Genomic DNA, 144,179 nt, shown 5'->3' with positions numbered 1-144,179 from the left:
AGTGTGTGTCGGCTTGCCTTTCTGTCGACAGAAGTCACCAGAAGGGCACGCGACGCTCCCAAGAAAAACAATCTAGCGGCGGCCTCTTTGACGTGAAACTCGTAGGAATGTCGTCAGCTGATAAAAGACTTGGAGTCGGCAGCCAATACTGTTCTGTAGCTGGTGCAGTGCTTCATTTACATGTCTGCTGTGTAAGACACAGCACAGTACGTTAACTATCTTCTCTTGTATTCAGTTGACATATTGAGCGGGGTATACCATTTCTGTCTTTACTCTCGGTACGTTACAGACACGCCATTTTTTGTTTTGATTTTTTATTACTTTTTCCCGCGTGATCCGTACGCAACATATACTGTGGTGACAGAATAACTGTCGCACAGTCTCCTTCCTCTGCATTTAGCGAACAGTATTTCTCGACAATATCGACGCCTTTATTCTCATTTATTTCTCTAAGCACCAGTTTTCATAGCCCCAGTAGTCCTGTTTCGCTATACAGGGTTAGCAAATCCTTCGGAATGCACAATGGACAGGAACGGATGCAGGTGATCAGACAGGATGCACATACATACGTACGTGTCACGTGTCAGAGTCGTATCTATACGTATCAAAGGTCCTACATTACACCAACTTCACACGCCCTACACTATTACAGAACCTCCACCAGCTTGAGCTCTCAGCTAACCTGGCGGGTGTACAATGTCTATCACATAACAAAACAAAAAAGAAATCTATGGCTGTCAGGTCCAAAGATCCAGGTGGCTAGGAGCAGAACACAGCATGGTAACTTCCAGTGCGACTAATCCAGCGGTTTGGAAGATGACGATTTAAGAAATGTTCTGAAAATTTGTCGGTGGAGTTCTGGCTCGTGTTGTATATGTGGTGTCATGATCGATTAATATCGACTGCAAACTCTGGAGCAGTACTCTTAGCTTTCTAAGATAATTTCAAAACGGCGTGTTCAGCTTGGACGCGCAAAGCGATCTCGCATCGTATTGCGCCCCGTATCGTTGCATGTTGCCAAATATTGCAGGACTCTATGCTTCGCAACGAGAAATTCCACACTGCGATGTCAGAAGCTCCATCCCATTGCAGATCCATGTTTCCTTCCGCGTGCCGAGTGATGACGACTTTTGGGAGCGCATTGCAGGTGCGCTCGCTTTCACAACACTTCACCTGGCTCAATGCCAGCTTACATATCACGTGCCTCTAAATCAGTGGCAGCAATGCACTAGAATAAGTCAACAAGTATCCTGCTAAATGAACTCCGTTGACAGTCTTTAAACTCCGTGATAAACTGCAGTACTTGTAGTAAGAGGGACCGTTAAAAACTTTTGGGTTATCATATTCCCAGCCCTGCACACTCGACCACCTGCTCCGGACGGCTGACTCCCCCCCCCCCCCCCCCTCCCCACCACTCTTCCGTTCATCCGCATCTACAGCCATACGTCAAAAGTCATCTTATAGTGTGTCCTGGAGTGTACCTCTGGTGCCTCTTTTCCTTCCGCCCTCCCCCTCTTCCTTCTTTCCCTGTCCCGTTCAAAAGTGAAATTGAGCGTCGAAAGAATGGCGGTGGGTAATGTTCTATATGAACTCTAATTTCTGTGTCTCGACATGGTCGTTTAGCGAGGCATATTTCGAAGGAAGTATGTAGGTCAACCCATCCGGGAACGTAAGCTCTTGATATTTCAGTAGTAAACCTCACCGTGATGCACAAAGCCTGTTGTAGTTTGTTGAGCATCTCCGTAACGCTCTCGCGCATACTAAACAATCCCGTGAAGAAACGCACCGCTCTTCTTCGGATGTGTTTTATTAATACATCTTGATTAGGGACTCATGGCTGGAGAGAAAATCTCAAGAGTTACATTTCCTAAATACTCTCCCAGTGAACCCTATCCTAGCATGCGATTTTACTGCTGTTTGTTTTACGACTATGTGGTAATTCCAATTTAGGTTGCTCCGGAAGTTTATCCTTCCGGCTGTTAGTGTTTCCAGCGATCTGTCGCCATGAGTATACACGAAATGTATTGGATTTCTTCCCCTACCTCAGTACAGCGCGTTACGCTTATTTAGGATTAGGGTCGGCTACCAGTCACCGAAGCAATGGTCAGTCCTCTGCAGGTCTTCCTCCACCTCGCTCTTGTGGCGTTGCAACGTTCTCGTCGTCCGCGAACACCTTCCGACATTATCCACTGGATCGTTAATGTAAATTATAACATTCCCTTCGGGTGCTCCCACATTTATCTCTACTTATGCCAGTTTTGCTAACTTAAGAACGAACCGTTGTGTTTTGTCTCCAAGGAAGTCCCATACTCAGTCGCAAGCTTGGTTCTGTATTTGGTAAGAGGGCATTCCGTGGATAGACGGTACTGCGCAGCTCCGTCGAATGCCTTCCCGAAGTCACGGAGCACGGCGTCAGCTGGGCGCTGTGGATCTCGTGCACAAGCAGAGGAGCCGTGGTTCGCAAGATCCCTGTTTGTGGAATCCGTGTGGCTTTTTACAGACGAGATTTTCGTTCTCCAAAAAGCGATAATGAGCAAGCGTAGACTGACATCAGCGACAGAGTCTTGTAATTACGCGCGTGAGGCCGCTACCCACGAGAATCTGCACACTCCCCTACAATGGGCCGGGTAAGTCAGTTCCAAACAAGAGAGTATCGCGTGTAACAGGTCTACGTCTAGTGAGGTACTGGGATGACGGCACCACCTCAGGGCACATGACGGCCTCATCTGTGTAGAGAGGAAATGAAAATGAATACAGTGATTACAAACGATTTTAACTATTTAATGCATACCAGTAAATCGGTATCAGTGTTTAAAAGAAAATTCAAAATGTCGACTGATGAGCAAGCGCAGTGAATCGGAAGTCGACACACGCTCGGTGAAGTATTTTTCTTCATTGAGGTAAATGTTTCAACAAAAGCCCACCTGGACATGTTTGATACGGATTCCACGAATTAAATGGGGAACGGACTACGGTCATTATTAAATCGACATCTTCCAAACCACTGGGTAGGTTGCACTGGATATTACGACGCTGTGTTCCTGGCCACCTAGAACCTTCGTTTTCTTTTTGTCGGGCTATGTGAAAAACTTTGTGCATGCACCTCCTTGCCGGTAACAATTCCAGAACTTCAAATGCTCATTTTTGAACTGCTCGGCTCGCCGAAATGGACTATTATAAGCCTATATATTTTGTCTGTGTGGCCATGGGAAGTCAGATATAGGGGTTGGACAAAAACATGAAAAGACAGCGAGAAATGCATACGTGAACATAAATGCAGATGCTACACAAGCCTGTATTTCACCACGAACGGAACGTGCCCAATGTCCTCAAAACACTGCATGTGTCAACTGTGGTCAGAAGAGTGTTCTGTGTAGTTGTGCCTTTATTTTATTTACTAGCGATTCATCAAGAAGATTAACATATTTAATCACAGTACGAAGCGTGGAAGTAGTTGCCAGGGAGTAACTGATGAAATCATAACCAAATTCCTTTAACAAATGGGAATTTTATTCACTTTAAAGGTGCCTACAAGCATTTTTTTTAAAAAAAGAAACAGATTTAAAATTATAATCAGTGTATGAGCTTTCGGGCAGAGAATCTTGCCGCTCCCTTTTGACACGGCCGCAGTTACGACCGCTCACAACAGCCTCTGAAAGACTACACTGGTGCAATCTGCAACAGACCAGATTACTTTGAACTAAAAGTTTACACAGGCACACACACTATGCACCCCGTAGGAGGGATGGAAATGGCACAAAACACTAAAAATTAAAATATTAACTTCGACACCGAAGGTGCAACTTGATTTTAACTTCTAAGAAAAGTCTTGCGGTGAAAGGGTGGCAACTTTATTTACTAAAATGATCATTTAAATAAAAGCCCGTAAAATGCAATCTTATACAAAATTCTACAAGGTTGGCCAAACAAGTTAAGATGCTCTACAGTACACAGATACCGCCTCTAAAGATGATAGGCAAGATCAAAACATATCTCAGGTATTAGGCCGTTACACTCAAAGCAATAAAGTCGTTAACACACCAAATCCGACAAACATGACAGAGGCAGCTCCGAACGACAGACAGACACTAACTGCCTAACAAATGCGGACGAGAGACGGACGAGCAAACTGGGGACGAGAGACTGACCAAGAAAACAAATAGAATTTAACAAGAATAAATCACACAACATATCACTAATCAATTGACTTCTAATAAACTGCGATGTCTGGCGAAGACCTGGCGCAGCACCCCCAAAACGCTCTCCCGAACCGTCCGCTGCCAGCAGCTTCAACGGACGCAGGAAGGCGCGCCGATCTCCCGTCTCACGGCGTCCCACCTCGCACCGGCCACACTGATGTTGCGGGTTGACTCCTGCTGCTCTCGTGTCGGCCGCGAAGCCGCTACCCCTCGCTATAAGCCGCACCCCACTGGACTCACGTGGCGACCTCACATGCGCCGACGCTGAAGACGGACAAGTCATCTTGTGTCTCACTGCGTGACCGACCAACCGATCGATCCACTCGCGAATGACCATTGCCTGAGCAAACTCGAGCAGACTGGCGGCCTAACACATACTAGCAAACTGGACGACAGACAGACACTGACTGCCCCACACTGACCCGGCTGACCAACTCATCCCACTGGCGAGCTCAAAGCGCCCCTTAAATGCACGTGAACAGACAGCCTTCCCCCCCCCCCCCCCCACAGAGGAAGACATCAAAGCTGCGATTGCCACAGTGACGCCACCGCCGGAAACGGAGCGGGACTGCTTCAGACTACGCGCTTCGGCGCGCTCTTCAAAACAGAAATTTTTACCACGGCTCACTAGTGTTCGGATGAGTCCTGTTCCACACTGTTACCAACTTGTGGCCGAGTTTACGGCCCAAGAGTGAAACATGGCGTGAGCTGGGTGAAGGCTTGGGCAGCCACGACGTGGCATTCCAAGGACGGCACTGTCACTCTGCAAGGCCGCACTGCTGCTGAGGACGATGTGGCCATTTTGGCTGATGAGGTGCATCCCATGGTACAGCGTTTGTTCCACAGTGGCCATGCTGTGCTGGACAAGGCCCCTCGTCACACGGCTCGCATTGTCCAGCAGTGTTTCTGCGAGCACAGAGATGAACTGTCGTACCTCCGCTGGTATTACGGTGGTATTTAGCCTTTCTGGTCTGCTATGACGAAAAGGGTGCGAGACCGCTTCCTACCTGCATTATAGTTACCTGAATATGCCAATATTTTGCAGGCCGAATGGTATACGATTCCCTTTAACGCCATACTAGACATGTTTTTATCCATTTCGTCACAACTGGAAGCTAATTTGAATGCGAACGCGTTTCCTACACGGTATTAGGCATGGTAATCTGTTGTGCTTTTGGTGTTTCCATATACGGATATGTTAAGTCGATTACATGAGGATGAACATTTCTTGGACAAAATGTGTGAATTCCTAAGGGGCTAAACTGCTGAGGTCATCGGTCCCCAGACTTACACACTATTTAAACTAACTTATGCTAAGAACAAGCACACACACCCATGCCCGAGGGAGGGTTCGAACCTCCGGCGGGAGGAGCCGCGCAATGCGTGACATGGCGCCTCTAATCGCGCGGCCGCTCTGCGCGGCATTTCTTGGACAAAGTCATCTTTCCTGACGAGTCGACCTTTCACTTAAGTGCCAACGTTAACACATAACTGTAGGATTCGGCGCAGTGTAAATCCACATCAAACATTGCAACATGTTCGTGATAGTCCTAAACTGAACGGTTTTTGTGCACTGAGCAAGAACAATATGAACGGCCCCCTTTTTCCAAGAGAGAACCATCAACGGGATAGTGTACCTTGACACGTTTGAACAATTTTTGATACCACAGATCGATGAGGATGACCAAGGACGAAATGTTTACTTCATGCAACATGTAGCCCCACCGCAATAACTGGCTGACGTCCGGGATTTTCTCAGTGGCCGCTTACCATGTCAATGGACTGACCGTGATGCCCCACTTGCATGGCCGCCCACATTCCCCAGACCAGACACTACTCTATTTTTTTAAATGGGGATTCAGAAAAGATATCATGTTTGTACCTCCTGTGCCGACTTCTCCACCTGAACTTAGAGAAACAACTTACGTCACCACTGAGCAAGTTATACCTGCAGTGCTACAGCGAGTTTGGGAAGAAACTGACTTCTACATCTACATCTACATCCATACAGCGCAAGCCACCAGACGGTGTATGGCGGAGGGTACCTTGAGTACCTCTATCGGATCTCCCTTCTATTCCAGTCTCGTATTGCTCGTGGAAAGAAAGATTGTCGGTATGCCTCTGTGTGGGATCTAATCTCTCTGATTTTATCCTCATGGTCTCTTCGCGAGATATACGTAGGAAGGAGCAATATACTGCTTGACTCCTCGGTGAAGGTATGTTCTCGAAACTTCAACAAATGTCCGTAACGAGCTACTGAGCGTCTCTCTTGCAGAGTGTTCCACTGGAGTTTATCTATCATCTCCGCAACGCTTTCGCGATTACTAAATGATCCTGCAACGAAGCGCGCTGCTCTCCGTTGGATCTTCTCTATCTCTTCTATCAAACCTATCTGTTACGGATCCCACACCAGTGAACAGTATTCAAGCAGTGGGCGAACAAGTGTACTGTAACCTACTTCCTTTGTTTTAGGACTGCATTTCCTTAGGATTCTTCCAATGAATCTGTCTGGCATCTGCTTTACCGACGATAAATTTTAAATGGTCATTCCATTTTAAATCACTCCTAATGCCTACTCCCAGACAAATTCACGGAATTAACTGCTTCCAGTTGCTGACCTGCTATATTGTAGCTAAATGATAAAGAATCTTCCTTTCTATGTATTCGCAGCACATTACACTTGTCTACGAGGGTTGTTTTTTTAAGTAAGGGCCGTTCGCGTGTATAGTCCCGTAGTTCGCGCGGACGCCGCAACAAGCCACCGCGCCACTTTCCGGCATCCTTCCCGTTCACACTGATGCAAGTTGCAGCTCTGTAGCTGACGTGTACGCATCGCTGTGCTACTTTATAATGTTTACGATTACTGAATCGCCCGCCGCGTGTGAGATACGGTCAGTGATACGTTTTTTGACCGCGAGAAGCCTATCAGCTGCAGAAATTCATCGTCAGTTAACAGAAAGTTTATGGCTTGAATGCAATGAGTGAAGGTAAAGTACGTCAGTGGGTTAGAGAGTTTAAAAATGGCCGTCAAAACGTCCATGACGAAGAACGCTCAGGCTGGCCCTCTGTGATCACTGATGATTTGGTGGCTGCAGTCGAAACAAAGATTAGTGAGGACAGAAGATTCACAATTTTCTTTGGAATTTCCACAAGTTTCAAGATCGGTTTTGTACAAAATTGTGTCTGAAAACCTAAACTTTAAGAAACTGTGTTCTCGGTGGGTGCCCGGACTCCTCACAGAGGACCACAAAGGGAAGAGATTTGCCACTTCATTGAACTTTTTGATTCGTTACGAGGAAGAAGGGGATGACATGTTGAGTCAAATTGTCACTGGAGATGAAACATAGGTATCCCATATCACTCCCGAAAGCAAGCGACAATCGATGTAATCGCGACACACAACCTCACCCGTCAAGGTCAAAGCCAAACAGACGCTGTCAAAGCGCAAGATTATGGCAACTGTGATCTGGGACTGGCGCGGTGTTTTACTAGTGGATTTATGCGACGAGGAACGACAATCAACTCAGATGCCTACTGTGCAACTCTAAAGAAGCTCCGCAGAGCAGTTCAAAACAAAAGGCGCGGCATGCTGGCAAAAGGAGTTTTGCTCCTGCACGATAACGCTAGGCCTCACACCTCCCAAAGACTCGGGATTTGATTGATTCTTTTGGCTGGGAAGCTTTGGACCATGCACCATACAGCCCCGACCTTGCTCCTACCGATTTTCACCTTTTCCGGTACCTGAACCACAATCTTGGCGAGCAGCGCTTCAATGACGACGATGAAGTGAACTCTTGGCTGTCGGAGCAGGCGGCCGAATTCTTTGAAGAGGGAATTAAAAGCTTAGTTGTACGGCATGACAAGTGCTTAAATAAACAAGGCAACTATGTAGAAAAATAGGTAAATGTGTAGAATCAGAAAATAAAAGTTTTTTTACAAAAGTATTTGTATCTTTTTTTAAAAATAAAAACGGCCCTTAATTAAAAAACAACCCTCGTACATTGAGATTAAATTGCCATCCCCTGCACCATGCGTCAATTCGTTGCAGGTCCTCCTGCATTTCAGTACAATTTTCCATTATTACAACCTCTCGATTTATTACAGCATCATCCGCAAAAAGCCTCAGTGAACTTCCGATGTTATCCACAAGGTCATTTATATATATTGTGAATAGCAACGGTCCTACGACAGTCCCTTGTGGCACACCTGAAATCACTCTTACTTCGGAAGACTTCTCTCCATTGAGAATGACGTGCTGCGTTCTGTTTTCTAGGAACTCTTTAATCCAATCACACAATTGGTCTGATAGTCCATATGCTCTTATTTTGTTCATTAAACGACTGTGGGGAACTGTATCAAACGCTTGCGGAAGTCAAGAAACACGGCATCTACCTGGGAACTTCCGATGGGATGTGTGCAGGATAACCAACGGAGGTCACATCTTTCGTTTGAGGTAAAAAAAAAAACCTTGCTGTGTCTCTCTAGAAAATAACACTAAACACACCTCTATATCTTCTTTCAATAAATTTATGTGGATATTTAAAGTTGGTAAGTCCTGGTTGAAACACTCTGTAGTTGAAGCCGTTTGTAAACGCTGTTTATGTAACCAACAGATATCACGAAACAACTTCTTCCGCGGAGGAAAAACTAATCCGCTCGATTTTCTGTTGCTCACTAGCCCCGTGTGAAAGGTAACAGTGACACACACACACACACACACACACACACACGCACACACACGGCCAGCAGGGAACACAGAGAGCAAGCAGCCCGCGATGCTGGAGCTGGTGAAGTGGCTAAGGGGGGAGGCGTATACCTGCCTGGAGTGAGCTGTTTGCAGACGCCGCGGCTGATTTACGATCCGGGGGCGGGGGAGCCGACTCGGGGACAGGCGGATCGTAAAAGGCGCCTCACCAGCGCCTCAGGGGCGGCGCCGCAGCACGGTGGAGGTGCCCCGGCCCCCCACGGGCCCTGCGCTGCAGCCAAGCAGCACGGTTTCAGAAAACATCGTTCTCGCGCAACGCAGCTAGCTCTTTATTCGCACGATGTAATGGCCGCTATCGACAGGGGATCTCAAGTTGATTCCGAATTTCTAGATTTCCGGAAAGCATTTGACACCGTTCCTCACAAGCGACTTCTAATCAAGCTGCGGGCCTACGGGGTATCGTCTCAGTTGTGCGACTGGATTCGTGATTTCCTGTCAGGAAGGTCGCAGTTCGTAGTAATAGACGGCAAGTCATCGAGTAAAACTGAAGTGATATCAGGTGTTCCCCAGGAAAGCGTCCTGGGACCTCTGCTGTTCCTGATCTATATAAATGACCTGGGTGACAATCTGAGCAGTTCTCAGGTTGTTTGCAGATGATGCTGTAATTTACCGTCTAGTAAGATCATCCGAAGACCAGTATCAGTTGCAAAGCGATTCAGAAAAGATTTCTGTATGGTGTGCAGATGGCAGTTGACGCTAAATAACGAAAAGTGTGAGGTGATCCACATGAGTAACAAAGGAAATCCGTTGGAATTCGATTACTCGATAAATAGTACAATTCTCAAGGCGGTCAATTCAACTTAGTACCTGGGTGTTAAAATTACGAACAACTTCAGTTGGAAACACCACATAGATAATATTATGGGGAAGGCGAGCCAAAGGTTGCGTTTCATTGGCTCGACACTTAGAAGATGCAACAAGTCCACTAAAGAGACAGCTTACACGAACACTTTCGATGTCCTCCGTCAATCCCAACTGGTAAGGATCCCACACCGCGCAGCAATATTCTAACAGAGGACGACCGAGTGTAGTGTGTGTGTGTGTGTGCGAAAACCTCAAACCACACACACAAACACACACACACACACACACACACACACACACACACACACACACACACACACTACACTCGTTCGTCCTCTGTTAGAATATTGCTGCGCGGTGTGGGATCCTTACCAGTTGGGATTGACGGAGGACATCGAAAGGGTGCAAAAAAGGGCAGATCGTTTTGTATTATCACGTAATAGGGGAGAGAGTGTGGTAGGTATGATACGCGAGTTGGGATGGAAGTCATTAAAGCAAAGACGTTTTTCGTCGCGGCGACATCTATTTATGAAATTTCAGTCCCCAACTTTCTGTTCCGAATGCGAAAATATTTTGTTGAGCCCAACCTACATAGGTAGGAATGATCATCAAAATAAAATAAGAGAAATCAGAGCTCGAACAAAAATGTTTAGGTGTTCGTTTTTCCCGCGCGCTGTTGGGGAGTGGAATGGTAGAGAGATAGTATGACTGGTTCGATGAACCCTCAGCCAAGCACTTAAATGTGAATTGCAGAGTAGTCATGTAGATGTAGATGTAGATGCCGAGGTACGAGCACTTCATAAACTGGACACGGTACAATGCAGTTCTGACGTCGCGGTTGATAGTGCAAGCAACGCTAAACAGAAACCGACACACTTTGCCAGCATTTGTCGACCTGGAGAAAGCGTTCAACGGTGTCAAATGGTGCAAATGTTCGGAATTCGCGGAAGAATATCGCTAAGCTATAGTGAAACACTAGTGATGTACACTGATAGAGCCGAAGAAACTGGTATAGGCATGCGTATTCAAACACAGACAGATGTAAAGAGGCAGAATACGGCGCTGCGGTCGGCAACGCCTATGTAAGTGTGTGGCGCAGTTGTTAGATCGTTTACTGCTGCTACAATGGCAGGCTATCAAGATTTAAGTGAGTTTGAACGTGGTGTTCTAGTCGGCGCACGAGCGATGGGACACAGCATCTCCGAGGTGGCAATGAAGTGGGTATTTTCCTGCACGACCCTCTCAAGAGTGTACGGTGAATGTCACGAATCCTATCTCCGACATCGCTGCTGCCTGAAGAAGATCCTGTAAAAAACAGGACCACTGACGACTGAAGAGAATCGTTCTACGTGACACAAGTTCAACCCTTCTGCAAATTGCCGCAGATTTCAATGCTGGGTCATCATCAAGTGTCAGCGCGCGAACCATTCAACGAAACATCATCGATATGGGCTTTCGGAGCCGAAGCCCCACTCGTGTACTCTTGATGACTGCTCGACACAAAGCTTTACCCCTCGCCTGGGCCTGTCAACACCGACATTGGATTGCTGATGACTGGAAACGTGTTTCCTGGTCGGACGAGTCTCGTTTCAAATTGTGTCGAGCGGATGGACGTGGACAGGTATGGAGACAACCTCATGAATCCATGGACCCTGCATATCAGGCATATCAGAAGGGAACTCTTCAAGCTGCTGGACGCTCTGTAATGGTATGGGGTCTGTGCACTGTGCAGTTGGGGTGATGCGTCTAGGTACGACCCTGACAGGTGACACTTATGTAAGCTACTGTCTGATCACCTGCATCCATTCATGTCCATTGTGGATTGCGACGGACAATGTGACATCACATATCCACCATGTTACAGAGTGCCTCCAGGAACACTCTTCTGTCTCTGCCTCGTGATGACTGGCTGTTGTGTGATGTCTTTAGGTTAGTTAGGTTTAAGTAGTTCTAAGTTCTAGGGGGCTGATGACCATAGATGTTAAGTCCCATAGTGCTCAGAGCCATTTGATTTTTGAACACTCTTCTGAGTTTAAACACTTCCGCTGGCAACCAAACTCCCCAGACATGAACATTATTGAGCATATCTGGTATGCCTTGCAAACGTGCTGTTCAGAAGAGCTTTCCAGCCCTTCGTACTCTTAGTGATTCATGGAGAGCCTTGCAAGATTCATGGTGTCAGTACCCTCCAGCATTGCGTCAGACATTACTCGAATCCATTCCACGTCGTTCTGGGGCACTTCCGCGTGTTCTCGGGCGTCCTACACGATATTAGCCACGTCTATCAGTTATTTTGGCTCTTCGGTGCACAATAGGTACAAGAACCTAGAGGGAACAATAAGACTGGAAGACCAAGAAAAAATACTCTAACTGAACGGGTTTTACAGAGGGATGTAGTCTCCCACCGTTACTGTTCAAATTGTACATCGGAGAAGCAACGACAGAAATAAAAGAAACTTTTCCGAGTGGAATTAAAATTCAAGGTCAATTATCAATTATAAGATTCGCTTATGACATTTCTATCATCTATAAAACTGAAAAAGAATTACAGTATCTCCTGAATAGAATCAACAGTCTAACAATATGTTTTGAGAGTGAATCAAAGAAAGACGAAACTATGATCAAGAAGTAGATGAAGGTAAGGAATTGTGCTATGCTACGCAGGCAGCAAAATTGCCCACGACGGGCGTATCAAGGAGGAGAAAAGCAGACTAGCACTGGCAAAAAGAGCATTTTTATCGAACGGAAGTCTGCTAGTATGTAACATAGGTCTTAATTTGAGGAAGAAATTTCTGAAAATGTACGTTTGGAGCACAGCATTGTATGGCAGTGAGACATGGACGGTGGGGAAACCGGAAAAGGGAAGAATCTAAGCACTTGAGATGTGGTCCTACAGAAGCACGCCGAAAATTAGGTGGACTGATAAGGTAAGAAATGACGAGGTTCTCCGAAGAATCGGCGAGGAAAGGAATATACGGAAAACACTGACAAGAAGATAGGACAGGATGGTAGGTCATCTGTCAAGACGTCAGGCAATAACTGCCACGGTAGTGGAGAGAGCTGCAGAGGGTAAAAACTGTAGAGGAAGACAGAGACTGGAATACATCCAGCAAATAATTGATGACGCAGCTTCTGCTGTACGTTCGATGTCAGTCTCTGCCGAGAAAGTTTATTTGCCACAACAGTCAGCAGGCGGAGAGCAGATTAACCATTCTCCTACGAGAAATAAGTAAAGATCTGCGTCAGACCTTCCCCATCTGCTAGTGGCAGCATTAGAATCAGAGCATACCGCGGAACGCCAAAACATCAGAAATGCATGCGCAGATACGGACTGACACTATCGCTCCAAGTGGTTTGGCAGCGAACTTCGAATACCGAAAAATATGGAGCGATAATCTGTGTTCTTGCTTTGCGAAACACGAGTACTAGATGATAATATTTTTCATTTTGCTTTATGGGTAGGTCTGTTGGTGAAGCGAATTTATTTGTAAAACCCAATATTGCAATTTCGACCGTGTTGCTGTTATAAAGTAGAAATTATGTTCCCTATAACGATCTTGTTTGAAGTGCAACGTAAATGTGTAGCTCGTACGCTGCTTAATTTTTGGTATTACCCGTAAATGATTTCATGTTTGTTTTTGTCTCATAATAAACTGAAGCTAGTTTCGTCGCATGGTATTTTGTTGACGTCTATTTATTACTGCTAACAAATCAGTGTGTGAACTGCTCGATTTAAAAGCACTGGAAGTATACCGATAATATTTTATTTTTGTTGCCGTCCGTTTCTCGTACTGTCGCATTTAATGGAAACCACGGAAATTTTCATTGACTGCGGGTAAAATGTACCGCTTGACGTAGCAGTTAATAACGTGTGAAAACATTTACGCAACTGCTGCTTTATTCTAGCGTTTGCAAGCAAGAATGCTGCAGTCACCGAGACCACACCTACATCCACACTCTGGAAACCACTGTGAAATGCTCGGCACTCAATGGAAAGAAGCAACACTACTCAAAGCAGAATTACACGCTCATTCCGTGACAAGATGTACTAAAACTGAATACCAGAACTGTCAAAAGCTGCTAACAAACAGTTCCCCACCAAACGCGAAAAAAACGGAAAAGGGGTGCAAACAAAAATAACGTAGAATACGAACAACACATCTGCAATGCATTAAAATGCAGCTGTTCACAGACAGATTCGGAAGCAATAACAGATACATATAAGCCCACAGAACACCGTGCAACGAAAGCTTCTGTTTTATATGAAAGAATCATGTAGCCCGCCAAATATTACGGATGGGAGAAGAACGCAATCAAAATAGGAGCAACATATTTACTATGGAATTCAAAGAGTGAAATACATACGAGAAGTCGTTATCGGAAGTACAATACGATTAAACCAAGTTCTGTTAACTATGAAATGGAAACAAACGTGTAATGTTAAAAATCAGCCAATAAGGAAACGAGATGATAGACTGACAAACCTACAGCGCTCCAAGTGGCCTCGCAAAGGACCAAGGGCCGGCCGGGGTGGTTCTAGGCGCTGCAGTCTGCAACCGCGCGACCGCTACGGTCGCAGGTTCGAATCCTGCTTCGGGCATGGATGTGTGTGATGTCCATTGGTTAGTTAGGCTTATGTAGTTCTAAGTTCTAGGGGACTGATGATCTCAGTCCCATAGTGCTCAGAGCCATTTGAACCATTTTTTTACAGGACCAAGGTCGTGTTACCGGAAGTCCCTACATGAGTATCACTTCCGTGGTGCGTACCATCGAGCACCGGATCGAACCAGATAGCTACATAGTCCGACTTGGAATTCCATTCACATACAGGTTGGAAATCCTCGATATTCACTGCTGAAGAACATGAAAACTGCTTTGTCACAATCAGTTCCAGTTTCAGTGCTTACATTAACCTTTGCTGCCCACAGTTTGTTCACGTGTACACTGATGGCTCCCGATGTCACGAGACTTCAGGAGAACGCTGTCCATTCCTTGTCTCCCAAGCTGAAATACTCCAAGCAATTTCGTCTGCCCACATACTAGTCAATTTCTACAGCGGAAAAGACAGCGATTCGAGTGAGTATCCAATATACTCGTGATGTCAGGATCCAGACCCTGCTGATAGTAGCACAATCGAGAAGCGAAATGCAACCTACTGAAAACTCGCAGTGGAACTATAGGACTGACATTCAAATACTGGAAATCATACGAGCGTCACCGATAATTAAACGAAGAATTATGAGAATACCCTGACTACGGGCCCCAGTTCATGTACGATTGGTTTATAATGAGAAGATCGACGAGTTGCGAAGAAAGCCAGTGTTTCCGGCCCCGTAATGAACGTCAGCGTAACGTCCTTCGAATTCAAGCTATGGATACAGAATCATGGACTGTGTGGCTGGTCCCGGCGGTGGTTCGAGTCCTCCCTCGGGAATGGGTGTCTGTGTTCGTCCTTAGGATAATTTAGGTTAAGTAGTGTGTAAGCTTAGGGACTGCTGACCTTAGCAGTTAAGCCCCCCCTCCCCCCCCCCCCAAAAAAAAAACCGGAAACTGGCCGAGAAGAATGGGCAGAGGGCTGGCGCCTTCCAACCTGCCATGCAAGTCAACACAACGCTGCTACACGACCAACAGTTAGATGCAAGCCCCTCCCGGTTTCGAGAATTTCAGTTGACAACTACCTCGATATGATTGTGTACCATACACGATTCAACTCCTTCTCACTTACATCGAACAGGCGTCAGAGATAAGCCTTTCTGCGAGTAGTAGACGACAGGAGCAGGAGATGTCGGCCACTGCTGGAGACGCAGTTCTGTTGACGCACAGCGAAACAGCTCTCTACGAGACCACACGAATTTGAAGGTGCTTCTTCCACGAGATGCTTCTATTTTATTGTGTTATAAAAACACCCAAAGACTTCTTTTCTTTTCTAAAAGATTTTAATTATTTAATAATAAAATTTAGTGTTGTGTCTGCGGTTGCATAATCACTCTAATCTCGAGTATACGCTATTTTTCTTTTCCGTTTTGTCTCCAGTTAGTAAGTCAACTTTCCTTAGATATATGTATTGTACCTGTGTGTACAGCATAAAACAATTTTAAATTATTTTACAAAGTTGTAGTTTTATCTGTACTGAGCTATTGGCAATACGATTCAGTATAACTAAGCCAAGATAACAAAACTTGGACAAGTGCGAGAAAGACTCGGGCACCGAGGGTTCAGTGCAATCTTGATTACTTGTACAGAAACGCCACTATAGTTAATGCATCCTGGGAATCGAGAAAATTTTTGTCCGTTTCCGATATAGATACTGGTAAGATATGGGTTCCGGCCATTCCAAGACGGTATAAAAATCTCTACAGCAGTTCCTGACGTACAAAAAGAAGCGAGGAGGGGACTTCAGTTTATATACATGTAAATATAGAAGATTTAATAAAATATTTATATTTAATTACTAAACCGTGGCTACAATTTACATTTTATTTGGTAATGTTTGTCTATTGTGCTTCTGGCGGATGATGAATGCAGTGTGTGTTCTAATGGTAAGTGGCCGAGCGGTTCTCGGCGCTTCAGTCTGGAACCGCGCGACCACTACGATGACAGGTCCGAATCATGTCTCGGGCATGGATGTGTGTGATGTCCTTAGGTTAGTTAGGTTTAAGTAGATCTAAGTTCCAGGGGACTGATGACCTCAGATGTTACGTCCCATAGTGCTCAGAGCCATTTGAATCTTTTTTTATTTCTAATGGCAAGAAGATAGTTTAAGTGATACAATTACAATTTAACAGTTTTCAGGTTGTTTTTTTTTTTAGTTTACGTGTACTGTGAAAAATTGCTTATTGACAAATTTCAAGATTCTACGTCAACGGCAAGCACCTTCGATGAGGTGTTTTCGAGTATCTAGAGACGTGACGTAAATGGATTGAACTCACTTAAAAACTTGAAATTTTTCTACTGTCAGTGGACCACAGACCTTCATATGTGACATGGATTAGAATTTGATACTCCTACCCGTTCCTGAGAAACTAGCTCTTAACTGCGGGCTGTCAGACAGACAGACAGACAGACAGACAGACTGGAAGACAGACGGACACGGATAACAAAGTGATGGTTACGTTTTCACAGACTGGTGTATGGAATCCTAAAAATAAAAAAAAAAAACATTTAAATTCGAAATGTAGCGGCTGCGTGCGCTGTCCTCTTACGCGCCTACTCGGATCGGGCACCCCTGTCAAGCAGCCTCGTTTCCTCAGAGGTGCAGGTATTACGGTTATTAATAATGGAATTAATTTGTAAGACAATTTCGTAATCTACACGAACTTTGAGAACAGAACCAACTAGCTCGCTTGATGTAAGACGCTAGCCAATGAAACTGCAGTACCATTTAAGCGGCATGCAACAAACATCGCTTTGGCACGAAATGTACGACCTGCCGGGACGTGCAGACGATTAGCATTTCAGAGCAGCCGCAGAAAGCAGGTCGGAGCAACGCCAGCGCGTAAGGAAAGATTACGCAGCCGCGAGCGAGCGTACCAGTCAGAAATCTTGTTTTAGTGTCGCCTGAGGAACGCCTCGTCTCAACAACAGGGACTTCTACCGGAGCGTCTCAGTATACGAACACGACGGCATCACGGCCTATCGAGAATGCAGTTTATCGATACTCCCGCTCGCATCCGTCGTGATCGCGATCACAGCAGCGACGGGTTCCTCATAAAGGTTCCGGCGCCTGCGACTGGGCACACAACACGATCGCCCCTGTTTCGCACAGATGGTTATTCGAAGAGATATCGCTGCATTTCTGACGTCATCTTTGAACGCAATAACGCAAGACTGCATGTGCTGTCCAGACCTGCCTAGATACAGAGGGTATTCGACTGTTGCCCCGTGCATCAGAGCTCAGTGGGACCTTGTGGTCACGGGTTGCTATGCCACCACTCGCCAGGTGGATGAACTCTGGCACGGAGCTGCAAAAACACGGAGTGATGCTCTCCCACCTCTCATCTACTCTCAGTTCCACTACGACCCAGCCTTGTTAGACACGTTGTTACCGTCAGAGGGCCAAATGCTTCAAATGGCTCTCAGCACTATCGGATTTAACTACTGTCATCAATACCCGAGAACTACTTAAACCTAACTAACCTAAGGACGTCACACAAATGCATGCCCGAGCCAGGATTCGAAACTGCGACCGTAGCGGTCGCGCGGTTCCAGACTGTAGCGCCTAGAACCGCTCGGCCACCGAGGCCGGTCTTGGGTCAGCTCAGTGCACTTCGTGTTGTACCCAGTAATCTCCTGAATCACCTACAAATTTAATCGTGTTTTTTAAATTATTTATTTATTTATCCCGATCGTATCAGAGCCTTCAGGCCCTCTCTTACATCGTACCAGGGTTCGCAAATACAGTAGTTTTTTTTTGCATCATAGTTACTTAAGAAAATTTTGGAAATTTGTCGTAAGAAACTTCCTGGCAGATTAAAACTAGACCCGAGTTCGAGTCTCGGTCCAGCACACAGTTTTCATCTGCCAGGAAGTTTCATTTCAGCGTACACTCCACTGCAGAGTGAAAATCTCATTCTGGAAGTTGTAGTAAGCTCCTATGGGTCCAAAGTGCTGACGTCATCGGCCCCTCGGCTTACACACTACTTAATGTAACTTAAACTAAGTTACTCTAAGGACAAGACGCACACCCATGCTCGAGGGAGGTCTCGGACTTCCGACGGGGGAGCCACGCGAACTGTGACAAGGTGCCTCAGACCGCAAGGCTACCCAGCGCGGCAATTACCTAAGAAATATCAATAATTTCACTATCACAAACAGTAGTAAAATGATGTGAATGTCTTGAGAGAATAAACAGTACTTACTTAAAACTAATAACGTTATTGCTAGAGGTACTTCTGCTGCTGCCATTGACAGTAATAACGGAAATAATAACAGTGACAATAATAGTGGAAGATATAAAAAGGATTTACAGGTGTACGAAACAGGTATTTACTACATATCGAGTTCTGGAGAAAGAAAAACTGCATCAGCTAAGAGCACTGGGGTGAGGAACATCTGGTTGAAAAGAAGGCCGCAGCGGGACGAGTGTAGACATAACCGCTGCTTCAGTAGATGCCTCATTAACTGTCTTTTGAAACTGGACACGTTATTCAGTCCTCTACTATGAGGGACGTTAATGCGTAGTCGGGCCCTTGCTACTGAAAAGGACTTCGACAAAGTGGTGACCTGTGGAGCGGGACATAAAAGGATTTCGCGCTGATGGGACCTTTCGTACTATACCGCGTACGCACACAAGCTGTCCTTCCCGGTGACTCCAACGGCCAGCAGTGTCTTTTGTCTCTTGACCTCTTTCAACTGCTGTACCCACCACGTCACGTAATTAACATCAGACCTAACATAAGAACGAGAAGTGTTAAAACTTCTCCCGACGTATCAAATATTCGGATAACTTAGGGGAATGCAGTCGGGTAACGTCGTCGACGACCGGCAATATTTCTACACGTGGACGGCCGTCATTTTCAAGGCACAAATGCAGCGAAACATCGCTGTGCGTTATAATTCAGATAATAAAAAAGCTTAAATGCGCAAATAAGGCATGCTCTTTAATTAATGCCCTTATGCCATTCAATGAGGATGACCGTAAAAATCCTGGAGTTCATGAAGCTTGGGAAACGTTAGAAAGCATCATCTCGAAAATTCCCTCAAACCATGTTAAAATGTTAATGGGTGATTTTAATGCTCAATTAAGTATTGAGGAATTTCAAAGCGATCATGTAGCAATTTCATACCCTAACTACAAAGAAATTTTAAATGTCCAAGTTAGGAAACGGGATAATATAGATTCCGACCATTATTCAATGCGAATGAAAGTAGAACTTCAACCTCAAAATTCAAAATAAAAAATATTATCCCAGAATTTGACACTGCTAAAACAGCCCCAACTCTAACAAGCGAACTTGACAAAAACAATCCAACAAAAGAAAAGTTCACCACAACAGCACGAAATTTAATTCTGCTTCGAAAGAAACAAAAACACCCTCAGTGTAAAGCGGATTGTGAAACAGCCGTTAAGTCTAGGCACGAGGCATTCAAAAATAGGGAACAGTAACAAAACTGAAAATACACCTTTGTAACTGTAAGAAAAGAAGCATCTAAATTAATGCGACAGAATAAAAGAAACAACGAAAATGGCCAACTTTTAGAAATCGGAAGGGACTTCCAAAAGAATAATACAGAAACTTTTATAAAGCATTCAAAACAAAACTAACTGGTTAGCAACCTCAACGTCTTTGCTTCAGAAATGAAAATGGCTGTTTGGTTCTTAACAATCAGGAAAATTTTAAAGTAGTTGCTAATTATTTTGAAAAACTATTAAACTGTCCAGAACCAGCGAATAAATTCCAACCACAGCATACGAATAATACTAACCCTAACTCTAAAGATCCTGACGAAATCGGAATAATTAAACAAATTAACAGACTTAAAAACAATAAAGCATACGGAGAAGACGGTATAATTGCAGAACTACTAAAATCAGCTGGCTCTAACACTAAAAAAGAGGTCTCTCAATTAACAGAACATATCTGGAAAACTGAGAAACCACCCGAGGACTTAAAAACTGCCCTAATTCATCCATTGCATAAAAAAGGGGATAGGACCAATGTTAATAATTAACGAGGAATCTCTCTTCTCCCTGTTACATACAAAATTCTCTCGCACTGTTTACTTGACAGAGCCCAATAACAGTTAGAAACTAGAAGTGGTGAATACCAAGCAGGATATAGAGCAGACAGATCCTGCCCGGAAAAAATTCTTAATTTAAAACTAATCCATAGGCACCAAAGGATTTCTGGTAACAATACTGTATGCACATTTATGGATTTTAAGACAACTGTAACACTGATTAAGGAAACGTTAACTGACTATACCTCTAAAGTAAAATTCATAGGAAAAATTTCTGAACCATTTGATATAAAGACTGGTGTTAGACAGGGAGATGGGCTCTCCCCATTACTGTTTAACTGTGTTTTGGGAAAGGTCATTACTCAATGGCGATAGCAAAAGTCAAAATACAGATCAATCAATCAAGTCAGGCAGAAGTATTATTAGAGCAGACTGTCTTGCCTTTGCAGATGATATGGCAATTTTAACTAGGGATATTACCAGAGCTTAAAAACATATCGAAATTCTTAAAGAAGTTGCGGAAAAAGTAGGATTACAAATAACATTCGAAAAAACAGAATATATGACATGCAACGAACAAGCACCAAAGTTTTTGAACACAAAACATGGAAAAATAAAAAAGGTTTCTCACTTTAAATACTTGGGGGAAATCATACAAAAAAACGGTCTGGAAATATCTGCAAACGGAGATCGCTGTCAAAAAATGGTAAATGTATTCAGATAAACACAAAATATTTATAACAAAAGATCGCTTTCTAAATTCAGTAAACTTAGGCATTACAGCACTGTAATTAAACCTAATGTCTTTATGGAGCAGGAACTTTAAAATTAAATAGAAAGAGGGGTGTTGAAGAAATTCAAAAGAAAGAAAGATTACTAGGAATTTATTAGACCCCAAAATTAATGATGGAGAAACTTATAGGCTTAGAAGTAATAAGCAATACAAGAATACAAAGACATACATCGTGACATGAGAAAACGAAAACTTAAACTTTATGGGCACATTAAAAGAATGGCACCCTCTACGTTGACAAAACAAATAGTAGAATTCTACTAAAACAGAAGTAAGGTCAAAACTGAGCCAATTAAATGGATCGCTGGGATTGAGGAGGATCTTAATGCAGCTGGTCTAACACAGGCAGATGTTACACATAGAAACACATTCAGGCAAAAGTTATTTGCTTGGGAAGTTGGTCATAGGGAAATTAGAAAACGCACTGGAACACCGTGGTCTGATGAAAGAAAGAGACGTCATTCTGAAAGGACGAAACAAATTTGGTCACAAAGGAAGGCAAACCATCAAAAGCGACATTGATGAATAGAACCTCGCGTGGTACGTAATAATATAAAAGCGAATTGCCGTTTCATTTGTACTTCAACAATAGCGGCCTGTTCAGCTGTCGAAATATCGGCGGTAGTCGAGGACGCTGCGCGAGGTTACTTGAACATTATAAGTGTAATATCATCAAGACCAGTAAAAAGCCGTAAGAAATTCACTAGATAAACTTAGAACTTGTGAAACAACGTATGAAAGGCGATCGTTAGAAGCCCGTACTGTCCAGAATCGGGCCGGCACTCCGGCACAATTACTGTCAGCACCGTGGCAATCGCACCACCGACGCTCCGTGTTGAGGACGCATTCGTGGTAAAGCACCGTGGCCCTGTCCTGCTGCGTGTCCTAGGAATCGTCCACACTTCGAGGTCTTCTGTACGGGATGGAATGGGTGATAATCGAACGGAAAGAGATCGGGACTACAGGGCTGTCGCTCGTGTGTCTTCCATTGGAGTCGGCGTAACTTCTGTGTTACGACATTTGCGATATGCGCACGCGCGTTTGTCATGAAGCAGCAGGACCCCTTGGCGCAGCATTGCAGATTGGTGGTATTCGTCAGCCATACTGCCCCGTACACATTCTCCGTTCTCCGCTCGTTGTCTATCGGTATTTGTCCTTCGACAGCCGTTTGGACGCATCTCGTAATACCGTTTTCGCATTTGCTGCACTTACTGTTGGACCGGAAAGACACGAATGCCACACTAATCCCATGCCTACTCGTCGGTGCTTATACACACGCATCGGAGTAGCGCTACGTTACTCACACGCTGCAGCACTGCCCTCGAACAGGAAATTTTTGATCGCCTCTTATATTAAATACACGCGCAGGCGATCTGTCTACTGCTAATCCAGTTCTAAAGTTTACAAATTGGTACCCGCAGGAGGGAACACCGTTGCCTTCGTTTTTCTTTTGATGTATAGTAGCTATAAAATAATTGAGAACTTTAAAAACTGCAAACACGATGAAAAATTTAATTATAAAATATAAATTAAACAGGTTGTTGTGGTCTTCAGTCCAGAGACTGGTTTGATGCAGCTCTCCATACTACTCTATCCTGTGCAACATTCTTCATCTCCCAGTACCTACTTCAACCTACATCCTTCTGAATCATATTGGTCTCCTTCTACGTTTTTTACACTACAAGCTGCCCTTCAATATTAAATTGGTGATCCCTTGATACTTCGGAACGTATCTTACCAACCGATCTCTTCTTCTAGTCAAGTTGTGCCACAAATTTCTCTTCTCCCCAATTCTATTCAGTATCGCAGCATTAGTTACGTGATCTACCCGTCTAACCATCAGCATTCTTCTGTAGCACCACATTTCGAAAGCTTCTATTCTCTTCTTGTCCAAACTATTTATCGTCCTTGTTCCACTTCCATACATGGCTACACTCCGTACAAACACCTTCAGAAACGACTTCCTGACACTTAAATATGTACTCGATGTTAACAAATGTATGTTCCTCAGAAATGCTTTCCTTGCCATTGGCAGTCTACATTTTATATCCTCTCTACTTCGACCATCATCAGTTATTTTGCTCCCCAGATACAATACACATTTACTACTTTAAGTGTCTCATTTCCTAGTCTAATTCCTTCAGCATCACCTGACTACATTCCATTATCCTCGTTTTGCTTCTGTAGAAGTTCATCTTATATCCTCCTTTCAAGACACTGTCCATTCCATTCAACTGCTCTTCCAAGTCCTTTGCTGTCTCTGACAGAATTACAATGTCATCGGCGAACCTCAAAGTTTTTATTTCTTCTCCATGGATTTTAATTCCTACTCCGAATGTTTCTTTTGTTTCCTTTACTGCTTGCTCAACACACAGATTGAATAACATCGGGGATAGGCTACAACCCTGTCTCACTCCCTTCCCAACCACTGCTTCTCTTTCATGCCCCTAAACTCTTATAACTGCCATCTGGTTTCTGTACAAATTGTAAATAGCCTTTCGCTCCCTGTATTTTACCCCTGCCACCTTCAGAATTTGAAAGAGAGTATTACAGTCAGTGTTGTCAAAAGCTTTCTCTAAGTCTACAAATTGTAGAAACGTAGGTTTGGCTTTCCTTAATCTATCTTCTAAGGTAAGCCGTAGGGTCAGTATTGCCTCTCGTGTTCGAACATTTCTCCGGAATCCAAACTGATCTTCCCCGACGTCGGCTTCTACCAGGTTTTCCATTCGTCTGTAAAGAATTCGTGTTAGTACTTTGCAGCTGTGACTTATTAAACTGATAGTTCGGTAACTTTCCCATCTGTCAACACCTGCTTTCTTTGGGATCGGAATTATTATATTCTTCTTGAAGTCTGAAGATATTTCTCCTGTCTCTTACATCTTGCTCACCAGATGGTAGAGGTTTGTCAGGACAACCTCTGGTTCTTCCAGTTTGTCCAGGTCCCATCTTCTTACATTCTCACCTTTTTGCAGTTTCTTCAGTTTTAATCTACAGTTCATAACCAATAGATTGTGGTCAGATTCCACATCTGTCCCTTGAAATGTCTTACAAATTAAAACCTGGTTTCTAAATCTCTGTCTTACCATTATATAATCTATCTGATGAAACATTCCAGTGTGTCCAGGCCTATTCTATGTATACAACTTTCTTTCACGATTCTTCAACCAAGTGTTAGCTATGATTAATTATGCTTTGTGCAAAATTCTACAACGCGGCTTCCTCTTTCATTCTTTACCCCCATACCATATTGACCTACTACTTTTCTTTTTCTTCCTTTTCCTACTATCTAATTCCAGTCACCCACGACTATTAAATTTTCGTCTCCCTTCACTACTGAGCGTATTCTCTTATCTCATCATACATTTCATCAATCTCTTCGTCATCTGCGGAGCTAGTTGGCATATAAACTTGCACTACTGTGGTAGGCGTGGGTTTCGTGTCTCTCTTTGCTACAATAATGCTTTCATTATGGTGTCCGTAGTAGCTTACCCGCAGTGGTATTTTTTATTCATTATTAAACCTACTCCTGTATTACCTCTATTTAATTTTGTATTTATAACCCTTTATTCACCTGACCAAAAGTCTTGTTCCTCCTGCGACCGAACTTCACTAATTACCACTATATCTAAATGTAACCTATCCATTTTCCTTTTTAAATTTTTTAAACTACCTTCCCGATTAAGGGATCTGACAGTCCACGCTCCGATACGTAAATACCAGTTTTCTTTCTCCTAGTTAATAGGTATGATCCCACAACTGTAAAATCAACATTTCGAAGGGCAGTAACAGGTACGTATGTTGTTGCAGCCATCAGTACTGCGACTGGTGTGATGCAGCTCTCTGCGCTAGTCCACCACGTATCGTGCATCGAGCATGTTCATCGACGCACCGCTGCTGTAGTCTGTATCCACTTACACCTGCTTACGCTGATCTCCCACAACAATTTTTACACCACACGGTTCACTCACGTACAAGGTTACAGAATTGCGAGGTCAGTACCAAACCTTAAAGTTTTTCTTTTTCACCATCAAAACCTCAACAGACTCGCTATTGCACAACGAGCCAAAATATGCCTGTATGGTGACACATTTATTGACTTTACTCACCTGTTGTACGGAAAATTGAAAACGACGAAAAAGTGAATGATATGCAACTGGTAGAGCGTTTACGTGGACTGCAACTCAATCGCGTATTTACTGACAGTGGCATGCTTATCAGCCGTTCAAGGCTGATTTACGGATCAACACGCGCGTCAAGTGTCGAAAGTGTGCCGAGCCGTCGAGGCAACAAGCAAAGCTATGTTACACTTCCGGTTTCTGGTGGCTTTTCCCCTGCTCGGCATAATTCTTAATTCCTCCGCCAGACGTATGAGCGGCTGTTCTATATCGGGAACCGACACTGTAAGAGCCACCCAAAGTGGCCATTCAGCTGAGTAGTGTGTGTGTGTGTGTATGTGTGTGTGTTTATAAACAGAGAGTGCAGATTTTCGCACGGAAATGCAGCTCAACTTAGCGCTGGCTACTATGTCAACCACAACCACCCTAAAAGACTCTGCATTTAGCTCGTACTGGAATGTCCGGACAACGACCTGCAGAAAAAGAAAAGTTTCACAAAGCTTATGGTCTGTTTTTGTGACTGTAACTGCTTATGTATGTACACCAGAGAGAGACTCCATCAGCTGAGTATCAGATATTTCGTTGCGTTCACGTTATCGACGACTGTGCATCTGAAATTTGAGCTATAGTGGCGGCCACACAGGCACGAGAAAACAGGGCACTTCACGAGGAGCAGTGCCATTTACAACGACTGCTAGCTCGGCTTACTTATCAGCCATTTCATTTGCTGTAGTGTTTCAAAGTTCATTACGCATAAACTTTAATTTTTTCATATTTATTTCACATTGTATGAATTTTTCTTAGTGCTTCACTTCACGTATTTTATTCCTATTCCGATTTTTGCAGTTCTCAATCTTTTTATTTCGTAAGTCGCTATGTGTGAATATAACAACGCTGCGTTCGAACCAATCGCCGGTGCAGCCTTCCAGAGCAGAGACACAGTGTCCACTCACACACACGCACACACACACACACACACACACACACACACACACACACACTTCGCAAAATATTATTTATGTTCAGTCGTATTGAGTTTCGATTTTTTTTTTTTTTTTTACTTGTGTGAAGGTTGTTGTCTCTTTATTGGTAGTTACGTCATTAGGTCCTTAACACCATGAAGGCGGGATACAACAAAGAGTACTAAATGCTTAGATAAGCTCTCTATCATTTCAGCGCAACCATATAAGGCAGGTAGGAGTAACATCAAGTACATGCTACACACATCAAAAAGAGTTTTGCATCACCATGGTTTCCAGAACTCCTGAAGATAGACGTAGATATTGTATCACAGACACAGTCCTTTTGACTGTTCAGAGATGTCACTAAACCCGCCCAAAGATGTAAACAACTATGCGTGAGCAGCGCCTATAAGACGGAGGGGGGTCCTACAGTCGATCAGTTGGAGTCATTCCATCAGGAAGGTGGTACACGGCTCGTGTTGTATGTAGTTCCACCATGCCTAGATGGTCAGTACCGCGGTTCGATCGTGTCCGCATTGTTACTTTGTGCCAGGAAGGGCTCTCAACAAGGGAAGGGTCTAGGCGTCTCGGAGTGAACCAAAGCGATGTTATTCCGACATGGAGAAGATACAGAGACACAGTAACTGTTGCTGACATGCCTCGCTCACGCCGTCCAAGGGCAATTACCGCAGTGCATGACCGCTACCTACGGATTATGGCTCGGAGGAACCCTGACAGCAACGCCACCATGTTGAATAATGTTTTTTGTCCAGCCACAGGACATCATATTACGACACAAACTATGCGCAATAGGCTGTATGATGCGCAACTTCACTCCCAACGTCAATGGCGAGGTCCATCTTTGCAACCATGACACCATGCAGTGCGGTACACACGGGCCCAACAACATGCCGAATGGACCGCTCAGGACAGGCATGACGTTCCCTTCACCGATGAGCGTCGCATATGCCTTCAATCAGACAATCGTCGGAGACGTGTTTGGAGGCAGCCCGGTCAGACTGAACGTCTTAGATACACTATCCAGAGAGTGCACCAAGGTGGAGGTTCCGTGCTGTTTTGGGGTCGAATTACGTGGGGCCGACGTACGCCGCTGGTGGTCATGGAAGGCGCCGCAACGGCTGTACGATACGTCAATGCCACCCTCCGATCAATAGTGCAACCATATTGGCAGCATATTGGCGACGCATTCATATTCATGGACGACAATTCACGCCACCATCGTGCACATCTTGTGAATGACTTGATTCAGGAAAACGACATCGACTAGAGTGGCCACCATGTTCTCCAGACGTGAACACTACCGAACATGCCTGGGATAGATTGAAAAGGGCTGTTTATGGACGACGTGACTGACCAACGACTCTAAGGGATCTGTTCCGAATCGCCTTTGAGGAGTGGGACAATCTTGACCAACAGTGCCTTGATGGAGTAGTATGCCACGACGAATACAGGCATGCATCAATGCAAGAGGACGTGCTACTGGGTATTAGACGTACCGGTGTGTACAGCAATCTGGAGCACCACCTCTGAAGGCCTCGCCATATGGTGGTACAGCACGCAATGTGTGGCTTTCATGAGCAATAAGAAGGGCGGAAATGATGTTTATGTTGATCTCTATTCCAGTTTTGTGCACGGGTTCCGGAACTCACGGAACCGGCGTCTCTTCATGCGTGATGTCCTCCCTGACAACTGTCCAGAATCGTGCTATTGTGGTTTTAGAAGCGCGACAGTGACGTGATGTTGACATCTTGGCCACTGAATTCGCCTGGCCTGAGCCCCACGAAACACATCTGGCACGCTATTGGACACCACCCAGTGCCCGCAAATACCGGACAGAAATTTACACGAACTGGCAGAAATTTACAGAAACTGCATAACCTGTGGCTAGACATCTGGTGCCACACAGATCCAGAAACCTCGAATCCACATCACACAGAACGGTTGCTGTATTGCTTTTCAAAGGTGGACCAACACGGGTATTGTGTAGATGGTCATAGTGCTTTGGCTCACCACTGTATGAATACGTACAACAGAACAAAACTACCGGATTTGAGGTGTTGAACTAGATCAAATGTCGAATACCACCAAGATTCAAATCTCACTGTGGAGTAGTGAGTGACGCAAAGAAACTTCGTGACATGCACTGTGCAGCTGTCCAGCCACGTTGATGTGAGAACCTCTCAAAATGCCTGACTGACCACCTTTAGCAGTGCGGACTGCTGCGAGACGTGCAGTCAGTGACGTTGTGGAAGGTACCGACAGTGCTGTTGTCAACTGCACCATATCTCTCTGCTGAGAATCCACAGTGCGAACAGCCTGAGTCAGATGCTCCTCCAGATTTTCAGTTGTGTTTAAATCGGGGAGTAACCAGGAGAGAACGGTAAACTCATCCTGGTGCTCTCCAACCCAGACACGCACACTGCCATCTGTGATACAAGTTGCCCTGTCCTGCTGGTAGATTCCATCGTGCAGAGGAAGAGCAAACTGCAAGTGGGGGTGCGCACGGTCCCCACGGATAGACGCATCCGCTCCCTCTTCCAGCCAGGATCCTTCCACAAATGTTGCAAGGCCGTACACGCCAAAGCCCATCTGTCCAATGGAGCATAAAACGTATTTGAAAAGGCCACCTGTCACCACTCAGTGGACATTAGTTTGTAGCTCCTCGGTTCATCTGGTCAGTTCGCCCAAACACATTACATTACATTACACATTGTATTACACAGTTGCCTCGGCGCCTGTTCTAGAGAGCGCCATTTTGCCATGCACGATAGGCTTTAACCACGGCGGTAGGCGAACAGTTTACGTTTGGGATATACTTCCAACCATAGCCTGAAAACCAATGACCGTGCCCTTTTGGACGTCAACAAATCGCTACTATAACGACTCCACTGTTTTCCGCGTCCGCCCGACACACTTTTTATACCCTCCACTGCTAGTGCTGCACAGTGCCGTCTATTAGGGGTTCACGTTGATATCTAAGATAGACAGTTGCCAGATTAATGCATGTGGACCGTGTAATAGCGCTTCGTGCATGAACAGGGCTCGAACCAGCACTGCCCCATATCATGCCCAGTCACCTACCGACGAAAAGAGTTTGAGATTGTGTCCAACTGCAAGCTGCTAACGAAGCTGTGAGCATGGAGAACAAGTCATCAGATACGTTACGTGATCAGAAGTATCCGGACACCTGGCTGAAAATGACTTACAAGTTCGTGGCACCCTCCATCTGTAATGCTCGAATTCAATATGGTGTTGGCCCACCCTTAACATTGGCGATAGCTTCTCTCCCGCAGGCATACGTTCAATCAGATGCTGGAAGGTTTCTTGGAGAATGGCAGCCCATTCTTCATGGAGTGCTGCACTGAGGAGAGCTATCGATGTTGGTCGGTGAGGCCTGGCACCAAATCGCCGTTCCAAAACATCCCAAAGGTGCTCTATAAGATTCAGGTCAGGACTCTGTGCAGGCCAGTCCATTACAGGGATGTTATTGTCGTTTAACGACTCCACCACAGGCTGTGCATTATGAACAGGTGCTCAATCGTGTTGAAAGATGCAATCGCCAAACCCGAATTGCTCTTCAAGAGTGGGAAGCAAGAAGGTGCTTAAAACATCAATGTAGGCCTGTGCTGTGGTAGTACGACGCAAAACAAGAAGGGGTGCAAGCCCCCTCCATGAAAAGCACGACCATACTATAACACCACCGCCTCGGAATTTTACTGTTGGCACCACGAAAGCTGGCAGATGACGTTCACCGGGCATTCTCCATACCCACACCCTGCCATCGGATCGCCACATTGTGTACCGTGATTCGTCACTCCATAAAACGTTTTTCCACCGTTCAATCGTCCAATGTTTACGCTCCTTACATCAAGCGAGGCGCCGTTTGCCACTCACCGGCGTGATGTGCGGCTTATGAGCAGCCGCTCGACCATGAAATCCCAGTTTTATGAAGTTTGATCACGTTCGACGTGAGTTTCGCGGAGCGCCCCATTCTGCTCTGTCACGATATCTAATGACTACTGAGGTCACTGATATGGAGTACCTGGCAGTAGGTGGCAGCACAATGCACCTAATATGAAAAACGTATGTTGCTGGGGGTGTCTGGATACTTTTGATCACAGAGTGTATGTGAGTGGCTCTAAGGCTTCTTAAATAAAAGAACCCAGTATGTTGTTGTCGACGGCGAGTGTTTATCAGAGACAAGGGTATTGTCACCAATGCCAGAGGGAAGTGTTATAGGACCGGTGTTGTTCTCTATGTACATAAATTATACGGCAGACAGGATTGTTTGGTGAAGATTTTGTGGTGTACGGTAAAGCTGTCGATGTTGAGTGACTGTAGAAAGACACAATACGACATACACAAAATTTCTAGTTGGTGCGATGAATGGCAGCCAGTTCTAAATGTGGAAAAGCGTGAGTTACGGCGAATGAGTACGAAGAAGAAACCTGTAATGTTCGGATACAGTTTAAACATCTGGGGGTAGCGTTGCACATCGATCTGAAATGGAAAGAGAATGTGAGAACTGTGGCAGGGAAGGCAAATGGTCGACTTCGGTTTACTGGGAGAATTTTTAGGAAAGAGTGGTTCACCTGTAAAGGAGACCGCATATAGGACGCTGGTGCGAACTCTTCTTGAGCACTGCTCGATTGTTGGAGATCCCCAACAGGTGGGATTACAGGAAGACAATTCAGAGGCTGGGTGCTAGATTTGTTGGCGCTAGCTAGATTCGAACTCAAGTGGAAATTTCTCGAGGGAAGGCGACATTCTTTTCGAAGAGCTCTATTGATAAAATTTAGAGAACTGGAATTTGAAGCTGACTGCAGAACGATTCTACTGCTGCCAACGTAAATTTTGCGTGAGGACCACGAAGATCAGAGAAATACGGCTCGTACGGAGGTATGTAGACGATAATTTCCCCTCGCTTTATTTGCGACTGGAACAGGAAAGCAAATGACCAGTAGTGCTACGACGTACCGTCCACCCCGCACCACACGCTGACTCGCAGAGTACTTGCCGCAGGTGTAGACGCAGAGCTGACGGACACGCCTCCCTGCTGTCTTTCTGCAAGCCCAGCCAGGCTGTCCAGCACACGGCGCAGCCCTGGCGACACGGGGGGAGGCGGGGTTTCAGCCACAGCCTGCGGGATCGTTCAGAATTTAAATTTCCGCACCACTGCAGAGCTTTCCGCTGGAATGAAATAAATGACCGCCGGATAAAAACTGCGTGCCCCCTGGATAGTTCTTTGAAGGGATTTGTATAATACACGTTTCACAGGTTTTACAAAAGGCGTATCACGAGAGAGATAACGTGGGTCATTGAACGGTGGAGGGGGAAGCTGCAGCCTTTAACAACATGGAAGAGAAAATACTTTAGTACGCCCCTTCGTGCAAACGAATGATTTTTATGATTGTAAAGTTAAAAAAAAAGTGGCGAATAAATTCAATCACGTGAGGAAAAAATAGAAAACAAAACGCTTGTGTGAACAACGTAATAATAAAATCTGTCTATTGTGTTTTCAATAAGTGCTTTAACTTTGCGAATGTGCAGTCCATAGCGAAGTCACACCATCATCATCATGGGTCAGCTGTTATGTAACGACTTTCAATGCGAAATCAACATACCAGAAACACACAGGTTTGCATTCTGTAATAGTTCGTCAGGGTTTATGTTCTTCTGGTTTCTTTTGTTTGTATAATTTTATTTATGAACGTTTAGGTAGACGAATTTATCGTGCGTTCTCAAATGAAAGTGTTGAGAAGAACAGACGATTTTTTTTTCTTTAAAACATGTAATAAAAAAGACTTGTTCAAACATTTTGCTGTCTAGTATGTAGTTACTTATTATTTTTATCCTGCTTAAATTTGCATGCAGTTCGTGATGTCCCTGAAGCTTCTACTTTTAGCTCTGAAAGCTGTTTGAACAACATGTGAAGTTACTTCATTGTGTAGTCACACACGACAGAAAACACCACATTTCGTAGGTAAACTGTAACTCTTAAGAAAAGTCCACACATATTCTTCTGTAATTAAATGCATGCTGAACCAGAATTCGACAGACAAACCCCGACAGGTTGTTTGGGGACGCCTTCTGATTACTTCGGACGTCAGGGGCCCACGGTATTCGGCAGCTAGCACCAGAGTTGCGTGTCGTCTGGTTCCTTGTCCCTGTTACCTTTCTGTATGTTGTTGTTGTTGTTGTGGTCTTCAGTCCTGAGACTGGTTTGATGCAGCTCTCCATGCTACTCTATCCTGTGCAAGCTTCTTCATCTCCCAGTACCTACTGCAACCTACATCCTTCTGAATCTGCTTAGTGTATTCATCTCTTGGTCTCCCTCTACGATTTTTACCCTCCACGCTGCCCTCCAATACTAAATTGCTGATCCCTTGATGCCTCAGAACATGTCCTACTAACCGATCCCTTCTTCTGGTCAAGTTGTGCCACAAACTTCTCTTCTCCCCAATCCTATTCAATACTTCCTCATTAGTTATGTGATCTACCCATCTAATCTTCAGCATTCTTCTGTAGCACCACATTTCGAAAGCTTCTATTCTCTTCTTGTCCAAACAATTTATCGTCCATGTTTCACTTCCATACATGGCTACACTCCATACTTTCAGAAATGACTTCCTGACACTTAAATCTATACTCGATGTTAACAAATTTTACTTCTTCAGAAACGCTTTCCTTGCCATTGCCAGACTACATTTTATATCCTCTCTACTTCGACCATCATCAGTTATTTTGCTCCCCAAATAGCAAAACTCCTTTACTACTTTAAGTGTCTCATTTCCTAATCTAATTTCCTCAGCATCACCCGACTTAATTCGACTACATTCCATTATCCTCGTTTTGCTTTTGTTGATGTTCATCTTATATCCTCCTTTCAAGACACTGTCCATTCCATTCAACTGCTCTTCCAAGTCCTTTGCTGTCTCTGACAGAATTACAATGTCATCGGCGAACCTCAAAGTTTTTATATCTTCTCCATGGATTTTAATACCTAATCCGAATTTTTCTTTTGGTTCCTTTACTGCTTGCTCAATATACAGATTGAATAACATCGGGGAGAGGCTACAACCCTGTCTTACTCCCTTCTCAACCACTGCTTCCCTTTCATGTCCCTCGAGTCTTATAACTGCCATCTGGTTTCTGTACAAATTGTAAATAGCCTTTCGCTCCCTGTATTTTACCCCTGCCACCTTCAGAATTTGAAAGAGAGTATTCCAGTCAACATTGTCAAAAGCTTTTTCTAAGTCCACAAATGCTAGAAACGTAGGTTCGTCTTTCCTTAATCTTTCTTCTAAGATAAGTCGTAAGGTCAGTATTGCCTCACGTGTTCCAGTATTTCTACGGAATCCAAACTGATCTTCCCCGAGGTCGGCTTCTACTAGTTTTTCCATTCGTCTGTAAAGAATTTGTGTTAGTATTTTACAGCTGCGGCTTATTAAACTGATTGTTCGGTAATTTTCACATCTGTCAACACCTGCTTTCTTTGGGATTGGAATTATTATATTCTTCTTGAAGTCTGAGGGTATTTCGCCTGTTTCATACATCTTGCTCACCAAATGGTAGAGTTTTGTCAGGACTGGCTCTCCCAAGGCCGTCAACAGTTCCAATGGAATGTTGTCTACTCCAGGGGGCCTTGTTTCGAGTCAGGTCTTTCAGTGCTCTGTCAAACTCTTCACGCAGTATCTTATCTCCCATTTCATCTTCATCTACATCCTCTTCCATTTCCATAATATTGTCCCCAAGTACATCTCCCTTTTATAGAACCTCTATATACTCCTTCCACCTTTGTGCTTTCCTTTCCTTGCTTAGAACTGGGTTTCCATCTGAGCTCTTGATATTCGTACAAGTGGTTCTCTTATCTCCAAAGATCTCTCTAATTTTCCTGTAGGCAGTATCTATCTTATCCCTAGTGAGATAAGCCTCTACATCCTTACATTTGTCCTCTAGCCATCCCTGCTTAGCCATTTTGCACTTCCTGTCGATCTCCTTTTTGAGATGTTTGTATTCCTTTTTGCCTGCTCCATTTACTGCGTTTTTATATTTTCTCCTTTCATCAATTAAATTCAATATTTCTTCTGTTACCCAAGGATTTCTATTAGCCTTCGTCTTTTTACCTACTTGATCTTCTGCTGCCTTCACTACTTCATCTCTCAAAGCTACCCATTCTTCTTCTACTGTATTTCTTTCCCCCATTCCTGTCAATTGTTCCCTTACGCTCTCCCTGAAACTCTGTACAACCTCTGGTTCTTTCAGTTTATCCAGGTCCTATCTCCTTAAATTCCCACCTTTTTGCAGTTTGTGTGTGTACTGCACCGTAAACAGTGCACAACTGACTCTACGAGCTTTTGACAGCGGCAGGATCCTCTTTATTCTTCACCGTCAGTGCTGTACTCAGCCCTTCTCGCTTCTGTGTCGCGCTTCTTTTTCCGGCAGTGGTGGTCGCACGTTAACAGTGACAGACAGCAGAGCGGATAGGTTTACACTTGAAGAGTTGGGGTGCGTTTACTGGAGGCAGCTGGAGAGTGGCCCACGAATGCTATGTTGGCCTGCTGCCGCACAGTACTGTTTTTAGCCTTGTGGTAGTTGGATTACTCTGTTCTGCGTGGTGCACATTTTCGTAAATGGAAATGAGCGTTTAGCGTCATTGGCCGGGAGGCCCCTTGTGGGGCAGGTCCGGCCGCCTTGGTGCAGCTCTTGTTACATTCGAAGCCATATTGGGCGAGTTGCGCGCCGGATGGGGATGAAATGATGATGAGGGCAGGACAACGCCCAGCCCCTGAGCGGATAAAATCCCCGACCCAGCCGGGAATCGAACCCGGGCCCGGAGGACGGCAATCCGTCACACTGACCACTTTTTTTTTTATCGTTGTGTTTGGTCGTTGCGGACGTCGCAAGACATCCTGTTCAAGTTCGGTGGTTGATCATTCCACTCAGTTTTTTATTACAGAGGCCAACCGGCTCTCTGACCGAACACACTGAGCTACCGTGCCGGCACCACTCAGCTATCGGGGCGGACACACGTTTTGGTAATTGCATAGCAGAGGCGTCTTCGCTGTTGTGAAGATATTTTCACAGAAACAATTATTGCATCGTGAATGAAAACACACATCTATTTTACGAACCGGTTTTCGGCTGTTGCGCCATATGCGCCTATGAAATTTTCGTGCGATAAAAGACTTCAAAGTAGTGCATCTACTGAATAGCTCTGTTCCCAAAGACAACAACTGCTAATGTCTAATGTAGGACTAGAAGTAGAGGAATTATTTTGGTGAAAATACTACATATTACTGAACTTAGATAAAATATGAGAGGGGTTAAATAACGAACTATATAAAAAATCGCAACAATTGTTCCCAGAAGAAAATAAATTCGAGAATAAACTTTGGTGTCATGTTCCAAGGTGGTGGCTGGGCAAAATAATCTTGGCTTTAATACGTTTTATACTACAAACAAATAAAAATATCAGTATACAAGTGAGATTAAACAGGCAAGTGAAGCAACTGTAAATATTCAAAGTGAAACACGTTACAGACCAAGTGACATTACAGTAACTGAAATAAAGGAAACCCGGGGCGTTTCACAACGTGGTCTGGATGGGATTATGAGTAAGTAGTATCTGTTGTTTGAGGTGGCGAGTAATGGAATTGTGTCCGATCATGCAGTGCTAAGTTTAAGCAAATGACTAAGGAAGACTCCGTCCGAACAGGAATCGGAAGGCCTAACGGTATCAACTGAGCGTCGATGCCCACGAGAAAGACAGGCCGCGGCGCTTACGTCAGAGCACGTGACACTGCAGCAGCCGTCTACGGCGGCGAGGGAGTGACTGCTGCAGACGAGTTTAACTATTATTAACTGCGCGTCTAAATGCATATAGGAGTATGTTCTAGGTAGCACACGATAAAATGAAGAGCTATAGTGGGTACCCTTTCAATTACATACCGATTTTCCATGGACACCGCACGGAGCCGAGCTTTCGCGATGTGTGGCGGGGACAGGCCTACTGGTGTGACGTCACAAGGCCGTTGCAGGACCCGTATATCTGGCTGCCCCCGCCGACCGCCGATGCGGCTATGGAGGGGCGTGTGGTCAGCACGCGGCTCCGTCGGCCGTTGTCAGTTTCCGCTACCGGACACGCTCATGTAGCTCCTCAACTGACCGCATAACGGCTGACTGCACACCGATTCCGCACAGCGGTGGGCACACTCAGGCGGTCACCCATCCAACTGGCAGCCACGTCCAGCAGCGCTTAAGGTTGCTGATCTGACGGGAACCGGTGTTACCACTGCGGCAAGACCGTTGCCTTGGTCAAGTGGATATACACTACTGGCCATTAAATTGGCTACACCACGAAGATGACGTGCTACACACCACAAATTTAACCGACAGGAACAAGATGCTGTGATATGCAAATGACTAGTTTTTCAGAGCATTCACACAAGGTTGGCGCCGGTGGCGACACCTACAACGTGCTGACATGAGGAAAGTTTACAATCGATTTCTCATACACAAACAGTAGCTGACCGGGGTTGTCTGGTGAAACGTTGTTGTGATGCATCGTGTAAGGAGGAGAAATGCGTACCATCACGTTTCCGACTTTGCTAAAGGTCGGATTGTACCCTATCGCAATTGCGGTTTATCGCATCGCGACATTGCTGCTCGCGTTGGTCGAGATCCAATGACTGTTAGCAGAATATGGAATCGGTGGGTTGAGGAGGTAATACGGAACCCTAATGGCCTCGTATCACTAGCAGTCGAGATGACAGGCATCTTATCCGCATGGCTGTAACGGATCGTGCACCCACGTCTCGATCCCTGAGTCAACAGATGGGGACGTTTGCAGGACAACAACCATCTGCACAAATAGTTCGACGACGTTTGCAGCAGCACGGACTATCAGCTCGGAGACCATGGCTGCGGTTACCCTTGACGCTGCATCACGGGCAGGAGCGCCTGCGATGGTGTACTCAACGACGAACCTAAGTGCACGAATGCCAAAACGTCATTTTTTCGGATGAATCCAGGTTCTGTTTACAGCATCATGACGGTCGCATCCGTGTTTGGCGACATCGCGATGGACGCACATTGGAAGCGATATTCTTCATCGCCATACAGGCGTATCACCCGGCGTGATGTTTTGATGGTAAGGAGTGCCATTGGTTACACGTCTCAGTCACCTCTTGTTCGCATTGACGGCACTTTGAACAGTGGACGTTACATTTCAGATGTGTTACGACTCGTGGCTCTACCCTTCATTCGACCCCTGGGAAACCCTACATTTCAGCAGGATAATGCACGACCGCATGTTGCAGGCCCTGTACGGGCCTTTATGGATACAGAAAATGTTTGACTGCTGCCCTGGCCAGCACATTCTCCAGATCTCTCACCAATTGAAAACGTCCTGTCAACGGTGGCCGAGCAACTGGCTTGTCACAATACGCCAGTCACAACTCTTGATGAACTGTGGTATCATGTTTAAGCTAATGGGCAGCTGTACCTGTACACGCCATCCAAGCTCTGTTTGACTCAGTGCCCAGGCGTATCAAGGCCGTTATTACGGCCAGAGGGGGTTGTTCTGGGTACTGATTTCTCAGGATCTATGCACCAAAATTGATTGAAAATGTAATCACATGTTAGTTCTAGTATAATATATTTGTCCAATGAAACATCTGCATTTCTTCTTGGTGTAGCAATTTTAATGGCCAGTAGTGCATGTACATTAATTTCCGTTATTTTAAGGTACTGTGTCTTCTTCTCTTTGTGAATGCGATCGAAAAGTCCATGTTGTACCTTGTAACTATGACAAGATTATTTTTGCCAGCCACGTCCTTGTCACATAAAACCAAAGTTTCATGTTCGATCCATTTTCTTCTCGGAAGAATTATTGCAAATGCTTATCATTATTTAATGTATAATATACTTTCTTTAAGTTGTGCAATCTTACATCTGAAATAATGCCTCTCGTTTTATTCCTGAAGTAAACATTAAGAAATTTCGTCTTTGAGAACCGATATACTCTGCTGATGCACTACTTTAAAATCTCTGGACCTACAAAAATTTCGTAGCCACACATACCTGATGACGGTGTAACAGCTGGAAACCGGTTTACAAGATAAATAATAAGCACTGTAGAATATTAAACCACTGTCTGTGTTTTCATTCATGATGTATATGGTAAAATGTTCTACGAAGAACCGACAGAACAGTCTCCAAAGATGATTGCGCAAACAAACCTAATAGATCATAAATGCATTGTTACTCTGTAAACAGCGGCCGCAGATCTTATGCTCCTTATACTAAAATGATCAGAAGGTGCGCCTGAACTCAAGCTCTGAAAGTTTGGCGGCGGAGTCCTGGTTCACGTTGTGTTTCAATTAAGAACGCACTACGACTCCCACAGAGACGCGTTTCTGGCGGGCTAACGTCGCAACGAAGGTCCTTCGATAACTATAGCCCTGATTGTTGTGTCCATAGTTTGTACGAAGTGGTTGGGCAAACACTACAAATATCACTTACTAAAATATCAACATTAGTTACGAGATCTACCCATCTAATCTTCAGCATTCGTCTGTAGCACCACATTTCGAAAGCTTCTATTCTCTTCTTGTCTAAATTATTTATCGTCCACGTTTCGCTTCCATACATGGCTACACTCCATATAAATACTTTCAGAAACACGACTTCCTGACGTTTAAATCTATACTCGATGTTAACAAATTTTACTTCTTCAGAAACGCTTTCCTTGCCATTGCCAGAATTGGGGAGAAGAGGAGCTTGTGGCACAACTTGACTATAAGAAGGGATCGGTTGGCAGGACATGTCCTGAGGCATCGAGGGATCACCAACTTAGTATTGGAGGGCAGCGTGGAGGGTAAAAATCGTAGAGGGAGACCAAGAGATGAATACACAAAGGAGATTCAGAAGGATGTAGGTTGCAGTAGGTACTGGGAGATGAAGAGGCTTGCACAGGATAGAGTAGCATGGAAAGCTGCATCAAACCAGTCTCAGGACTGAAGACCACAACAAAAACAAAATATCAACATATTTATTTAAAATATGTACAGCAGGTGAAAATGTACATATCTTTTGTATCACTGGCTGTGTCTGTTAGACAACATCTTCGAAATATTTCTGTGTGGAAGGGAAGACAGCATTTTCTGGTGTCGTCCCCCCCTCCCCTCCCCCCCCCCACCTCCCATTCACAAATGGCCATTGGAAACACAATACACAGATTGTATTATTCAGTTGTCCCTTCATTTGTCTGTGTCGGTTTTCCGTAGAACGACCACTATAACGCTTTGGTATTACAACTCTCGATGTTACTTAAAGGTTCTCTCTTTTTCCTTTATCAGGTGAAAACGGGAACCACGCATGCGCACGCAGACGCGGGAACCACGCATGCGCAAGAATTTGCAGATAGATGGCGCCAGACTCAAACGCCCTCTGCCGGGAGACGCAGAGCGGCCGTTCTGCGCGTGCGCTGACGCTGTGTTTACCAACATGCTGACAAAGTTATGACGGGCCTATTATCGAAAGCTCTTTGCTTTCTCGTCGCGATTTAACAGCAGCCAGTGCAGGGTTCCAGGCTGTACGCAATTGAAATCCCGCATCCCTGTTGATAAGGTTATCAGCTGTACGGATATGTATTGCTTCCTTAATGACGCAGTCCCAGAAAGAGGATGCTGGGGATAAAACTTCCGTCTTTTCATTAATCATGTGATGTCCTGTGTTCAGTGTTCTGCAATTGCCGACTTCTCCGGTTGGCGTAGGCGTGTATGACGCTGATGTTCATCGCAACGTTCTTTTACTGTGCGACATGTCTGACCTAAAAAAATGGCTCTGAGCACTATGGGACTTAACTACTGTGGTCATCAGTCCCCTAGAACTTAGAACTACTTAAACCTAACTAACCTAAGGACATCACACACATCCATGCCCGAGGCAGGATTCGAACCTGCGACCGTAGCGGTCGCGCAGCTCCAGACTGTAGCGCCTAGAACCTGTCGGCCACTCCAGCCGGCTCCGCTCCTGTCCAGCTTTGGCTACGATGATGGTTCCCAACCCTTCCTGTAGCCAGTCTCTGCTTACCATTGTGTATGAAGTAGTACAAAACACTGTTATTCGAGGAAAGTCTTGAAATCGTAGGAAGCTTTCTGAGTTGTATGCTGGAAACAGGAATATATGTATACATGCGAGAGAGGCTGAAAACTGTGACCAAGTGAACGAACTGACACAATGTATGATTTCGATCCTCCGCGGATACCGTAATTCCTCTGGAAAGGACACTGCCGATCTACTTGCCCGTCCTTTGCCGACCTGTGTTTGTGCATCGGCTCTAATGACCACGCCGTCGACAGGTGACGTTAAACCCTTAATTTCCTTCCCTCCCTCATTCTCTCTTTCTTTCAGACGTCGTACACGTAGTGAATTTCCCAGCGTGTTTCGCGTGCAGCGTGCGGCGGTATGTGGGCGTTGGCGGGCAAGATTCGCTATTTTAAAGGGAAATGAATGGGACGCGGTGTCCTTCCAAGAACTTTGTAGGGCGATAAAATCGTTTGCGACGCGACGCGAGAAAATATCGGGCCCTGTCCGTGAGTTAAGCGCCGATTTAATGCGGAGGAACCAGTTCCCAGTCACGAACTCTCGATCTCGTCTTATTCTGCTGTGGAGATCAACATCAGCAGTTCCGTTTCGTATAATGCCTTGGAGCAGTTAGTCCATCCTCTGCCATTTACGCCGTAGAGGTGTTAAATTTTCTTCTTCTAACGTTCCTTTATTGTGGAAGGATGAGGTTTGAGACGACACTCCTTCGCTCCGCTCAAAGCAGCAAAAGCTCCCTATTTCTCCCTTTTTTCCATTAGGCATATGCCGTGAAAGAGGACAAAGCTAGCTAAGTGATCCAGAAGTTTGCCGCTGGTTCTGTGGGCAAGTGCAGAGTTAGCGGTGGAATCCTTTCTTATTTATATCTGATACCGTTGTAACAGCCTTAATGCGCGCACTATATCGTGCCGATTATTACGAAGAAATACAATCGGATCCAGACTTTAAGATCTAAATTTGCAGCGATCGGCTACTTTATCTTTCCTATTTACGGCTGGTCATCTTCGTCACAGAGATTAGTGAGCGCAGGGGGGAGAGTCTTTGGAGGTGTGTGCAGTTGAGGGTTGCACCTGGCAATGCGAACAGTCGTGCTGTGACTTCTGGATTGTCTTGCCACGTGATAGCGTGTAGGTTGCACGGTGTGTGCTTTTGGCGGGAAGTAGTGGCCTGTATGAGGAAGTAAACACGCCCGGCCTGGCTGGAGAGAAACGAGTACACCGTACGCCGGTGCTTGTGGAGGTTTCAGCGAGGGCTGTTGGCACGGAGCGACGCGCTGGTTGCAACCCGTAAGGAAACATGGAATGACGGACTCGATGTTTGTGTGAGACGCACACACGAGACTCGTTTGAGGCTGCCGTTCCGGTTTTTATAGATCAGCATTGAAATCAACAGCTTGCTGATACGGTGGGCATGATTATTATTTGCTGTACCACCTTCTCAAGATTCTTCCACTACCGCCAGCCGTTCTACTTAGTCGTTGAGCAGTTTGAATAACCTGACTATATTTATTAATCTGGTCTCTGTGTCGGCTCCCTACATTAACATATTTTGTGCTCTGTTTCTTTAACAGCTCCACGCAGAGTGTGTATGCCGTGAACGATTTGTCTGGCGTGTTGGTATCTCACGTGTGTTTGCTTAATTGGCGGCTGGGGGAACGAACTTTTACTTCAGCAACAAAAAAAATGGTTCTGAGCACTATGGGACTTAACTTCTAAGGTCATCAGTCCCCTAGAACTTAGAACTACTTAAACCCAACTAACCTAAGGACATCACACACATCCATGCCCGAGGCAGGATTCGAACCTGCGACCGTAGCGGTCGCGCGGTTCCAGACTGTAGCGCTTAGAACCGCTCGGCCATTCCGGCCGGCGCAACAAAATATTTTTGCTTGTGGCGCCAACTTATTAACGTGGAACCAGCGTAATTCAGTTTAGGTTCTCATTTCTGTTATTATTGTATTTAATTGTCAGTACCCCCTGGTAACTGAATGTTCTAATCTGTTGTAGACTTGCGGACACTCCTACGCTAAAATGTTGGTTTGTGAGACGGTTGTAGTGTACTGCCGGCCGGGGTGGCCGAGCGGTTCTAGACGCTTCAGTCTGAAACCACGAGACCGCTACGGTCGCAGGTTCGAATCCAGCCTCGGGTATGGATGTGTGTGATGTCCTTAGGTTAGTTAGGTTTAAGTAGTTGTAGGGGACTGATGACCTCAGATATTAAGTCCCGTAGTGCTCAGAACCATTTGAACCATTCTTTATTTTAGTGTGCCGGCCACGTCATCTATGAGCGAAATGTGACGCAGCTCGCACAAATTTTTTAGTTGAGAACCAGATCTTGAGTTATTTTGTCGCCGACTGTAATGATCATATGCGGAAATTTTGAAGTCTACCTATTATTTTGATTCCTTTGGTAAACGTTTTACTTCTGTTTAAAGTGTCTTATTAATTATTCAGTCAAGTATCTTGTTGTGAAATGGTGTGTGCTTAAGACAGCGCTTCAGGACAGTTTCAAAATTAACTCTTCAAGTACTAGGTAATTATTGAGTTTTTAATTGCATTTCTTTAAGTAGCCCTTCGCCGACCGGTGTGGCCGTGCGGTTCTAAGCGCGTCGGTCTGGAACCGCGTGACCGCTACGGTCGCAGGTTCGAATCCTGCCTCGGGCATGGATATGTGTGATGTCCTTAGGTTAGTTAGGTTTAAGTAGTTCTAAGTTCTAGGGGACTGATGACCTCAGTTGTTAAGTCCCACAGTGCTCAGAGCCATTTGAACCATTTTTGCAGTAGCCCTTCAGGCTATTTCTTAAAATCAGCCCTTCAGACGTTAGTGGTAGCAGTTTGCTGTCTGTTGTTGGAATCAGCCCTTCCGGCGTTTTGCTTTGTGAATTTGTTGTATTTCCGTCTTAATCTGTTTTTTATATTATCCCTTCAGGCTGTGCGTGAAAAATTTTATCTGGCTAGGTTGTTACTAGTGTTTTTAAAATAACTCATAAATTGTTACAGATCACTAGCTGATACTGTCAAGGGTAACTCTTCATGTTAAATAACGTCCGTGTTACCCAGCCATCAACTATGTGCAAATGAACAAAAACAGGCCAGTCCTTCCTTTGGTTATCTGGTCGCGTGGTACCGGGTTGGATCCCATGTATCAGCAGCGTGGTCGCCACAACTCTCCGCGGTGGTAGAAAAATCACTAGCTGTTCTCTGCTTCCGACATAAATCACGTAACTATTCGCAACTTCCGTAATAACTGTTACAGTCCGGAGATCAAACTTTGCCAGCCCAAGACTGGACTATATCAAATACTTCCTCGCTTCCTTACCGCAGTTCATCGAGGAGTGCATTTACTGCGACAGGTTACGTCACGTCAGGCGATGTTCCACATACTGTTATCCGCGACAATTGCACGTGTCGTCACATTCATCTATAACGGCCCACTTGGTCAGCTAGTCCTCGACTGGTGCTACGCCAGTTCTCGTGCGCTTAGGGCTGCTCCAAATCGTACATCTCAGATTCTTGCCGATGGGTATCTTCTGTAGTGAAGATCACTCGTCTGGAGGTTCGGTGACTTCATCCTTCAAGAATCTCTTGAGGGATTTAAGAACCGCAGGTCGACAGTAATCTCCAAATGAGTAACGGCGTTCATCGACGGCATCTGCCATGTCAGTTGCCCCAAACATTAGTAGCTTCTGGTGGAAGCGTTCTGATAAAAAGAAGGCCACCTTGCGTCATTTACTGGTGCGCTAGTCATTCCGATTATAGTCTGGGAAGTGTAAAAGAATCACGTTTCATTCGTGAGAGGACTCGTTCAAGTCGTATCTTCCTTTATGTACACGAATTTTGGTTGTAGTGTTTACTTTTACTGTAGTGGTTTTATTTATGTCATTTGACTTCAGATTTCCTATCGACGCAATGCGATAAGTTCTCTGGATGGACGGTGTGAGAAGGAAAGATTTAAAACCGACCAAACGTAGCGAAGTATGTTGTCAGTTTTTTCGGGAAGAGGACACAGGTCGAAACGAAACAATTGCTTTGTCAGTCCCCATTAAGGAAAATGGTCGATTATGAAAGCCTTCTCATACCACATACTTGTCTTCTTAGTTATTCGAAACGTATAACAAAAAGAAAGCGGATTGCGCGGCCCCTCCTGCCTGAGGTTCGAGTCCTCCCTCGGGCATGTGTGTGTGTGTGTGTGTGTGTGTGTGTGTGTGTTCTTAGCATAGCACACACACACACACACACACACACACAGCGACATGCACATACAGGGGTGGCGGTAGTATCGCGTACACAAGGCATAAAAGAGCAGTGCAATGGTAGAACTGTCATTTGTACCAAGGTGATTACTGTGAAAAGGTTTCCGACGTGATTATGGGCGCACGACGGGAACTCTTATAAAGGACAACGCAATGGCCGACGGCCTTCACTTAACGGCGTTTCCGTAGAGTTTGCAGTCCCAATACACAAGCAAGAATGCGTGAAATAACCGTAGAGACCTGAGCCTTGGCGTTGCTGGCACGCCAGAGTATTTGCAAGTACCTCGCCTGCGCGCTCTTATCTTTGCTTGTGGCTCGTACTGAGTTTTGGCTGCCTTATCCTTGCCGGAGCAGTTAACTGGAGGCTCTCGCCAAGGACGGGAACAATTGGCGTTGGATGTTACCTAAGGCCGGAGTGCGCTTGTAGTGGAGCGGGAACCGACCACGTGTATGGGGTAGCTTGGTGGAGGTCCTTTCCTGTAAGCTTGTTGCTGCCTTGGGTTGGGTGCTGCTAGTTCCGGACACGGCTGTCTACGGTCGTCCGCTGCCTTATTGCCGCCGGCTGTACCCGACGCAAGCCATATCGGACGTCCAGCGAAAAGTTAAATGAGATTGTACTAACGGCATGTGTGTGAAGGTGTTGACCGCTGCTACCTCACTTCTGGTAACTGTAAGCGCATGGGTGTCACCATGGAAGTAAAGGTGTGCCTATGAAGAGTTCATGGTGTTTAAGACCGGTGTTGAATATTCATATAATGCACAAGCGTGCCTCTTCCAGCTCGTGGGAAATTGTTGTTTGATGTAATACGTAATCAGCTGCAAGGCCGTAATCTGTTTATCAAATATACTGCATTCGAGAGTTTGGTAGCCTTACCGCAGCGAGCCCCAGTAATGCTTATAACGAAATTTTCAGAATTGTACTCGTTACGGTTTCCACTGAACACTCGGGCATAAGAGTCCACGTAATTTAATTGTGACTAAGATTGGAATGCCCGCTGGCCTTGCTAGTAATTGTAAGTTTTTTTAATACCTTAATAGCGGGCAATTCTCCATAAGGTTATTGATAAGATTTGCGCGGTTGGTTGTACGTTGTCTGTGTAGTTCATTCGTAGTTGCGCAAAGGCAGTGTGCCGTTTTACTAGTGAATAATTTAACCTGTTATTTAACATCTTCTGGTGGTTGTTTACATTGTCCCTGCGGACCTGTTCTGTGCGCTTGTTAAATGTTACAGCTGGCTGGCTGGTGTTTTGGAGTAAGCGCTACCTTTCCACCGGTGGGTACCGGTGCTGTGAAATCCAGGGTAGCGGGAGGTGACTCCGGGTCGAAGCTCGAGAAGTGGCCCTTGTACGAACTGCCGCCTCCCGCCTTGGCCTCACCAAGTTAAATTTTCGTTCTGCCTTCGAGTGACGTGGCGTCACTACTCGGTAATTAATTCTGGCGCTAATTATATTTACTTCGGTATTTATATTTATGAAACCTTGTCTCAAGAGCAACATACAATTGTGAGAGGTTGTTGCTCTGCTTCTCTTAGTAAGACTTTGCGCTGACTAATTGTGTTACTGGGCATTGGAGCCGAAATTTGAAACCTTAGTAAGCCTTTGTGATACTGATCGAGTCTTGAGTGTGAAAAAAGTACCTTTGTATTAACTTCATTCTGCTATTTATTGGGTGCATCTCTGGCGTGTTCTAGGCGCTGCAGTCCGGAACCGCGCTGCTGCTACGGTCGCAGGTTCGAATCCTGCCTCGGGCATGGATGTGTGTGATGTCGTTAGATTAGTTAGGTTTAATTAGTTCTACGTTCTAGGCGACTGATGACCTCAGAAGTTAAGTCGCATAGTGCTCAGAGCCATTTGAACCATCTGGCATGTAGTTATTTAGGCAAATGTTTTTAAGAACATCATTTCTCATTGTCCGTAGTCAGAAATATTGTGTCTTAATTTAAGCCGTCAGGCGCATAATTGTCAGTGGTTTTAACATTTTCTTATATATGAGAGACTTTTCACAAAAAGACATTGGTAGCAGATTCACTAAATTCTTGTGACTTACTGTTCTTATTACCTAAAGTAAGCCGGCCGTGGTGGCCGAGCGGCTCTAGGCGCTACAGTCTGGAGCCGCGCGTCCGCTACGGTCTGATGACCTACGCAGTTAAGTCCCATAGGGCTCAGAACCATTTTGAACCTAAAGTAAACAGGGTTAAGATATTGTTGTTTTAAAGGAATTTGTTGATATGATTGTTAAATAAAACGAGTGATAACAAAAGGGGTCCAGTCCTTCCTATTGTTTGACTATTCCGTAGTAGGAGACAGTTTCAAAACCAAAGTGGGCCGTACGATTAAAGCGTGCCTTAGTGCGGGGAAATCTGGCATTAATGGGCTACGGGAGCAGACGACCGACGAGAGAGCCTTTCCTAACAGCACGAAACCGCTTCGAGCGCCTCCCCGGGCCTCGTGACCATATCGGTTCGACCCTACTGGAAAACCGTGACATGGTCAGATGAGTCCCAATATCGGTTGGTAAGAGCTGATGATGCTATGGCGCGGGTCTCTAGAACCCATGGACCCACGTGATCAACAAGACACTGTGCAAGCTCATGGTGACTCCATAATAGTGTGTGGTGCGTCTATACGGGACGGACTGGGTTCTTGAGTCCTCTGGTTCAAGTGAACCGATCACTGACTGGAAATAGCTATGTTCGACTACTTGGAGACCATTTGCGGCCATTCGTGGGCTTCACGTTCGCAAAAAAACGATGGAATTTTTGTAGAAGTATGTGACATGTCACCGGGCCTCAGTTGTTCGCAATTCCTTTTAAGAACAATCTGAATGAAATGGCCACCCGGATTGCGCAACGTATGTCAATCCCATCGCACATTTGTAGGACAACAACGAGAGGTCAGACTCCCACAAAATCCTGCTCCGGAAACACTTCCGTAATTGTAGAAGGCTAGAGAGGCAACGTGGGCCAACGGCCTTGTCGCAGTGGTAACACCGGTTCCCGTCTAATCACCGAACATAGGCGCTGTCGGGCTGGGCTAGCACTTGGATGGGTGACCATCCGGCCTGCCGAGCGCTGTTGGCAAGCGGTGTGCACTCAGCCCTTGTGAGGCAAACTGAGGAGCTACTTGATTGAGAGGTAGCGGCTCCAGTCTCGGAAACTGACGTACGGCCGGGAGAGCTGTCTGCTGACCACATGCCCCCCCATGTCTGCATCCAGTGACGCCTGTTGGTGAGGATGACACGGTGGCCGGTCGGTACCTTTGGGCCTTCATGGCCTGTGCGGCAGGAGATTAGCTTTTTGGTTTAGTTATAGAGGCAACGTGGTGCAGTATTTCCGCAGGGAACTTATAACGACTTGTTGAGTTCGCGTCACGTCGAGTTGCTGCTCTACACCGAGCAGAACAAGTCAGACGCGACATCAGAAGCTAATCCATGAATTTGTCGCCTCAGTGTCAGTCTCTATACTGTCTTTAGGTATGTCAGAATGCGTCCTTAATTTTAGTTAGGGCCGCGTCCCTACTGCAGAAACAGCACGCGCAACGCTTTGCGCGTCGGAAGTGCGAACCCAGTGGTGGCGGACAGCTGGCGCCGGTGTACTGATTGCGTCAGCAGGCCAGCCCGCTACCTGTCAAACGACAACTAGTTTAAGTTTACACATGGGACAACAGTGGCACGGGGTGGGTGGGGAGTTCCAGACAGGGAAGAACCGTTGGCGTCTGCCTCACTCACCTGCTAAATAGCACAAACTGCTGCACTTTCTCCACTTAGCGGTCGGTGTAGATAGGCTGGCTCTGCATGGAGTATAAGCAAATAGGTCGCTTTGTCTGCGTAATGTGATGAGTGAAAACTGAATTTATTCTGCACTTCATTTTGTTCGAGCGTTCAAAAATTGGCGATAACATTCCGCACCAAATACGCATTCCCCAACTCATAATTAATTACAACTACTGAGAGATCTGAAACTAAATAAATGGCGTGTGATGAGGGCCTCCCGTCGGGTAGACCACTCGCCGTGTCTTTCGATTTGACACCACCTCGGCGACTTGCGCGTCGATGGGGCTGAAATGATGATGATAAGGACAACACAACACCCAGTCCCTGAGCGGAGAAAATCTCCGACCCAGCCGGGAATCGAACCCGGGCCCTTAGGATTGACAGTCTGTCGCGCTGACCACTCAGCTACCGGGGGCGGACGATCTGAAACTGATGTGTAACTAAATGCAGATCCGCGCACTTAGCCGGGATACTGCAGTCGTTAACGCTATTACACATACCGAGCCTGACTCGGACGTGTCAGCAGGATCGCGCCTTCAGCGACGATTCTTCGCTTTCTGTAACATTTTACGTACTTCAGACTTGTAATGGCAGTTCGTACGTTACCACGTACGATCGGAGATGATCACGTACGGACGTTAATTCTCATCGCTGACTCGACATGGTGGTCAAATCTTCTGAGTCATTAGGCGGCGTTGTATTCTTCTACAGACTTCTTCTGCGTTGGACGTTTCTATGCCTCTGCCTCCATCTCGCCCTTTACGGAACTAAATCGAAAGATGTAAAGGTAATATCCGCAGTACGACAGGCAAGTGTGATAGGGCCGTTGCTGTTTACAATATAAATAATTGATGTAATAGAAAGCGTCGAATTCTCTTTAAGGCTATTCGCAGATGATGCAGTTGCCTATACCAAAGTACCAACGCCAGAAGGTACTAAGAATTTGCAGAATGACCTGCATAGAACTGATGATTGGTGCAGGCTCTGGCAGGTGACCCCAAACGTAAGATATTGTGCACACACAGGAAATGAAATCCACTACTGTACAGCTACACTATTGATGACAAACAGCTGGAGACAGCTTCTGCCGTAAAATATCTAGTTGTAACTATCCAGAGAGATCTTAATCGGAATGACCATGTAAAACAGATAGTGGGAAAAGCAGACACCAGACTCAGATTCATCGGAAGAACCTTAAGGAAATATAACTCATCCACGAAACAAGTGCCTTATTAGGCGCTTGTATGCCCGATTCTTTTGTATTGTTCATCTATCTGGGATCCGTATCAGGTAGGACCGATAGAGAAGGTGCAACAAAGAGCGACGCGTTTCGTCACAGGATCGTTTAGCTGGCGAGAGAGCGTTATAGAGACGTTAAACGAACTCCACTGACAGACGTTACGGAGAGGTTTACTATTGAAATTTCCGAACAGCGTATTGACCACGAGGAGAAAATTCGAGAAATTAGAATCAATACAGAGGCTTACGACAATCATTCTTCCCACGCACTGTTCGCGAGTGGAACAGGGTTGGAGGGATCAGATAGTGCTACCGAAAGTACCCTCCGCCACACACCATTAGGTGGCTCACGAAGTATGATGTAGATGTAGCTGGAGATCTTCTTCAGCGTTCAACTGGTGTCACTGGACGGCTTAACACGGAAGCGTTCACTCGTAAAAAGGCGATTCTTTTCTGGGTGAGTGGGGTTTAAAGGGAGCAAAATCTTCAGGCTGCTACTGGTTGGCCTCCGTCGTTGGGAAAATCATGAAAGCAGATACCGAAGGGGGGGGGGGGGGGGAGGAAGGCGGGGGAGGAGGGTGGTCGTTGCGCCACCTCGGTTGTTGCCTGGTAGTTGTTTACGTTCCTCGCTCGCAGTGGCGGCATGTTTACTTCCTACATGACGGGTAGCCACGAAGGCAGAAGACCGTAGCCGTCATTTCTGTCGAAATTTCACTCATTCTTCGATATTTCTACTGCTTCGCAGACTTTATAAATAATACATATCTGGCTAACAAGCGTGTGTTCTTAAAATTCATAAGCTGGTCACATTCTTCTTCCTGCTCCGCTGCAGCGAATTCTACATCTTGTTTTAAACCCTGAGTGGCGTTCGTGCTCTTTAACGTGGTCTTTTATTATCGTTTGGACGAACACTTATTGTTGAAATTGGAACACCGCAGCATACGTCTTCTCGTGTTAATCCAACTTCGTCACCACTTGCTACTGCAGTGGGCACAGGGTCATCGAGACTGGGACGTGGACCACTGGAAACTAGTTGCCTGACCTGGAGGTAACACGTTTCTTGTAACACCAGGCCCACACAGGTGGTGCACTGCAAGAGCACGAAGGCCGACGTTGAAGCGTAAATTTATTTCTGTACTACACTTTATTTCCTGCGACTGAATCAATCGTGCCTCTTCATGCCATTTAAGAGATTCCGCTAATAGTTCCGTTCCATGCGTGTTTTTTAAAAAAAAGTAGCCCTGGATGAAACAGCCTGATGAATATTAAGTGGGGTTTTTAAATTAACACTTGTATTTCGACGATCTACAATTCCAAATAATATCATAATATTTACGCTCTGTTTCCTACTCAATTTCCATGTAATTATGTTAGTTACCAGCGCAGCTGGATGAAAACACCAACGATATAGAGCTGTGTTAATAAAATAACGAATATATCAAAACCATATTAATAAATGCAAAACCGGTGGGCGATTGATTTCCACAGTGAAAGGGCGTTTATTAAATATGACATTTTTCTTTCATTGTGACGAAGCATTTATACTTAATATTAATAAATGCAAAACCGGTGGGCGATTGATTTCCACAGTGAAAGGGCGTTTATTAAATATGACATTTTTCTTTCATTGTGACGAAGCATTTATACTTACAAAAGGTTTACTGTGTAGTATTTATTTAGTGGAGACTAATATAACTAACTACCTCTCTCTCTCTCTCAACATCACGGCACCGTCATCTGTAAATCAGTTCTGTGATTAAAACGGAAGACGCAGCGACAGAATCGATAAACATCTCTGGAAAGCAAAACCCGTTATGATAATCAAATGTCATTTGGTTAGTAGTATGGACGAGAGGTGAATATCCTATTTTGCGTGATTTACCACAGACAACTCACTATTGTGTCCGTCTTTCCTTGAACAACAAATACATTGTTCAAAAGAATTAGGACAACACGTGTAACAACGTCCGGCGTGTTAAATATATTACATGTGGCCTTATTGCATGGTTTGAAATCTTCGCTTCCAACATAGGCAACAATTACAATTATTCGCCATTTATTGGCTGTGTTATGAATTGCACTGTCAAGTGACTTCTCAAAAGGCCCATTGTTTTCTAGTGTAGTACTCTGCTGGCATTTGTCATTTGTGGACGTTGTATTCAACCAAGCACACGCAATGCGACATCTTAATGCAGCGCACGTTGCAAGGACGGTCAGTTTCATAGGAAAAACATGGACGGACATCCGGTCATGTTGCTGCAGACGCCAATGCATATCCCTGTGTCAACCAAAGGCTGTGGGCTCGCCACAGAGGCACAGGTCAGTAGGCAAGAAGAGTTTTACGCACTACAACGCCACGGAAGACCGATATCTGGCCATCTCTGCATTGCGGCGTCATACGGACCCCGCCAGAGCACTGCAAGACGGTCGCAGAAGGGTCACTGAGCCATTTCGTCCGATCAGACTGCAATGGTTATGAGTGAGTACATTACGACCCAGACGTCCGGTTCCGAGTACCCCGGTTGACAAAACATAATTCTGAAGGTCGCCTTCAGTTCTACCGTTCCTGAGTCAACTGGTAACTTCGTAACTGGGGAAACGTGTTATTCACAGACGAGTCCAGATATGCTCTGAAGCCAGGTGGTCGCCATGTTTGTGTGCAGAGATCCGAGGTGAGGAGTACCTGCCAAATGTTTTGCAGGAAATCGACGGATTTCCTAGGTTCTGTGATGACGTTGGGAGGCTTCAGTGTTGACAGCCATACGGATCTTGTTGTCCACGGTCGCCCTACCGCCAGGCGGTACATCGAGCAGATCCATCTGGACCGTGTGATGGCTGCTGCATGCGGTGGTGGCCCTGAATTCCTTCCTTCCTATGAAACGGGCGTCATAAGGGAAGTCTTGCGAAGTCTGGGCACTGAGGTAACGGAATGGGCAGCGCCGAGTCCCGACCAAAACCCAATCGCGCATCGGTGGGACGAGCTTGACACACGTGTTCGTGAACGTCCTGTTCCACCACAGAGTCCTCAAGAACTGTGATTGGCTCTCAATGAAGAATGGGAACGAATACCACAGGGTGACCTGGGTAGAGTTACACGGAGCATGCTATGCAGGTGTCAGGCAGTGATAAATGCTACTGGAGGTCGTACGCCTTAATGAAGCTCTCGAAATCCAATGAAGAGCACCCAGGATGAAGCGATGAATGATTGCTTCCACTTTGTTTTCGACATCTGTGGGAAATTTCAGTTCTCTTTATGCACACGATCGAGGATGTAATGATGTTCTGTTGTGTACTTTATTTGTGAGATAGCGGTGTAAAATGGTTCAAATGGCTGTGAGCACTATGCGACTTAACTTCTGAGGTCATCAGTCCCCTAGAACTTAGAACTACTTAAACCTAACTAAACTAAGGACATCACACACATCCATGCCCCAGTCAGGATTCGAACCTGCGACCGTAGCGGTCGCGCAGTTCCAGACTGTAGCGCCTAGGACCGCAAGGCCACTCCGGCCGGCGATAGCGGTGTAATTTGGTAACATACACAGTCCTCAGTTACTGCTGAGTGGAGTATAGCAGACGCCAAAAGTAATGTTCCCCGGATTCTTTTGAGCCGTGTATACTATCACCAGTGGGTTTCCTGAACATTTTACTCTAAAACGTAATACAGCATAAAAATATAAACAATTTGAGCAGCAGTTAAAATAATACAAAAGTGTAATCAATGAAGCCTCTATAATGCACGAGAGAAGACAGAGACGAACGCTAGGGATGAAGCGCTGCAATGCAGCACGGTGGGCTCTATCAGCTAGCTTGCCAACTTCCGTTGGCCAGCAGACTCCCCAGACACGAACATTATTGAGCGTATCTGGGATGGCTTGCAACATACTGTTCAGAATATATGTCGACACCGTCGTACTCTTACGGATTTATGGACAGCCCTGCAGGATTCATGGTGTCAATTTCCTCCAGCATTACTACAGACATTAGTCGAGTCCATGCCGCGTCGTGTTGCGGCGCTTCTGCGAGCTCCATATTAGGCGGGTGTACCACTTTGTTTGGCTCTTCAGTGTAGCTGCGTTGGGTTATTTGGTACGTTAAATAACGTAGCTATTGCATTCCACGCAAGTTTCTTACGTTCCACAAAAAAAATGGTTCAAATGACTCTGAGCACTATGGGACATAACTTCTCAGGTCATCAGTCCCCTAGAACTCAGAACTACTTAAACCTAACTAACCTCAGGACATCACACACATCCATGCCCGAGGAAGGATTCGAACCTGCGACCGTAGCGGTCGCGCGGTTTCAGACTGTAGCGCCTAGTACCGCTAGGCCACCCCGACCGGCTACGTTCCACATACAATGTTTTAGCTGCAAGTGTAGTGAAAAAAAGCTTCACGTTACTGTGTAAATAAATGACGTCTTTATGCGAAAGGTCACGTGTTTTGCTGTTTAGGGCTACTAGTCACTTTATCTTCTTAAAGAATACGACACTCTTCAGTAAATATCTGTACGTCAGATGAGGATCGTAAGTAAACTGTTCTCTAATGTACAGTTCCGTAGTTCCCAGCGTACTCAGTAAATTAAACGAAGGCAAATGTGATGTAATTTTTTGGGTACTACCGATTTTTATTGCACTATATAGCTTCCTTTCGAAAAATCTGTGTTACAAACCAATCTAAACGATAGCAATTGTAAGCATTCGATGTCGCTTTTAAAAGTTTAGCATAGTTTCCTCTTGGAGCGCTCCGGTCGCAGTGTAGGCCCATAACAAAAATGAGCAGGAGTGTATGTGTTAGACAGTGGGAATGTTACCAGTGAAAAGTCCGGCATATTTTCCTTGTTACCACGTTGTTTTTCTCCACGGACTACCCTAAAGCCGTCGGCACACGGACCGTGCATCCGAACGTTGAACGTGCCGAGTTTCTGACGTCATACCGTGCAACAGCACGTTCGGGAGTCTTTCCGAACGTACAGAGCAATATCTGGCATGTCAGATATTCTGAGCGTGCGTCTGAGCGTTGACCAATGAGATGGCACAACGCCACCTACGTCACACGCACGCCGTCTCCCTACAGTACAGAGTTGTGAGGCGCCATATTGGCTTTCATTTCAAGCCTGTATGTATATATGCCGTTTCTGAGCACCGGCAAATTGAGAATCACTGGAAATCCGTTGTTAACTGTGTGGTTCGTTCCAATAAAGTAATGAGAAACATCATATTCGTGGCAAAAGAATTATTGTGACTTGCGTATTATGAGAGTAGGCTATTTGAAGTCAGTGACACACTGAAGATCCACCCAAAACGCATTGTTCTTGGTACAATTTATTGCAATTAAATTTCAATTGGTAACATATCTACGATTAAGGTTTTCAGAAAGACGAAACACAATATGAATAGATATTAGTGTCAAGGTGTTGGGTTAGCGTAATGAGTAGGGTCACTAACGTGTATCAAACTATTTGTTGGGCGGTGGTTCGCGTCTTTCTTCCCAACATTAGCGTTTTTATTAGGTTCTGATACTTTATTATTAGTTTAATATAAGTATATACTATAATAGTTGTGTGGCCGAGCGGTTCTAGGCGCTACAGTCTGGGACCGCGCGACCGCTACGGTCGCAGATTCGAATGCTGCCTCGGGCATGGATGTGTGTGAAGTCCTTAGGTTGGTTAGGTTTAATTAGTTGTAAGTTCTAGGGGACTGATGACCTCAGCAGTTAAGTCCCATAGTGCTCCGAGCCATTTGAACCATTATAAGTTCACCTTTTTTTGAGGGATGACTTTGTTCGATTGGCTTAATCTACAGGCCAGCTTGCGCTACTTGTAAAACATATTTTGCTCCTTTTTCTTTAACGCTTGGTAATTCACATGTTGCAAAGAATCTGCTACTGGGTAGGAACAGTGATCAAGTAAGACTGACCTTGGAGTTTTACTAAAATGTGGGAATGATGAAATAATGTTTATCTTGTGCGGAGAAGTATTTCAAATTTGTACCGCACTGTTTGTAATGGAACTTTTTACAAGCCTGTGTCCTTATTGATTGGACATGGTACTTTCCTTTTTATGGGAGATGGAGGAAATGTGCGTTTTAATAGAGGTAACGTGGGAATTTTACACGCGCTCCTTGAGTAAATACTGTGATTTACGAACTACAAACATCCCTCAACTGCCGCTGGAGTTCGTTGCGATCGCGTATACCACGTTGGGGCCCACGTATCATATGCACAAGTCGCATCGTTCCTGAGCGTTCAGCAGCACGTTGAACTTGGCGTTCGACAACACCGTCCGTGTGCCGACGGCTTTAGCTGTGCTGAGATAATGTGTAAGGCTGGAGGAGGAAAGAGAGACAGCTGGCCGGTACACAGACGAAGCACAGGTGTTGTGCCTGGCAGCCCACTGCCTGCAACAGGCCAGCCCGGGCCAGCCTTATCAGCGCGGCCGCCTGGCCACTGCGTAGTTCCCGGCGTGGGGCCTGCTTTGCTCTGCTACGGTCGCCGGCATTCACTGAGTTGGGACGCTTTGGCTGCCACGGGGCGGCGCGGTGTCTCCGGGTGCAGCCAACACCGACTCAAAGGAAGGCCTCGGCGCTTGTTGGTGACGTCACGTCAGCTAGGCACGGCGAACGCCAGGTCTGTTGCAGGCAGAAACGCCTGGGCGTGCTTATCACTATAAATCTCTTACTTGCGGACAAAATGTTTGGTATTGTTTTGGATTCTGCAGTTTTATTTAGATGAAAGTTTTTCTTACTATCGTAAAGCTACAAATGGAGATCATAGTTCTGTATTACTGAATCCTGTCGGAACAAACGTAGATCAATATGAGAAGATGCTTTGCCCCATTGCGAGCTTCGGAAATTTTACATTCAAGTAACTATATGTACTTGACGCATTTTGTTATGGAAACTTAGCCCAAACCCCCTTACAATGAACTCGTTTCTTTTATTTATTTATTTATTTTCGTTTGACATCGTCACTGGAAATGTGAACTAATTTACATGTGTAAATGTCCAACTGTTGCCAGTCATTAGATTACAGTCAGGAAACAAAATAGCTTCATACATCGAAAATACTGCTGAGCTTAAACTTTTTTAAACATGCACATTAGAAAAGATAAATATTCCCCTCTTGCAACTGAAAGGAGAAACTTTATAAGATGAAAAAAAATTATTTGATAAGTATCTCTCTTTTGCCTCTTCTTCTGTCCCCCACCCCCTCCCCCAACGTGTACAATCGCCAGATATTTCATTAACATTCAGTGCTCCTCACCGCATAGTCAACCAGGATACCTAAAGAAGAGCACCAGTATGTTCACAGTTTCTTGTAAAAGCAACCCAGTGCAAACGTAACTTCCTCAGATTCACAAATAAGATAAAAAATGGTTCAAATGGCTCTGAGCACTATGGGACTTAACATCTATGGTCATCAGTCCCCTAGAACTTAGAACTACTTAAACCTAACTAACCTAGGGACATCACACAACACGCAGCCATCACGAGGCAGAGAAAATCCCTGACCCCGACAAATAAAGTAAAGAAGCACGAATTCTGTTGCTGCTGGACCATGAAGCTGTTTTTGTAAGTCAATCCTTAAAACAGGTGGAAATTTAAGTTCAGGAGTACACTATTTGTTAAGAAGTGTAATGAATTGCACAATTAATTGGTTGCAGAAATCTCTCAGAACAATGTGTGTTGGTCAACTGCCGCCAATAGTTTCACATTTTCCTGTGTCAGGGAGGGAGACACCACCATTATGAGTATGCCTGCAACAGACCTGGCGTTCGCCGTGCCTAGCTGACGTGACGTCGCCAACAAGCGCCGAGGCCTTCCATTCAGTCGGTGCAGCTCGCTCTGCTGCGACTCGTCCCCAGTGCGGTCCCCACCTGCTGAATACGGGCGACGGCTTTACAGCTACATCTACATCTACATCTATACTCCGCGAGCCACCTTACGGTGTGTGGCGGAGGGTACTTATTGTACCACTATCTGATCCCCCTTCCCTGTTCCATTCACGAATTGTGCGTGGGAAGAACGACTGCTTGTAAGTCTCCGTATTTGCTCTAATTTCTCGGATCTTTTCGTTGTGATCATTACGCGAGATATATGTGGGCGGTAGTAATATGTTGCCCATCTCTTCCCGGAATGTGCTCTCTCGTAATTTCGATAATAAACCTCTCCGTATTGCGTAACGCCTTTCTTGAAGTGTCCGCCACTGGAGCTTGTTCAGCATCTCCGTAACGCTCTCGCGCTGACTAAATGTCCCCATGACGAATCGCGCTGCTTTTCGCTGGATCATGTCTATCTCTTCTATTAATCCAACCTGGTAAGGGTCCCATACTGATGAGCAATACTCAAGAATCGGACGAACAAGCGTTTTGTAAGCTACTTCTTTCGTCGATGAGTCACATTTTCTTAGAATTCTTCCTATGAATCTCAACCTGGCGCCTGCTTTTCCCACTATTTGTTTTATGTGATCATTCCACTTCAGATCGCTCCGGATAGTAACTCCTAAGTATTTTACGGTCGTTACCGCTTCCAATGATTTACCACCTATGGCATAATCGTACTGGAATGGATTTCTGCCCCTATGTATGCGCATTATATTACATTTATCTACGTTTAGGGAAAGCTGCCAGCTGTCGCACCATGCATTAATCCTCTGCAGGTCCTCCTGGAGTACGTACGAGTCTTCTGGTGTTGCTACTTTCTTGTAGACAACCCTGTCATCTGCAAATAGCCTCACGGAGCTACCGATGTTGTCAACTAAGTCATTTATGTATATTGTAAACAATAAAGGTCCTATCACGCTTCCCTGCGGTACTCCCGAAATTACCTCTACATCTGCAGATTTTGAACCGTTAAGAATGACATGTTGTGTTCTTTCTTCTAGGAAATCCTGAATCCAATCACAAACCTGGTCCGATATTCCGTAAGCTCGTACTTTTTTCACTAAACGTAAGTGCGGAACCGTATCAAATGCCTTCCTGAAGTCCAGGAATACGGCATCAATCTGCTCGCCAGTGTCTACGGCACTGTGAATTTCTTGGGCAAATAGGGCGAGCTGAGTTTCACATGATCTCTGTTTGCGGAATCCATGTTGGTTATGATGAAGGAGATTTGTATTATCTAAGAACGTCATAATACGAGAACACAAAACATGTTCCATTATTCTACAACGGATTGACGTAAGCGAAATAGGCCTATAATTATTCGCATCTGATTTATGACCCTTCTTGAAAACGGGAACGACCTGCGCTTTCTTCCAGTCGCTAGGTACTTTACGTTCTTCCAGCGATCTACGATAAATTGCTGATAGAAAGGGGGCAAGTTCTTTAGCATAATCACTGTAGAATCTTAAGGGTATCTCGTCTGGTCCGGATGCTTTTCCGCTACTAAGTGATAGCAGTTGTTTTTCAATTCCGATATCGTTTATTTCAATATTTTCCATTTTGGCGTCCGTGCGACGGCTGAAGTCAGGGACCGTGTTACGATTTTCCGCAGTGAAACAGTTTCGGAACACTGAATTCAGTATTTCTGCCTTTCTTCGGTCGTCCTCTGTTTCGGTGCCATCGTGGTCAACGAGTGACTGAATAGGGGATTTAGATCCGCTTACCGATTTTACATATGACCAAAACTTTTTAGGGTTCTTGTTTAGATTGTTTGCCAATGTTTTATGTTCGAATTCGTTGAATGCATCTCTCATTGCTCTCTTTACGCTCTTTTTCGCTTCGTTCAGCTTTTCCTTATCAGCTATGATTCGACTACTCTTAAACCTATGATGAAGCTTTCTTTGTTTCCGTAGTACCTTTCGTACATGATTGTTATACCACGGTGGATCTTTCCCCTCGCTTTGGACCTTAGTCGGTACGAACTTATCTAAGGCGTACTGGACGATGTTTCTGAATTTTTTCCATTTTTGTTCCACATCCTCTTCCTCAGAAATGAACGTTTGATGGTGGTCACTCAGATATTCTGCGATTTGTGCCCTATCACTCTTGTTAAGCAAATATATTTTCCTTCCTTTCTTGGCATTTCTTATTACACTTGTAGTCATTGATGCAACCACTGACTTATGATCACTGATACCCTCTTCTACATTCACGGAGTCGAAAAGTTCCGGTCTATTTGTTGCTATGAGGTCTAAAACGTTAGCTTCACGAGTTGGTTCTCTAACTATCTGCTCGAAGTAATTCTCGGACTAGGCAGTCAGGATAATGTCACAAGAGTCTCTGTCCCTGGCTCCAGTTCTGATTGTGTGACTATCCCATTCTATACCTGGTAGATTGAAGTCTCCCCCTATTACAATAGTATGATCACGAAACTTCTTCACGACGTTCTGCAGGTTCTCTCTGAGGCGCTCAACTACTACGGTTGCTGATGCAGGTGGTCTATAGAAGCATCCGATTATCATATCTGACCCACCTTTGATACTTAACTTAACCCAGATTATTTCACATTCGCATTCGCTAATAACTTCACTGGATATTATTGAATTCTTTACTGCTATAAATACTCCTCCACCATTGGCGTTTATCCTATCCTTGCGGTATATATTCCATTCTGTGTCTAGGATTTCGTTACTGTTCACTTCCGGTTTTAACCAACTTTCCGTTCCTAATACTATATGCGCACTATTTCCTTCAATAAGAGATACTAATTCAGGAACCTTGCCCTGGATACTCCTGCAGTTTACCAATATTACGTTGACTTTTCCTGTTTTTGGTCTCTGAGGACGGACGTTCTTTATCAACGATGATAATGTCCTCTCTGGTAAGCCGTCAGGTATTTTATCGTTTCGCCCAAGGGGGGGTCCCTCTAACCTAAAAAACCCCCGTGTGCACGCCACACGTACTCTGCTACCCTAGTAGCTGCTTCCGGTGTGTAGTGCACGCCTGACCTGTCTAGGGGGGCCCTACAGTTCTCCACCCAATAACGGAGGTCGATGAATTTGCAACCATTATAGTCGCAGAGTCGTCTGAGCCTCTGGTTTAGACCCTCCACACGGCTCCAAACCAGAGGACCGCGATCGACTCTGGGCACTATGCTGCAGATATTAAGCTCAGCTTGCACTCCGCGTGCGATGCTGGTTGTCTTCACCAAATCAGCCAGCCGCCGGAAGGAACCAAGGATGGCCTCAGAACCCAAGCGGCAGGCGTCATTCGTTCCGACATGTGCTACTATCTGCAGCCGGTCACACCCAGTGCGTTCAATAGCTGCCGGAAGGGCCTCCTCCACATTACGGACGAGACCCCCCGGCAAGCACACCGAGTGCACACTGGCATTCTTCCCCGACCTACCCGCTATTTTCCTAAGGGGCTCCATAACCCGCCTAACGTTGGAGCTCCCTATAACTAATAGGCCCGCCCTCTGTGACTGTCGGGACCTTGCCGGAGAATCGGCCACTGGCCCAACAGGCGAGGCATCCTGTGGTGGCTCGGAAACGATGTCATCACCACTAGGAAGCACCCCGTACCTGTTGGAAAGGGGTAAGGCAGCTGCCACGCGGCCAGATCCCACCTTCACCTTTCGGCCAGGCACGCGCGAGCCCACCACTGTCCGCCATTCACCCTGGAGTGATGGCTGACCGGTAAGATGCTCACTGCCGGAAGACGCAGCGACATCAGGGGTTCCATGCGATTCCAAGGCCACCGAAGTAGGCATAGGTCTCACCACAGTTGCCCCAACGCCACTACGAGCCGACGCCTGCGCCTCGAGCTCGATGAGCCTAACAGACAAAGCCTCCACCTGCCCCCGAAGAGTGGCCAATTCTCCTTGCGTCCGCTCACAACAACCACAGTCCCTACACATGACTATGTTTACCCTACAAGCGAACGGTGTACTCGCCTTATTAGCAGCAGGAAATCGAAGTGCTCTCTCACTGACGGTCTAACCGACACTGAGCTGTTCTAACCAAACAAACAAAAGCCTGTACGATACGAGGGTCGATAGCAACGGCGATACTGTACACTACACTGTTATTAAAATAAACGGTTGTGTCTAGTAGGCACTCAAACACGCAAGAAATTACAAAAATAAAATAGTAACTACCCAGATAACTGAAAATAAGTTGTACCTGTTTGAAGCTCGCAAAAATGTGTAACAAGCGAACGGTGTACTCGCCTTATTAGCAGCAGGAAATCGAAGTGCTCTCTCACTGACGGTCTAACCGACTCTGAGCTGTTCTAACCAAACAAACAAAAGCCTGTACGATACGAGGGTCAGTAGCAACGGCGATACTGTACACTACACTGTTATTAAAATAAACGGTTGTGTCTAGTAGGCACTCAAACACGCAAGAAATTACAAAAATAAAATAGTAACTACCCAGATAACTGAAAATAAGTTGTACCTGTTTGAAGCTCGCAAAAATGTGTAACAAGTGAACGGTGTACTCGCCTTATTAGCAGCAGGAAATCGAAGTGCTCTCTCACTGACGGTCTAACCGACTCTGAGCTGTTCTAACCAAACAAACAAAAGCCTGTACGATACGAGGGTCAGTAGCAACGGCGATACTGTACACTACACTGTTATTAAAATAAACGGTTGTGTCTAGTAGGCACTCAAACACGCAAGAAATTACAAAAATAAAATAGTAACTACCCAGATAACTGAAAATAAGTTGTACCTGTTTGAAGCTCGCAAAAATGTGTAACAAGCGAACGGTGTACTCGCCTTATTAGCAGCAGGAAATCGAAGTGCTCTCTCACTGACGGTCTAACCGACTCTGAGCTGTTCTAACCAAACAAACAAAAGCCTGTACGATACGAGGGTCAGTAGCAACGGCGATACTGTACACTACACTGTTATTAAAATAAAAGGTTGTGTCTAGTAGGCACTCAAACACGCAAGAAATTACAAAAATAAAATAGTAACTACCCAGATAACTGAAAATAAGTTGTACCTGTTTGAAGCTCGCAAAAATGTGTAACAAGCGAACGGTGTACTCGCCTTATTAGCAGCAGGAAATCGAAGTGCTCTCTCACTGACGGTCTAACCGACACTCGTAAGCGACTGGATTAGCACACGCCAGCCCGCGACACCGCGAGAAACGGAACCTACACCTGCACGACGCGGTGTGCTGCGTCTGCCGCTGTCACTTCGGCCCTTTCCTCTCCCAGCTGACAACGGTTCGCGGTTAGAACGGCCGTCGTTAGGCTGCCGCGCGGTCTCCAATCTCTCTAATTTCACCTCCGTGGTCTTCCTGGGAGACGCACGCAGGAGGATGCAATATACTGGTTGAGTCTTCTACGAACGCGTGCCCTCGGAATTTTAACAGTAAACCACACTGCTAGTGAAATGGAAACGAGACAGAAGGAAAAAAGCACGTAAACTGTTTATTTGAAACGTAACCGCCGTAACTGTTTATGAATTTATAGGATTGTGAGACGGGACGGTCGTCGCCTTGACGGAAAAATGTTTGCACTTGCCTACGGAACCACGATTGCACCCAAGCGCAGCACTGCTCTCCGTGGGCGGCCCCACACTATGACCAGGTTGTTTCGACTACGCTGCAGAAGTTTCGGTGGGAAGCCCTTACTTACCCTCTGCGCGCAGTCCCGATCTCTCCCCACGCGATTTCCATATTTTTGCAGCCCTTATGAAGGACATTCGTCGCTGTCCACTTCCTTCGGACGAAGAAGGGCACGCCTCCGTACGCAGATTCACGGTGCCGTAGGCAACCGCAAATACGAGGGTCATTCAATAATTAAAGATACGAACTGGTCTGGAGAAAAAAGCGTTTATTTTTGCACAACACTACTTTCTCTACTTTTCAACATAATCCCCATGAACACTTATGCACTTGTTCCAACGGGCTACAAGCCTTTTATTCCGGCTGCAAAGAACTCTTTATCTTGATGTTTGAACCAATTTCCCACAAACTTTTTCACATCCTCGTTGTCCTGGAACCTCTTCCCACTTAATGTCTCCTTCACTGCACCAAACAAATCGAAATTACTAGGTGCTAAATCATGACTGTAAGGGTGATGAGGCAGCCCATTTTGTCGATGGTTTCCCGAGTTAGCTGAGCAATATGAGGACGTGTGTTGTCTTCCTGGAGAATCACACCTCTCCTCTGAGATCCACGACGTCTCTCTCTCATGGCTGGCTTCGCCTTGTTTAAAAGCAAATCCGAGTAGTACTGGCTCTTCAATGTACGCTGCTGTTCGAGATAATCACAAAATTCTGGACCTTCAACATCCCAGAACACCGTCCACATGACTTTTCCTGCTGATACTTGGGTCTTGAATTTTTTCTTGACAGGTGTGCTTCCACTACATGCTTTGTCTTTTTTATTCTGGCTCATAATATTGATTCCCAAGATACATCAGAAGTTAAAATTTTGTTGACGAAGTGCTCACCTTGTCTTTCATAACGTTCCTTTAGCTCTGTGCACACACTCAGCCTTGTTTCCTTGTGTAGCCGCATCAACTCCTTTCGAATCCATCTTGCGCATGTTTTGCGGTACTTCAGCTTGTTACAGATAACGTTATGAACTCTACCAGTACTAACTTGAACCTTATCAACTATCATTTCCACAGTCACACGGCGGTCGGCAGGAATAATGTCATCAATTCGACTTTCAAGTGAAGGAGTTGAAACTGCAACTGGTCGGCGAGAATGTTGTTCTTCAGTCACTGAGTCGCGACAACTTTTGAACTGGTCTACCCATTTGTAAACATTTGCACGATTCATACAACCTTCACCATAAACTTTAGACATTCTGCAGTATATTTTCACTGGTTCCTCGTCTTCAGCAAGTCGAAAACGAGTGACAGAACGTTGTTCAACTAATGTGGATGTTTCTTGAAATGTATCTTTGAGCTTACAAAAAAAAAAAAAAATTAAAAAATTTAAAAAAATGTTGATGCATCAGCAGATTGGGGCTCATCCCAGTGTTGCCACTTAAAACCATAAAAGTACCAAACCTGCCGTACTAACAGATTTTTCCCCAGAGCAATTCGTCTCTTTAATCATTGAATGACCCTCGTATTTTTCCATGAAGATTCAAAAGTGGTTCAAATGGCTCTGAGCTTTATGGGACTTAACTTCTGAGGTCATCAGTCCCCTAGAACTTAGAACTACTTAAACCTAACCGACCTAAGGACATCACACACATCCATGCCCGAGGCAGGATTCGAACCTGCGATCGTAGCGGTCCCGCGGTTCCAGACTGAAGCGCCTAGAACCGCTCGGCCACTCCGGCTGCTTTTCCACGAAGGCAATGCCCGGCTTGTCTCATAAGCCGAGAAATATGTAAACAGTTATGGTGATTACTTTTTTCGATCTGTCTCGTTTCCGTCTGACTTCCTGTCATACCACCTCCGGAGGTGGACTACACTCGCTTACGATTGCTCCAATGGGCCTGACTGTGGCATCTGGGATGCCCACAGCTGGTTTTATGTGTTCGTTCCGCTTTAAATCGTTCCGTAAGCATGCACCCAGATTTTTGGTGACTGTTAGTCGATCCTCCTGCCGCGTCCTCCAGCTCACCGCTAAAAACTTCCTAGCGTCGCGACTCGTCTGTGTACGACAGTCTCATCCACGAACAGTGGCTGCGGCGGTGGCTCGACGTTGTCCGCTAGGTCATCTAACTACGGCATGCGCCGGGGACGCCGAACGGCGGGCGGAAACGCTGTGACGCTGCGTGGGGCTGCGGACTCGACGCAGCCGGGTGGCGACGCGGGCGCTGAGGCGGCGCCAGACAGGCGCCGTGAGGCGAACACCGAGCAACGGCAGCGCGCGTCGCGGCATCCACCGCATACTCTCAAAATGGCGGGCACGCTGTACAGGATACACTCCTGGAAAGTTGGATGTTAAGTTAGAAACGAACGCCAGCGACGAATTCGTCGCTCCAGGAGGGACAAATCTTAATGACACATTCTTGAGGACGTATGCAACACACGGACAGACAGACTATAGACCTATATCTCTGACGTCGATTTGTCGTAGAATTTTAGAACATGTTTTTTGCGCGAGTATCATGTCGTTTTTGGAAACCCAGAATCTACTCTGTAGGAATCAACATGGATTCCGGAAACAGCGATCGTGTGAGACCCAACTCGCTTTATTTGTTCATGAGACCCAGAAAATATTAGATACAGGCTCCCAGGTAGATGCTATTTTTCTTGACTTCCGGAAGGCGTTCGATACAGTTCCGCACTGTCGCCTGATAAACAAAGTAAGAGCCTACGGAATATCAGACCAGCTGTGTGGCTGGATTGAAGAGTTTTTAGCAAACAGAACACAGCACGTTGTTATCAATGGAGAGACGTCTACAGACGTTAAAGTAACCTCTGGCGTGCCACAGGGGAGTGTTATGGGACCATTGCTTTTCACAATATATATAAATGACTTAGTAGATAGTGTCGGAAGTGCCATGCGGCTTTTCGCGGATGATGCTGTAGTATACAGAGAAGTTGCAGCATTAGAAAATTGAAGCGAAATGCAGGAAGATCTGCAGCGGATAGGCACTTGTTGCAGGGAGTGTCAACTGACCCTTAACATAGACAAATGTAATGTATTGCGAATACATAGAAAGAAGGATCCTTTATTGTATGATTATATGATAGCGGAACAAACACTGGTAGCAGTTACTTCTGTAAAATATCTGCGAGTATGCGTGCGGAACGATTTGAAGTGGAATGATCATATAAAATTAATTGTTGGTAAGGCGGGTACCAGGTTGAGATTCATTGGGAGAGTCCTTAGAAAATGTAGTCCATCAACAAAGGAGGTGGCTTACAAAACACTCGTTCGACCTATACTTGAGTATTGCTCATCAATGTGGGATCCGTACGAGATCGGGTTGACGGAGGAGATGATCCAAAGAAGAGCGGCGCGTTTCGTCACAGGGTTATTTGGTAAGCGTGATAGCGTTACGGAAATGTTTAGCAAACTCAAGTGGCAGACTCTGCAACAGAGGCGCTCTGCATCGCGGTGTAGCTTGCTCGCCAGGTTTCGAGGGGTGCGTTTCTGGATGAGGTATCGAATATATTGCTTCCCCCTACTTATACCTCCCGAGGAGATCACGAATGTAAAATTAGAGAGATTCGAGCGCGCACGGAGGCTTTCCGGCAGTCGTTCTTCCCGCGAACCATACGCGACTGGAACAGGAAAAGGAGGCAATGACAGTGGCACGTAAAGTGCCCTCCGCCACACACCGTTGGGTGGCTTGCGGAGTATAAATGTAGAATGTAGATGTAGATGTAGCCGTACGCACGTGAGTACAGTCAACAGAGCGTGCACAGTGTCAACGCTGGTACCGTATATACCCTCGTTTTGCAGCAATGCAGGCTGCAATTCTTCCATGGAGACCATCGTAGGAGGTGCTGTATGTAGTCTTCCGGAATGGCCTGCAGTGCAATTTGCACCTGGTGCCCAGTGGGGCCACAGTTCGTGCCGGATGTGCACACTACGCAAGATGACGTATCATCCGGTCCCAAACATGCTCAATGGGGCTTATATCCGGGGATCGTGCTGGCCAGGATAGTTGACATACACCTTCGAGAGCACGTTGGGTGGCACGTGATAGGTGTGGACGTGCATTGTCCTGTTGGAAAAGCTTGTCACCTTGCTGGACCATGAACAGCAGTATGATGGGTTGGATGACGGTCTGAACGTGCCGTGCACTGTCCAATGTTCACTCGAGGATCACCAGAGGAGTAGGGCCGGTGTAGGATGTTGCTCCACACACTACGATGCCGGGTCCTGGCCCTTTGTGCCTCTGTCATATACAGTCCTGATTTTGGCACTCACCTGCACGACGCCACACACGCGTACGACCATCACTGGCACCGAGGCAGAAGCGACTGTCATCAATGAAGACGACACTTCGTCCTTAAACGCCACTGGAGGCAGGCCGAACGATGTTACGACGTGAGCGGAAGACGGGACCTTAGCCCTGCTTCACGGAGGCGGTTGCCGATGGTTCTCGCTGAATCCCCCTGGAGCAACGGCGTCCCTAAGCTGTTGTGAAGTGGTGGTGCGGTCCCGTATGACACTTCATAGAATCCGACTACCTCGGCGTCCATCTCTGCGTCGCCGCTGTACGGACCCAGGTCGACAGGCGTGTGAACCTTCTCCTGGCCACTGTCGAGATCTCACGCGTCGCGTGTTACGCAATCCACCGGTCCGTCCACCCGGCCTCCCTCAGGACGACTATATGCCCTCGCTCAAACTCCGTCAATTGCCGAGACGGTTCACGTACACGGTCTCGCGGCAGGCTAACAACGCTGCAGACACAGGCGGAGCTCCGCATGCCGAGGGGAACTGGCTCCCACCGGTTCTGGCTGCGACCAACCGCTGCGCAGCTAGCAACGTTCCACGGCCGATGACGCGGTTCCTGGTGCGTCCGCAGAGCTGCGCGTCTGATCACCGCATGCACCGCCCTCTCGCAGTGTCCGGTTCAAGCACGCAGGGTCTTAGTGACTAGCGTCAATGTGTTCATTTTCTTTTTCCAGCAGTGTGATTAGGTGCACTTTGTTAAGCACCGAGCACTCTGGGAACAACTGAGCGAGGTGGCGCAGTGGTTAGACACTGGACTCGCGTTCGGGAGGACGACGGTTCAATCCCGCGTGCGGCCATCCTGATTTAGGTTTTCCGTGATTTCCCTAAATCGCTCCAGGCAAATGCCGGGATGGTTCCTTTGAAAGGGCACGGCCGACTTCCTTCGCCATCCTTCCCTAATCCGATGAGACCTATGACTTCGCTGTCTGGTCTCCTTCCCCAAACAACCCAACCCAACTCTGGGAACAACGAATAATCGCCTAGCTGCAGTTGTTCCGTGCAGGAAGATATGTTGTAGTGATCCTGGTTCAGCTGCTTTCTTAGTCACGGCTAGCGATAGAATCTTGATTAAAGAAAAAAAAAAACAGTGGAGACGGCGGTGGATGTCCCCACTGTACCACACAAAAGTGTAACTTTATCTGTACTTATCGTCTGGTTGGGACGACCTTTACCCAGTAGAAATCCTGCACTGCCCTCAGCAAACACTTGTGTTGCTCTTCGATGACAGCTCCGCTTTCCAATATATCCCCTGCTTTATGCAAGCAATCTCTAATTGACGCCATCAATGAGGCATTCTTCTTCTTCAGGTCAGCAAGAGTGTTTCATGTACTTATTTATTTCCATTCGTTTCAGAGCATCTTATTCCGGTTGTTATCGTTAGGTGAAGAGGAATTTCAGATCACTGAGTCATTTTTATGTAGCTCCAAAGACTCAAATGCAGTATCAAATACTGAGAATACGACCAATGCGCGCGAAAGAACCTGGTATAGGCATGCGTATTAAAATACAGAGATAAGTAAACAGGCAGAACACCGCGCGCCGGCCAGTGTGGGCGAGCGGTTCTAGGCGCGACAGTCTGGAACCGCGGGACTGCTACGGTCGCAGGTTCGAATCCTGCCTCGGGCATGGATGTGTGTGATGTCCTTAGGTTAGTTAGGTTTAAGTAGTTCTAAGTTCTAGGGGACTGATGACCTCAGGTGTTAAGTCCCACAGTGCTCAGAGCCATTTGAACCATTTTAGAATACGGCGCAGCGGTCGGCAGCGACTATGTAAGACAACAGGTATCTGGCGCAGTAGTTTGATCAGTTACTGCTGCTACAATGGCAGGCTATGAAGATTTAAGCGAATTTGAGCGTGGTGTCATATTCGGCGCACGAGCGACGCGAACCAGCATCTCCGAGGGAGCAATGGAGTGGGGATTTTCCCGTACGACCATTTCACAAGTGTACCGTGAATATCAGGAATCCCGTAAAACATCAAATCTCCGACATCGCTGCGGCCGGAAAAAGATCCTGCAAGAACGCGATCAACGACGACTGAAGAGACTTGTTCGACGTGACAGAAGTGCAAACCTTCCGCAAATTGCTGCAGATTTCAATGCTGGGTCATCACAAGCGTCAGCATGTGAACCATTGAACGAAACATCATCGACATGGGTTTTCGGCACCGGAGGCCCACTCGTGTACCCTTGACGACTGCACGACACAAAGCTTTACGCCTCGCCTGGTGCCGTCAACACCGACATTGGACTATTGATGACTGGAAACATGCTGCCTGGTCGGACGAGTCACGTTTCAAATTGCATCGAGCGGATGGACGTGCATGGGTATTGAGAGAAAAAAAAATGGTTCGAATGGCTGTAAGCACTATGGGACTTAACATCTGAGGTCATCAGTCCCCTAGACTTAGGTTACTTGGCTTTAAGTAGTTCTAAGGACAACACACACATCCATGCCCGAGGCAAGGTTCGAACCTTCGATCGTATCAGCCGCGTAGTTCCGGACTGAAGCGCCTAGAACCGCTCGACCACAGAGGCAGGCCGTATGGAGATATCCTCATGAATCCATGGACCCTGCATGTCAGCGGGGGACTGTTCAAGCTGGTAGATGCTCTGTAATAGTGTGGTGTGCATTGGAGTAATATGGGACCCCTGATACGTCTAGATACGACTTTGACAGGTAACATATACGTAAGCACCTTGTCTGATCACCTGAATCCTTCCATATCCATTGTACATTCCGACGGACTTGGGCAATTCCATTAGGACAATGCGACACCCCACACGTCCAAAATTGCTAGAGAGTGGCTCCAGGAAGACTCTTCTGATTTTAAACACTTCCGCTGGCCACCAAACTCCCCAGACATGTTTTTGAGCGTATGTGGGATGCCTTGCAACGTGCTGTTCAGATGGGATTTCCGCCCCCTCGTACTCTTACGGATTTATGGAGAACTTTGTAGGATTCATGGTGTCAGTTCCCTGCAGTACTAATTCAAACATTACTCGAATCCATGTCACGTCGTCAAATTCATGTCACATCATGTTGCGGCACTAGTGCGTGCTTGCGGGGGCCCTAAACGAGATTAGCTAGGTGTACCAATTTCTGTGGCTCTTGAGTGTATAAGAGTACGGCTACGCGGACATAACAAGATTTAAAAAAGTACATTTGTCTGAGAGCGCCTTCAGAATATTAGCGAAAACTGACAACTGAGATCACGTGACCTTGGAGGCAGACACACACACACACACACACACACACACACACACACACACACACACACACACACACACACGAGCGCACAGGCATGCAGGCACACGCACGCCCTCGCAACGACCTGCCTGAAATGGCTCTGAGCACTATGGGACTTAACATCTGTGGTCATCAGTCCCCTAGAACTTAGAACTACTTAAACCTAACTAATCTAAAGACATCACACACATCCATGCCCGAGGCAGGATTCGAACCTGCGACCGTAGCAGTCGCGCGGTTCCGGACTGAGCGCCTAGAACCGCGAGACCACCGCGGCCGGCGTACCCTGTAAAGCGTGTGCAGGCACTATCAGCAGCTGATTGGCCTCCACGGGTACTTTTCTGCGAATGGTTCATCCAACAATGTGTCAATCCTCATTTCAGTGCAAATGTTCTCTTTACGGATGAGGCTTCATTCCAACGTGATCAAATTGTAAATTTTCACAATCAACATGTGTGGGCTGACGAGAATCCGCACGCAATTGCGCAATCACGTCATCAACACAGATTTTCTGTGAACGTTTGGGCAAGCATTGTTGGTGATGTCTCGATTGGGCCCCATGTTCTTCCACCTACGCTCAATGGAGCACGTTATCACGATTTCATACGGGATACTCTACCTGTGCTGCTAGAACATGTGCCTTTACAAGTACGACACAACATGTGGTTCATGCACGATGGAGCTCCTGCACATTTCAGTCGAAGTGCTCGTACGCTTCTCAACAACAGATTCGGTGACCGATGGATTGGTAGAGGCGGACCAATTCCATGGCCTCCACGCTCTCCTGACCTCAACCCTCTTGACTTTCATTTATGGGGGCATTTGAAAGCTCTTGTCTACGCAACCCCGGTACCAAATCAAGTAGAGACTCTTCGTGCTCGTATTGTGGACGGCTGTGAGACAATACGCCATTCTCCAGGGCTGCATCAGCGCATCAGGGATTGCATGCGACGCAGGCTGGATGCATGTATCCTCGCTAACGGAGGACATTTTGAACATTTCCTGTAACAAAGTGTTTGAAGTCACGCTCGTATACGTTCTGTTGCTGTGTGTTTCCATTCCATGATTAATGTGATTTGAAGAGAAGTAATAAAATGAGCTCTAACATGGAAAGTAAGTGTTTCCGGACACATGTCCACATAACATATTTTCTTTCTTTGTGTGTGAGGAATGTTTCCTGAAAGTTTGGCCGTATCTATTTGTAACGCCCTGTATACGTATCACCTGTCAGCACACATTAGCAATTTACGGCCCGCCGCCACGTTTTACTGAGTGTATGTGAAGCGTGATCTGAGGCGCTACTGTGACGACTTTGCTACGGTTTTCCCTGACAGACGGACTGCTTCACGAGGGAGGTCTGTGTGTGTGTGTCGCCGCTGCACCAGACAACACGTCCGGCCGTAGATACGGATATTTAGTGCAAAGCCGGGACGGCCTCATTTCTTAAAAATACACAAGACACAATTTGTGACACTACATAGACAAAGTATTTATCACATTCTATTGACAAAACATAAATAACTATAACGTACTCGAGCACAGAAACAGAACGACCCATCACTGTGTCATTACACGATTGCAGACCAATCAAATTGGTTCAAAAGGCTCTGAGCACTATGGGACTTAACATCTTAGGTCATCAGTCCCCTAGAACTTACTTAAACCTAACTAACCTAAGGACATCACACACATCCATGCCCCAGTCAGGATTCGAACCTGCGACCGTAGCGGTCGCGCAGTTCCAGACTGAAGCGCCTACAACCGCTCGGCCACACCGGCCGGCTGCAGACCTATCACTCGAAGCAGTTACTCCCATAAAATACCTCGAAGCACCAGCACGGGGCTATTTGAAGTGGAACGAGGATATAAAATCAATCGCGGGCGAGATTCACCACTACTTGAATACTGGTCGTCAGTCTGGGATCCATACCAGAGGGGACATAGAGAAAACAGAGAAGGTTCAAAAACGATCAGCGCGTTTCGCTATCGGTTCATTTAGTAAGCGCGGAAGCGTCACGGTGATGGTCGACACACGCAGGTGGCAGGCGCTGCAAGAGAGGCGCTCTGCACCACGGTACGGCCGACTGTTTAAATTCCGAGAGCGTACATCCCTAGAATATTTAACCGATATATTTCTTCCTCCTGCGTACATCACGCGATAAAAAACCATCGAGATGAAATTAGAGAGATCCTTCCCGCGGACTACGCGATTAGAACAGGGAAGGGGGAAGGCCACCCTGCGCCACATACCGATAGGTCGCTTGCAGAGTACAGATGTAGAAATAGCGGTAACTACAATGCTCTACTGAACGAGGCACGAGTCGCTGTTTGGAGACGGTATTAATTTTTACAAATTTCTTGTTTTATTAGTGGTCTTTTAATCTCAGTATTGAGAAACCATTCATCTGTTGCTTCATCGACCAGCATCATGCACCTTTGATATTACGGTTCAAGTGAGTTAACACTATCGACTCCGCCTTCGTTTTGTGGACGAATGTGCAATGAAAATTACTGAACGTTAGGGGCATCTCCCTACGACGCGTGTTTGCGCCCTCCCCGCCAATACGCCCATCGTCAAGAGAATCCACCCCGCACTTCGTCCCGGTCACGTCATTTGGCAACTATTCCATCCACCGTGGCAACAGGGTCTCTCTCTCTCTCTCTCTCTCTCTCTCTCTCTCTCTCTCTCTCTCTGTCTCTACCTCCATCCAGTACTGCTGCCACATATAATTCAGTTGCTCATCAGCGTGTAAAGCGTTAGATCGAATTATTTTCAACAGCGTGGTGTTGTTGAAGCTGGCTCTCATGTTTCTTCTTTTTAGGGAGAAACATGCGTTGTGTGGGAAACAGCAGGAGCAGCAACGGCCAAAAAAACGGCTGTTTTTCTCGTTTATCTCAATCAGCGGACGCGCCTGGGAGGAAAAAGTACAGCGAATTTCAATTAAGTTGCCTGACTGCCGCATCGTGTATGTGCACGCGCGATCGTGTAAAATTTATGAAACACGGTGTCTGTCCGTCCACTGTTGATTGTGAAAAGTGCGTGGTTGCAGTAGAGACTAGGCAGTGCGTGCTTTGAAAACTCCGCTGTAGCGTACTTTTCCTCAGAATGAAAGATACCCGTTACGCAACGGTTTGTCGATTGCCCGAACGATGGACGAGCCACACAAATTCAAACTGTAATCGACAAAAGGACCAAAATTAGTTACTCTCAAAACTGATAAACGGTGTTTTTTGTTTTTTTCATGACATGGAAGCTTCTGTCTCTAGCTATCGATGGAGAAATGTAGAGAAATAACGAGTTTAGTTCAAAAGAACAGCTTGTCGTAAATCAGGGATAGCATAATCTGTGTCTTTACATCTAAACATACATCTTGTAAATACTTCGGTGTAATGATATTGTAACTTTTGTAAACGTATATATGAAATATTGCTGTAAAATTAAACACACTAACGTAAAATCGGTGGAAGAGGCCGAGGTTACGTAAGTTGAAGAAAAGCAACTGAGTTGGTGGCGCGGGAATGATTTATAAGTTGGATGGGCTGAAACGTGAACGTATCAAAACGGGAATTTCAATGACCAAAACATAACAGTTAGTGAAAAAGGTGCATACAAGTGCAGACAGACCGTGCAATGTCAAGCGATAAAATCTGTTGAGATTCTGGGAATGATTTTTCAGCATAGAGGCGCTACAATACAAGCTACAAACAGAGAAAAAAAGTGTTTCGTATCGGCACACGTAATAACGGCGCGTAGTATTTAATTACTAAACAACACTTTTGTAAATGCATGCCATATACTGTTTCCGTGACGTTGTTACAAACTTTCAGGAATGATGGAGAAGTGCAAATGAATCAATTTGAGGTGCGGAAACGACAAATCGAAAACTATAAGCGAAAATCGTTCTGATACTTCTCACAGTGGACCTACTGCAATTTTCTTGCTTTCCATATTTTGGGAGGCGGTAATATGAACCAAAAAGAAATTGCCTGGCACACATGAGCACGTTCATCTTTGCTCCTATGAAACACATCTCTTCGCCGGCCGGAGTGGCCGTGCGGTTCTAGGCGCTACAGTCTGGAGCCGAGCGACCGCTACGGTCGCAGGTTCGAATCCTGCCTCGGGCATGGATGTGCGTGATGTCATTAGGTTATTTTGGTTTAATTAGTTCTAAGTTCTAGGCGACTGATAACCTCAGAAGTTAAGACGCATAGTGCTCAGAGCCATTTGAACCATTTGAACATCTCTTCGACTGAACAAGTGCTGGCGGCACGTACAACTTTCAATTTTCCTTTAAAACCTCATACTGATACTTATACCATTTCCGTCAGCCCTGAAAGTTTGTACTATCATCACGGAATCATCCTGCACAATTGCTTTGTGTCTTTCCCTGTTTCATAAACGATCGCACCTTTCCGTGAAACGTCACTTGAAAATCGGTATTTTTGAGTTCTACTTGTATCTTGAACGCTCCTACATATAATGCTTCAAATTAATTTTGTAACCTTCAACACAGTTATTTGACTCGAGCCAATTTGTTGTCTACGAGCGGTAGAAGCAATCTGATGAGTGTATATTCACGTCAAATCGAAACCCGCCCGTAAAGGTTAGCGCACAGTGCCCGAACTAGAGAGACAGATTAACGACCGAGGGGACCACTCACAGGTGGTTTCCCACGCTCGTTTGGGAAAACGCCGGGTTCGGCCGGAAATTCAGCCTCAGAAAATATGACACACAAACACTGAAAACACGACAACACAAGGGACAAAGATCCAGCGGTCCACAGGAGGGTGGCGCACGCCAATTCCCTACCTCAGGCCACGTTGACGACTGCGGGGTTAGGAAGTGCATCCAGTTACAGAGTTAAATATGAAAGTACACTGTGCTAAATCCTGAAAAGTCAGAACCCGTATTAGAAGGGATGAACTCTAGAGAAAAGAGCGAAGAAGATTCACTGAGTAGGACCATCGGGCCCTGTCTTACGTCGGACGTGGTTCCCTCACATAGAGTTTATATTAATCACAGTAACCTAGGAAAAGACAATTTTAATATGGCAAGTAGTATTAAAATGAGTAGAGTGTGTATAGTGATAGTGCGAGTAAATAATATTATGTTCGGTACTAATAAAGTTAATACTAGCAGTACTATTAAGCTGCTGTTGCCACTAAAAATGATAACAGTAACATAATAATACTGACAGCAATAACAATAATGATAGTGGCAGATATAAAAAGAATTTATAGTTGTGGAACATAGATATTCTCTGATGTGGCTGGTTCTGGGGAAAGGAAATTTAAGGGGAATTCAGCTAAGAATACTGGGAAATGAGGAAGATTTATTACGAAACAGGGACGTAGAAGGGTAAAGAGTCCGTGCAGGGACAATAGTAATCATTATTGTTGCCTTAGAGGACATGTCAATAAGTGTTTTCTGAAGCTGAAAATGTGCGAGGTAGCGCAGTGGTTAGCAACTGGAGTCGCATTCGGGAGGACGACGGTTCAAACCCGCGTCTGGCCATCCTGATTTAGGTTTACCGTCATTTCCCTAATTCTGTTCAGGGAAACGCAGAGATGGTTCCTTTGAAAGGGCACTGCTGACTTTCTTCCCTAATCCGATGGGACCGATGACCTCGCTGTTTCGTCCCCGCCGCAAATCAACCAACCAACCAACCAACTGGAGCTGAAGATGTTATTCATTTCTGTACTTAAATGCGGGAGGTATTTCCAGAGTCGGCATCCTGCCACTGACAAGGACTTCGAGAAAGTGGCTGAACGATGGAGTGGGGCAGTTCAGTCTGACGGCAGCGGGAGTTTTTGTCGTGTTGTTCACACAACAGAGTTAAGGTCGGGGAGAGGCAGTGTAGGTTGTTAAGACGTTAGAGAAGACAGAGGGTAAGGAAATCTCTGCGCTCGTCTGCTCGCCGCCAGGATAACCGTGCATATGATGGTGACATACGATCGAAGTGTCGAGCATCACAGATATACCGAACACAGGCATTCATAACCAGTTCCAGCACCGCGAGCTTTCCTGAGAGAAGAGCTGCAGGATAACATGGCTGAAGCCAGCAATTGGATGTATAAGTTTTTGCACAAGATTCTTTCTCCGGTCAACAGGGAAGAGCATATTATATTTTTGTAGGACATTGCAAAAAAAAATGGTTCAAATGGCTCTGAGCACTATGGGACTCAACATCTTAGGTCATAAGTCCCCTAGAACTTAGAACTACTTAAACCTAACTAACCTAACGACATCACACACACCCATGCCCGAGGCAGGATTCGAACCTGCGACCGTAGCAGTCCCGCGGTTCCGGACTGCAGCGCCAGAACCGCTAGACCACCGCGGCCGGCTAGGACATTGCAGTTACGTGCACAGTCAAATTTAGATTTTCATGTATTATCACTTCTAGACTCTTTGCTGAAGGAGAGAAATTGATACCTGCTCCATTTGGGTTAAGGATAGTACGGATTTCCGATCATTCCGGCTAATGAGCCTAGAATGACCAAACATAATCGCCTGTGTTTTGGACGGGTTGAGCTGTAACCCTACATTCTGTGCCCATTTTGATGGTGCATACAGGTCAGTATCGAGGTGCTCGACAGCTGGCTTCCCTTCAATGTTTATTGGTTTTGCACTCAAGTGCTACTGGCAGTTATCAGCGGACATGTTATCTTAGAAATACCAGCGAGACAGAGGGATACAGAGGTCGAGGTACGAACAAATGTCGTACCCGCCTGGTGAACACGAGCTGGGGCAGTGCTGCAGTCAGCCCACCTTTCCAACAGAAGACAGCAAATAGCACATGGTGGCGCTACAGTCAATCCCTGCCGTAGTGGACAAAACAGAATCGAACTGGATGGTTGGTTAATGTGTGCGAGGAGATCAAACAGCGAGGTCATCAGTCCAATCGGGTTACGGAAGGAAGTCAGCCGTGCCCTTTCATAGGAACCATCCCGGTATTTTCCTGAAGCGATTTAGGGAAACCACGGAAAACCTAAATCGCGATGGCCGGACGCGGGATTGAACCGTCGTCTTCCCGAATGCGAGTCCAGTGCGCTAACCACTGCGGCATCTCGCTCCGTAAATCGACTTGGTAAAGATAAATTGCTGCAAGGGCGCTTATACTTAATTTATACAAAGGTAACTAATTCAGAAAGAGCAAAAGAAATTCTTCTCGTAGTTGCTCATTTCGAAGGTAGTCTCTCAACTCTGTTCATTTCCAGTGACCATTTACCACGATAAAGTTTAACAGAAAGTTACCTGATACCATTAACGCCTGACGTAACCGCCCCGCCTGCCTCAGCTTTAAAATACCGACGTCGGGGCCACGATATGCAGCGACCAAGTTGGCGAACTGCACTGTAACTGACCTGCAAATACCTGAAGATGACCCATAAGGACCGATATGGATAACCAGCTGTATTATGTGGCAGCTGTGACAGTAAAAAATTATCAGTCACATACTGAAACTGTTGCTTCTACACCCTCAAGACACCTTGAAATAGACAACATTTCCTTTATGAAAAAGTCATGGGAACGTTTACGGCAGTACAAAAACAACCACCGTTAGAACTATCTGTGCTTGTCCCTTCTCTTACATGTCTGTTCCAGAGCCTTTTTCTCTTGCATGTCAAAGCGCCAATTGCCTTAAACAATCCATACCTAAATTGTAGACAAAGAGGCGCCTGTATCACAATTATGGAATCATCAACTGAGGTTTAACTCTCCGTGAAACTGATGTAGCGCTAATATGATGTGGGTTGTTGTCTGTTCCCTGAATGCAGGTAGTCCAAGGCTGGTGACTCCATCGCCATCGTTTAATTGCTTAAGTCCCATGCACCTTTCCCCTTTTACCGAGCGATGGAGAATAGCCTCGGTTCCCTAGTCTGTTCGCTTTTCCACGTCTCACGATAACACAGTTAAAGGACAATTACCGACTGAGCGGCTGTGACACCCGACAAATGATATGTGAGAGCGCATTCCAGGAGCCCATTCAGGCAGGCGGTATGTATACACCAGTCAAGGCGCATATTAGAAAGGGCTCTTACGGGGTAAGATCTTATGAGACCAAACTATTGAGGTCATCGGTCCCTAAGCTTACACACTATTTAATCTAACTTAAACTAACTTAAGCCAAGGACAACACACACAACCATGCCCAACGGAGGACTCGAACCTCCGACGGGGGCAGCCGCGCGGACCGTGGGGCTCTTAAGTTACTCATTTTTAATGCATGACGACAAAGACGGTTGACAAAAACCACTTCTAGCAACTGACTAATTCAATTTTTTGTTGTTGACTGGTTTATTCCTGGGATAGGGGAATGTGACACCTCACACTTCACTTTGGGTAGCAAGACCTGTTTCATTACCAGTTAGGATTTGGCTCTATTCTGCTCGTATTTCATACTTCAACGATTTTTTTGTTTATGGTCGTTTTAGGATGACCTTACAGCAGTCATACTGCTTTTCAGGGATGGTAATGGTGTGGCTAGTATAGTGATGATTATGATTATTATTTGCGGCAAGCCCTTGGAGGTCCCTCTTAGGATAGTGGAATGAGGGGCAACGGGGATGGGTGGTCAGCTAAAGAGGGGGGGGGGGGGAGAGGGGGAAGTCTGGCTGATATATGGGTAACCGAAAATGCTTTTAGGTTCTTAAGTATGCTCTAAATTTAAGGGCACAAAGCGATTAGGAGTTTTGAACAAACGTTAAACGTGACACAATTAGTAGTATTTGGACTTTATCATGTACCGCAGCGCAGAGTGCAGCTTTGCACAGCCTTGATTCTTTCTGGGTTTTGAGTCTCCTTTTCAAACGTTTGGAATAACGGACGCGCTTCGGGAAGGAATGTGTAGTTACTTGACAAGTTCTGTAGATGCTAAGAATGACAACTTCGATAGCGGATTTGTAGCGTCTGGCAGGTTTTGTAGCAAATGGCACAGAAATCAAGGTTCTCTCCTTTTAGTTTCATGGAACACGAGTGTTTGATTTAAACACCAAGGACGGCATAGGATTGAGAGAGAGAAAATAAGCTAACTAAACTCCGTTCGAACAGGTCTCAGAAGACCTTAACGGTACCGACCGACCGACCGCCGTGTCGTCCTCGGCCTACAGGCGTCACTGGATGCGGATATGAAGGGGCGTGTGGTCGGAACATCGCTCTCCCGGCCGCTGTGTTTTCATCACCGGCGCCGCTACCTCTCGATCTAGCAGCTACTCAGTTTGCCTCACAAGGGCTGAGTGCACCCCGCTTGCCAACAGCTCTCGGCGGACCTGGACGGTGACCCATCCAAGTGCTACCCAAGCCCGACAGCGCTTAACGGGAACCAGTGTTACCACTGAGGCAAGGCCGTTGGCAGAGAAGAAGCAGTACGGAGTGAAACTGAGCTTCCAGTTTCTTTTCGTTTTATGGCTAAATATGTCTACAAAGTCCTCGAATAGATTAGTTTAACTTGTACGAATCAATAAAAGTCTGGTAAAAGCCCAGTAGCAGGCTTCTACGTCCGCTGGTGAACCATATTGCGAATCATTTGTCTCCAGCCTCTTCCTAGCTTATTCTCTCCTGGCGGCAACACAAAATGTCACCCTGATCATAGGGGAAGCAGTCGCATCCATTAAATACGTCTGAGTACGCGCACGAAGCGATTTATACTGGAAGGGTCACATAATACTAATCGCTGACCGAATCCTTAGGAAGTGGGTTTCATCCACGAAGAAGACAGCATAAGAAACCTCATTTGACAGGTAATCCAACACTGGTTGTCAGTCTGGAACCAGTACCAGATAGAACTGACGGAGTAGATCCGAGGAAGAGCTGGTTCGCTTAATAAGCGTGAAAGTGGCATGGAGGTGGTCATCCGGTTCCAGTAGTGAACGCTACACGAGAGGAGTCACGTACCATGGTGTGGTTGACCGACAAAACTCCGAGGGCGTGCGGTCCTACACTCTGAATGATTCAAAGGGTCGCACACGAACTGAAGGAGCTGATAGGGCAGTCTGAACACAACAACTTTGGAAAAGCCACTTTTAGTCTCGGAAGCGATGCCCAGCCGGATGGAACTACAGCAGCAGAACAACCGGCGAACACGCGCCGTAATTTCACCAAAGATAACCTACTGTTGCCGCGTACGTACGAATATTTGTCGAGGCATATGGGAAGCCTTGTTTACGTGGCACGAGTTTGCGATCGAACGTTCACGATTTTACGTAAATTCCGTTTGCGTTTCAAACTGACGACAAATTCCGTACAATCACTACAAGTTTCTCATTTGGCAACTCTTATAAAGCGGATATTTTGTGACCAGTTGTATACCTGTTTGTTGCATACGTTAATATAGTTTAAATGCACCAAGTATGGACAAAACTTTTGCACTGGATACCGAAAGCTACTGTTCCGCGTCATCGGCCGCTGGGTGCGCCTTGGCTGTAGCACAGGTCGTACTTCTAGCTTTCGCGAAAGGTTCACCCTATCACTCACTGGAGTATTTGCAACGTATTTATTCTGGCAGCTACTGATACTATTATCACTTTTATTTATGAACTGAACTGTCTGCGAACTAAATGGATTGTCATTAAACAATTATGGCTATCGACTACTGATTCCAAAGTAACGGCTGGACACACGGGCACAATCGTAAAATTCGCTCCGTATTACCACTGACTTAATCGTAGCACTGCCTATATTCAGTATCATTTTGATACTGTGAATACTTCCATCCTTTGAATAGCTACAGGGAAGAAGAAGACTGTGTCTTACCTTATTAAAGCGAAAAAAGTGGTCCAACTAAAACATTCATATTTCTTTACGTACTACACGAATATGTAATAAGAAATGGGAGGGGGGTTCCTATTTAAAAACACGCAGTTGATATCCGTTTGACCTGTGGCAGCGCCATCAAGCGGGCCAACCATAGCGCCAACTGGTATCCCCATTCATGCTAGACGAGTTTCGTTCTTCGTAGTTTTTTCTTTTCATTCTTATTTCGTGAGATATTTGGACCGGTCACTATCAATGAACCACCCTGCATATTACCTCTGCTCAACTTAAGACGCGTGTTGTCTGATTTACCTTATCGTTCCTCAGATTCGGAATCTTTCACTGGCTCAGGATTACTTCCAAGAAGGTTAGTTCTTATTACAAAGTAGTTGTAGACTCTAAGGGAAAAAAAGTGAAAAAATGAAAAAAATGAAACACTACGAAGGGATTGTCCGAATGAGACGTTAATCGGGGGATTCGTTAGGTATAGACAAACAACAAACATATGAGAGAAATTGGATGATTTATTCAAGAGAAAGTGTTTCACAGATTGAGCAAGTGAATAAGGCGTTGGTCCGTCTCTGGCCCTTATGCAAGAAGCTATTCGGCTTGGCATTGATTGATACAGTTTTCTAATGTCCTCCTGAGGGATATCGTGCCAAATTTTGTCCAGTTTGCCCCTGCTCATATTGCTCCAAACATCCTCAGTTGGAGAGAGATCCGGCGACCTTGCTGGCCAAGACAAGGTTTGGCAAGCAGGAAGAGAAGCATTAGCAGTTCTCGCCGTCTGCGGGTTGGCATCATCTCGCTGAAACGAAAGCCCAGGATGGGTTACCATGATGGGCAACAAAACGGGGCGCAGAATACGGTCAACGTACCGCTGTGTTTGAAGTGTGCCGCGGATAACAAGCAAAAGGGTCCTGCTATGAATTGAAGTGGTACCCCAGACGATCACTCCCGACTGCCGGACCAAATGGCGGGCGACAGCCCCGTTGGTACCCCAACGGTTTCCGAGGCGTCACTACACACGTCTTCACAGGTCTTCGGGCCTGTTCGAAGCGGGACTCATCACTGTAGATAGTTCTACTCCGGTCAATGAGATTTCAGGCCGAAGACGTGTCTGGAGACGCCCCGGACAGCTGTGGGAGACCAGCCTGACTGTTGCTCGCCATACGGTCTCACATCCAGAAGCGCTTGTCTAAAGTGGCATTTCTTATCATCGCAGGACCCGTTTGGTGGTCATCCACGGCATCCTTATAGCATAGCGGTACGTCGACGATGTTCTAGATCCCCCGTCTTGTTGCCCTTTATAGCAATGCATCGAGGGTTTCCATTCGAGCAAGACAATACCCGCCCGCACTCGCCGAAAGCATCTACTGCTTGTTTTCGTGGTTGCCACAAGCAAGTTGCCGGATCTCTCTCCAACTGAGAACGTTTTGAACATTATGGGCAGGGTCTAACGCACCAATTGGACAGAATTTGTCACGATGCCCCTGAGGAGGGCGTCCAAAAACTCTATCAATCAATGCCCAGCCGAATAACTACTTCGATAAGGGCCAGAGGTGGACCAACGCGTTACTAACTTGCTCATGTAGCTCTTTCTCTTGAATAAGTCATCCAACTTTTCTGATACTGTGGCCATTTGTTTCTTCTTTATCTGTACGTGTGCATACATCTACCGATTTGCGTCCCATTCGGATAATTCTTTCATGTCGCTCAAAAAAGGGCTCTGAGCACTATGGCACTCAACTTCTGTGGTCATCAGTTTCCTAGAACTCAGAACTACTTAAACCTAACTAACCTAAGGACATCACACATATCCATGCCCGAAACAGGATTCGAACCTGTGACCGTAGCGGTCGAGCGGTTTCAGACTGAAGCGCCTAGAGCCGCTCGACCACACCGGCCGGCTCCTGTCGCCAGTGTCCAGCGTCGCGGAGTTGAGCTGCAGCTGTAGTGTGTCTCACTCAAGATAAGTTACGCTACAGTTACGAGTAGGGTGTCTGTTACCGCATTTGTGACCGGCTGAAAAAGAGAACCCGAACAGTAGCGCATGGAGCGCCGGACTAATTCTCGGCGTCGTTTTTAATTGCTAATTAAGACCCGTCACGCAGATAATAGAGGGACGCCCACGGCAGGCGACGCGTGCTTTGTTCCTGTGCAGAGAGGGAGGGGCAGAAACAGGAAAAGAGGAGCGGGTGGAGCGGGCAGTCGGCATCAGCAGGCATTCTCCGGAGCACGTGCAGAGCTGGCGGCGGGCGGATCGCGTGTTTATGACGGCCGCCGCAGCCATTAGCGTCTCCTCCTCCGCCTCTAGCTGGCGCCTCCCACGCAGCACCACGTCTGATACGGGGCCCTCGGCCCCCGCGCCGGCCGGCCTGTCTTAATGCGGCCGACGGCAGGCGGGGAATCGATTTTGCCATCAGGTGTCGCCGCTGCAACAGCAGGCGCCGCTGCCGCCGCCGCCGCTGCATTGCCTCTCTGCCGGCGAGGCGCGCAGTTCAAATGGTTCAAATGGCTCTGAGCACTATGCGACTTAACTTCTGAGGTCATCAGTCGCCTAGAACTTAGAACTAATTAAACCTAACTAACCTAAGGACATCACACACATCCATGCCCGAGGCCGGATTCGAACCTGCGACCGTAGCGGTTGAGCGGTTCCAGAATGTAGCACCTAGAACCGCTAGACCGGCTAACGTGTTACAGAAGCGAAATTTAACCGACAGGAAGAACAAGCTGTGATATGCAAATGATTAGCTTTTCAGAGCATTCACACAAGGCTGGCCCCGGTGGCGACGCCTACGACGTCCCGGCATGAGGAAAGTTTCCAAACGATTTCTCATATACAAACAGCGGTTGACCGGGTTTGCCTGGTGAAACGTTGTTGTGATGCCTCGTGTAAGGAGGATAAATGCGTAGCATCACGTTTCCGACTTTGATACACGTCGGATTGTAGCTTATCGCGATTGCGGTTTATCGTATCGCGACATTGCTGCTCGCGTGCGTCGAGATCCAATGACTGTTAGCAGAATATGGAATCGGTGGGTTCAGGAGGGTAATATGGAACACCGTGCTGGATCCCAACGGCCTCGTATCACTAGCAGTCGAGATGATAGGCATCTTATCCGCATGGCTATAACGGGTCATGCAGCCACGTCTCGATCCCCGAGTCAACAGATGGGGACGTTTGCAAAACAACAACCATCTACACGAATAGTTCGACGACGTTTGCAGCAGCATGGACTATCAGCTCGGAGACCATGGCTGCTGTTACCCTTGGCGCTGCATCACACACAGGAGCGCCTGAGATGGCGTATTCAACCTCGCTGCACGAACTGCAAAACGTCATTTCTTCGGATGCATCTAGGTTCTGTTACAGCATCATGATGGTCGCATCCGTGTCTGGCGACACCGCGGTGAATGCACATTGGTAGCGTGTATTCGTCATCGCCATACTGGCGCATCACCCGGCGTGATGGTATAGGATGCCATTGGTTACACCTCTCGGTCACGTCTTGTTCGCATTGACGGCACTTTGAACAGTGGACGTTACATTTCAGATGTGTTACGACCCGTGGCTCTACCCTTCATTCGATCCCTTCGAAACCCTACATTTCAGCAGGATAATGCACGACCGCATGTTGCAAGTCCTATACGGGCCTTTCTGCATACAGAAAATGTTCGACTGCTGCCCTGGCCAGCACATTCTCCAGATCTCTCCCCAATTGAAAACGTCTGGTCAATGGTGGCCGAGAAACTGGCTCGTCACAATACGCCAGTCACTACTTTTGATGAACTGTGGTATCGTGTTGAAGCTGCACGGGCAGCTGTACCTGTACAGGCCATCCAAGCTCTGTTTGACTCAATGCCCAGGCGTATCAATGCCGTTATTGCGCCAGACGTGGTTGTTCTCGGTACTGATTTCTCAAGATCTATGCAACCAAAATGTGTGAAAATGAAATCGCATGTCAGTTCTAGTATAATATATTTGTCCAACGAATACCAGTTGGCATTCTTCTTGGTGTAGCAATTTTAATGGCCAGTAGTGTAGTTGCGCATGGGTCCACTGGAGTCGCTGTAACGAACACCCCAGCATCTGGTACACGGTTAACCATAAACATGTTAGTCGCGTTAGTCACGACTTCGGTTAGCTGTAGTGGCGAGTGGAGTGGGCCTTCAACGTCTTCGAAAGAGTGTCGTTCCCGCATAGGGCAGACTTGGTTTCTCAAAATACAATATTTGGGTCATGTGCGGAAATACAGGTTGTCCGTAAATTATGTTTACAACCTACAGACTTTAGTAACTTTAAAACTCTACTAGATATTAACAAATGCTTTGAAAATTGAAAATCTGATAAAATGTGAACGCCACTGTAGAAAAGTGTGCGGCCTGGTTCACACAGACGGCGTCCGATATCGAAGAGCAACGGAACTTACGAACACGGTAAGGAAGGCAACCACCGTACCGACCAACTACTGGCGCTTAGCCTACGTCATTTATGAAAACAGGCAGCGTTCTCTATAAATAGGAGGCGGGTCGCCCATCTGTTTCAGATGCCGCTGTGGACATGATACGGCAAGCAAGGAGTCCGACAAACTCGTCGCGTACGGCGGCCAGACAGTTGGAAATGAGAGTTCATCAGTGCACAGTCCCTTGCTTGAGACTTACCGCTACATCCCTACACGGTTCAGCTGCTTCAGGCACTAAAACCTACGGACAAACGTCGGCGCGATAATTTGCAGTCGATATGCTAGGCGAGATTGACGCGAACTACGACTTTTTGGAAAAGCTTTGTTTCTCCGATGAAGCAACGTTTCGTGTATCCAGCAAACTCAATCGTCATAACGTTCGTCTACGGGGTTCACGGCATCCTGATGTTACACTTGAAATGAAGGGAGAGTAGCGAAGTGACTGTTTCATGCGGACTGCATCAATAGTCCACTCTTTTTCATCGGGTTTGGCGTCAACGGCGTTGTTTACCTGGACACGATACAAGAGTTTGCTGAACCACAATTGGAGCATCTGTAATATGAATATTCCTGCAGGATGGGACACCAACCCAGCGCTCCATAAATGTCCTTCAATTTCTGGATGGAAAGATGGACTGAACGAGATGGTCCAATTCTAGGTCGCCACGATCCCCTGACCTGACACCACTACACTTCTCCCTTTAGAGATCTGCAAACGATCTGATGTGCAGAACCAATTACTAAATATAGGTTAAGCCTTTTATACAAAACACTGTTTTTTCTTGTTAACAAAACATGTTCATCACTGGGTTTTGTTTGTTGAAAAACTGTAAAAAGAGATCATATTTTAGGATGTAGCAGATCTAGCAAAATCAGGCCTGAAGACAATTTTTGTTCAATTTTGTTCATAACTGGATTTTACATTATATGGTTTTGCAGGACCATCTGCATGGTGTCCTGCACTGGCAGCTTATCATCTGGAAAACGAAACGATGTAAATGTGAATTTTATCCGCGAGTTAACACATTCCTCGGTTTTTAAAACCGTGATTCTCTTGTGACAAAATGTTTTGAGTACATATTTCTCGTTTTTTTGTGACTGATGCTACTTCTTTCACGTTCTGTGGGCACTACACACATATTACATGTACTTCGCGTAATTTTGGTTATACAAATACTTCCTTACTTCTCAAAACGCGGTGTACTCGATGCTGTTTTGTGTCCTAACTCCCTTTGCGTTCATTTGTTCCCATTTGAGTTTGACGCCGAATTTGGATTTTGTTTATTTTTGTCTCTCTTTTTGTGTGTGTGGTGGTTGGTTCCTTGATTCGGCGGATGGTGCCAAACAGTGATGTCTTCTGTCGCAGAGGATTGGTTAAGGATGGCGGCCGTGCCCTTTCAAAGGAACCACCCCGTCATTTGTGTGTGTGTGTGTGTGTGTGTGTGTGTGTGTGTGTGTGTAACCTCCTTTATCTGCCTGTGGTGCCTTTTCTGTAAAGTTTCTTTGATGTCTTAACTAATGCGCCTTTACAGAGTGTTGTGTATTCATTTAAAACTTGTTGGCCTTCTGTATGTGGAAGTTTTCTTCTGTTGTTAGTTTGAGAAATAGTTTGTAGCTGGATTTCAGCATTTTCAAATCTGTTGCTGTTGTAGTTGGATAGATGTTAAGAGCTGTTACGTGGTGTTACTTTTTAGGGCTCTGAGGCTTTGTAAGTGTCTTGTTTCAATTCCTGAATTTTTTCCCTACGCATACTGATTGGCAAGTACTGCATGCTGGTTCAAAATGGTTCAAATGGCTCTGAGCACTATGGGACTTGACATCTGAGGTCATCAGTCCCCTAGAACTTAGAACTACTTAAACCTAACTAACCTAAGGACATCACACACATCCATGCCCGAGGCAGGATTCGAAACTGCGACCGTAGCGGTCGCGCGGTTCCAGACTGTAGCGCCTAGAACCGCTCGGCCACAGCGGCCGGCCGTTCTGTTCAACGTGTGGAGCATGAATCTCAAGCTTGCATGTGTGCCAACAGATGGTTCGATAGACTGTGAATGTGGTGTGTACGGGCGAATGGACGTGCAGCTGTTGAGCGGGAACCGAGGCCGCCTACCCACAGTGTCTCCTCAGCGACCATGCAGCGGACGTTGCTGTGTACGGGCCTCCGCAGCAGGCGTCTCCTCCGTGCTCCTGTGCTCACTGCCGTTCGTCGGCGACGGAGGCTGGAATCTGCACGCCACTATCGCAAGTAGAGTTCCACTGAGTAGCGACAGACGCACTTTTCGGTTGAATCACGTTTTATGCTCCATCGAGCAGATCAGCGTTGGCGTGCACGGCGTGAAGCGTCTGAAAACAGACATCGTGCGACATTTGTCGGCAGGGTTCACGACCGAGCAGGGAGCGTTACAGTCCGGAGAATGTTCTTGTGGTATTCGCCGACTCATCGCGTACTCTCGGAGTGCTCAACGGATCGACACACGTACGCATCTATCCCCGGCGACCGCCGGCCGGAGTGGCCGAGCGGTTCTAGGCGCTACAGCCTGGAACCTACCTCGGGCATGGATGTGTGTGATGTCCTTAGGTTAGTTAGGTTTAAGTAGTTCTAAGTTCTAGGGGACTGGTGACCTCAGAAGTTAAGTCCCATAGTGCTCAGAGCCATTTTATCCCCGGGGACCACGTCAACTCCAACGCGCAGTTTATTTCTCCTCGGCGGGGTGACATCTGCCGCCAGGGCGACGGAACGTGTCACACAGCTCGCAGTGAGCGTGCGTGGGTCGAAGAGCGGCTGGACGAGTTTACCGTACTCCCCCGGCTAGCAAACTCCCCGGATTAAAACCAAGCCGAGTGTCTGTGGAACCACCTCGAGCGGGGCTGTTTCAAAGAGAAACGAAGCGCAGACGGCGACGGCACCGGGTCCGGCGCGGCTCTGCATCCGTGCCAGAACCTTCCAGAAGTTCACCGGCTCTCTTCCTGTATGCCTCGCGCTGTAAAAGGTGGTTAGTAAGGCCACTGACAGTTGGTCGCATTGATGTGAGTGGACAGTGTAGTTTCAACTGATGACGACGTCAGTCTGTCAAGAACCAAAAACGGGCGTGGAGGGAGCTGCAGAGCGGCAGGATACAGCGTGCGGCCGGCCGCATTCCTGTGCGCTGCGCGGCCTTGGCCAGAGTCGCGAGTCGCAGAGCAGGCGGACGGAAAGCGCAGCCGCGTCGCCGGAACGCTGGCCCACTCACGATGCCTCCACCAGCCCCCTGCAGCCGCTGGCGCACACGGAAACACTGCCAAACTGCACGCGGCCGTTGTCTCCGTATGCGAGACAATACTGTGCGAAACTGGAGACAAAGAGTCCTGCAACCACTCTGACGGCCCCACTCTCTCCTCGACTAGGAAACACCGACAACTGGATCGTGCCGTTTGTCGGCCACAAGTATGCACGTGTAATATCTCTTTATATTCTACATCTACATCTACATGACTACTCTGCAATTCACATTTAAGTGCTTGGCAGAGGGTTCATCGAACCACAATCATACTATCTCTCTACCATTCCACTCCCGAACAGCGCGCGGGAAAAACGAACACCTAAACCTTTCTGTTCGAGCTCTGATTTCTCTTATTTTATTTTGATGATCATTCCTACCTATGGAGGTTGGGCTCAACAAAATATTTTCGCATTCGGAAGAGAAAGTTGGGGACTGAAATTTCGTAAATAGATCTCGCCGCGACGAAAAACGTCTTTGCTTTAATGACTTCCACCCCAACTCGCGTATCATATCTGCCACACTCTCTCCCCTATTACGTGATAATACAAAACGAGCTGCCCTTTTTTGCACCCTTTCGATGTCCTCCGTCAATCGCACCTGGTAAGGATCCCACACCGCGCAGTAATATTCTAACAGAGGACGAACGAGTGTAGTGTAAGCTGTCTCTTTAGTGGACTTGTTGCATCTTCCAAGTGTCCTGCCAATGAAACGCAACCTTTGGCTCGCCTTCCCCACAATATTATCTATGTGGTCTTTCCAACTGAAGTTGTTCGTAATTTTAACACACAGGTACTTAGTTGACCGCCTTGAGAATTGAACTATTTATCGAGTAATCGAATTCCAACGGATTTCTTTTGGAACTCTTGTGGATCACCTCACATTTTTCGTTATTTAGCGTCAACTGCCACCTGCCACACCATACAGCAATCTTTTCTAAATCGCTTTGCAACTGATACTGGTCTTCGGATGACCTTACTAGACGGTAAATTACAGCATCATCTGCAAACAACCTAAGAGAACTGCTCAGATTGTCATCCAGATCATTTATATAGATCAGGAACAGCAGAGGTCCCAGGACGCTTCCCTGGGGAACACCTGATATCACTTCATTTTTACTCGATGACTTGCCGTCTATTACTACGAAATGCGACCTTCCTGACAGGAAATCAGGAATCCAGTCGCACAACTGAGACGATACCCCATAGGCCCGCAGCTTGATTAGAAGTCGCTTATGAGGAACGGTGTCAAAAGCTTTCCGGAAATATAGAGGTTTCCCGACTGATTATACAACGCTCCCAAAAATACGAGGCATTTTATTTGTACAGATTAGGAGACTGCTGCAAAGCACGAGCCTGCACAGAAGAAGAATCATCGCCTGATTTCATTCTAACAAGTAAAATTTCTGAATCATTTTGAGTGACTGAGTTATGACTGTGTTTCCTATTATGATTGATTGCTCAAACGAATTGATAACTACATAATTACATAGATAGGAGGAAAAATTACAGACGCTCAGAAAGGAGAATGTTACGAATCCCAGAGGAACAAGTCCAGAAACGAGCAGGAAGGAGGAAGAACATGATTAGCCACCTACTTCGCCATTCGTGGCGGGTCACTGTTCCTATTCAGAGACTAATGGAGGGAAGAAGAAGAAGAAGGAGGAGAGAGAGAGAGAGAGAGAGAGAGAGAGAGAGAGAGAGAGAGAGAAGGGAAGTGGGCATTCACAGATCAAATTACCGTAAGGCACGACGGCACAGTGATAATAGCACCGAGAAGCAGGTCAGTGTTACGGTACCTCCAAAGTTTGGGCTGAGGAGAAAGAGAAGAGGTACCGTAGACGCTCGTCGCTTAGGTGTATACTGGGTGGTTATAAGAAAATTGCAGCTACTCATAGATGCCCAGAGTGAGCTGTAATAATCGTATGGCAGCGAACACGTTAGTATTCGAATACGTTAATGCGGAACCGATCGACTGTGGAAAACAGATTACTTCCAGCTGTGGCCACCAGGTCCAAGTCTTGCGCTGTACATTGTTTGTATGACGGTACAGTATCCACGCAGTCATTTGACAAGCCATAGCGTGACTGGAAAATATACCTGTCGACAAGAGAGACCGTTTCATGTGATCCCGCGTCCGGCCATCCTGATTTAGGTTTTCCGTGATTTCCCTCAATCGCTCCAGGCAAATGCCGGGATGGTTCCTTTGAAAGGGCACGGCCGGCTTCCTTCCCCGTCCTTCCCTAATCCGGTGACCCGATGACCTCGCCGTCTGGTCTCCTCCCCCAAAAGCAACCCAAACCGTTTCATGTGAACGGCAGCAATTACTGTGCTGCGCTGGCACAGTTTAGCCTACTGAAAGGTCTGAGGGGACGCCCGGTGCCGTTAAATGGTTGAAAGAAGATGACAATGAAATTAAAAAGCACGGGCGAGTTTGGCGTGGCAAGTGGAAGGGGAAGGCGTCCTAGTCGGGTCGGAGTTGCTGACGAGGCCCCTCCTGCAGGGTCACGAGGACTGTCCACCCACGGCCAACAGTACGGAAACTTTCGCGGCCCATTATACACTGATACCTGTACAAGGTCCAGATAATGATCCACAGCAACGTTCTCAATCTGCTCTTCGGTTTCTGGCACGGATCGAAGATGATGACCTGCGATGACCTGCGGCCGGGCAATATTCTGTGGAGTGACGAGGCACGTTCTACCCTACACGGTCCAGTGAATACACAAAACTGCCCAATTTAGTGCACTGATTACCCGCAGAGGCACTGTCCTCGCCGTGTCTGACTGCGTTGTGTGTATTCACAAGCTCCTTCATTCTCGGTCCGTTCTTCTTTGAGGAGAATACACCCAGAGGGCCTTTCAGGTCCACCGCGACGTCTCCACGTTATCAGTATCTCCTTGTACAACATGTGACACCTGCTTTGGAAGGCGGCAACCTGTATGGAAACCACACTTCTCATCACGCAACATGGGTCAACATCTCATGTCGCTCGCTGGGTGAAAGATTCGCTTATTGCAACCTTCCACGTAAGTGTTATATGCAGACGTTTTCCAGATGCAACGACTGCAAGATCGCCTCATTTGAATCCATGTGACTTTTGGCTCTGAGGATATCTACAAGAACTCGTTATTCGTTTCCCAGGGACACGTTCGATCTCTACCTGGTCCAAAGCCAGAACACTGTAAATTGTAAAACGTTGCTCTGATTTCACTGGAACTGCTGCGAGCTTGTTTGTTTATTTGATGGGAAGGGAAGCGTCCTGGGACCTCTGCTGTTCCTGATCATACAATTGACCTGGGTGACAATCTGAGCAGTTCTCTTAGGTTGTTCGCAGATGATGCTCTAATTTACCGTCTAGTAAGGTCATCCGAAGACCAGTATCAGTTGCAAAGCGATTTAGAAAAGATTGCAGTATGGTGTGGCAGGTGGCAGTTGATGCTAAATAACGAAAAGTGTGAGGTGATCCACATGAGATCCAAAAGAAATCCGTTTGAATTCGATTACTCGATAAATAGTGCAATTCTCAAGGCGGTCAATTCAACTAAGTACCTGGGTGTTAAAATTACGAACAACTTCAGTTGGAAAGACCAAATAGATAATATTGTGGGGAAGGCGAGCCAAAGGTTGCGTTTCATTGGCAGGACACTTAGAAGATGCAACAAGTCCACTAAAGAGACAGCTTACACTACACTCGTTCGTCCTCTGTTAGAATATTGTTGCGTTGTGTGGGATCCTTACCAGGTGGCATTGACGGAGGACATCGAAAGGGTGCAAAAAAGGGCAGCTCGTTTTGTATTATCACGTAACAGGGGAGAGAGTGTGGCAGATATGATACGCGAGTTGGGATGGAAGTCATTAAAGCAAAGACGTTTTTCGTCGCGGCGAGATATAATTACGAAATTTCAGTCCCCTACTTTCTCTTCCGAATGCGAAAATATTTTGTTGAGCCCAACCTCCATAGGTAGGAATGATCATCAAAATAAAATAAGAGAAATCAGAGGTGGAACAGAAAGGTTAAGGTGTTCGTTTTTCCCGCGCGCTGTTCGGGAGTGGAATGGTAGAGAGATAGTATGATTGTGGTTCGATGAACCCTCTGCCAAGCACTTAAATGTGAATTGCAGAGTAGTCATGTAAATGTAGATGTAGAAAACAGCGCGGTCATCGGACCCATCGGGTTAGGGAAGGATCGAGAGGGAAATCGGCCGTGTCCTTTCAAAGGAACCATCCCGGCATTTGCCTAAAGCGATTTAGAGAAGTCACGGATAACGTAAATCGGAATGGTCGGACGGAGGTTTGAACCCTCGTCCTCCCGAATGCGAGTCCAGTGTGCTAACCACTGCGCCACCTCGCTCGGTCCACTGTTTACCACGTCGTTTTACGGATGCAGCATCTAGTCGACGTCTCCGGTGCTCCTATCGAACAAATTGTGTAAGGAGCGATCAATAATATACCCAACATTATACCTTTCTCACTTGTTTGACCTTTTCTGCCATGTCCCGTTCCTAAACCATTACAAATGCAACATTTCCATACGTCTTCCTTGTATTCACAGCCCCAAATTTGCATCTGGTGGCCGAAGTTGGAACTAATTTTTTGCAGCATAAGTCACTTGCGCATTAAAGCATTAGCATGCTACCATAAGGTACTTACCGCCCACACAGAAGCTCCGTGTCCAGCCGCACTTTGATAATAAGAAACCGGTGTTTGGGACGCCTGTGCAACTTTGACACTTCTCCAGAAGATAATGAGAGTGAGACTTAACGAACCGTCGCGGAATTTCGACATAAACACCCGGACGGAAGCCCGAGAAGTTTTCGTGAGCAGGGTACGCCCGCAAGGTCTACATTCACTTAAGCAGTAACGAGTAACGTATGTTCTTAACATGTAGGCCATTCTATCTGTGTCAAGAAATGTCAAGACTCAGAGGCGCCTTCTTGAAGTCCACCGCTCATTTCTCATTGGTTGTTTTTCTCTCTACATTTACTCCTTTGGCTTTGATGCCACTCTGAGACAATCACTTCAGAAGTTGCACACTGTGGCGTACCCCTCGTCAAAGAGTCATCAGCTTATATAAACATATATCTATTTCACCGCATGTATGGAACACACGCTCTGGTAAAGTCAGTACGTTCACGATGTGTGGACGCTGTTTCCCGCAGAAACGCGGCACACAGCCACACACAGAGTGAGTGGCCCAGTTATCACCAGACACCACGGAGGGCGCAAACGACAAGCACTATGTTATGCCTCCGCCTTGAGTCACGCAAATAGCGCCCAAGTCGACGTGCATCCGCCAAACACGAAAACAAGCGGGTGCGCGCCTCCACTCAGGCACAGCGTGTATCAACTGTTAGTTTCGCGGCATCAGCACCGCGTCGCAAGATAAGTACATGAGTAATATCAACTGGTTTTGTTGTCAGACAGTTGTCTTTCTGCCACATTTACAAAGACATGGAAATACCAAAAACACAACATATTACCATGCAAAATACGGTGTAGGAAAACAGTTGGCATTCAAAACAGCTTCCAGTCGTCTCAGTTTCCTGCCTCGCCCAGTACGCCCCTCCTTAGCTAACCTGGTCGCCCAAGACTCCTCTTCTGCATCCACATCTACATCCATACTCCGCAAGCCACCTGACGGTGTGTGGCGGAGGGTACCTTGAGTACCTTTTTCGGTTCTCCCTTCTATTCCAGTCTCGTATTGTTTGTGGAAAGAAGGATTGTCGGTATGCTTCTGTGTGGGCTCTAATATCTCTGATTTTATCCTCGTGGTCTCTTCGCGAGATATACGTAGGAGGGAGCAATGTATTGCTTGGCTCTTCGGTGAAGGTACGTTCTCGAAACTTTAACAAAAGCCCGTACCGAGCTACTGAGCGTCTCTCCTGCAGAGTATTCCACTGCAGTTTATCTATCACCTCCGTAACGCTTTCGCGATTACTAAATGATCCTGTAACGAAGCGCGCTGCTCTCCGTTGGATCTTCTATATCTCTTCTATCAACCCTATCTGGTACGGATCCCACACTGCCGAGCAGTATTCAAGCAGTGGGCGAACAAGCGTACTGTAACCTACTTCACTTGCTTTCGGATTGCATTTCCTTAAGATTCTTCCAATGAATCTCAGTCTGGCATCTGCTTTACCAACGATCAACTTTATATGATCATTCCATTTTAAATCACTCCTGAAGCGTACTCCCAGATTATATATGGAATTAACTGCTTCCAGTTGCTGACCTGCTATTTTGTAGCTCTTAAGCGGCCATATTGATGGCCATCTCCGTGCGGACGCCAGATCAACAAAGGATGCCGGGAGACAGTACTCCCACCCTCAGATCATCCACCACACCCGGCCTCCAGGTCGCTGCTTCACAGGAGCACGCCACCACTCCCACGTCTCTGAACGAATAAATATATATCCTGTATTATTTTCAGGGGAATCTTATAACGTCCTTCCTACAAAACAGTGGTAAGGTCAGGTAACGACGATGCAGGTGGACAGTGATCACGCACTCTTCTCTCCAAAGTAGATCGCAAAGGCTCAATAACACTGACATCCGGTGACTGTGGCGGCCAGGAGAGATGGGACAATTTATCCTCGTGCTCACGAAACCAGTCCTGGACGAAGCGAACAGTGTGAGCTAGGGGTCTGTCTTCTTGGAACAATGCATTGGGGGAACAAACATTGTACGCTTGGATGGGCTTGATCGGTCAAAATGGTCATACAATGCTCGCACAGCAACCATGGAGCACATGGAATAGCACCGAATCCCCGCCACGTCTCTCTCCTGGGACGTAAACTCGGCCAGAAGTTAAAAACAGCGTGAAACAAGGCTCATAGGAGCAAATGATATCCTTCCTTTACCCTACAGTCCAGATTTTGTGGCTTCGACATCAAGTTTTCCTGCTATGCGCATCTGCAGCGCCGATGAGTGGTTCCAGCTATCCCTGCAATTTCCTGGTTCTGGAGCACATTTCGTCTCGTTTTGGTGCTGACAGGGTTCGTGAATGCAACATAGCTCGGAAAAACTACGGCTAAAATATCTGTCGTCAGAGACACCACGTTGGCATCACGGGTCGCAAAGCCCACGGTCAGCAAGCTCACGGCATCGTAATACACGTTTGCAGCGCCCGCATGCACTGCACTATTGCAACTAAATGTTCATTACTAGTCGACATTTGCCGTTTTTACCGACTTACTGAACATCTACAGGGCTCTCAATACCGCCTTCAAATGCTCCTGTTTCCCTGCACCACGCTGTACATAGGAATAGAAGAACTTGTTGATGGGCAGCAACAGTGGATCGTGATTCCAGAATGAGATTTTCACTCTGCAGCGGAGTGTGCGCTGATGTGAAACTTCCTGGCAGATTAAAACTGTGCGCCCGACCGAGACTCGGACTCGGGACCTTTGCCTTTCGCGGGCAAGTGCTCTACCATCTGAGCTACCGAAGCACGACTCACGCCCGGTACTCACAGCTTCACTTCTGAGACGAGGTACTGGCAGAAGTGAAGCTGTGAGTACCGGGCGTGAGTCGTGCCTCGGTAGCTCAGATGGTAGAGCACTTGCCCGCGAAAGGCAAAGGTCCCGAGTTCGAGTCTCGGTCGGGCACAGAGTTTTAATCTGCCAGGAAGTTTCAGTGGATCGTGAATCGGACAGGAGAAACGCCAATCCCTGTGTCCCGTGAACAGCTCTCCATGCAACGCACTTTGCAGTGACTGATAAGTGATAACACAGCTGACGTGATGTGTCCCGTCACACGTTTGTGGTCGGCCGAAGTGGCCGTGCGGTTCTAGGCGCTGCAATCTGGAACCGCGAGACCGCTACGGTCGCAGGTTCGAATCCTGCCTCAGGCATGGATGTGTGTGATGTCCTTAGGTTAGTTAGGTTTAACTAGTTCTAAGTTCTAGGGGACTAATAACCTCAGAAGTTGAGTCCCATAGCCCTCACAGCCATTTGAAGCATTTTTGAACAAGTTTGTGGATGCTTTTACTAGCGGAATGAAATCATTTATGACCGTGAAGGTTGGCGATACTCTTACAGCTCTCGCTTTCCTTTCAGCTATCTGTGCTAAAAGCTTTGCTTTTGGCAGAATGTCGACATCAGCTGCACCCTGTTCCTCATTCCAGCCTCATCAATGAAAGCCAGCAAGTCTAACCTACAAGTCGTTCGCTCATTGTGAGGGTCGCGCCACAATCGTGAGAGCTTCCGGTGATGGAGAAGCATAAAGAAAACTAATTAATGCGACACAAAGGCCCCCATTCATTTCTCCTTTCGGCGTAACAATAGATGAGAGCAGGGCTACCGCGCAGATACGCCGAGCGGATAATACAACTCGAAATACTGCACACAGTTGCACCGCCCTCTGGACGTGATAGCGAGGATACAAAAAATGTGAAAGCGGTCATACGGAAAAAAACGAGACTAATTCTGGTGCTGTTCAAAAAGCAGCAAAGCACCCTGCCGTGGTGTTATTTTACCCGCTGAATTGTGTTGTATCTCTCTCAAAAATCAGCAACTTACTTTTCCCTCACTTTACTGAGCTCCATTCAACTTTAAAAGCATTCGTCCAAGAGGAGATCCATATTACATCGAAATATGGGATATGGAAGACGGTAGTTTCGTGTAGCGCAAAGAAGCACACGAAGTAGCGTATTGCAATCGGCCAGCTTTGATTCTTTTGAAAATTTCTGCTGAGACAGATGTGGTTACACTGAGCCTGTAACAAAATTAACCATCTTTGTACGCGTGAGATATCGATAACGGATGTTATGGCGATGGCGATGTACCTGGATTTGACTGGACTTTAATTCTCGTGCTAGAATAAATTATCTCCGGTATCTGGTCAGCAAGAAGAGTTTCTCGTCACCCCATCGATCTTCAGTGTCATGAATTAAATCAGAAATCTCTACGCCGAGTCTCACGCACTGAACGAATAAGTTGGTGTGCAGAATTCATGAGAGCGGAGAGAAACCATCAGACTTTTGGAAAAATGTCATTCGCACAATCCTGAACAGAGGCAGGTAGGAATGAGAAATATCGCACAATGACGTTGACATCTTATGCACCCTAGCGTCTGACAAGAATGATATACAGAATAATGGAAGAGAAAACTGACGCTCTCTTAGAAGACGATCAAATTCGCTTTACGAATGGTAGAGGCATCAGAGAGGCATAAATTTGTAGAATGGGGCAGATATATGAAACTCTCAGAAAGACGGTTAAGTTATACGTGGTATCGATAGCTACGATGCCACAGCGTAGTTCCGCTCTGCTAGATTGGCACTACGAGAAACACCGACGACAGCACCCTCTAGCCGGAGCTGTCGAGGTCTACGAGCTCCGCGACTGCTTCAGCCCATTTCATCAGGTGCAGACAGCCAGGACACTTAGCTTCAACTTCGCACCACCTTGCAAGTTACGTAATATGTTTGCATATGTTTATCCACTTGTAAAGGTGCTTAATCCGTATATGCAGTACCGAGAGATTAGTACCTTTTCTTTTTCCTGTTCCTTACCCACGCGCCGCCTCCCAGGCGGGAAACAAAATTATATGCTATTGGTAAAGACGGGTAACATTGAACATGTACAAGATAGAGGAGGAAAAAGTAAGACTGGGAAAAACACAGAAGTGCTTTGACAAGGCGACCGCGCATACTGTTCACCACCGATTTCGTCCACATTTGTGGTACATGAAGGGCTCGGCCAGAAATGAAGGAGACAGGAGGGAAAACTCCAGACGGCCAAGCGTATAGAAGGAACAGCATTTTACGTGCGGGTCGGGTGAGGCATAAAGCAATTGCCTCAGCGTAGTTGCGCACCGGAAAGAGTAAGCCTACAGATCGGTCATCCGAGGGTTAGGGATCAAAACAAAACGTTTTTTTATTTTCTTTGTTCTCAATTTTTACGTTATTTACACTACAAGCAAATAACAGTACATCGTATTTATTAATAAGTTTATAAAATGCACGAGAAGGAATGTCAATTGGCAACTCGAGATTACAAACAAATTTTCAGGAATCTCCTGTAAGGCGTCCGTGAAACTTCGTACATAAAATTATATACCTTTATTATTTTACAGACGATGATTTGCAAATGCTGGGGAAGCAGTAATTGTTCCAGCATCTTACAGACATCATAAAGGTCGCCTTTTTAAAATTACGTAGTTGTAGGTTCCTATAGAAAAACAACCCTCTCACTTCAGAGTTCGGTAGCAAACCACACGCAACATATCATTTCGCCGAATATGGGCAAGCATAGCTGGTGATGGACGCAGGGACGTATTTTGATGCAGTCTTGTAGGGATGCGATTCCTTTTTTCTTTCGACAGGGTCTCTTCCGCCTACCGTTCAATATATACATCAAAGAAGCAGTCACGGACATAAAACAATGGTTCAGGTGTTGGATTAAAATCCAGGGTAAAAGAAAATCAATGATAACTTTTGTATACAGAAAACGAACTACAGATCTAATCTCAGAACCGGCGGGACTTTCGGTCAGCCTCGCAACAAACACTACGCAGCATAAACAACAGAAAGATAACTCTAAATAATGTCATTTCTTTGACTCAAAGCAACTACCACGCATACACTGAACTGCGATTGTAGCGCTGCCCCGGAAAGAAACACACAAGGACGTCGCAACAGGCCACTGATCTTTACGGTATTCCAGGCCCAATATACTGTCTACCATGGAAACCGCAAAACTGGATGTTAAGGGCAACAGGGGGCGGCACTGGAGGTGTACAATGGTGACCACGCACAGCATGAGGCTACGGAGCGTAGCTGAACTGCTTAGTCGACGATTAAGCCCCGACAGTGCTACAGTGTTAGTGGTGTTGATACAAAACAATGTCAATTATAAATGAAACAAACATTGCGTCATATCTACAACAACAGTTGCCGAAGTTGACATTTCGTCAGAAAGGAACCCAGGGAATTTCGCAGGGTGAGAAAGAAGTGGTAGATGAAATATTAGCGTTTCCGTTAAATGAGTCAGTGGAAAGTGTGGTGTCATACACGTTCAGCTGTGCGGACATTGTACATGAAGAATACAATGATGACAATACGTGTTTAACAAATGAAAGCTTACACTACACTCGTTCGTCCTGTGTTAGAATATTGCTGCGCGGTGTGGGATCCTTACCAGGTGGGATTGACGGAGGACATCGAAAGGGTGCAAAAAAGGGCAGGTCGTTTTGTATTATCACGTAATAGGGGAGAGAGTGCGGCAGATATGATACGCGAGTTGGGATGGAAGTCATTAAAGCAAAGACGTTTTTCGTCGCGGCGACATCTATTTACGAAATATCAGTCACCAACTTTCTCTTCCGAATGCGAAAATATTTTGTTGAGCCCAACCTACATAGGTAGGAATGATGATCAAAATAAAATAAGAGAAATCAGAGCCCGAACAGAAAGGTTTAGGTGTTGGTTTTTCCCGCGCGCTGTTCGGGAGTGGAATGGTAGAGAGATAGTACGATTGTGACTCTATGAACCCTCTGCCAAGCACTTAAATGTGAATTGCAGAGTAATCATGTAGATGTAGATGTAGAAAGTCATATTGAACAGGTGCCGAGCCAAGTAGTCCATCACCCTTGGTGGACGGCGGCGAGCCACAAATCCCATCTCCAGTGAAACGTAGTAAAGGACAATCATTGTCCAAGGAACGGGTACTACACATAAACAGATTTCGAATACGGCTGCAGAAATATGACCGTGTACTGCGTAAGAAGAACTACGTGTATTCAAGGGAGGAGAAGGCGCACTTGTACAAAAATTGGTGTTTGCGCGTTTCAACCCTGCTCGCTACAATTTACAGGATCATCATGATAGTGACCTACTATGTTACGCACATCAAACTGCGCACGATTTCAAGAGAAGCAGTAGATATTCGCATAAGTTTGAATAGTGCTACAGAATTGGAAGACGTAAGCTAAGAAAATTTCAAACGTAGTGTCAACGTGACGATACACAGCAAACTGCGGAATCAGCCCGAAAATTTGTAGGTGAGATAAAGTTATCCATCACATCGTCCAGTAAGGAATCTGTTTTCAACTCCGACCAATCGGTAGTAAAAGAGGAAATGCATGTGAAAGGAACCCTGGAAATTAGAGGTACCAAGAGAGTTGTATCAGCATCAACTAAGATCAATGTCTTAACGCATTCGTAAACAATTATTCTGACTGTTAATCTGGATAGTAAATTGGCTGGAAAATTATTTATCGCGCTGCGAAATGTTTGAGGTGCGACCCCCCCTCCCCCGACGATTCTTTCTCGTGTGCGTGATCATGCAAGGGCAGTGAAGAATATTTACGTCACAGCACGCAACAGTAGGAAAAGGGAGCAAGAGAACTGAAACTATGGTACGAGTACAGCTTTTGGCTAATAGCTAGTCAAAATAACTTGCTTTTGCTTGCTTCCTGGTCTGCGTATAAAAATTATACTCCTTTAGAGGAAACCAGTCCATCTTAAAGTATGTGAAATTGCAGTTCGTAGCACCTGGAACCACTGGACAAATTCAGCCTCTGAAAGTTTGTTTTTTCCGTGCCTATAAATCATATTATCGCATTACCTGGAGCTACGCCTCAATGGATAGACAGCTTAACGGTAAGTTCCTCCAGAGACTGTTTCGCATTCTCTTGCATGCCGTCACATTCCATCAGTTCTCATAACCTTACACCACTATGATTCTATATGCGTTCTAGAAGAGTGGATACCTAGCCGGAAGACGTGCACGGTTTGTAGCTCGCAAGGAGGTCGCCTTCGATCTTGACGGTGTGAACCTCTGTGATCATAGGGGTACGCCATTTTTCATGTATTCATTGTACAAGTTAATGGCTTGTTTTGAACATTTCTTGATTATCGACCACGTCCATTTTGTGAAGTGTAATACATATATCCCTGAGAAGGTTGATCTCTGCACTTCCCGGACACTCATTTTCTGTCGTTCTCCTGATGCACATGCTGAGTCATTGGCAGAAGGTAACTATGCAGTGCCATGTTGTGGTGTGCTAAGCAATGACTGATATGCTTGTCAATTACAATTAATTGTTTAACATATTTGAACCATGTTTGGTGGTATTTGTTCGCAAGACCCGTTTGATTGAAGACCATCGTCCTGTGTGACATCACTGTGGTCCAGGTCATGAGGCTGAAGATTGAAAAAAGAGTGTTTCTTGAGGAGCATGTGTTCCTCAATGGGGACAAGTGTAGCTCAGCAGTAGAAGCTGCATTTGCAATGCCTAACCGCAATGCCGTGCAGAACCTCATCACCAGGTTTTGAAAGACCGGAAGCGTCCATAATGGTCCAAAATCAGGGAGGCCAGCCACATCCACATCCGAAGGGAAGGTGGCGGAGGTGCAAGACATGATGCTGCAAAGCCCAAAGAAATCGCTTAGACGACTAGAAAAGCAGGGCCACGTGTCCGTCGGTACTGTTCATAAGATTCTCCGGAAGTCACTGTCCACGTACCCGAACAAAATGTCGGTGGTGCATGAACTGAGAGAGACCGATTGCCCACCAGCTGTGAACTTTTGCAACTGGTTTCTGTCCTTCCTGCAGGTCAACGGTGAGGGGATTCTTGACACAACGTTTTCCACGGGTGCAGCATGATTTCACCTCTCCAGTTACGTGAATAGACAGCACAGTCGTGTGTGGAACACGAAGAATCCGCATGAATTTAAGGTGTCCCCACTGCAAGGTCAAAAGGTTGCTGTTCGGCGCACCGTACCTCGTAAACGCATCATTGGGCGCCATAAATGCAGAACGGTACTGCACCTGCATTCTGGAGCCCTCCATAGGTGAACTGAACGAGGACGAAATTCAGAATATCTGGTTCCAACAGGATGTGGCGACTACACATACCGCCCAAAAGGCGATGAACTTTTTAAAGGACATCTTTGGTGACCGCATCATCTCTTGAGGAGTCGCACCTCGTATTCATCACCCGGCTTGGCTCCACCGACTTACTTTCTATGGGGTACGTTGAAGGGAAGGGCCTATGGAGGCAATTCGCACACCATACGACAACTCCAAGCTGCACTGACACGTCACATTCGGAACATCACTCCCAATGTTGTGCACAACGTCTTCAAGATTATGCAGAAACGTGTGCAACTGTGTCTTCAAGTTCAAGGGGATCACTTCCAGCATCCCACATGACTCCCATGACTTTAATACAGCAAGTTATGAATTGCATAGTTAATTATCGAACAACATGTATTTTCGATCATAATTGTTAACACAGCACTTTAAAATGAGCCTCACTAAACACTGAACTAGCGACCTCGCACTCAAGGGGTTCCTTGTCAGTTTCTGGACGCACCTCGTATCATGACATGTCCAATATCCTTGTAGAAATGACTCACGGACGAATAAAAAAATGGCTCTGAGCACTATGGGACTTAACATCTTTGGTCATCAGTCCCCTAGAACTTAGAACTACTTAAATCTAACTAACCTAAGGACATCACACACATTCATGCCCGAGGCAGGATTCTAACCTGCGACCGTAGCGGTCACGCGGTTCCAGACTGAAGCGCTTAGAACCGCTCGGCCACCAGCGGCCGGAACGGACGAATACTTCTACTACTTCTAGAACTTGTACAACTCGTGAAGCGAAGTCGTATGGCGTGAAACGCTGGAAGACCCAGATGGATAGTTTCACCCATCTAAATGGGAAGGTTTTTCCTATCCTTCGGTGTGTGGTTAAGTGTACCTGTCAAGTGTGACTGTTGTATGTTGTGTTGTGTGTGTGTGTGTGTGTGTGTGTGTGTGTGTGTGGCGTGCGCTGTAGTGTCGTGTTCGTGTTGGGGGTGGTGAGAAAAGACAGAGGGTCGAACCCGATGCTGACGCACGGCCTACTCCAATCGAAGAGCAACAAGTGGGTCGCCGAGTGTAGCGTCCCAATGTGACGGACGGACCACCATCTACAGTGGGTTACGAGCCCTCACTTGGTGAGACACTGAAGGGAAGTTTTGGAATTTACTCCAGGACACTAGTGGAGAGACTTTGCGCCACCATCCCTCATGTCCCCTCCGTGTAAGGGCAAAGAGAAAACTGTCAACGGTGCACCGCCGGCCGCACTGGCCGAGCGGTTCTAGGCGCTCTGAGCACTTGGTACTTAACACCTGAGGCCATCAGTCGACTAGAACTTATAACTACATAAACCTAAATAACCTAAGGACATCACACACATCCATACCCGAGGCAGGATTCGAACCTGCGACCGTAGCGGTCGCGCGGTTCCAGACTGAAGCGTCTACAACCGCTCGGCCACTCCGGCCGGCGAAGCACAATCCAGTGAAGTTTTGAGAGCTTCTGTCAAGTGCGCAGATTTGTGTGAGAAGTACAAACTCGTTTGCATTTTTTGGGTCGACGAACACGCTGGAGTCGTTTTTTTTCAGTTTCCTGAGGGTAACACGGTACAGTTCAGAGTTGATAGTTGCACCGCGAGGGAGGACACCAAACAGGATAAATAATGCCTCCAGTGTTCCAGCAGACCGTCTCCTGACTTTACAGGATGTCGATACGGCAGGTGGTGCGAGGCACTGCATGGATTGCCATTTGGTTTTGGTTCGACTTGACGAACCCATCGCCTTTGACGACGTTCGACAAAAATTGTCACGATGATCCTCGAAACGTGCAAGGAACTCCTCACGTGGTTCCGGCGGAGGTTCGAGTCCTCCCTCGGGCATGGGTGTGTGTGTGTTTGTCCTTAGGATGATTTAGGTTAAGTAGAGTGTAAGCTTAGGGACTGATGACCTTAGCAGTTAAGTCCCGTAAGATTTCATACATATCTGAACATTTTTGAACTCCGTGCGGATGGTCATTCGTTGCCCTTTTTGGTCTTCCGTTAGGCGGCGAGAAACCCAGTAGCCCGACTGGCAGACCAACAGAGGCGTCCAGATGAGCAGCGAAGCGTTTCACTGCGATCCAGTGATCAGCTCGCATAAGAGTGTCCGCCCGTTTCTGCATTGCAGGAGTCACAGCCGTGTGTGGCCACGTGCCACACGGGGGGATCGGAGATGTTTGACTGACATTGTTCCAATGATAACAGATGCCATTCTGAAGTCTACGTAGCGCCGCCACATATCGGTACTTGATGAAACAACAGGGGCTGAAATGGGAATATTGCACGATGTCCCACAGCAAATTCCGAAATTTTTCCAGCCGAAATCGGCGGAGAAAAAGAAAATGTGTTGTATTACTCAATGAACGCCATTCGTGTTACTGCTATCACCACCACCACAACCACCACCACCAGCAGCACCGTATCCACAATGTCTAGTCGACGGCGAGGTCATTACAGCCCGTGCACAGGCTTGGAGTGAGAAAGAACGGGAAAAATAACCGTGTTGGCATTAGGTCGAGCGGTTCGGGAGAATCACGGGACACAGCAGTCTGGACGGCCGGGCAGCGATTCGAAGCGGCGTTTCCCGGTATGCGCCTCGACTTCTGTCCCACCCGCGCGAGACCTCACAGATCCGTAGTCGGCTTTGAGCTGCCCTCCAATCGGCTGAGTGCCGTGTCGGGGGCAGCGCGGCCGCCACCTGCTGCTCCGCCCCTCCGCCCCTCGCGCTGGAGCTGGCCTCGTCTGCTGGAGAGGCTTATAGTGTCAGCCAGCAGAGCAACAGGTGGAGCCACCGTCTGGCCTGCCCGCAGCACGTGCCCGGCGAGGGGAATCCCCCGTCTCCACCCTGTTTACACTCTCTCCACTCTGTGCTGAGGTGGCCTGCAAGCACTAGCGGTGTAGTAATGACACTTCTCGCCGACTGGTTCGCTACGACTGATCGCGAAAACGCAGTCGAGAGCACGTGGCGCCTCGCCTTCACATTGGAGTCACTCAGGGCCGGAGCAAGGCACGTGGGAAACGTGCGGCCGCACGGGGCGGCAAATCTGCCGCCACCCCCCCCCCCTTTTTTTAAGGACAAACTCAACATTCGTGCCCAAGAGGGGATTCGAAACCAGACCTCGGAGGGAGCGGCTTCGGGAACTGTGGCATGGCGCCTCGACTATCTGCCCGCCGCCCCTGTTGAACAAGGGGAGAGAGGAAGACCAACTTCTTCCTCGCCACTGTGCAGCACCGTCGTGTTTACGCCGGAGGAACAGAGAGGGGGGAGCAGTCTGGGGTACACGCCAGTATTCTTATGAGTGGAGCGCTGCCAGCCTGTTACGCGCCGTGCGGTTTACTCACAACTAATTTTGCAGAAAACGAAATCTAATTTGGAAATTCGAATGCAATGTTCGATACTGCGGCTACATGTTCAGCCTGAAGCAATTTTGCTAAGCCCTTCAATGGCAGTTTCCGAGTGTTTTATTCTTCCCGCATTACGGAAAAAAATGGTTGAACATTACTACAGTCAAACATGTCCAACACCTACAATGGCTAGAAGTATTCCGAATGGGTAAATACGCTGCGAGTAATTACAAGGGATAAAGACATTGCTAATAAGCCTGGCATCAGTTGGGTTTCGAAGTAGTTTTGAAAATTTTAGCTATCCGTTTCTGAGTGATAGTCGCACGGTTTGGTTTTTCAGCCATGAAACACCTCTCTCCGCCTGCATGAACAACAATTAAGCTCTGACCGGCACTTTTGTTTGACAATACTACTCGCACACTCACTTTGTCAACATTTATTTACTGTATAATGCGTGTGAATCCACGTTTCATCTTAGTAAAATACTGATCGCTTTGATTCTGACGAAAATCTGAGAAAGTATGGTCTTTTAGCAACAAAGCCCTCTCGTCAGCACAAAACAAAACGTTAATTTCGACACCATATAAAATGAAAATCCATAGACAGAACATTGCTTCTAAGGGTTTCCTTGCTAGCTTTGGCCGGCCGAAGTGGCCGTGCGGTTAAAGGCGCTGCAGTCTGGAACCGCAAGACCGCTACGTCGCAGGTTCGAATCCTGCCTCGGGCATGGATGTTTGTGATGTCCTTAGGTTAGTTAGGTTTAACTAGTTCTAAGTTCTAGGGGACTAATGACCTCAACAGTTGAGTCCTATAGTGCTCAGAGCCATTTGAACTATTTTTGCTAGCTTTGAAGCTCATTTCTTTTTGACATAAGTTGTGCGGTTTTCGCAAAGTTCGTATTTCTTTCTATTGTTCGTAATGCCATAGAAATTGCTGCCTGATAATACATTTATCCATATCATCTGTCTCATACTTACTGTGAGTTTCCTGCTTCTTCTTCTTGGGCGCTATTTTAACCGTAGGCTCGCTGTATCTCGTCACGTGACCTAGTTCCTGGCACTGCCGCGCCACCACTTCGCCTTTCCAGGCAATATGTATTGTTGCGTTCTCTACAACGAAAACTACAGAATTCGTTTCGGCAGTTGGCCGAGGGAGTCTATTATTATTCTACGATTATCTTTTAGATATAGTAACCAAAGCTTCAGATGAGAGATTCAATCAACTGAAATCTCATTGTGATTATTTTGATTTTCTCTACGACATCGGCGAGCTGAAGAATGCACCCCCTGACAGCGTGGACACGAAGGGTAGAAACCTCGCAGCGATTTTGCAAGATCATGAGTCAAGCGACATTGATGCACTGGAGTTGAGGGAAGAACTAAAAGTGCTCTCAACATTGTTGAAACCTAGAATAGGTCCAAAAGAGACTCTGAAGTTTATAGGAAGACATAATTTTTCTCCTAATGTTAACAGTGCTCTGAGAATTCTCCTAACACTCCCAGAGACAGTTTCGAGTGAAGAGATGAGTTCTCAAAACTGAAATTGATATAGACATACCTTCGATCAACGATGGGCCAAACTTGTTTGAATGATCTTGCAACAATATCGACTGAGCACGAGCTTGCACAGGTCTTAAATTACACGACCGTGTGAAAGAGCTTGCACAAGGAGAAGCCAGGAAGGTTCAATTTGTCTAGTATTTTTTAAATTTTTATATTATGATCAGTGTCTTGGTTATTTACTGTGTTTCTTATTTTGTTCAACATTAAACAGTTATTGTAAATATTATTATTCAAACCAAATTATCGTTAAATTGTAAATATATTTTGTTTTCCGTTGAATACATTATCTGTTCACAACCACTGAAAAATGTTTATCTCCGTTAATTGTAAGTTCATGCCGCGCGGGACTAGCCGAGCGGTCTGAGACCCTGCGGTCTTGGGACTGTGCGGCTGGTCCCGGCGGAGGTTCGAGTCCTCCCTCGGGCGTGGGTGTGCATGTTTGTCCTTAGGATAATTTAGGTTAAGCAGTGTGTAAGCTTAGGAACTGATGACCTTAGCAGTTAAGTCCCATAAGATTTCACACACATCTGAACATTTTTGTAAATTCACAACGCTTATTAAAATTAGCTAGATTTCTTCAATCAGGTTTGACCCCATTTTTGAGCTGGTGCCCAGCGACTGTTTTGTACAAATCTGTAGAGAATGTCACGAATCAGTCGCAATTTTTGCTTTTATTTTCCAGATCTACATACATTTCGGGCACAGTGTGGCTATTCTCAATGCTTTGAATTATGTTTACGTCTATACCGTCTTGCTGAACGTAACTGTCAACATGACGGTTCAGATGTAACCACATATTAAAAGCTTTGAGACTGGCCACTCAGTCACTCAGTGGCTGAAACCTAGGTAGATCTAAAAAGTAGAAACAAAAACTGCGATTGAATGCTGACATTTCCTACAGATTTGTTTAAATAAAATGGGCTTGCGCCGGCCCTGGTGTCACTTCATGCAGGATGTCCCAGGAGGAACGGGCAACGTTCAGGGATAAGACAGGAACGATCACTTGACCCAAAAATCATATCGATATACGACCTACTCCAAATGGTTTGCGAGCTACAAAACACTGAATATACATTGTCATTTATTTTTTGAACTATTCACTACAAAGTGGCAGGTTAAAAAACGCTTAGTAACCATTACAAGATTCGTTTTACAAAGTATCAATTGAAAAATGCGTATTTTTAACACATTCACCTCTCGTCATTATCGTATATGACCATTACAGCTGCGTGGAGTTCACAACAAATGATCGAACGTCCCACAGCCGAGTTCAGTCCACTCGTGCTCTCCTGAGAGAACACGTGTTGCTTGTCGCAGTGGCTCTGCGCTTTCTCCGACGAGGGAGCACCGTCCACGATGCGAAGATATAGATCTTCTCGCGTATTCACATTTCGTCTGTAAACCCTCAGACTCCATCTAACCCCGCAAACAAAAATCTAATCGCGTAATGTCTAACGAACTCGGTGGCCAGTTCATTTCAGTACCACGACCAATCCAGCGATCAGGGGAAGCGCGAGTAAAAATCTTCCATCACGCGTCTGGTAAAATTTAGAGGAGCTCCGGCATGCTGAAAGTACATTGCAGTCCAGAGGACCGTCCTCGGGGTGTTCAACAAACGAATTTTGCACACACAAAAAAACAAGTTATTCTGTCCTGTCATTGCCTCTTCTAAAATGAATTGACTTATCAACACCTTAACATCTTAGCGATCATGCCGCACGGAATACTGATCGAACAGTGAACTTGGAAATTGGTTTCACCGTAGCCTGATTGATTTTCCTGCGACCATCGACGGTCATTACGTGTGTTGTTGATTTCAATCCGCGTAAACGAAGCTTCGTCAGCGAATAGTAGCAGTGGATACAAATGACGATTTGTCATTTACCCAGTGGCAAAATTCAACTCGTCTCGCACTGTCGGCATTGTGAATAGTGTGTGTTGTACACGAAATGGGTACTACACTGAGGCGCAAAAGAATCTGGTACAGACATGCGTATCCAAACACAGATATGTAAACAGGCAGAAACCGGCGCAGCCGTCGCCAACGCCTATATAAGACAAGTGGCTGCCGCGGTTGCTAGATCGGTAACTGCCGCTACAATGGCAGGTTATTAAGATTTAAGTGACTTTGAACGTGGTGTTATAGTCGGCGCACGAGCGATGGGACACAGCACACCCGAGGTAGCGACGAAGTGGGTATATCCCCGAACGACCATTTCACGAGTGTGTCGTGAATATCAGGAATCCGGTAAAACATCAGCTCTCCGAAATCGCTGTGGCTGGAAAAAGATCCTGCAAGAACGGGACCAACAACGACTGAAGAGAATCGTTCAGCGTCAGAGAAGTGCAACGCTTCCGCAAATTGCTGCAGTTTTCAACGCTGGGCCATTAACAAGTATCAGAGTGCGAACCATTCAACGAAACATAATCCATATCGACTTTCGCAGCCCCTATACCCACTCGCGTATCCTTGATGACTGTTAGACACAAAGGTTTACGTCTTGCCTGGGTCCGTCAACACCGACATTGGACTGTTGTTGATTAGAAACATGTTGCCTGGTCGGAAGAGTCTCAAGTTGTATCGAGCTGATGGACGTGTACGGGTATGGAGACAACCTCATGAATCCATGGACCCCGGATGTCAGCAAGGAACTGTTCAAGCTGGTGGAGGCTCTGTAATCTTGTGCAGTTCGAGTGATATGGGGCCCCTGATACGTCCAGATACAGCTCTGACAGGTGACATGTACGTAATCATCCTGTCTGGACACCTGCATCCATTCATGCCCATTGTGCATTCAGACGGTCTTTGGCAATTCCAGTACGATAATGCGACACCCCGCACGTCCAGACTTGCTGCAGAGTGGCTCCAGGCAGTTTAGACACTTCCGCTGGGTACCAAACTCCCCAGACATGAACATTATTGATCGTATCTGGGATGCCTTGCAACGTGCTGTTCATAAGATACCTCCCTCGTACTCTAACGGATGGACAGCGCCGCAGAATTCATGGGGTTAATCCCCTCCATCACTACTTCAGGCATCAGTCGAGTCCACGCCACGTCGTGTTGCAGCACTTCGGCGTGCTCGTGGGGGCCCTACAAGACATTAGGCAGGTGTCCTAGTTTCTTATCTCTGGAGAGTAGTTTTCCGCATGAAATGTTCGCCATTCGAACTTTCGAGGGACACTGATACGTGCAGAAAGTCGCCGTGTACTAATACTACACTGCTCCATTTCATTAATATTTTTCTGGTCCTGCACAGGTTGTTAACGTTCAGAATAAAAACAGGAACGTGCAAGAATACCTGTTTGAGGAAACTGAAGTGAAAACTCTGGTAAACACTCTAAGGTCGGGAATTCGATGTGTCGCTAAGCGCCGACAGTACTCTTCGACAGCAGGAGGGGCACTACCGCCGCAGAAGCCGGTAAACATGCACCACGTCTGCGTATTCTTCATTACTGCAGATGGGTGGCGTTCTCGCCAGCGTGTGTGCAAACGCAGTTACCCGACGCTGACACACATCTCATTCCCTCACACTACTTCACCCACAACACGCCACGGTCAACTGTGCGTCCAACGGGCTACTTTCATGGCAGAAAAGTAGGTTCGAAGGAAGCGGCTAGGCTGCGTTAGAATGAAGCGTCAAAGAGGTTGAGGTAGCAAGACACATCGCGCACGCTACTAACTCAATGTACATATGTCGTTAAGCTTCAAATGAGCGTCCCTGTCACATCTCCGAATATTGACGAATCCCAACCGCAAGAAGTTAAGCTCCAAATGAGCCTCCCTGTCACATCCCTTAACACATCCTGTATAGATATCATTATCAGATTGCGCCAACTGAAATTTCGAAAGGTTTAAGAAATCGGCCTCCTTCCACCTCTATTGTCCAAATTAGGAACAATTGATGAAAATTACTCGCAGATTATGGCTGGACCAATTTCGGCTTCAACCACAGCTGCTCGATAACTGTACTCCATCATTTTTAATATGTACCAGCAATGACGGTTTCTGTCTCCTATGAGTAAAATACCTGTTTTCACACAACATTTCTACCTATTCTTGTACTGCGAGGAAATTACATCCCTGACTTACCACGAAGAGTTGTCGTCCGATGGTGAATGGCGGTTCACCAGTCTCAGCACAGAGACTGGGTATGGGGCTGGACCAATAAGCACCTGTTGTTGTTGTTGTTGTTGTGGTCTCCAGTCTAGAGACTGGTTTGATGCAGCTCTCCATGCTACTCTATCCTGTGCAAGCTTCTTCATCACCCAGTACCTACTGCAACCTACATCCTTCTGAATCTGCTTGGTGTATTCATCTCTTGGTCTCCCTCTTCGATTTTTACCCTCCACGCTGCCCTCCAATACTAAATTGGTGATCCCTCGATGCCTCAGAACATGTCCTACCAATCGATCCCTTCTTCTAGTCAAGTTGTGCCACAAACTTCTCTTCTCCCCAATCCTATTCAACACCTCCTCATTAGCTATGTGATCTATCCATCTAAGCTTCAGCATTCTTCTGTAGCACCACATTTCGAAACCTTCTATTCTCTTCTTGTCTAAACTATTTATTGTCCATGTTTCACTTCCATACATGGCTACACTCCATACAAATACTTTCAGAAATGACATCCTGACACTTAAATCTATACTCGATGTTAGCAAATTTCTCTTCTTCAGAAACGCTTTCCTTCCCATTCCCAGTCTACATTTTATATCCTCTCTACTTCGACCATCATCAGTTATTTTGCTCCCCAAATAGCAAAACTCCTTTACTACTTTAAGTGTCTCATTTCCTAATCTAATTCCCTCAGCATCACCCGACTTAATTCGATTATATTCTATTATCCTCGTTTTGCTTTTGTTGATGTTCATCTTATATCCTCCTTTCAAGACACTGTCCATTCCGTTCAACTGCTCTACCAAGTCCTTTGCTGGCTCTGACAGAATTACAATGTCATCGGCGAACCTCAAAGTTTTTATCTCTTCTCCATGGATTTTAATACCTACTCCGATTTTTTCTTTTGTTTCCTTCACTGCTTGCTCAATATACAGACTGAATAACATCGGGGAGAGGTTATAACCCTGTCTCACTCCTTTCCCAACCACTGCTTCCCTTTCATGCCCCTCGACTCTTATAACTGCCATTTGGTTTCTATACAAATTGTAAATAGCCTTTCGCTCCCTATATTTTACCCCTGCCACTTTCAGAATTTGAAAGAGAGTATTGCAGTCAACATTGTCAAAAGCTTTCTCTGAGTCTACAAATGCTAGAAACGTAGGTTTGCCTTTCCTTAATCTAGCTTCTAAGGTAAGTCGTAGGGTCAGTATTGCCTCACGTGTTCCAATATTTCTACGGAATCCAAACTGATCTTCCCCTAGTTCGGCTTCTACCAGCTTTTCCATTCGTCTGTAAAGAATTCGCGTTAGTATTTTGCAGCCGTGACTTATTAAACTGATAGTTCGGTAATTTTCTCATCTGTCAACACCTGCTTTCTTTGGGATTGGAATTATTATATTCTTCTTGAAGTCTGAGGGTATTTCGGCTGTCTCATACATCTTGCACACCAGATAGTAGAGTTTTGTCAGGACTGGCTCACCCAAGGCCGTCAGTAGTTCTAATGGAATGTTGTCTACTCCCGGGGCCTTGTTTCGACTCAGTTCTTTCAGTGCTCTGTCAAACTCTTCACGCAGTATCACATCTCCCATTACATCTTCATCTACATCCTCCTCCATTTCCATAATATCGTCCTCAAGTACATCGCCCTTGTATAGACCCTCTATATACTCCTTCCAGCTTTCTGCTTTCCCTTCTTTGCTTAGAACTGGATTTGCATCTGAGCTCATAATATTCATACAAGTGGTTCTCTTTTCTCCAAAGGTCTCTTTATATTTCCTGTAGGCAGCATCTAACTTACCCCTAGTGAGATAAGCCTCTACATCCTTACATTTATCCTCTAGCCATCCCTGCTTAGCCATTTTGCACGTCCCGTCGATCTCATTTTTGAGACGTTTGTATTCCTTTTTGCCTGCTTCATTTACTGCATTTTTATGTTTTCTCCTTTCATCAATTCAATATTTCTTCAGTTACCCAAGGATTTCTACTAGCCCTCGTCTTTTTACCTACTTGATCCTCTGCTGCCTTCACTACTTCAACCCTCAAAGCTACCCATTCTTCTTCTACTGTATTTCTTTCCCCCATTCCTGCCATTTGTTCCCTAACGCTCTCCCTGAAAATCTGTACAACCTCAGGTTTAGTCAGTTTATCCAGATCCCATCTCCTTAAATTCCCACGTTTTTGCAGTTTCTTCAGTTTTAATCTACAGTTCATAACCAATAGATTGTGGTCAGAGTCCACATCTGCCCCTGGAAATGTCTTACTATTTAAAACCTGGTTCCTAAATCTCTGTCTTACCATTATATAATCTATCTGAAATCTGTCAGTATCTCCAGGCTTCTTCCATGTATACAACCTTCTTTTATGATTCTTGAACCAAGTGTTACCTATGATTAAGTTGTGCTCTGTGGAAAATTCTACCAAGCGGATTCCTCTCATTTCTTAGCCCCAATCCATATTCACCTACTACGTTTCCTTCTCTCCCTATTCCTACACTCGAATTCCAGTCACCCATGACTATTAAATTTTCGTCTCCCTTCACTACCTGAATAATCTCTTTTATCTCGTCATACATTTCATCAATTTCTTCATCATCTGCAGAGCTAGTTGGCATATAAACTTGTACTACTGTAGTGGGCGTGGGCATCGTGTCTATCTTGGCCACAATAATGCGTTCACTATGCTGTTTGTAGTAGCTTACCCGCATTCCTATTTTTTTATTCATTATTAAACCTAGTCCTGCATTACCCCTATTTGACTTTGTATTTATAACCCTGTATTCGCTTGACCAAAAGTCTTGTTCCTCCTGCCACCGAACTTCACTAATTCCCACTATATCTAACTTTAACCTATCCATTTCTCTTTTTAAATTTTCTAACCTACCTGCCCGATTAAGTGATCTAACATTCCACGCTCCGATTCGTAGGACGCCAGTTTTCTTTCTCCTGATAACGAGGTCCTCTTGAGTAGTCACCGCCCGGAGATCCGAATGGGGGACTATTTTACCTCCGGAATATTTTACCCAAGAGGACGCCATCATCATTTAATCATACAGTAAAGCTGCATGTCCTCGGGAAAAATTACGGCCGTCGTTTCCCCTTGCTTTCAGCCGTTCGCAGTACCAGCACAGAAAGGCCGTTTTGGTTAGCGTTACAAGGCCATATCGCTCAATCATCTAGACTGTTGCCCCTGCAACTACTGAAAAGGCTGCTGCCCCTCTTCAGGGACCACACGTTTGTCTGGCCTCTCAACAGATACCCCTCCGTTGTGGTTGCACCTACGGTATGGCTATATCGCTGAGGCACGCAAGCCTCCCCACCAACGGCAAGGTCCATGGTTCATTGGGGGGGGGGGGGGGGGGGGGGACCAGTACCTATGGCCAGTCAAATCCCTTTATGGTAGATTGCATGAATCATGTTCGAATATGAACGCCGTGTCCGCTCCACGAGACCTGTGGCTAAGGCACTTCATGATGTTCAGTGCCTTCTAGGTCTCTCAGGTGCGGTAACCACTATAATCTGGAGTAAAAAATGACGTCCTGGAACCTCACAGATTCTGTAAAATGTAGAATGGTGTCCCTCATATGCAAGCCAGATAAATTAAAAACACGACGAGAATGATTAAAATGAACACTCACACAATTATCTGCAGAAAACCGAAAACTCATCTTTGCAGCCCATTCCCCTAAACTCCGCATATGAAGTTGCAACTGACGGCTCGCTGTTGCAAGACTGGAGGAGGAACAGAAAACAACAAAATTTTTCACAAATAAGGAGCACTGTACAGGACTCCTTACTGTAGACGTGACACTGTCATGGCTGTGGCAAAGAGGGTAACATTTAAAACACTGCTCTAAAGAACATCATTCCCTGCTCAAAACAATCCGACAACACGTCACCAACTGGAGACTTAAAAAACCACTGAGACAGGAAGAACCCTATGATGATGGGGACATGGCCACAAAAGCCTCATTGATGGAGTTGCACGAGAATATTGTCTCTCCAAGTAGCGTCGTACGCCTTTTTGATGTCAATGAATATATCGAGACAGTGATGTCCACGAAGAAAAGCCTATTGAATAGCCGACTCTAATAGGGCCCGTTTGTCGACAGTGGACCGAAGACTCCGAAATCCACCCTGGGAGTGGCTAAGTCGACGGTTAACCATTCACTCCATGATCTTTCCAACACAGCTCGTCGAGGCGATGCTACGGTAACTAATGGGACATTTCCACGAGCTGGGAAGCTCGCCTGTCTGGCATATACAATCAAAACATTCCATGAGGATTTCCTTTGGTGTTGATGGCAAATGTCGAAGCATGCAGTAGAGGATTTGGTCGTGACCGGGTGCAGTGTCACGAGTCTCGGATAGTGTCGATTCCTGGTCCGCCACGGAGAAAGGACTGTTGTAAGACCCAGAACTGTGGGATCTGAAGTACAGTCCGGCCCTCTCTACAGTCGCACGGTAGTGGCGAAACGCTCGATCGTGGCTCGCAGCGGCCGTAGTCGCTGCAAAACGCTCTCCCATCGTCTGAGCGGTGTCTCCAAGGTTTGTTTGGAGGCAGCCGTGTTTCAGCACTGCTGATACTGGTAAACGACTGTGTTTACCGGAAATCCTCCTTATGGTTTCCCATACGTTTGTATAACAAGTGGAACGGTTGGCGTCCAGGAATTTTTCTTGCTCTTCTTACCTACGCTTCTAGCCTTGCCTCTGATGACCCCGAAGATTACGAAGTTGTTGGCTGCTAGGCGGTGTTTAAACGGTCGAAGAGCCGCAAGCCTGTACCGTACTGCTGAGCGGCACTCACCAGTCCACCAAGAAACAGCTGCCTCCTTAGGTGATCTCAGGACTTTTCCCACTGGTGTGATGTGGTCACTTGTGTGATGTGGTCCACCCATTCCTGGATGCAGCCGCAATGTTCAAACACAGCCAGCTGGCTCAACAGGATCACTTAGCCCTGTTGACCATCCATTTCGGTGGCTTCTGTTCAAGCAGTCCTCCTTCCAGTAGGTGAATGCAGAGTGGGAAGTGGTCACTGAATTGAAGGTCGTCAATAACTTTGCCCTGAGTGTGCGAGGGCTGTAGAGCAGAAAGGGAAAATAGGCAGCACCTGTATTGAGGACACACACAAATCGTGAGATGTCGTCAGGGTGTCCAAAACACGACCCCGAGGGCAGGGAGAGGTCGAGCCCCACAAGACTTCATGGGCATTGAAGTCTCCCAGTAGGAGAAATGGTCAGGGGAGTTCTTGCACAAGGTCTGTGAGAGCCTCAGAGTCTTGTGGAGGTTAACACAGCGAGCAAACAGTGATCCTCCAACACACGTGAATTTGAGCTGCAACTGCTTGCAGGTCAGTGGTGGCCAGGTGCAGAACAGAGGAGTGGTGCATGTTACTGACAAACTCCTCCATTCGCACTTTCTCCAGTCTGGTCATCCTTGTGACAGAGTTTATGGTACTGTAGTATAGGGGTGTCAGACGCTTTAAATGCGTTTCCTACAAACCGAAGCGCAGGGGGTGTTACTGTGCAGGACTCCTGTGGATTCGCATGAGTCCTGAAGCCATTAACGTTCCACTGGAGGATGGGAACCATTTATCACGGAGGTTGCGCTTTCACCATGCCTTTCCACCTGGGAAGGGAGTCTGCCATGTGTGCCATGTGTGGAGGTTCAGCCTTGGGGCTAGATAATACATCAGACAGGATGACTTTGACATCGTCAGATAGTTGACTTACCGGTTCTATCAGTGGTATATGATATTTTGCCCTGGGTGGGCTTTGGAGCCATAACTGTGGATGTGGTACAGAACTGGACGGTGGCGCGGGCTGAAGATTTGCAGGAGCAGAGATCTCTGCCCGATTTTCTGGGAGGAGCTATAAGCTTCGAAATAACTGCAGCGAAATAAGAGCACTGACAGACGCAGGTACTAGTGCTGAAACCGACTACCTCCGTTTGTGTAACAGCATCGGTTTTAGGACTGACTGTTCAAGAACAGACGCAAAGGAGGTAGCGAACGTCAGGGGGGCTGCATAGCAAAAGGTTCAAAGGGCTCTGAGCACTATGGGATTTAACATCTTAGGTCATCAGTCCCCTAGAACTTAGAACTACTTAAACCTAACTCACCTAAGGACATCACACACATCCATGCCCGAGGCAGGATTCGAACCTGCGACCGTAGCAGTCCCGCGGTTCCGGACTGCAGCGCCTAGGGCTACATAGCCTTATAGACCTTTTTGGCCTCACCATATGAGACATGCTTAGTTATTTTGATCTCCTGTATCTTCCATTTTTTCAGATATACAACGCACTCCTGATTCCAGATAAGGTGAGCCCCTGAGGAACCACACACTTCAACAGAGATGAACCAGTGACTCCTTCATGGGCAGCCTTGCCACATTTGCCATAAGTGGCCTTTTCCTTGCACCCAAGAGTACTGCGCCAAAAGCCTTGGCATTTGAAACAGCGCAGTGGGTTATAAACGAGTCGGATTTACAAGATCCCCATCCACCCTCTTCATGATTGCTCCTTGGGAATGTCCACCTGATCTTTGCACGTCACGACACCTCTGCTATAATTCAAGGTGCTGTACAGCTCAGATTTGATGGCAAAATTTCCGAGGCACTGAGCTTTCTGAATGTTCGTAACTTGCTGGGAACTAAATGTTTCTATCAACAGTGTCACGGCGCGGGCACCCTCGGACTGCCTGCTCTGTACTTTGCCAGTGCTGCGGGGTCCCACACGACTGGCAGTCCGTATTGAGTGTTGCGGAATCCAGTGACTCCCACCTGAGGCGTTAAAGGTTGCGTAGGTGTATCGATACGGTGAATGGGGCCGAGGGGAGTGGACCGCGATAATACTGTCAGATGCATCCCTGTTCGGTGCAATGGGCGATTCTGGAGATGATTTGGATTGCAAATGATGATGAATATCGCGATACTGGCTCTGACAATACTCTACCATCTGGTGAGCAAGATATATCACACAGGCGAAATACCCTCTGACTTCAAGAAGAATATAATAATTCCAATCCCAAAGAAAGCAGGTGTTGACAGATGTGAAAATTACCGAACTATCATTTTAATAAGTCACAGCTGCAAAATACTAACGCGAATTCTTTACAGACGAATGGAAAAACTAGTAGAAACCGCCTTCGGGGAAGATCAGTTTGGATTCCATAGAAATGTTGGGACACGTGAGGCAATATTGACCCTACGACTTATCTTAGAAGCCAGATTAAGGAAAGGCAAACCTACGTTTCTAGCATTTGTAGACTTAGAGAAAGCTTTTGACAATGTTGACTGGAATACTCTATTTCAAATTCTGAAGGTGGCAGGGGTAAAATATAGGGAGCGAAAGGCTATTTACAATTTGTACAGAAACCAGATGGCAGTTATAAGAGTCGAGGGGCATAAAAGGGAGGCAGTGGTTGGGAAGGGAGTGAGACAGGGTTGTAGCCTCTGCCCGATGTTATTCAATCTGTATATTGAGCAAGCAGTGAACGAGACAAAAGAAAAATTCGGTGTTGGTATTAAAACCCATGGAGAAGAAATAAAAACTTTGAGGTTCGCTGATGACATTGTAATTTTGTCAGAGACAGCAAAGGACTTGGAAGAGCACTTGAACGGAATGGACAGTGTCCTGAAAGGAGGATATAAGATGAACATCAACAAAAGGTAACAGAGGATAATGGAATGTAGTAGAATTAAGTCGGGTGATGCTGAGGGAATTAGATTAGGAAATCAGACACTTAAAGTTGTAAAGGAGTTTTGCTATTTGGAGAGCAAAATAACTGATGATGGTCGAAGTAGAGAGGATATAAAATGTAGGCTGGCAATGGCAAGAAAAGCGTTTCTGAAGAAGAGAAATTTCTTAACATCGAGTGTAGATTTAGTTGTTAGGAAGCCGTTTCTGAACGTATTTGTATGGAGTGTAGCCATGTATGGAAGTGAAACATGGACGATAAATAGTTTAGACAAGAAGAGAATAGAAGGTTTCGAAATGGGGTGCTACAGAAGAATGCTGAAGCTTAGATGGGTAGATCACATAACTAATGAGGAGGTGTTGAATAGGATTGGGGAGAAGAGAAGTTTGTGGCACAACTTGAGTAGAAGATGGGATCGATTGGTAGGACATGTTCTGAGGCATCGAGGGATCACCAATTTAGTATTGGAGGGCAGCGTGGAGGGTAAAAATCGTAGAAGAAGACCAAGAGATGAATACACCAAGCAGATTCATAAGAATGTAGGTTGCAGTAGGTACTGGGAGATGAAGAAGCTTGCACAGGATAGAGTAGCATGGAGAGCTGCATCAGACCAGTCTCAGGACTGAAGACCACAACAACAACATCGCGATACTACACAGAATCGTGCTAGAAGTTGCAAATTTGGGTGTTCACTGAGTTACTGGTAGCAGGAGAGCGCCACGATGAATACGAAACTCCACTCCGTACAATAGCAGCAGGTTCGGTCACAGGGGGATGGTATTTTATAGACACTGAGGAGATTCGACATCTGTGTGGACCACTGGGCCCTGGCTTCTCAGTTTCATAGATGATGACGCGTTACCAGATTACCTCCCGGGCTCGTGACTGATCGGTTGGTACCCATCGGGAGACTGCTAATCCTGTGATGGCACCATAGGGGTCTCAGTGAAGCTCCGTGGTCTTTTGTTGCCCTACCGCCGCCGGCACACCGTCCGGCCCTTTCTGTCGCGCCGGCTGCAGCTAGCCGGCCCTCGTGCCGAAAGGAGGCGGGACGTCAGCTGGTCCTTCACCTCACGTGCAGCTTCGCGTCGGCCCCTCTGCACGTGGGAGCCGGCCGGATGTGCCCGCTAAAGCTGGAGCGGGATAATCTCGCGATGCTGTGCCCGGCGGCGCCTGCTGCGTCTACGGCCTCACGGAGTGGTGACTGCCACCACACTGAAAGACCACTGCAGGTCCTACCGACAAAATCTCCGTACTATTCACGCGATAACCGCCAGCGCTCTGCGGGGTACACGACATCCAAAACTCCTCCGACAAACTTTCTGAAGTTGTTCAGGGAAATGTCTTGTTTCTCAACAAACTTGTTTCATTCGGCCACGGCGCCTGCTGCTGACGGCAGTACAGTAGTCCCGCTCTGCGTGAACCGAGCGAGGTGGTGCAGTGGTTAGACACTGGACTCGCATTCGGGAGGACGATGGTTCAATCCCGCGTCCGCCATCTTGATTTAGGTTTTCCGTAATTTCCCTAAATCGCTCCAGGCAAATGCCGGGATGGTTCCTTTTAAAGGACACGGCCGATTTCCTTCCCCATCCTTCCCAAATCCGATGAGACCGATGACCTCGATGTCTGGTCTCCTTCCCCAAAACAACCAACCAACCGCTCTGCGTCCTCAGGCCTCCACTCACTACTACTCAGTTCCCTCTCCCATTTGTGTTTCCGGCATTGTCAGTTGTACTCAGCAGTATGCACAGGTTTACTGGCGAAGGTTTACTGGCGAATGGCTGGCCGATATGCACTTCGTGTATGGCTTCAATTAAACTGATGGAATAGCGATACACGCCGGCCGTGGTGGCCGAGCGGTTCTAGGCGCTTCAGTCTGGAACCGCGAGACTGCTACGATCGCAGGTTCGAATCCTGCCCTTAGGTTAGTTAGGTTTAACTAGCTCTGAGTTCTAGGAGGCAACGGCCTTGCCGCAGTGGATACACCGGTTCCCGTGAGATCACCGATGTTAAGCGCTGTCGGGTATGGTCGGCACTTGGATGGGTGACCATCCAGGCCGCCATGCGCTGTTGCCATTTTTCGGTGTGCACTCAGCCTCGTGATGCCAATTGAGGAGCTACTCGACCGAACAGTACCGGCTTCGCTCAAGAATACCATCATAACGACCGGGAGAGCGGTGCGCTGACCCCACGCCCCTCCTATCCGCATCCTCCTCTGAGGATGACACGGCGGTCGGATGGTCCCGGTAGGCCACTCGTAGCCTGAAGACGGAGTGCATATACTCTAATATGAACGCTTGAAGACCTATGAGGACTTCGTCAACTTCGATATTGTGAAACAAAACTCTCCAATTGCAGGCTTGTTCATTTTCGTTACTGTGAAACACATCTCTTCTACTGAAGAACTGCTCATAGCTCTAACGAGGAGACTTCACACTAAAATTTCACTTTTTCAAAAAAAAACTTCAATGGCTATTTCACATCTTTGGAGTGTTTGCTCTTAGAAACCAAAACGATTTGGCTGCATTCGAATTACAAGTACGTCTAAGAAATATTTGAAATACGGACTCCACGAGGAGCCACGGCACACAATGTAGTCAGGATAATACCTGTGCATCAGACTTTCATGTGATGCATCACTGGCTAGATGCACTGATGGCAACACACAAAATGCAAATGAAAGTTTGCATACTGTAATTTGGTCTGGGGGAGAAAAAAATTTTGTGTCTTATAAAAGCTATTTGTCAGTTGAATATGGGATGATTGAAGACTGAAGAAAATAGGAGTCACAGCACTCGTTTATCACCCTCCCAGAAGAAACTGTGCTTCTCTAGAAATCAACGACAGGTCAAGCAATCCACAAGATGCTGCCTGGGGAAGGATAAATTCAAGAAAAAGGCTCCACGAACACGTTACAACAAGAAGAAGGAGAAAGTAAAAACATATAGTGCTGGTGAATTTCAATTGGTATGTGTCTTGTACTAGCATTCACTTAAAATTTTATTAGAAGTTTGTTTTTCTAAGTTCAATGCTAACTTTTTAAGCTAAATATTAACTAGTGTCAATGAAATTTTTTGCAGAAAGTAGTCTTCAGGTATTTGCGGACTTCTATGCACTGATATTACCGAAAATTTAGTTTGTCTATTTTATTATCACATTTATGCACCGATAATTAAACAAAGTTTAAATTTGAAACTAGAAAGAAATACAGAACGTAAATTAATAGTTTCTCATAAAATGAATGCACAGAACTGTTGAACTACGCCTTGTGGATGTATCTAGAGAATCTGGAATGTGAAAGTCTAGGTCTTAGTACCGAAAGTTGGTTTTCAAAAGTACCATTAAAATTGGATTAAAAATTCAGACCTCAAAAACCAATTAAGACCTGGACTTCAAAGCTTGGATATTGCTGCTTCTTCAATGATGGACATGATTTTGAAATTCGATTTAAATTGGAAAAGTACAGGGTGATCAAAAAGTCAGTATAAATTTGAAAACTGAATAAATCACGGAATGATGTAGATAGAGAGGTAAAAATTGACACACATGCTTGGAATGACATGGGGTTTTATTAGAACCGAAAAAATACAAATGTTCAAAAAATGTCCGACAGATGGCGCTTCATCTGATCAGAATAGCAATAATTAGCATAACAAAGTAAGAGAAAGCAAAGTTATGTTCTTTACAGGAAATGCTCAATATGTTCACCATCATTCCTCAACAATAGCTATAGTCGATGAATAATGTTGTGAACAGCAGTGTAAAGCATGTCCGGAGTTATGGTGAGGCATTGGCGTCGGATGTTGTCTTTCAGCATCCCTAGAGATGTCGGTCGATCACGATACACTTGCGACTTCAGGTAACCCCAAAGCCAATAATCGCACGGACTGTCTGGGGACCTGGGAGGCCAAGCATGACGAAAGTGGCGGCTGAGCACACCATCATCACCAAACGACACGCAAGAGATCTTTCACGCGTCTAGCAATATGGTGTGGAGCGCCATCTTGCATAAACATCGTACGTTCCAGCAGGTGTTTATCGGCCAGGCTGGGGATGATGTGATTCTGTAACATATCGGCCTACCTCTCACCCGTCACGGTAGCAGTACTGACGTTTTGCTGTCCAGCGTCATGTGTCGAACATTTTGTGAACTTTGTTTTTTTTTTTTTTTTTTTTTTTGTTCTAATAAAACCCCATGTCATTGCAAGCATGTGTATGAATTTTTACCTATCTGCATTATTCCGTGGTTTATTAAGTTTTCAAATTTATACTGACTTTTTGATCACCTGATAGAAGATTTTAGAGACCATGTTTACTGTACACCTTTCTCTTGTTTTGGACCATACTGCCTCCTCGCAAAATATAGAAAGTAAAGACTTTGCAGTAGAGCAGATCAGTTACATACACAGTATCGAAAACGAAGAAGTGCTCATAGTTCTGTAGGTACGCATTTCAGAGCTCATGTTTACTGCACACTTCCGCTTCGATTGATCTTCCTGTCACATCCTCGAACACTGACCATGCTGGAAACCCTTTACAGAGAATGATTACCACACAGTTGGTGTGGCTGCGCTGGAATGCTAATGACTAGCGTGTCCGAGCACGTGGTACGCTTCAAGCCACTTTGACGTTTGCTGCACGCCCGCTCCATGGCAACCAGCATCGCAGAAACGGCAGCCAGCTGTATTCGCAGCGATCAGCCAGGTACGGCGGCAGCGCCCCCTCTGCCCTACATCCTCCGGCGTTCCCCTCTCGCTGCGGCTGCACTCCCGTCGCAGCCTAACTGTTCCCGTGCGTCTCCGCTGGCTGGCGAGGCACGCGCGTGGAATTCGCGTCTCGCTGCCGCCGCAGGAAGTGACCTCGCTCTACTCGCGGCCGCCTTCACTTTCTCGCTACCACAGGAAACGGCACAGCGCCACGCAAATCCACCGAGGTCGGCACTCGTTTCCGTCCGTAAATACCGCAGCTAAGACAAAGCCCAATACAGAGGAGCATCCACCCTGCGGACGGCGGGGGACCGCAGATCCCCTGCACAGTCAAAAGTCTGCACAAGCCGGAAAGAGAAAAAAATAAATGACGTGGGTTGAATATTATAAATACACACACTATATTTGAAGCCTAGGAATGTCAAGCATTTTAAGTGCGATTTTTTTTAACGAAACGCAGTTTACGAGCCACTGTGTTCCTGGTACTCTGTAGGATATCCTCGGATTTGCTTCAAGTGCCACCTCACGGAGAAAATGTTTCATAAATTCATTACGAGATTGCGCATGGTCTCTGTACAAAGTGCTTTCCCCTCTGGAGTTCAGAGTACCACGTGCAGACTTGTAAAACTACTGTAGACGACAGCAAATGTGCGTACACTATTGTAACTTTCGTCAGTTAAGGTTGTACTTTGCGGTAACTGTATGTCATGTGTGTCCCATATCTATCTGGCGTTACCTTATTTTGATCGCTTTGTTGGCATATGCAGTCAGTGTCTCACTAGATTCCCCTGAAAATCGGAAGCGCTGAACCATCTGGAAACTAAATGTGGATATATAAAGAGCCGTCTAACCTACGGAACATTTTTGTTCTACATACTTATCCTCTCGTCGTTACATAAAAACAAACAGTATTTATAGAGAAAATACGATTACCACTGTTTAAGTCAAGTTTTATCCGGAAACTGTTGGTCTGTAACGCGAACCACAGGGATGTTGTAGGAAAAATAAATAAAACAATACAGATTTACCATACAGCACTAGAAAACACAATTTCCTCAATAAAATGGTAAAATTAAAAAACCTCAAAAATCGCTTCAGTACCTTGTCTAACTTATATACACAGAGGCGCCAAAGAAACTGGTATATGGGGACCAGTCACCTCAGCATTTTCGTCCCCCGGGAACTTACCACAAGTTTCCAAACTGCTATAGGCATGCGTATTCAAATACAGGGATACGTGACCAGGCAGAATACGGGGCTACGGTCGGCAACGCCTAGATAAGACAACTAGTGTCTGGCGCAGTTGTTAGATCGGTTGTATTGTATTGTATGGAACTGGGGACCTAGAAACGACGGAGAGGCTTCGTCCCCGCCGTAGCCCTCAGTGGTGCACAACCCCACAACAGGCTACAGCAGTCCACTCACCCCACCGCCGCCCCACACAGAACCCAGGGTTACTGTGCGGTTCGCCCCCAGGTGGACCCTGATCTGCCCGGCGGATTCGCGCCGGGGATCGGCACGCCTTCCCGCCCGGAAAGCAGTGCATTAGACCGCACGGCTAACCGGGCGGGCGTTATATCGGTTACTGTTGCTACAATGGCAGGTTATCAAGATTTAAATGAGTTTGAACGTGGTGTTGGTGTCGGTGCACGAGCGATGGGACACAGTATCTCCGAGGTAGCGATGAAGTGGGGATTTTCCCGTACGACCATTTCACGAGTATACCATTTTGGTAAAAATAAAAAAAAACCCGCAATACAATAATCCATCAAACATGGCTTCGATACTTTGTCTACCTGACAAAGCCTTTCTATATGCCTCATATTGTCGAATATCCGTATCGCATACAGGGTGTCTCAGGAGGAATGGTCACTCGTCAAGGACACGACATGAACGATGATTTCAAGGAAAAACTTCGTCTGCACATGTGGCTTATTACAAATGGTTACCGAAATAGAACGGATTTAATATACATTGCTATTTTTCTTCTGAATTACTCAGTATATTGCCAGGTTTACAAATGTACAACTGTCAGTAAACATTATAACATGCGTTTTACGAAGCATCCATTCAAAAAACATTCACCCCTAAGCGTTACCGTACATATCTGATTACAGCTGCTGTGCAGTTCGTAATGAACGTTAGAATATCTACATCTACATGATTACTCTGCAATTCACATTTAAGTGTTTGGAAGAGGGTTCGTTCATCGAACCACAATCACACAATCACTCTACCATTCCACTCCCGAATAGCGAGCGGGAAAAACGAACACCTTAACCTTTCTATTCGAACTCTGATTTCTCTTATTTTATTTTGATGATCATTCCTACCTATGGAGGTTGGGCTCAACAAAATATTTTCGCATTCGGAAGAGAAAGTTGGTGACTGAAATTTCGTAAATAGATCTCGCCGCGACGAAAAACGTCTTTGCTTTAATGACTTCCATCCAAACTCGCGTATCATATCTGCCACACTCTCTCCCCTATTACGTGATAATACAAAACGAGCTGCTCTTTTTTGCACCCTTTCGATGTCCTCCGTGAATCCCACCTGGTAAGGATCCCACACCGCGCAGCAATATTCTAACAGAGGACGAACGAGTGTAGTGTAAGCTGTCTCTTTACTGGACCTGTTGCATCTTCTAAGTGTCCTGCCAATGAAACGCAACCTTTGGCTCGCCTTCCCCACAATATTATCTATGTGGTCTTTCCAACTGAAGTTGTTCGTAATTTTTACACCCAGGTACTTAGTTGAATTGACAGCCTTGAGAATTGCACTATTTATCGTGTAATCGAATTCCAACGGATTTCTTTTGGAACTCATGTGGATCACCTCACACTTGTCGTTATTTAGCGTCAACTGCCACCTGCCACACCATACAGCAATCTTTTCTAAATCGCTTTGCAACTGATACTGGTCTTCGGATGACCTTACTAGACGGTAAATTACAGCATCATCTGCGAACAGCCTAAGAGAACTGCTCAGATTGTCACCCAGGTCATTTATATAGATCAGGAACAGCAGAGGTCCCAGGACGCTTCCCTGGGGAACACCTGGTATCACTTCAGTTTTACTCGATGATTTGCCGTCTATTACTACGAACTGCGACCTTCCTGACAGGAAATCACGAATCCAGTCGCACAACTGAGACGATACCCCGTAGGCCCGCAGCTTGATTAGAAGTCGCTTGTGAGGAACGGTGTCAAAAGCTTTCCGGAAATCCAGAAATACCGAATCAACCTGAGATCCCCTGTCGATAGCGGCCATTACTTCGTGCGAATAAAGAGCTAGCTGCGTTGCACAAGAACGATGTTTTCTGAAACCATGCTGATTACATATCAAAAGATCGTTCCCTTCGAGGTGATTCATAATGTTTGAATACAGTGTATGCTCCAAAACTCTACTGCAAACCGATGTCAATGGTATAGGTCTGTAGTTCGATGGATTACTCCTACTACCCTTCTCAAACACTGGTGCGACCTGCGCAATTTTCCAATCTGCAGGTACAGATCTGTCGGTGAGCGAGCGGTTGTATATGATTGCTAAGTAGGGAGCTATTGTATCAGCGTAATCTGAAAGGAACCCAATCGGTATACAATCCGGACCTGAAGACTTGCCCATATCAAGAGATTTGAGTTCAGACAGTTAACTTCAGTTTATTTGTGTACTCTTGCGAGAACGTGCTGCGTTGCTTGTCTGAGTGCCTTTGCACGGTCCTTAATGATGAGAGCTACAGCGACCAATCAAGCGACCAGTGTAAGTGTGGTTGAGATGTTGCCTGACACGTCTGCTAAAATGTGGAACGTCGCCGTCATGCTTGAATTACAGTGTAGTCCCTGTGAACTAAGGAACGTCTTCAAACCAATTTTGCAAAAAAAAAATCCAAGAAATTCTGTCCCCTAATTCGTTCTTGTAAAATCATTGGACCTGTCAACGTGTTAATGTGTTCTATATCGGAACATTGCACACGTCCATCTGCAGTTTTCTGCTTCAAATGATCGTTCCTATCACATCTCTCAATACTGAGCATTCCTTCTAGGAGACCCCGTTGTCTCACAAGCTAACGCACTGTGCGTTATGCTATACGAGAAGTTGGAGTAGCCTTATCGTGTACCATATACGAAATGGATTAAATGCATTGAGCTCAAATGCAATGTATGTAGTGGCGAGAATTTTATTAATTTGTCATATGGCGACACTAGCAAATATTGAGAAATATATACTGTTTACAATTAGAGATTTAAGGCTTTAGGCAGGGAGCTAATACGTTCAAATTCAATAATACTAAGAGGAGGACATTCAACCTGTAAAATTAGGACTGATTAATTCAAACAGATACATTTAATCAAAATTCGATATCTGATGAATGAAGCCATTTGATAGCAGAGGGAGCAGCATGAATAAAATCACTGAATGGTCCCGGCAGTCTGTTACGATCACAGGCTGGAGAGTCCCGGAGTCCCCACTCGTGCATCACAGCATCGCACCTGGCGTGACCGGTTCTTACCCTCTTCAATCGTGTCCACTCACTTCTCTTCAGGTCAAATCCTGGTAGACTGGCATATGGATATTTAACACATTGATGTTTTACTGTTGCAGTATTCCATCTCCTGCACCACTCTTCTTCAAGGTCAAACTTGTTTCTTTCTTAGGCCACGTCGCAATTCAGGTGAGGGAACGTTATGGATGATGTGGATTTTTGTGTACCCGTAATAATTCTCATTGTTTTATTCAGATGGATGTGTAGTTTTCTTGTGTGAGCACTGTGTTGCCATAGTGGGGCAAAATATTCAGCTGCTGGCTATACTACTGTCGAAGCTACAGTGCGTAGAGCGGAAGCTTCAGCACCCCGGACTGTGCCAGCCAGTTTCTTTATGATGTTATTTCAAGTCTTTGGCGTTTGGCTAGTTCTTTCCAGGTGCTTTTTGTGTGTTAACAATCGATCGAGTGTGACACCCAAGGTATTTAGGCTCAAAATTGTGTTTAATCCTCTGTTGACACAACCCCACATTGAGTTGTTGCTTTGCCATTCTGTTGTTTAAGTGGAACACGCAGACTTCTGTCTCGGCTGCATTTGGTTGGACTCTCCATGCTTTCTAATATGTGTTGAGACTTTCTAAGTCTATAGACAATACATTTTCTCCTTCCTCGAGAGTGCTGCTTTGTAAGGTTATGCCAAGGTTAACGGCGTAGCAAAACTATTTGGTAGTTGTGTTTGTCATGTCATTGGTATATAGGTTGAAGAGCGAAAGTGCTAGGACGGATACTTGGGGAAGCCCATTTTTATGGTAAAAGACTATTTTTGTCCAATGCTAATCTTGAAGTAACGGTTGGCCGACACACTTCCCACGAGTATGGTCTGTTTCTTACTCGGGACATCCTTTTCTACCTTCAGCAGTAGCCCATGTAGCAGCACAGTATCATACGCTGCTGACAGATCAACAAAGGGTACCGATGTCTTCAGTTTCTTGTGGAACCCAGCCTCAGTGTAGGTTGTCAAGGCTAGAATGGGAATGAAATGATAGGCTGACAGGCACACGACAGGAAAGTTTGATTCGTGGCAGGAGGCGTGCTGGGACAACCCGACTGTTGGGTGACCGCTCGCCATAAATAGGAAGTCCAAGTTCGAGTCGTGGTCTCTATACGTTTAATAAGTTACTGCGTTCCGTATACCAGAGCGTTTTGTACTGATACAATTTCATTCCACTGCCTCTTCACCTAAATTCATCCCACTAATACATTCCTTTCATGTCAGTGAATTTAATTACATTATTATTCTCTAGCCACAATGCCGATAAGCGCACAGTGTGAAAAGTTGAAGTTACAAAAAGTGTAATGGAAAAACAAAAAACTAGACTTCTTCGCATCGATTGATCGTCTTACCTACATCCTATGCGACCAGCCATGATTGCCATGCGTGTTAGCATGCCGCTACCGGGCCGGGGAGGTACACCGCTACCGGGTCGAATGCGCCCGGTGGGTTAATGACGAACGGTCTACTACCGTGCGGTAAGCCTGAATGTGCGTAAAAAAAAACGTTCAAATGGCTCTGAGTACTATGGGACTTAACTTCTGAGGTCTTCAGTCCCCTAGAACTTAGAACTACTTAAACCTAACTAACCTAAGAACATCACACACTTCCCTGCCCGAGACAGGATTCGAACCTGCGACCGTAGTGGTCGCGCAGTTCCAGACTGCATCGCCTAGAACCGCTCGGCCACCCGGGCCGGCGAATGTGCGTCATAGGCGGTTTTCCGCGCCCCACTATGTGCATACTGCACTGGTACCCAAATCGAACTTGAGCTACACGATTCGAAAATCTTTAGTAAACTTCCGCTCACTCACATGAATAACACTGCTCGCAGACAAATGGGGTCCACGCATTCTTTCCAGCAGAGAGGGAGGGGTGCTGGCGAAAGCGAGGGAATTCCGGCCACCCTTAAATCAACCACGCTAAATCCGTTAATAAGCCTGCTAACCCTGTGTGCCGAAGCGACATTACAGTGCCGGCCGGGGTGGCCGAGCGGTTCTAGGTGCTACAGTTTGCAACCGCGCGACCGCTACGGTCGCAGGTTCGAATCCTGCCTCGGGCATGGATGTTTGTGATGTCCTTAGGTTAGTTAGGTTTAAGTAGTTCTAGGGGACTGATGACCTCAGAAGTTAAGTCCCATAGTGCTCAGAGCCATTCTGAGCATTACAGTGCAAGCCAAAGAAGACGATGTACATTTTGTGCGATGCAGCAAGCAGGAAAAATCAAGTATCAACAGGGAAATGAGGAATCGAGCGACCTTTTAGAGCACGGCAACGCATTCGAATGGCGCTGCTTACTCGAACGAATAGTCTAGACAGCGGGCCGCCTCGGTCGTAAGGCACGACCGTGTCACACGTAACAGAACGGTGGGTGCACCATTGTCTCGCGGACACAGCAAACACGTTACGTGTGCGTCGAGGCGAATGGATTGTCTGCACGACAACCCGGCCGCAAACACGCGAACGGGAAAAGCTGCAAGCTGAGAAAAAAGCTCAGCAAAGCGAGTAACCGATTCCGCCGTATCGTTGTTCTAGGCTTCCTTCGCGCAAATCTCTCTTAATACTGTCATTGTTCTCAAAAATGAAAAAAAGGCACATTTAGAAGATATAATGCCCTGTAGCCTCTCCCCAATGTTATTCAATCTGTATATTGAGCAAGCAGTAAAGGAAACAAAAGAAAAAATCGGAGTAGGAATTAAAATCCATGGAGAAGAGATAAAAACTTTAAGGTTCGCCGATGACATTGTAATTCTGTCAGAGACAGCAAAGGACTTGGAAGAGCAGTTGAATGGAATGGACAGTGTCTTGGAAGGAGGATATAAGATGAACATCAACAAAAGCAAAACGAGGATAATAGAATGTAATCGAATTAAGTCGAGTGATGCTGAGGGAATTAGATTAGGAAATCAGACACTTAAAGTAGTAAAGGAGTTTTACTATTTGGGGAGCAAAATGAATGATGATGGTCGAAGTAGAGAGGATATAAAATGTAGGCTGGCGATGGCAAGGAAAGCATTTCTGAAGAAGAGAAATTTGTTAACATCGCGTATAGATTTAAGTGTCAGGAAGTCGTTTCTGAAAGTATTTGTATGGAGTGTAGCAATATATGAAAGTGAAACATGGACGATAAGTAGTTTGGACAAAAAGAGAATAGAAGCTTTCGAAATGTGATGCTACTGAAGAACGCTGAAGCTTAGATGGGTAGATCACATAACTAATGAGAAGGTATTGAACAGAATTGGGGAGGAGTCTGTGGCACAACTTGACTAGAAGAAGGAATCGGTTGGTAGGACATGTTCTGAGGCATCAAGGGATCACCAATTTAGTATTGGAGGGCAGCGTGGAGGGTAAAAATCGTAGAGGGAGACCAAGAGATGAATACATTAAGCAGATTCAGAAGGATGTAGGCTGCAGTACGTACTGGGAGATGAAGCAGCTTGCACAGGATAGGGTAGCATGGAGAGCTGCATCAAACCAGTCTCAGGACTGAAGACCACAACAACAATAACAATGCCGCCCGACCACAGTTGCGACTTTTTTCGTTATTCGTTCTATGATGGTTAATTTCGCTGTAAGACTATTATCAAGTACCTAAAACTTCTTCGATGGTGCATTATACCATACAAGTGGCTGGAGTTATTCTTCCATCCGTGATTTTTTTATTACGCTCAATACATAGGGTTGCCATCCGTCCCGATATATCGGGACCGCCAACATTATGGAGCTTCTTGTCCCAATATTCCGCCAAGACCCAATTTTGTCCTGATTTTGCAAAAGACTATTACGACCTTCGCTCAAGCACCGAAGTAACGCCATCTGATAGAGCAACATGTAAATGCAGCCTGCCGCGCAGAGTGGCCGCGCGGTCTAAGGGCGCCATGTAACGGATTGCGCGGCCCCTCCCGCCGGAGGTTCGAGTCCTCCCTCACTTCGGAATTATAAAGCAGCAGGTGAGTACCAACTAGTGGCAGAACTTTGGAAATATGCAAATGTACAAACTATTCAGAATTTACACAAACATCTTTCTGACATTTGGAATACTGAGAAGTTATCAGAGAAATGGAATCTTGCAATAATCAATGCATTACACAAAAAAGGAGATAGATCGAATCCAAATAATTATAGAGGTATATCCTGCTGGATATTACTTACAAAATATTTTCCAAGGTTATATATTCCAGAATTCATGGGCAGCGTATATCGCGAATATCAAGGAGGCTTTCGTCCAGGACGAAGCTGTCCTGATCAAATTATTAGTCTCAGATGGATAATGAAACATCAAAGGGTCAGGAACAAGAAGATAGTGATCACCTTTGTCGATTTTAACAAAGCCTAAGATAGTACCCATCGTGAATCTCTACTGTCAGTTTTTAAAGAATTTGGTTTACATCAGAAACTTGTCAACCTCGTTACAGTCACCCTTCGAAATAGCAAAGCTACAGTAAGGTTCAGAAATGAATTCTCTGAACCTTTTGAGATTCATACTGGCCTTCGACAAGACGATGGATTGTTTCTATTATTGTTGAATTCTGTGCTGGAGAAAATCATGAGTGAATGGAACAAGATATGCCCACCATCTGTTAAGATTGGAAGAAAGATTCAACTTAACTGCCATGCATTTTCAGATGACTTGGCGCTGTTAGCAAACAATATTGATGAAGCAAAGGTACAGACAGAACAACTAGAACGATTAGCGGCAAAGGATGACTTGCAAATTTCGTTTGAGAAAACAGAATTGAAGCCCAGCTTCCCAGTTGACATATCCCATATCATACTCCATAATGATGAAACAATTGCAGTAATAAAAAAGTTTAAATATCTTGGTGAGACTATTACCTGGAATGCTAATGAAAAAGCATCAATAGATAGTAGAACATTAAAACTACAGCAAGCACAGAGAACCACGTGGCCAACCTCTCTCAATAAATGCTAAATTTCGACATTACTCCTCCGACATTAAACTGGGAGCAACATATGCAAGAGAAACACTATTCAAACTAAAGCAACAACCGACAAATTGCAGAAAGTTGATAGAAGAGTACTCCGAACAATTATCAGTAAAAAAGTTAATAGGTAGTGGAGACTTTTGCCCAATTCAGTAAGGTATAAAAAAAAATCCATTACTGACACAATGCGGAAAAGAAGGATTGCATTTTTCGGTCACGTATCTCGCCTACCAAAATACTAGAATCCTGAAGCAACTTTTTGACTACTTCTGGAACAGTAAAACAAAAAACATCTGGTTTAAAGAAATACAAAGCGATCTGGATGAATTGAACATCACCACACACCAAATTCAACATAGAGAAGAGAAACTCGTTCTGAAGAACAAATATACATGGCTGACATTCAAACCATCAGAACGGAAGACGTATGTCATATCTGCAGAAGAACTAACAGCCAGATCACAGCGAATGAAGAAATTATGGGGAACGAAGAAACTACTGACTGCTAAGACCTAAACTATATCATTGTAGACTCTTGTATTATGTATGATTTTAGTGTTCCAATATGGGCGTTGACCGCGGTGGTGGCCGAGAGGTTCTGGCCGCTTCAGTCCGGAACCGTGCGACTGCTACGGTCGCAGGTTCGCGTCCTGCCTTGAGTATGGATGTGTGTGATGTCCTTAGGTTAGTTGGGTTTAAGTAGTTCTAAGTTCTAGGGGAGTGATGACCTCAGATGTTCAGTCCCATTGAGTTCAGGGCCAATGTGGGCGTTAACTATGTAAATAAATAGCGAACATAATTATTGTTCTTTACGTTTGCAACATTTCACCTGATTATATAACCGAGTATGATGTTCAAGCTATATAAACTTGATAAAATGGGATTTATATATCACCTGAAACATGTATTCAACACCTCAATACAAAGATCTTCATAGTCTTTAAAAAGTTATTTTCTAATAATAATGTTATGATGTATATTCTTTGTACTTTGTCATAATGTTTCTCTTCTGCTATACGATGCTTGCAACTAATAGTTTCCAGGCGCCATATTTGTTCTCAATATATGAGACTATACGCGTGATGTGTTACAATAGTAAAAGAAACCTGTGAGCACTGCGAGTACTATATTTTACTTATATTATTTTCACCGTGACATATACACGAAGTTTTTTGTCAAAAAGGATCAAAACCATTTTCTGATATGGCGTTTTGTTGCTCCAGTAGACAGTGTCGTCAGTTCCTCCAAAAAATCGGACGACAACACACACACGTCATGCTAACAAATAGCACTATGGGACTTAACATCTATGGTCATCAGTCCCCTATAACTTAGAACTACTTAAACCTAACTAACCTAAGGACATCACACAACACCCAGTCATCACGAGGCAGAGAAAATCCCTGACCCCGCCGGGAATCGAACCCGGGAACCCGGGCGTGGGAAGCGAGAACGCTACCGCACGACCGCGAGCTGCGGACTAACTCGACCTGATGATGGATATTTACGCCTTTGAAAGCGTCATAGAGATAAATGAACAGCGACTGGTAACAGAAAACTTTTTGTTTCATTTGACGTCAAGAATGGTCACGGTAAAGCCTAACCTAAAATGTTCGCTTTTAAAGTATAGTCAGTAATGTGGACCGACTTACAATACCACAAATATGTATTAACGGCGACTTATTATCTCTTATTTTGCTACCAGTATGATTTATATAGCATTCTAGCACAGTGTATCCTGTGTTCCATTTTCTTCTTGCAGATTCCTTTTCGTATACTCTGACCGTAAACATTGTTTTAGATCGACTCAGTCCTTCGTTGGCGAACGTAATGGCCGCTCGGTTAGAAGCCTCATGCCACTGATTGCGCCGTTGCTACATCAAGAACAAATGCAGATGATAAACGGGTATTCATTGGACAAATATATTATACTAGAACTGACACGTGATTACATTTTCACGCAATTTGGGTGCATAGATCCTGAGAAATCAGTACCCAGAACAACCACCTCTGGCCGTAATAACGGCCTTGATACGCCTGGGCATTGAGTCAAACAGAGCTTGGATGGCGTGTACAGGTACAGCTACCCATGCAGCTTCAACAAGATACCACAGTTCATCAAGAGTAGTGACTGGCGTATTGTGACGAGCCACTTGCTCGGCCACCATTGACCAGACGTTTTCAGTTGGTGAGAGATCTGGAGAATGTGCTGGCCGGGGTAGCAGTCGAACATTTTCTGTATCGAGAAAGGCCCGTACAGGACCTGCAACATGCGGTCGTGCATTATCCTGCTGAAATGTAGGGTTACGCAGGGATCGAATGAAGGGTAGAGATGCGGGTCGTAACTCATTTGAAATGTAACGTCCACTGTTCAAAGTGCCGTCAATGCGAACAAGAGGTGACCGAGACGTGTAACCAATGGCACCCGATACCATCACGCCCGGTGATACGTCAGTATGGCGATGACGAATGCAGCTTCCAACGTGCGTTCACCGCGATGTCGCCAAACACGGATGCGACCATCATGATCCTGTAAACAGAACCTGGATTCATCCGAAAAAATGACGTTTTGCCATTCGTGCACACAGGTTCGTCGTTGAGTAAACCATCGCAAGCGCTCCTGTCTGTGATGCAGCGTCAAGGGTAACCGCTGCCATGGTCTGCGAGCTGATAGTCCATGCTGCTGCAAACGTCGTCGAACTGTTCGTGGTTCAAATGGCTCTGAGCACAATGGGACTTAACATCTTAGGTCATCAGTCCCCTAGAACTTAGAACTAGTTAAACCTAACTAACCTAAGGACATCACACACATCCATGCCCGAGGCAGGATTCGAACCTGCGACCGTAGCAGTCGCGCGGTTCCGGACTGCGCGCCTAGAACCGCGAGACCACCGCGGCCGGCTCGAACTGTTCGTGCAGATGGTTGTTGTCTTGCAAATGTCCCCATCTGCTAACTCAGGGATCGAGACGTGGCTGCACGATCCGTTACTGCCATGCGGATAAGATGCCTGTCATCTCGACTGCTAGTGATACCAGGGCGTTGGGATTCAAAATGGCGTTCCGTATCACCCTCCTGAACGCACCGATTCCATATTCTGCTAACAGTTATTTCATCTCGACCAACGCGAGCAGCATTGTCGCGATACGATAAACCGCAATCGTGATAGGCTACAATCCGACGTTTATCAAAGTCGGAAACGTGATGGTACGCATTTCTCCTCCTCACACAAGGCATCACAACAAGGTTTCACCAGGCAACGCCGATCAACTGCTGTTTGTGTATGAGAAATCGTTTGGAAACTTTCCTCATGCCAGCACGTTGTAGGTGTCACCACCGGCGCCAACCTTGTGTGAATGCTCTGAAAAGGTAATTATTTCCATATCACAGCATCCTCTTCCTGTCGGTTAAATTTCGCGTCTGTAGCACGTCATGTTCGTAATGTAGCAATTTTAATGGCCAGTAGTTTAGTGTGTAAGTCTAGGGATGGATGAACTAAGAAGTTTGGTCCAATTTACACACACACACACACACACACACACACACACACACACACACACACAGAGAGAGAGAGAGAGAGAGAGAGAGAGAGAGAGAGAGAGAGAGCGCGCGCGCACACACACACACACACACACACACACACACACACACACAGAGAGAGAGAGAGAGAGAGAGAGAGAGAGAGAGTTCTTTGTTAATCCTGTGTATCTTCCTACCAACGTACGATTTAAAACTAATGTCTACCATGAACTGTTAAAACAAATTGTAATATCACTTTTCCTACATTGAGATGGCTGCATGGGCAGTCCCTACAGGTTAAAAAAAAAAAAAGAAAATATAAATAAAGGTCGTCTTCCCGAATGGAACAAGAAAAGCAGACAAGACATCAGACGAGAGCTTTCTGTACTGCTAACGCCAATGCGGTGAACTTCCTATTGGCGGTTCGCTAAAGGCCCGGCAACAAGCGGAATACGAGCGAATGCTAACCAAACACGAACCGACGCCGTTTGCTCACGCGCGCCGAGCATTTATCCCAAAGCGTAGTTTCCTGTTGCACGCGCGCTCGCTCGCGTCCGCTGCGGTGTGAACCGGGCTTTATGCGCCGCATTCACGCGGCGAGGTCGCGAGCACGCGACGCCACGCACGTGGACGCACTGCGTGCGCCGGCTGATCACGCTCGCCGGTCGATGTAGTGTGTGCCGCGCCGTACCACACAGATGGGTCCACTGTTGAAATTTCCGCACACGATTGCACCATTACGGTGGAATACCAACAGCTCAGATGCTTCGCGCGAGATAGCTCTCTGCGTTACGTGCTCGCTTTCCTGGACTGTGAAGGTGTGCCGTTCCTGTCGCTTGCCTTCTACGGTACAACCACGGACGGAGCAGCCGGGCGTGTCGGCACCTCAAGGCTCAAACAAAACAGTGAACTCGTCCTGTAAGCGGAGCCTACATCCGAGATTCCACACCCACATGCAGTCCGTGACTAGTTAACAGAGAGACGTCTGCAGAAGTGCTAGCTTAAACAAGGTGAGGCTCGAACGTTTCTGTCCATACAAATTGTTGCACGCTGGAATTTGTGCGACGAGTTTTGCGTTTATATTGTACGAGTGTTACAGTAATCACACGATACTACGTATTTTCGTAAGAGCACAATTTTACAAACCTAAATATTAAGAAAAGCTACTAATCTTTGCACCACTTTGAAATCTTACCGCGGTCTGATTCAACATTTCTGCAGCTTTTTGCAACCATTACTTCACTATACAATGGAGGGATTAATGAAAGGAGAAAACATAAAAATGCAGTAAGTGAAGCAGGCAAAAAGGAATGCAAACGTCTCAAAAATGAGATTGACAGGAAGTGCAAAATAGCTAAACAGGAATGGCTAGGGGACAAACGTAACGATGTAGAAACATATATCACTAGGAGTAAGATAGAGACCGCCTACAGCAAAATTAGAGAGACCTTCGGAGAAAGAGAGCCACTTCTATGAATATCAAGAGCTCAGATGGAAAACCGGTTCTAAACAAAAAAGGCGAGGCAGGAAAGTGAAAGGAGTATATAGACGGTCTATACAAGAGATGTACTTGAGGACAATATTTTATGGGACATATGATACTGCGTGAAGAGTTTGACAGAGCACTGAAAGACCTAAGTCGAAACAAGGCCCGGGAGTAGACAACATTCCATTATGAAATGATAGTTAAATCAAGACCCTAAGCTGCCGACAGGCATTAATATATATCAACAGGGACAGATAAAAATGTGCGCCCCGACCGGTACTCGAACCCCGGATCTCTTGCTTACACGGCAGACGCTCTATCCATCTGAGCCAGCCCTGACTCTACCATCTAGTGAGCAAGATGCGTGAGACAGGCGAAATACCTTCAGACTTCAAGAAGAATTTAATCATTCTTATCCCAAAGAAAGCAGATGTTAAACCGAACTCGGTTTAACACGTCACGGCTGCAAAATACTAACACGAATACTTTACAGACAAATGGAAAAATTGGTAGAAGCAGACCACGGGGGAGATCAGTTTGGGTTCCGTAGAAATGTTGGAATACGTTGGGTAATACTGACCCTACGACTTACCTTAGAAGATGGATTAAGGAAAGGCAAACCTACGTTTCTAGCATTTGTTGACTTATAGAAAGGTTTCGACAATGTTGAGTGGAATACTGTTTTTCAAATTGTGAAGGTGGCAGGGATAAAATACATGGAGCGAAAGGTTATTTACAATTTGTACGGGGACAGATGGCAGTTATAAGAGACGAGGGGCATGCAAGGGAAGCAGTGGGTGGGAAGGAAGTGGGACGGGTATTCAATCTGTATACTCAGCAAGCTGTAAAGGAAACAAAAAAATTTGGAGTAGGACTTAAAACCATGACGGGAAATAAAAACTTTGAGGTTCCCCGATGACACTGTAATTCTCTGAGAGACAGCAAAGGACTTGGAAGAGCAGTTAAGCGGAATGGACAGTGTCTTGAAAGGAGGATATAAGATCAACATCAACAAAAGCAAAACAAGGATAATGGAATGTAGTCGAATTAAATCGGGTGATGCTGTAGACTAGCAATGGCAAGGAAAGCGTTTTTGAAGAAGAGGACTTTGTTAATATGGAGTGTCAGGAAGTCTTTTCTGAAAGTATTTGTATGGAGTGTAGCCATGTCTGGAAGTGAAACATGGACGATAGATAGTTTAGACAAGAAGAGAATAGAAGCTTCCGAAATGTGGAGCTACAGTAGAACGCTGAAGAATAGATGGGTAAGTCACGTAACTAATGAGGAAGTACTGAATAGAATTAGGGGGGAAGAGGAATTTGTGGCACAACTTGACTAGAAGAAGGGATCAGTTGGAAGTACATGTTCTGAGACATCAAGGGATCACCAATTTAGTATTGGAGGGCAGCGTGGAGGGTAAAAATCACACTAAGCAGATTCAGAAGGACGCAGGTTGCAGCAGGTATTTGGAGATGAAGAAACTTGCACAGGATAGAGCAGCATGGAGAGTTGTGTCAAACCAGTCCCTGGACTGAAGACCACAACAACAACAGCAAGAACAACAACGAGGGAGTGCTGAAAGGTAATACCTCCGAATATGGTACGTGAAAACTGTTAAATCCTTTTAAGCAAAAGAAACCTTATTAACAAGCTACGTCTTTAGTCTACATATTTGCAGGCCTCTGTCGTTAGAGGGCTCCGAATTGTACCGTGTAACACGCTTGTGCGCTGTGTAACTATGTCAATGCGTGAGGAGCAGCGGGCTGTAATCGAGTTTCGAATTCGAGCAGGTCGTCCACAGAAGCCTCTCCTTCACCATAGCAACGCCAGACCACACCCGAGCACTGCGCGACATCTGCAAGAATCCGGCGCCTTGGCTTCGCTGTCATCGATCATCCTCCATGCAGTCCCGACTTGATCCTACCCCATTTTCGTCTGTTTCCAAAACTTAAAGTACACCATCGAGAACTTCAGTTTGATATTGTTGAAGCGGTGCGAGCAGATGTGAGTTCGTGGCTCTGTCGACAAAGTCAAACGTTCTGTACTGACGGAAGCAACAAACTGGTCTCTCGTTTGGAGACTGTGTTGAGAAACAAATATCTTGTTATGTATGTACAATGTTAATGCAGTGTGGTTTATTTAAATGGCTTTAAGAGGGTTTGCATAAAAAATTCTGAGGCATTACTTTTCAGCACGCTCTGCGTAACTGTATCGTCTGTGGGAAGTCTGATCTAACTATTAATACGATGTGCCAAGTAATTAATACAAGACACCAGAAGTAGGGTTCGAACATACGTCTCTCGAGCACATTTACGTTTCGGTCGATGACTCATCATCATGCACCGTCCTACCTACCGACGAATCGTCAACCCAGTCACAAATTCTGTTTCATGGTCCAAATAATAGTACTTTCGTTAAAAGTGTAGGCATGAGGCATCCTAACAATTTAAAACTATATGCCATATCGGGACAAGAAACAGGGACCTTTGCCATTCGTGGGCAAGTGCTCTACCGAGAGAGCTATCCAATCATTAAGACATAATCCTGGCATCACAGACCTACTTCCACCAGTACCTCATCTCTTCCAAATTCCACAGAAGTTCTGCAGCATAACTTGCGAGACTTAAATTCCTGGAAGAAAAGAAGTCCAGCCCCACAAGGTATACTGGAGAGCTTCTGTGAAGTTTGGAAGGTAGCAGATGAGGTACTGGTGGAAGCAGATATGTGAGGGCAGGATTGTGTGTCATACCTGGATAGCTCACTCGATAGAACACTTGCCCACGAAATGCATAGATCCCAGTTTCTGGTGGCAGTCCGGCACACAGTTAATCTGCTAGGAAGTTTCAAATCAGCGCACAGTCCACTGCCAGAAATCCTTTCCGGAAGTAAAGAAATGCTGCATCCCCTAGAATGCCTTGGCTTTCATGGTGTCACGGAAGATAATCGAAAGTCGGATTTCGAGTGACCAATGTTGTTGGAACTCGCGCTGGTCGACATGGAAGGGGTCGATCTGCCCGAGATTTAACATTATTGTGTAAACTGAAGGTGGAAGACTACAAAGGAAACGAAAGGGAAGGAACTAATCATGTCAGCTGCATAGGGATTTACGCGGAATTAGCGGTGACGAGTGAAAATGTGCTGTTTGTAGTAGCTTACCCGCTGTCCTATATTTTTTTATTCATTATTAAACTATGTCGGCACACTAACCGGCCGACGCCTGGCGCCACTTAGCGCTGCCTGGCCGCAGTCCCCGTCCATGTTGGAAAGAACCCCCACCACGCTGAGGTGACAAAGGTCAGGGGACGCTTCCAAGTATCGCGTCCCACTTCCTTTTACACGGCGTCGTGCAGCAGCTCGTCGTGGTATGGACTCTACAAGTCGCTGGTGTCCCCTGGAGAAACACTGTCTCTACAGCCGTGAATAACTGGGAAGGTATTACCGCTGCAGGATTACGTACAGGAACTGACCTCTTGACTACGACTACTACGATAGCAGATGGGATTCATGTCGGGCGATCTGGGTGGCCAAGCCATTCGCTGGAATTATCCAAAATATTATCCACGACGTTCTCCAAACCAGTCGCGATCAACTGGAGCCCGGTGATACGGCACACCGCCATCCATAAAAATTCCATCGTTGTTTGGGAACATGGTCTCCAAGTAGCCGAACATTATCGTTTTCAGTCAATGACGCACTTCATTCCAGGTAAACGCAGCCCACTAAACCATGGAGTCACCAGCAGCTTGCACAGTGCCTTGTTGACAACTTGCGTCCGTGGCTTCGTGGCATCTGCAATACACTCGAACTCTACCATGAGCTCCTACCAATTGAAATTGGGACCCATCTGGCCAGGCCGCGGTTTTCCAGTACAATATGGCCACGAGTCCAGGAGAGGCGATGGAGCCGATGTCGTGCTATTAGCAAGGACACTCAAATCGGTCGCCCACTGCCATAGCCCATTAATACCAAATTTCGCCGCACTATTCTAACGGATACGTTCGTCGTTCGTCCGGTATTGATTTCTGCGGTTATTTCATTCAATGTTGCTTGTGTGTTAGCACTGCCAAGTATATGGAAACGCCGGTGCTCTTGGTCGTTAAGTGAAGGCTGCCGGCCACTGCGTTGCCCGTGGTGAGACGTAATGCCTGAAATGTTGTATTCTCGCCACAGTCCCGCCATACTGAATACTCCAACGATTTCCGAAATGGAATGTCCCAAGCGTCTAGCTCCAGCTATCATTCAGCATTCAACGTGTGTTAATTCACGACGTGTGCCCGTAATCACGTCGGACCAACACCGACTCAAAGGAAGGCCTCGGCACTTGTTGGTGACGTCACGTCAGCTAGGCACGGCGAACGCCAGGTCTGTTGGAGGCAGAAACGCCTGGGCGTGCTTATCACTATAAATCTCTTATTTTTGGACAAAATGTTTGGTATTGTTTTGGATTCTGCAGTTTTATTTAGATGAAAGATTTTCTTACTATCGTAAAGCTACAAATGGAGATCATAGTTCTGTATTACTGAATCCTGTCGAAACAAACGTAGATCAATATGAGAAGATGCTTTGCCCCATTGCAAGCTTCGGAAATTTTACATTCAAGTAACTATATGTACTTGATCCATTTTGTCATCGAAACTTACCCCAAACCCCCTTACAATGAACTCGTTTCTTTTATTTATTTACTTATTCTCGTTTGACATCGTCACTGGAAATGTGAACGAATTTACATGTGTAAATGTCCAACTGTTGCCAGTCATTAGATTACAAAATAGCTTCATACATCGAAAATACTGCTGAGCTTAAACTTTTTTAAATATGCACATTAGAAAAGATAAATATTCCCCTCTTGGTACTGAAAGGAGAAACTTTATAAGATAAAAAAAAATTATTTGATAAAACAAATATATCTCTTTTGCTTCTTCTTCTGTCCGCCACCCCCTCCCCCAACGTGTACAATCGCAAGACATTTAATTAACATTCAGTGCTCCTCACCCCATAGTCAACCAGGATACCTAAATAAGAGCACCAATATGTTCACAGTTTCTTGTAAAAGCAACCCAGTACAAACGTAATTTCCTCAGATTTACAAATAAGGTAAAGAAGCACGAATTCTGTTGGTCCTGGACCATGAAGTTGTTTTTGTATGTCAATCCTTAAAACAGTTGGAAATTTAAGTTCAGGAGTACACTATTTGTT

General features: G+C 46.0%; 1 pseudogene; it reads left to right on the top strand.

The window, feature by feature from the left end:
- The first annotated feature begins 121,753 nt into the window (after window positions 1-121,753).
- On the top strand, window positions 121,754-121,871 carry LOC124546305 (annotated as a pseudogene).
- The last annotated feature ends 22,308 nt before the right edge of the window (window positions 121,872-144,179 follow it).

The sequence above is a fragment of the Schistocerca americana genome, chromosome 8, assembly GCF_021461395.2.
Source record: "Schistocerca americana isolate TAMUIC-IGC-003095 chromosome 8, iqSchAmer2.1, whole genome shotgun sequence".
NCBI lineage: Eukaryota > Metazoa > Arthropoda > Insecta > Orthoptera > Acrididae > Schistocerca > Schistocerca americana.
The sequence above is the reverse complement of the archived record's forward strand: the minus strand, read 5'-3'. Positions and strand labels throughout refer to the sequence as shown.